Source organism: Mesoplodon bidens (assembly GCF_964165515.1).
Source record: "Mesoplodon bidens genome assembly, chromosome: 10".
Lineage (NCBI taxonomy): Eukaryota > Metazoa > Chordata > Mammalia > Artiodactyla > Ziphiidae > Mesoplodon > Mesoplodon bidens.
Window position 1 is genome coordinate 49,524,591 of NC_138172.1, and position 144,179 is coordinate 49,668,769.

General features: G+C 42.3%; 1 protein-coding gene across 5 annotated transcripts; it reads right to left on the bottom strand.

The window, feature by feature from the left end:
- Positions 1 to 3,635: 3,635 nt before the first annotated feature.
- STAC (SH3 and cysteine rich domain) lies at positions 3,636 to 107,265 on the bottom strand. 5 transcript variants are annotated; one of them, XM_081247719.1, is made up of 11 exons: positions 106,873 to 107,259; positions 70,413 to 70,656; positions 45,542 to 45,642; positions 43,934 to 44,015; positions 42,731 to 42,846; positions 39,245 to 39,323; positions 31,044 to 31,108; positions 29,610 to 29,698; positions 13,302 to 13,353; positions 13,070 to 13,207; positions 3,636 to 5,410 (listed from the first exon to the last, which is right to left on the bottom strand). In XM_081247719.1, exons 1-11 carry the CDS (start codon positions 106,981 to 106,983, stop codon positions 5,312 to 5,314), a joined length of 1,176 nt encoding a protein of 391 aa, XP_081103845.1. In that variant the 5' UTR covers positions 106,984 to 107,259; the 3' UTR covers positions 3,636 to 5,311. The 5 variants fall into 5 exon arrangements, with proteins under 5 accessions (XP_081103845.1, XP_081103844.1, XP_081103846.1 ...); XM_081247718.1 differs by having other exon boundaries at positions 70,413 to 70,689; positions 106,873 to 107,257; XM_081247720.1 differs by lacking the exon at positions 13,070 to 13,207 and having other exon boundaries at positions 70,413 to 70,689; positions 106,873 to 107,261.
- Between the last annotated feature and the right edge of the window lie 36,914 nt (positions 107,266 to 144,179).

A 144,179-nucleotide genomic window follows, 5' to 3' on the forward strand; every position in this document is an offset into this window, starting at 1 on the left:
AACACCTCACTTACAGCAATGGACAGATTATCCTAAATGAAAATAAATAAGGAAACACAAGCTTTAAATGACACAATAGACCAGATAGATTTAATTGATATTTATAGGACATTCCTTCTGAAAACAGCAGATTACACTTTCTTCTCAAGTGCACACGGAACATTCTCCAGGATAGATCACATCTTGGGTCACAAATCAAGCCTTGGTAAATTAAAGAAAATTGAAATCATATCAATCATCTTTTCTGACCACAACACTATGAGATTAGAAATAAATTACAGGGAAAAAACTGTAAAAACCACAAACACATGGAGCCTAAACAATACATTACTAAATAACCAAGAGATCACTGAAGAAATCAAAGAGGAGATAAAAAAATACCTAGAGACAAATGATAGCGAAAATAGGATGATCCAAAACCTATGGGATTCAGCAAAAGCAATTCTAAGAAGGAAGTTTATAGCAATACAATCCTACCTCAAGAAACAAGAACAATCTGAAATAAACAATCTAACCTTGCACCTAAAGGAACTAGAGAAAGAAGAACAAACAAAACCCGAAGTTAGCGGAGGGAAAGAAATCATAAAGATCAGAGCAGAAATAAATGAAATAGAAACAAAGAAAATAAGAGTAAATATCAATAAAACTAAAAGCTGGTTCTTTGAGAAGATAAACAAAATTGATAAACCATTAGCTAGACTCTTCAAGAAAAAAACTGAAAGCATTTCCTCTAAGATCAGGAACAAGACAAGGATGTCCACTCTTGCCACTATTATTCAACATAGCTTTGGAATTCCTAGCCATGGCAATCAGAGAAGAAAAAGAAATAAAAGGAATACAAATTGGAAAAAGAAGAAGTAAAACTGTCACTGTTTACAAATGACATGATACTATACATAGAGAGTCCTAAAGATGCCACCAGAAAACTACTAGAGCTAATCAATGAATTTGGTAAAGTAGCAGGATACAAAATTAATGCACAGAAATCTCTTGCATTCTTATACACTAACAATGAAAGAACAGAAAGAGAAATTAATGAAACAATCCCATTCACCACTGCAACAAAGAGAACCTAGGAATAAACCTACCTAAGGAGGTAAAAGACCTGTACTCAGAAAAGTATAAGACACTGATGAAAGAAATCGAAGATGGCACAAACAGATGGAGAGATATACCATGTTCTTGCATTGGAAGAATCAATATTGTGAAAATGACTATACTACCCAAAGCAATCTACAGGTTCAATGCAATCCCTATCATATTACCAATGGCATTTTTTACAGAACTAGAACAAAGAAATATTAAAATTTGTATGGAGACAGAAAAGACCCTGAATAGCCAAAGCAATCTTGAGGGAAAAAAATGGGGCTGGAGGAATCAGACTCCCTGACTTCAGACTACATGACAAAGCTACAGTAACCAAGACAATATGGTACTGGCACAAAAAAAGAGATATAGATCAATGGAACAGGATAGAAAGCCCAGAGATAAACCCAGGCACCTATGGTCAACTAATCTATGACAAAGGAGGCAAGGATATACAGTGGAGAAAAGACAGTCTCTTCAATAAGTGGTGCTGGGAAAAATGGATAGCTACATGTATAAGAATGAAATCAGAGCACTCCCTAACATCATACACAAAAATAAACTCAAAATGGATAAAAGACCTAAATGTAAGGCCAGACACTATAAAACTCTTAGAGGAAAACATAGGAAGAACACTCTTTGACATAAATCACAGCAAGATCTTTTTTTGACCCACCTCATAGAGTAATGGAAAAAACAAAGAAACAAATGAGAATTAATGAAACTTCAAAGCTTTTGCACAGCAAAGGAAACTATTTATAAGATGAAAAGATAACCCTCAGAATGGCAGAAAACATTTGCAAATGTATCAACAAAGAATTAACCTCCAAAATATATAAATAGCCCATGAAGCTCAATGTTAAAAAAACAAACAACCCAATCAAAAAATGGACAGAAAACCCAAATAGACATTTCTCCAAAGAAGACATACAGATGGCCAAGAAGCCCATGAAAAGCTGCAAAACGTCACTAATTATTAGAGAAATGCAAATCAAAACTACAATGAGGTATCACCTCACACCAGTTAGAATGGGCATCATCAGAAAATCTACAAACAGCAAATGCTGGAGAGGGTGTGGAGAAAAGGGAACCCTCTTGCACTGTTAGTGGGAATGTAAATTGACATAGCCACTATGGAGAACAGTATGGAAGGTTCCTTAAAAAACTAAAAATAGAATTCCCATATGATCCAGCAATCCCATTACTGGGCATATACCCAGAGAAAAACATAATTCAAGAAGATACATGCACCCCAATGTTCACTGCAGCACTATTTACAATAGCCAGGTCATGGAAGCAACCTAAATTCCTGTCAACAGGCGAATGGATAAAGAAGAGTTGGTACATATATACAATGGAATATTACTCAGCCATGAAAAGGAACAAAACTGGGTCATTTGTAGAGACTGTCTGTATCAGAGTGAAGTAAGTCAGAAAAACAATATCATATGTTAATGCACATATGTGGAATCTAGAAAAATGGTACAGAAGGAAGTGGTTTGCAAGGCAGAAATAGAGACACAGAGGTAGAGAAGAAACATATGGACACCAACGGGGGAAAGTTGGGGGGAGGGGGATGAACTGGGAGATTGGGATTGACATATATAGGCTAATATGTATAAAATAGATAACTAATAAGAACCTGCTGTATAAAGATAAAAAAAAAAACTCTGGTAGGTCATAGCAATCTTTGTGCTTGCCATTTCCGCAGACAGGCAGGAGGAGAAACAGAGTGATGGCTCCTAAAATCTGTGTGTGTGTGTGTGTGTGTGTGTGTATGAGCATCCATGGCAATCTGTGCTGTAAGGAACATCTTGTTTTTTCTCTGATTATCTGCATGACCTCAGATCTTTAAGGAGCACGAGACATCTTGCATTTGGAGGGTTAACCTCCTGCCAATACTTGATGGGCCACTTAACTTATGGGCCACATTGTGCAGAAAGTTCTTTTTCTCCTTTCTAACGCTGGCTCAAATTACAAAGTCCCTGTTCCAGTTATCTATTTTTGTGTAACAAATTACTCCCAAACTTAGTGACTTAAAAAACATATTTATCTTGCTCATAAATCTTACACTTGGGCATGGCTCAGCCAGATGATTGCTACTCTGTGATGTCTGGGTTGTTCTCAGCTGCAGAAATGTGTGGTCTCACACTGGTTTCTCTCCAGCATTGCGGCTTCAGCGTAGATAAACTTACATGGTGGCTCAGGGTTCCAGAGGGGAGTGTTCCAAGAGATCAAGGCAGAAGCTTCAGGGAGTTTTTTCACCTAGCCACAGACGTCATGGAGAATCACTTCTGCTGTAGTCTACTGGCCACGTAAGACCAGCACAGACTCAATGTGGGAGGGGCCTAAACAAAGTCAAGAATGTCAGGAAGCAGGGATCATTGAGGGGATCACCTTGGAGCCTGGCTACCGTAGCCTCCTTCTGTTCAACTTTGAAAGGAAAACTGATTTTTTTAAATGCAGATTAAATTTGCATAGGATGTAACAAAACTGTACCCAAAAGCTTCAGTGGATATTCCACCAGAAAGAAGAGATCAGGACACATGTTTTCTATGCTCTTTCCAGCCATTGTGTTGTCTTTATTAAATGGAATATTGAATTAGAGGCAAAGAGTGTTTGTATTCTGGCATTTTATGGAATGGCAGTCATGTTATCCACCCTGGCTCTCGAAGAATCCATCTTGATTCTGTACACTCAGTTTTGCATGTTGTATCAGAGAGGGAGGAAATTCTGGATCCTGGCTTTAAAATGAGAGTAAGGCATCCAAACTACTGTGAAACCAGCAGCCATCCTGTCTCAGCTCCCAACTTCACACTGAGCAGTAACAAAAGAAATAAACGGAGACTAATGATGCTTTGGTTTAGGAAATAATGCTTACATGCACAGGATGCATCCACTTAAGTCTTTTAAAAACCAATTGTTCTAATGATTTTATTGCTCCGTAACAAAATAAACCAAACCGACATTAATTCGAAGGTCATTGTGAATTGAAGTTTAACTGCATTAATGACTGATAAGATGCAAGTTTGAATGCTAGGAGGAGGCTTGAGGAGGAAGGCATCACAGTATATTGCATTCTTGTAAACATTAGTACAAATACAGAGTAATAGAGATTCCTCTAGTTGATGCTCAATAGGCCCCAAGTCGCTCTGCTTTCAGAGGGATGAAGCATCAAGGATTATTTTCCACTTTATATCTGCTGGGGCATAATATTCTGCCCTAAAGAAGAATGGATTCCTATTTGGCTACTTTTCTCCTAAGATGCTGTTTTTGGTTCTCCTCCATGTTTCTGGTTCCCTGCAAGGTGGGCTCAAACTCTCTTCAAAAGGGAGTCTTACAGGATGGCAGGAGGGGAAACCATCCCCAGACAGGATGTCAAATGAAGATGAAGCACTCACGGAGACTTTTTTCCACATTCACTTCCCCAGCTCCATCTCCTTGGGGAGAGGACTTCATAATTGAAAGGGCTGTATAATCATCAATAACAAAGCGCTCTTTGCCCCACCTTACCCCACTGGGCCCACTGTTTCCTTCCATGCCTTGTATCCTGCCTCCGTCACCTTTGTCAGTTACTAGAGCAGCAGGAGGGGCTGCCTGACAGCAATCTGGGGGCAGATCAGGTCTTCGCAGTTGGTGCCACATCAACTTACCCCTCACGTCTAACGCACGCCACCAGGACTTATTCGGAGGCCAGAGAGACCGCTCGATCACAGTGAGGGGGGCTTGTGGGGAGTACTGGGGGGGCTAGGAAGTAGGGCTTCCTGATGCTCTGCAGAGAGACTGCTGGGGGCTCAGATGTGATGATGCTCATTGGTTGGTACTGGGGACAAAGGTCTGGAACCAGAATCACACTTGGCTACGTGGATCTGAGCCTCATCTGAGGCCCCTCCACAGACTGGAGCATCCTCCAGAGGGTTAATGGACACCACATGGACAGGGAGGGAGCTGAGTCCTGGGGGATGGCGGTGGTTACCGCCTGCTGGGTACTGCACTTGGCTCTGCTGGCCGACTCTCTCAGCCTCACCCCCATCTCTGGGCAGCCTGGATGTGCTGTGGGATGCGCCTCCTGCCTCGTGGCTGTTCCCCCCCAGTCTCAGATTCTTGAGTCTTGTCTCACTGTTTCCTGGGTGGCGGGTCAGCGCGGCAGCCCCTCTGGGTTAACACAGCGTGAGGTGAGGCATCACCGCAGTTTGCCGACTGCAAAAGGAGGAGGGGCCAGTGATCAGATGTTTTCTAGAACGTCGAAGGGGACCAGACCTCTCTTCTTTCCACTGAGGACTCTGATAAAGCCGTCTTGTTCTTCTTCAGAAGTCACACAGATCTGCAAAAAAGGAAGAAAAAAAGAAACGTGTCAATGGGAAAGAAGCTAGAACCTGCGGCTTGAATCACCACTGGTTGAAGTTAGTGGAACAGCAAATTGGAAAAGGGAGACTGGTTTAGGGAAGTCGTGGCTCGGTGAGAAAAATATTCGGTAAGAAATTAAGCAGCACCCTGGGTTTGGAACTAGGTCGAGGCGTTGAATGTTTTCTGAGCTTCAGCTTTATGAATGAGTATCAGTAAAGCAGGACTGATGATTCTGTGTCCCCCTGAAGAGTCCCTATGAGGACAGAATGAGCTAATGCTTATCACAGAGCCTAGCACGTGGCACGCAATATAGTATTTTAAAATCCAAAATAATGGCTACCATTGAGCAGGCTCCTGTCATATGCCTGGAAGTTTATATGTATAATGTCAGGAAGTCAAAGGAAGCTATTTCATTCTTGGTCACAAGAAAATAGATGCTATCATCTTGCATATTCCAGAGTAAGACCACCTATGCTGGACTTACAAAAGGAGGTGGTTAAAATCCATTTGGGTATTTTGTCATTCACCGCTAACAGGCCATTGAAGGGTGTGTAAGGGTGGCCCTGGCCAGCTGTAAATGAGAAGCGGTTCTGAAGGGCTGTCAGTGTGCTGGGAGTTTCTCCTGCGGAACCTGCTTCCAAGGGTGGTGAGTTTTGTCTTTGGTTGGACTGCCTAGAAACAGAGCCTGAGACAGGAATCCCTGTGCAAGTGACTTGCTGTGGGAGTGCTCTCGGGAGGTGGGACGTGAGGGAAGCAGGATGGGGCAGGAGAAGGAGCTAGGCAAGGGTGTGGTCTCAGCTGGAGGGTGAACCTCAGCCTGATCCCACAGCGGGCGCCGGAGCGTTAACTGTGTCATAGGATTGACCCACTTTCCAGCAAGGGGTCTGGCATTTTGGACCCCACAGTGGTCCTCGGTCACTGGCTGCTGACCTGTGGAGTGAGAGGCGTAACTCTGGTGAGGCAGCTCTTGTTCCACCAAGAGGTATTCACTGGAGAAGGGGCAGCTATGAGTTATTAGTCGCTGACATAGCAACTGGAAGATGGGTGCACACACCTAGTGAAGGGGATGTAGGCAGGGCACCAACAGGAACCAACAGAGCGGGTTCTTCTTTTACACAGAATAAGGAGCTGTATGATTAAGTATTAGGATACTTAAAGAGCTTGATTTGTGACTCCTGAGGCTTGGGGCACACAATGGACTGGTATCTGATTCATGTTTCAGAAATCTACCACCTGCCAGTTAAGTGCCCCTCTTGGCTCAGTTCCATTTTAGTTCCATCTGGCTAAAGTCCTTCAGTCTAACCCACTTCCGGGAGCGCATATGCTAATAATGTCTAAGGTTTCCCCCTGCATTGCCTCCAAGCTCATTAACATTTAAATATGCTGCCACTTAGAGCAGAAGAACAGTCATTTCATTTAAAAAGATTTCTTGCCTAGCATTCTTAGACTCAGTCTTCCCCTCAAAATACCTGTGAAAAGATAGGGAGTTGGAGGTGGGGAAGAAATGTCAAAATACTGAACGCCCAGACTGACAGCCATTTCAGCAGCTGAAATTTCCATAAGACCTTTGGAGCTGAGCTCAACTGATGACAGAAGCAAGTTGTGCTGCTGGACCAAGGATAAATCTACCCGCCTAAAAGATGACGCAGACCTTGTTGGTTGATATCAACAGTCATTACTGCCCCCTTGCCATGCAGCAGAGTCCAGACTTTTGTTCTGTTGTCTATCCTTAACCCTGCCTTACCTCAGGTAAATCCTAATTGGTCCGAGCCTGTTTCTATCCTCCTTGCTAATGATTCTTAGTGGTTCCCATGGGACTCAGTTCCAGCCAATGAAACAGGATGGAATATCTGCTTGGAAACTTCTGGGAAGGGTTGCTTTCCTCTTAAAAGAGATGCACTAGGAAGAAAATCTGTTTCTTTTTCTCGCAAGGATTCCTGGAGTGGCTGCAGCCATCTGTGACCACTAGGGGAGGTGGCTAACATTTCAAGCATAGCAGAAGAGAGGGGTGGAGGAATCTAGATCCTTCCCTGATCATGGGATCAAGCTGCGGAATTACGAATATAAGAACTGCCCTGTATCCAGACATCTTATTAGATGAGTAAAATATACCTTTTGCGGTTGACTCAATTGGAGTTTTGTGACTTGAGATCTGTATTAGTTCACTTCTGCTGTCATAAATTACCAGAAATCAGTGGCTTTCAACAACACAATCTATTATATCACAGTTCTCTACATCCTATGTCTGGTGGGCTTGGCCAGTTTCCTCTGCTCTGGGTTTCACAAGGCCAATACCAGGGAGTCAGTAGGGTCCTATTCCTTTCTTTCTCTTCTGTTTCTCTAGGAGAGAATCCAATTCCAGGCTCATTTAGGTTGTTGCCGAATTCAGTTACTTGTAGTTGTAGGACTGAGGTCCCTGTTTCCTTGCTGGCTGTCAGCCAAGGGTCATTCTCAGCTTCTAGAAGCCACCTGACTTCCCTGACTTGTGGCCCCTTCCTACAGCTTCAAATCCAACCAGCGTGGGTTGAGTCCTTCTCACACTTCATCTCTTTCTGACCTGCCCTTCTGCCTCATCCCTCTTCTGCCCTCCTTCGCTGCATCTCTCTTTCTCCAGCCAGCTACATTTCACTGCTTCTAAGGGCACGAATGATTAGATTTGGCCAAGGTAGACAATCCAGGCTATCTCCCTGTCACGTGGTCCATAACCTGCAATATAATCACATCTGCAAATTTGCTTTTACACAGGAAACAAATCCGAACAAATCTGGATGTGTTTCCTATGGTGGCTATGACAAATTACCATACATTTTGTAGATTAAAACAACACAAATTTATTATCTTGCAGTCTTGGAGATCAGAGTCCCCGAATCAGGGTGTCATTAGGCCTGTGTTCCTTCCAGAGGCTCTAAGAGAGAATCTGTTTCCTTACCTTCAGCTCCTAGAGGCCACGCGCACTCCCTGGCTCATGGTCCCTCCCTGCATCTTCAAAGCCAGCAGCACAGCATCTTCAAATCCCTCTCTTTCTTCCTCTCTACTTCTACTGTCACAGATCCTCTGACGCGGACCCTCCCGTCTGCCTCTTATAAGGACCCCTGTGATTACATTAGGTTTACGTGGGAGCCTGCTTAACTTAAAGAAAACCTGCTGTAGAGGAAAGCGGGCTGATTGAGACGAAAATACAAGGAAATAAACACTAAATGAAGATCAGTGTTAGAAGTGATGAAAGCCTGAATCAAACGTCCGAAAATTAAAGTGAAGTGGGGGACTATCTTGAAACATTCTCCTAGGAAGAAGTGAAGTGATAAAGTGGGGAGCAATAAAGAGATTAAAACCATAAGGGAAATATGATAAAACGGAGATGATTCAACTGAAGCATTATTAAGTTCCTGAAGGAGGAAGCATGAAGATAAAAAAGCAAAGGACCAACTGGGGGAAACGTTGGCCACACGATAGATCAGGTGTAAATATTTTTAAAGGATAGAAAACTTTTTCAGTAGTGTAAGAAAACAAGAAAGTACATAAACAGACTATTCATAAAAGAAATACAAATGCCCAGTACAAATGTGTTAGAATTTCAACCTCTCTAACCATCCAGGAAATGAGGATTAACATGAAATATTATTCACTTATCAAAACAACAGATACCATTTTGTATGATATACAAATATGTAAAAAATAGTAATGTTCGGTTCTGGCAAGGATGTGGTAACCTGAATACTCTCATAAACAGCTGATGTGGGTGTAAATTGATACAAATGTGTGGGAGGCAATTTGGCAGTATGTATCAAGAACTGTAAAAATTGTTTATCTGTTTTCCTGGATATTCTAAAGCATATCCTAAAGAAGTAATCAGAGTTATAAAAAACAATTTAGGTTTAGAGGTGTTCATTGCAGTTATCCATAATAGTTTTTAAAAAACTCTGAACATGCAATCATAGAGGAAAACGTAATACATTCTTGTACACCTACACTAGGGGTTGGCAAAATTTTTCTGTAAAGGACTAAATAGGAAACATTTGCAGGCCACGTGGTCTCCACTGCAATGGCTCAACCTAGCTGTTGCGGTGTGAAAGCGGCCGCAGGCAATGCAGACAATACATAGATGAATGAGTGCAGCGGTGTTCTTATAAACTTTGTTTTAAAAACAGGGCCAGATTGATCCATTGGTTATAGTTTCCCAACCTCTATCTACATGATGATACGTTATACAACTGCTAAACCATGTTTTTTTTTCTTTTTTTGCGGTGCACAGGCCTCTCACTGTTGTGGCCTCTCCCGTTGCGGAGCACAGGCTCCGGACGCGCAGGCTTAGCAGCCATGGCTCACGGGCCTAGCGGCTCTGCGGCACGTGGGATCTTCCCGGACCAGGGCACGAACCCGTTTCCCCTGCATCGGCAGGCGGACTCTCAACCACTGCGCCACCAGGGAAGCCCAAACCATGTGTTTTGATAAACATTTAGTAACTAAGTTTAAAAAAAAGTTGGGAAACTAAATATAATATGATATCAAAATAAGAATTAGAAGAAAAGTCTGGTGGGAAATAACATGAAAGTATTTATGTCGATAGTCGCTTGATGGCTGAATTACCTGTGATCTTTATTTTCTTCTTTGTAATTTTTGAGGGTATTTTCCAAATTTTCTCCACAATAAAAGCATTTTAGTTTTATTAATCTAAAAATGATGTATCCATTTTTCTTTAAAGCTTTTATAGAACACACGAATCAATTAAAATAGTTCTCTAGGGATGACAGAACTATGGATGAATTAAAACATAGTTTTATGGTGTTTAAGTTGATTTAATAAGGATAGTTTTTAAGTTTCAAAAATGAAGAAAACATGCTTGTGTCAATGCAAACTCTAGGGGTGTTCACAACAAAAAGATAATTTAATTCTGTTCGCAGCAAAAGTTCTGTGAAAAAATAATGTAATAATTGTGAGACAAATTAACCCCAGAGGCAGAAATTTAATCAAAGAGATGCATTACATTTGTTTCCAGGATCTAATTTCTTCTACTTCCCTGCTAATGACCATTTGTCTCTTTACATTTTTAGAGTTTAAATATCATGCTATTTTCTGATGTTTACTAGGTAATTTTAGGTGGCACTGGCCACTGTAGATGGATTTCCCATTTAGGCTTTTCTCTGAATGATGATGGCAGCATGACCCCGTTCAGCACCTACGGTGGTCAGGCACTGTGCTGGCGCTTTACACGGGTGATACATGTAACTCTCACCTCCATGTCAAGAGATAGATGCTACTATGACAATTTTACAGATGAGAACATTGACTTTCAGAGATGACTTTGTCAAAATCGCACAGGATATAGATCCATTTCTGTATGATACTGGAATCTGTGTTTTTCTACTACATTAGACTCCCCTCAATCAACAAGCACGTTTTGAACTTTTACACCTAAAATAATTTAAGACACTGAAGTGGAGACAAATTTAAAATTTTTTCTCAATAATAGATTTTTAAAATGGAATTTTCTTTCAGGGGGCTGATATTTTCCAAAAATTGGTACCCACATTGATGACAAAGATTGAAAATAGAGATTTGTATAGGAGTAAAGAGATCTCAGTGCCTTTTGTTGACCCACATGTAATTGGAAATAAAAATGCCTTCAGGGCTTCCCTGGTGGCGCAGTGGTTGAGAGTCCACCTGCTGATGCAGGGGACACGGGTTCGTGCCCCGGTCCGGGAAGATCCCACATGCCGCGGAGCGGCTAGGCCCGTGAGCCATGGCCGCTGAGCCTGCGCGTCCGGAGCCTGTGCTCCGCGATGGGAGAGGCCACAACAGTAAGAGGCTCGCGTACCACACACACACACACACAAAAAAGCCTTCAGTTGCCAAAGAACTGCTATAGGACTTAAAAGTGAGAAATGGAAATGAAGGTCATTCTCAAATTTTAGCTTTGATCGGAGCACCTGGGACGTCTGTAAAAAAGGCTGATTCCCTGCCTTTGCCCTGCAAGTTTCTGCTTCAGCAGGTGTAGGATGGAGTTAGAAATCTGCATTTTCAGGGACTTCCCTGGTGGCACAGTGGTTAAGAACCCGCCTGCCAATGCAGGGGACACGGGTTCAAGCCCTGAACCGGGAGGGTCCCACGTGCCGTGGAGCAACTAAGCCCGTGCACCACCACTTCTGAGGGCGCTTTAGGGCCTGCAAGCCACAACTACTGAGCCCGCGGGCTGCAACTACTGAAGCCTGTGCGCCTAGAGCCCGTGCTCCACAACAAGAGAAGCCACCGCAATGAGAAGTCCGCACACCGCAACGAAGAGTAGCCCCTGCTCGCCGCAACTAAAGAAAGCCTGTGCGCAGCAATGAAGACCCAACACAACCAAAAATAAAATGCATTAAAAAAAAAAGAAATCTGCATTTTCAGCAAGCTCCCAGGTGATTCTGATTCATGTGGTGCAAAGACCACACCTTAGAAATACCAGGCTAGACAAGTATCAGGGTTATAGACTTTTCCTAAATAATTATGGGTAAATTCATGTGGTTCCAGGTTCAGGCCAAAATGCTGTGTTGTGTCTCGAGCGTGTCTAATTAAAGATGCTGGGTTGTTTGTCTCACCCCCACCCCGGCAAGTTGTCAGTTCAACCATGAGAGTGGAGAATGTGAGCTCATTCCCAGAAAAATTTTTTTTCGGGGGGAATACGGCCAAGGGATTGGTAGAAGTCTTTGAGCAGCTGTTCTGCTTCTGGAAATTGATCAACTTAAGCAAATTTTAACTTGCCTTCTGTTTTCACTGATTTGTATTTTAATAACTTAAAACAATGTTTAATCTCAAATGGGGAAGCAAAAAATTATTCTGAGAAAAAAATGAAACAAGCTAGCAAAATTATGTAATAATGCTTTGCCAATAAAGATGAACATCCTTCCCGAATGTATTTCATTCAAAAGACTTTCCAGATTTTGTAACAGGAAGGATACAGTGGGAAATCTTGGAGAAGTTTGAAACACTGGTGTGGAATCCAGCTGGGAAATGTCCCGTTTGCTTTGTGGGATGTTTATGGCATTAGAGATGGGGTCTCAAGTCTGATGAGGGTGATTCCATTGCCTGGAATCAAGAATGACTCAGTAGGGCTTCTGTATGAGCAAGAATTTGTTTCCAAGGGCCCTTCTGGTCCTAGGACACTTGCCCTGAGGACACTTGCTTCCCTGGGAACCAAACTATGCAAAAGGCACTTTACATTCTCAGTTTGTTCCACATTGTCCAGGGCACATGGCTCAGTGGAAGGCACTGACTTGAAGCTTGCAGACCTATCTTTAAGTTCCAGCCAGGCCACTTACCAAGTTTTTGCCCCTTGAGCAAGGCACATCACCTCTATGAACCTTTGTTTCCTCATTTATAGGGCATGTATAGAACTTCAAAAAAAGGTAGGTATATAAGCTCTATAAATAATATATAATCTATATGTTTGGTTCCCAGGGAAGGCAAGTGAGCTTCCTAACATTTTGGTTTTGCATGTTTAGATCCTCCTACACTAATATCATTGGACTAAGAATATCTTTTCTCAAAGTGAATACTTCGCTTGTGACTCCACTCATTCAGACTTACATGTCCTGCTATTTGTCAAAATGAGTTACTCTGTTTTGGTCACACTTGGTATGTGTTTGTGTACTTTACTCACCTGATTCTCTTTCAGTGTTATCTGCCCCTGTTCCTTACACCCAATGAAGGTTCTAACACATTTAAAAATCTTCTCATTTTGTTGTACTCTCTGAACAAAGTTGGCTGGAAAGAAGCCAATCCTGTCTTGAATTTTCCCCTGAAAGGAAAAAGGAGGCATGCATCCACAATTGTAGCATTCATTGTGATTATATTCACCAAATGACTTTTCTTAAAGAAATAGCAATACTTACTTTCCACCAGTCTTCATTGGAGTCCTCTAGGAGAGTAATCATGTCTCCTGGCCTAAAATGAAGAATGAATGAGTTGGGTGGGGAAGTAGAGGGGGTGAAAGAGAAAAAGATGGTCCTTTAAAGTCAGAAGTGGTAGCTTTTCACTTACACAAATAATCCTAAAATAAATAGGACTAAAATAAACATGACTTTTACCTGTTCTTCCCACCCATGAAAATAGCTTTGTTAGATACTGAAAGCAAGTGTAACTTCTGTGCTGTATTTTAAAAATAATCTTCAGCTTTATTTCTATATTATACATAGATGATCATCTTTGCATTGAAAAAAACCCTAAAATTTGTAAGTCTAAAATATGAAAACTGGAGTTTTTTCATATTCTGCCCCATAATCCTCCTCCCATTGTCCAGAGGTGACCACTGTGAGTGGTTTCCTGTGCCTCCTTCTGGACCCTTTTTCATGCACGGACATTTATGTAGAGATATAGATGTATTTGGCTGTTTCTTTTGTTTACTAATGACATCTGGAATGAGACATTATCTTTATTATCAGCTACGTCTTCTCAGTACCGTCTTGAAACCACTTTTACTTAGTTCCACTTCCCTTGTCTGCCACCTTTCATGTTGGTATAATCTGGAATTTTGTTTTAGACTTGTGTGTGTGTCTGTTATATCCTTCATCAAGAATTACTTGGTTTAACTGAAGAATTACATAATGTTTTTGCTCTTGGTATTGTTGTAGATATGGTGATTATTTGCCACTTCTTATTTGATTTTCACATCCACGTGTGTGTGTGTGTGTGTGTGTGTGTATGTGTCTTTTCATTCCTTCTCTGCACCTAATGACACTTTTACAATCTGAAGATTGTACTCTTTTTCAACTTGGGAAAATCTTGTCTATTTTTTTCACTGTTTTCTCCCATTCATTTTTCTCTCTTCTTTCTTCCTGGAATTTCTATGCAACACATGTTGGACCTGCTGGATCAATCATCTATATCTTTTGTCTTTCTTACACATTTTCTGTCTTAAAAAAAAACTCTGTTTGGGACTTCCCTGGTGGTCCAGTGGTAAAGAATCTGCCCCAACTAGAGAGAAGCCCACACGCCGCAATGAAGAGCTCGTGCGCCGTAAGGAAAGATCCCGGATGCCGCAACTAAGACCCAATGCAGCCAAAAAACACAACAATAACAACCCCTACCCGCCCCAAAAGAACAACTCTGCTCTAAAATTTTTCTCAATTTAATCTTCCTAATTGCTTAATGGGCTTGTCTCTTCTAATATTTATTATAATACTGAGAATTTAAAAAAAATTGAATTTCCAAGCATTCTGTATTATTTTCTGAAAGTTTCCTTTTAACATTTGTCACTTTATGTTATGGATGGAATAGTATGATGGATCTTTCTGAGGATATTAGTATATATTTAGAACAATATTTCTCCCCATTATTGAATGATTTGTTTCCACTAGGATTAGTTAGCCTGTTCTTTATCATATTACTTTACTTCTCCTTCATATCAAGGGATTTTCTCCAACATCTGTTTCTCGGCTGTCTCTTTATATTCATGACTGAAATCAGAGGCTGTGAATCGCTGGGCAAGTTTCTCTGCTATCACATACATCTGTATCTGCAATGTATGAGGGTCAATTTCAGGCTCTGCTTAAGAGAGGAGGGTGTGTCAGTTGACACATCTCATCTTTGGATGCTTGAGAGTATAGCAGACAAGCAGTCTAGAGCCTCCTACCACCACACCAATGGCTAAAACAAGGGCGGCTTTCTTAACCCCGGGGAGGGAGAAGGTTAGATTATTTTCCTCCAGGTAGAGCTATCTTTTCCTTCCCTCCTGCTGTCTAGGAGCTCTGGAGGTCCAGAATTATCTCAACACAATTCTTTTTCTTTCTCAGTCTTTCGTGCCCACACAGGAGCCCTCCTTGGGCAGGGGTTCCCTTTCTTTAGAGTACAGGTAATCGTTTAATTCTAGAGTCAAACACCATTGCTGCCTATTTCTCATTCTAAGTAGTAACACCATGTTATGAACACTGTTGGGACTCTGTATCAGTTATATATTGCTATGATAATGCTGTGTAACAGACAGCCCCCAAACCTCAAAGACTCACTCACATTCTTGGGTGTTGGCTGCTGGCTGGGATGACTGGGGTGATTTTGCCTTATTCCATGTTTCTCATACCCCAGAAGGTCAGTTTGGACTTTCATGGCATTGCCAGGGCAGCAAATGGAAATGTGAAAAACACATAAGACCTCTATGGCCTAGGCTCAGAACTGACACATTTTCATTTCTGCCTCATTTTATTGGGCAAAGCAACTCTGCAGTGAGAGGAACTGTGAAGTCTCATGGCAAAGGGTATGGATACAGGGTTGGTGAAGAATTGGGGCCATTAATACAATTCAGTCACCAAGACACCATCATGCTCTTTAATGAACTTGTTGTGAATTCAGTATCTCTTTTGTGCTCTTACATTTAAACTTGTTTCTTTCCTGAGCATCCTTTGGTCATCTGCCTTGTTCTCTATTTGCTGTAGTCTCCCAGGAAACTTCTAAGATTTTTTGGTCTCTGATAGTGTTATTTCTTATTTTCTAGTACTATGATGGATGTATTCTTTAAAAAATATATTTTCTGACATTTTAAGGGATTGGAGCAAGAAGGGAAGTAGATTTGTGTGCTCCTTTTGTTATTCTGGTTCAATCTCCTCTGCTGTCATTTTCAATTTTCAGTTAATATCTATCTTCTTAGGGGATTCCAAATATAACAGGCTTGTTGCACCTGAAGCATTAAACACAACTGGCATTTTGGTATTTCAACAGTCACAGTATCATGCTGATGCCACAGAAAGTGAGAAGGTTGAAAATCACTCTTTTCTCAGGTGAGGGATTTAATTAAGCAGCAAGGATAAAAGTCAATGTAGAAAAGTCCTTCTAGCTCCAGCAGATGTTATTTAGCCTAGTAACCTAAGAAACCATGTGTTAAACTACAGTGACTTTGCTGATGGTTCGGTAGAAATTATAAGTAGGGAATCAACGTTGGAAGAGGCGACTTTTCCTAAGGGTGTAAAACAGTGCTGCCTGAATCCAGCTTCTATTTTTATGGTCTAGAGAGTCAGTCTTCACCGTGCCCAGATGTGGACAGTCCCTGAGCCCATGACCTATATTAACTAAACCACACGTTAGGATAAGGCACTCATTGGAATACAAGGTATAATTTTATGAGAAAGACCAGACATCCTGACAGCGTGATAGGGTTTCTGTCTTTTCCTATAAAAGAGCACTGCCAGCATCTAAAATTCCTTGGTGAGTGAGGAGAATTACATTCATCCCTTTATCCTTTGTTGTTTTGTTTACCCACTCATTCAACAAATATTACAGAACGCTGACGCTGAAAGAGTGATTTTACTAGGCACTGGGTATACTTTGGTGAGTAAAGTCCTCACTGGAGCTAATATTCTAGTGAGAATGATAGATAACAAGCAAATGCATAATTAAACTTTTAATAAATATAGAATGTGTATATATATATATATAACTAATAAATATATATGAAGGAAATAAACAGGATGCAGTCATAAAGAATAAGAGTGGACCCCTAATGATATTATTTAAATACTCTAATCATCAGGCAGAGACAGCTAATGTCTCTTTTTCACTTTGGGGAGGATCTTACTCTAGGGCGGCACTTGAATCCAAGACAACAACTCTCTAACATCTGGGCAAGCACACATGTGGCTTGTGGGATGTCTACTGCCCTCTTGCCTCTGCCTGGCATTCTTCTCTTCTCTTCCCAGCATTCTTCCCCACTGAGGCTGCTTTAGATCCTTTCCCACACTGGGCTCCAGGCAGTTGATCTGAGTAGGCATGCAAGGTAAAATCACTCTGTGTAATATAAGATTTTAAATTTATTTTTTAAAATATGTCTTGACCAGTTTTGAAACTCTGGCAAGAGATTGGTCAGTTCCCCCTTAAACATCTGATTAGATCAACACCCACACCACTTCCCTTATGAGGCTCGGATGCTCCGGGGCACTATGTATCAGCCCCATCCCTAAATGCCCTGGGGCCAGGTACCAGACAGCTAGAGACAGCCTCTGCACCCTGGAGCCTGTGAAATTATTCAAATTAGCTAACCCACAGGAAGCCTGGGAAACCTCACTAATCCCAGTGCTGACCATACATAAGCTGCCCCTACAGCTCCAGCTGCTGTTACCCTGACTCCCTGGTCGGCCAGTGTGGCCCTGTGTGGCAGCCCTTTACTCTCAACTGTGAGTTCTCTTCTAACCTGTTCTCAACTTAGTTCTCTTCTCCTACCTGTGGTGTCAGAGTGCCATGTCCTGCCATCAAAGAACTAAGTCAACACTCTGCCTACCTGCTGTACACAGGAAGAGCCTTGCCATTGATCCTGGAGAAATGGAGGCCTAATGCTTAAAATTCTCCTTCCCTTGGTTGGTCCTAGGATGGACACTGCCAGCGCATGACTCTCTGCCCCTAGCTGTTCCATGCCTCTGTGGCTGACCAGGCCCCTTTCCATGAAACAGTTCTTTCTTATTTCACATTATCACACTCCAGGCATGTTAGAAGAAAGTCCTTCTCTGGTCTAACAGCTATTTTCTTTCTTCCAGGTGACATTATGTTCCTGATCCATTGTATATCGATTTTATAATTTAACTTTATATTTCCAAATCTTGGAGATGAACTCATCAGGTTCCCAAATACTGAAAAAAGCTTACTTTTGCTTAATTCAATCAATCAGAGCATCCTAAGTTCAGGTAAAAATTCTGCTGTATTGTAACCCAGAATTTTATACATTGATAAAAAGTACAAGGCTCTTCAGACACAACACAAGCATGAGTCTCCTACTTGGAGCAGATAGAACACTGCAGCTGGCCTTTTCTTTTTGTTTGTTCAGTAAAATTGGTCTTAAACCCAGAGGAAAATTTTCAGGTTGGTTATGTCATGATTCATGGAACATCTTGAAATGATGAGGGAACTGTGGGTTATCAATAGGAGTAGGAATAAAATAACAAAGCTAACTACAAAATCATGGCTTCGTGGTGAGGAGGACAGAGTTGTGTGTGTGTGTGTGTGTGTTTATGTGTATGTGCATGTGAGCCTGATGGTTGCTATCTGGGGTCACTTCCAGCAGTCCCCTGCCTCCCTCATTTTTCGATTTTCCACTTGGACACAGAACCCATCTCGCCCTCAACCAAGTAAACTGGTTTCAGGGACTCAGAGGGCACAGTGTACATGGAGCGTATGAATGATGCAAGCGAGCCTGGCCATCTACAGGGAACTCTTCTGCAAGGTGTTATGAAGATGGTTGAGTCTTTCATGGGTGGGAGCTCCTGGAGGGTGGATTGTGAGCTGTCCTAAGGCCCCCCAACCAGCCTCTCTCCAGTCCCCACATAGAGCACAGATTCCTAGGGGTGGAGATAACTGACACCCTTCCAATGGTCACTGCTTCTGAGAAATACCTTCTCCACTGTCTGAGACCTCAGCTCGGCCCTCCTATGGGAAGCCCATGGACAAGGCAGTATGCTCTGGGCCTTCTTTGCTTTCATAATGTTTTGGATGTACTGAATATTTTGGACAACAAAGGAAATTTGTCTTTCTTTATCCCTCCATCTTTGTCTATTGAGCCGAAGGAAATTATATGGCATTCAAATATTTTTTGAATGCTTAGGACACGTTAGGTCTTGGGTGCGCACTCAGGGTACAAAGATGAAAGGATTATTCTATGCATCAGTTTTCTTATCTGTCAGGTGAAGATAATAATTGTACCTACCTCAATTTTTTTGAGGATTAAATGAATTAATACTTGTGAAGCACGTTTAGATAAGCCCACAAGAGATGGTGGCTATTATGGTTGTTAAGACATAGTTATTGCCATCAAGATGTTGGTGATCTCAAAGGGAAAGACATGTAAACTGGTAACTTATAGTGCCATTGCTAACTGAGAAGAAATATGCTCGAGGGGCACAAACGTGTGTGGAATTGACCCCAAACAAAAACTGCAAACATACATGCCTCTTTGAGACTCAGCTACCTCAATTATATTTACATAATTACAAACTATGCATTATATCTATATTTGTATATCCATCTCTATACAGTGAACTATATTTACTTGGCAAAATTGCTATGTGAATTAAATGAGAATGCATATGCGGAAGTCTTCAGCACTGTGGCTGATATACAATAAAGGCTTAAAAATTCTAATTTCCTCCTAAAAATGCAATTTTTCACTGGGAAATGAGATTTCGTAATCAGTACTTTTAAATGAGTGTCTCCTTAGGTTCTGGCAGGGACAGTTCCTTAATGTGATAGCCTTTGACCTCTTAAGTGGCTTCTGACACTGAAGTTTGATGTGATTCAGAGTTTTGGAAAAGTGTTTCCCTCTCTTTATGCCCCCAGCCCTCATCTCTTTTGCATCTTGACTCCAGGTAGTGACCACAAAGGTGTGGCAGGGCCCGGGGTGGAGTGAGGATTCTACCACGCAGGTGGCTGATTGCAGGGGAGATGATGGAAGGGTTGAGGGGCTCCCACACAGCCTGGAGGGGACTGCAATGTTCACTGAATGAAGTGGGCGTGACCAGTAGCATTTTCACACAAGTAAGAAGGTCAAGAGAGACTTTACCACTTATAGGCAGGGTTTGATTCCACCACTAACTCCACTAGATCCAGCTGCCTCTTGTACCACCCAAACTTTGTGAAAACTCCTTGGAATTGCCCATTTTACTCTGAACTATTTGAGGATTTAAAAAATTTCTTAACACTTTCCCATTCATTAGGCAAAAAGAACCCTAAATCAAGCTTACATCAACCATGGTCACTGGGCCCAAACAGATCTCCTGGAGAAACCAAGACAAGGGGAATAAAAAAGGGGCCCACCAAACTGCTCCATTAATTTTAGATCTACTGCTTAATTTTTCACTAGACCCATTTCTCAATTTCTATAATCCTGGTCCGGAGCCTTTTATAGTCTCAGCACATGGATTGGTAACAAGGAACTCCTGAACTCTTGTAGTTTGATTTTGTCTTAAGCCTGGCGTCCATAAGACTGCCTGCACCTTCTCAAGTCCAGAGACCAGCTCAGAGAAAAAGCATTCAGCTAAAGGGCCATTTGGATGGGATTTGGTAAATGTTCCTGAACTGTCATGGATCATGCTCTCCAGAACCTAATTGAAAAAGGCATTTGAGTGAGAGGGAGGCTCCTAAACACATTAGTAACATTCAGGAAGATCTGGGTTTCTTGACATAGTGCAGCATCAGAGCATAATATGCATCAGAGACTTTCCTCAAATAGCCTTAATTGCATTTTGATGTCCTGGTGACTGTGAAGATTATTTTTAAATCAAATTGGTACATAAGAATTACGTTTAGTTTTAATTAAGTTGATGCATTTGCCAAGCAGTAATGTACTTAGAGAATGGAAACGAGACACCAAGGGAGTCTTATTTTGTCTTACCCTGTCTCAAGGGCTCTCCTTTTCTTATCTTATGGAGGGTTTATAAAACCTTACAGAGTGAAGCACATTACCAAATAAAAAGCCCCAATGCAGACCAGTGTACTGAGCATCGGCTGAGGGTCAGGAAACCTGCATTTTGGGTTGGTCACTGGCACACTACGCATCTTTGGAGAAGTCTGATAGGTCACAGTTGCTCTCAAATCTGGCAGGTAATCAGAATCCAGAGAAATACTTAACCATACAGATTTCCAAGTGGGATGTGACTCTCTAGATCTGGGTGCAGCCCAGGAGTCCCTATTTTAATAACATTCTCCAGGAGATTCTTAAGGATTGGAGCATGTGGTTTAACCATCCTAACCATAATTTTCTCTGTAAGATACTACTTGTTTGAATAACCCCACAGATTTGTGAAAAGAATGCAAGGGGCTGTCAGGGACAATTTGGAAGACTTTGAAATGGGCAAAACCGATGACTGATCTGGTGTCCTGTGTGGTATGCCTTCCTGGGTCACCTCCCCCTTTCAATGTCTTTGAGCTATTGTACATCTCTGCAACAATGCAAATGATCCTTATCTATAGAAATGCAAGTGAATTGTGTCTGGCAGAATGTAGTCAATTACTACCCTGTGAATACTGACCCGTTTTGCATCTATTTGTAAATTCACATCAGCACTCCTAATTGCCTATATATGGGTGCTGTGTGAATTCTCCTTTGTACTGGTTCTCTCATTCATTAATGATTCAAATTAAATTTCTGACATGTGCTCATTTTATAATTGTATAACAGCTGTGATTTTATCTTAATTTTTAAAAATTATCCTTGACTCAAGTGACCTTGAGTCACTTGAAAAGGAGTGACTTTTCATGAACCCACTCTATAGATCACAAGCTTCCTGTTCTTTTGAACCAGACTTAATAATCCAAATAGATTTATAAGGAGTGATGTGCGTGGCCAAAATGGGAGAAATTAATGCATTATCTGAATCTGCTGATTAATATAAATTGTCAACCTTATCAGAGAGAAAACCTACCACAGTCAATGTAGGATGGAAAGTTTAGGGTGGGAGAAAGACAAATGGACTGAGAGTCAGCCTCCCTGTGTAACTGCTCTGAGCCTCCACTTTCTACTTCTGAGTTCTTGGACTTGGTTCTCCTTCCCTCCCCTCAAAAGGGTAAAGGACCATCAACTGTCTCATTGGAATATGAACTAAACAGCTAGGTGTCCATTTGCTATGCTTGGACACCTAGTCCATTCGCTAGACTGGGAGGAAGGTAAGAATCTAAATATGTTTCTGCGATGAATTTCCACTTCTTTTGTAATGGGGTTTGCAACTGGCTCGCATTTGGCACCTCTTAAAATAATTCTCTTGTTCTATAGTTTAACTTATTCTACTGTTATTCTGGAAAGAGAGAATAGAATGACTGCTCACTATCTAAGCCGCACAGGCACCCATGTCCCCTCTATCTGGAAGCCTTGGCTAGGCTGTGATGCCACCTCCTTGAAAAGCCTTACCTGGCTTCCCAAGGCTGCTTCAATGCCTTCTTCTTCTTCTTCTTTTTTTTAAGATTAAATGAAATGATGTATTGTAAAGAACTTGATACATAGTAGATGCTCCCTAAATATTAGTTTCCTTCCTCTCTTCCTTTTAAGTTTTAGGTCACAATCCTATTCTGCAGTGGGATGATGTGGTCGGAAGCACTGATTCTTCCTTGGTGACGCTTCAATGCCTTCTTGAGGTGCAGTAGCAGCAACCTGGACTGCATCCCCGCCCACAAGACCTCACACTGGAGGTACTTTCTTGTCTAGGGCTCTCAGCCTTATGGCCACTGGAGCTCTTTGAGGACAGGGCCTGCGAACTGTTCCCCCTGCAGAGAGTACATGCTCATTCACCACGTGATGAGTGGTGGGTAGATGAAACAAATCCTGGAAACAGCCATACAGGGGTTAAAATCCCTTTTAACCTGATTTTAAGTGGTGCTTTCAATAAATCAGGAAGAGGTGAATTCAGGCCATCCCATCTCCAGAGGTTCTTGTGAATATTAGCTAATGAGACAACGGGTTGCTTGGCTTTGTTCAGACTCACCCATGGAAAAATCCAGGACTCACTGCTTCCAAGAAAGAATCTGGCAATTCAAGACTCTAAATCAGGAATCTAACTTGGAGTTACAAAAGAAGATATGTTTTTCATTTAAGGCCCCCAAATTTAGGTGTTCTGACACACACACTCATGGAGTGGCAATTAATTTGTATCTCCCTTAGAATTTAATAATAGGGCCTCCCTGGTGGCGCAGTGGTTGAGAGTCCGCCTGCCGATGCAGGGGATACGGGTTCGTGCCCCGGTCTGGGAGGATCCCATATGCCGCGGAGCGGCTGGGCCCGTGAGCCATGGCCGCTGGGCCTGCGCATCCGGAGCCTGTGCTCCGCAACGGGAGAGGCCACAACAGTGAGAGGCCCGCATACCGCAAAAAAAAAAAAAAAAGAAAGGAAAAAAAATAATTTAATAATATTCGAACAGCAGTCTCCTCATTCCCTCTCTTGGCCAATAAGAATTCTTTTCCTCTCTTTTTTTCCCCCTTATGAAACACGGCCATTATCATATAAATCTTTCTGGGGACAAATAATAAAAATGAAAATGATTTAGATGTGGAAAACCAAAATGGATTCTTTGGAATGGGTATGGTCACTAAAATATGTATTTGAACCTTAGAGTCTTTTATTTATTCTTGATCTTTTATTTCAGAGTCGCTACTGTGTTTTAGGGGTTTGTGCTTATTCAAAGTTTTTTACATCTGCTGATTATTTAAATGGTATGTCAACTTGGCAAAGCCACTGAAGTTATTCTTATTGATTTTAAAAAGATGCATTGGTGTGAATAATAACTGGTATCTCCGTGAATGTTTTGCAGACTTCTGAACCCAGAAGCAGTGAGGGTAATGAGGCTGGTTACAGTGTAAATGTGGAGGGCAGGATTTACTTTCATCAAAAGGCTAAGCATGGGTTGTCAAGCTTTTGCTAATATGTGTGTGTAAAAATGCAGGTGTATTTGAGTGTGCGTATGTATGTGTGTGAGTGTGTGACTGTGTGTGAGTTTGTGTGCATCTGTGAGTGTGTGGGAGTGTATGTGCATATGTGATGTGTCACACACATACACACTTGGCCAGAATGACTGACACAGGACCTTTGTGAATTCACGAGGCAGTGTAGCATGATAATGAAGCCAGTCCTGATTATAATGGGGTTCTCCAGTTTGTATTTCAACTAGCATTTTAAAAAGCTTTGCTCATGAATTAAGCTGGCATTCCATAAAGTGTAATTTTCAGGACTCCTCAACAACTTGATAGTAAGAGTTTTTGGTGGAAATTGTCTAAGACCCTTAATGACAGAAAGTTATCTACTATACATGCTCATTACACTTAGACAGAGGAACCCGGGTGCCTCTTTAACGTTATGAGACCTCAAATCATCAGCAACGCTCTGGAGAGCCCTGCATGATGGCATCACAACTTGTGTATCAGTGGTGAAATTCCATACCTAGAGCATGTCATGTCAGCAACCACAAAACCTACTCAGAAGATGAGGGACAGGGTGTCACAGCATCCTTATCACCAGACCAATTAGATAAAGTCTCCTTGGATGTGCTCAAAGGCGAGACAGAGACTTAAACTGTGTTTTCTCTACTATATATCTTTAGGGTAATTGATCAGAAGACCAGGAAATAAAACATATTGTGAAAAGATGCAAATTATGAAGAGAAGGTATCTAAAATATATTGTGTGGGCTTCCCTGGTGGTGCATTGGTTAAGTAGCCGCCTGCCAGTGCAGGGGACACAGGTTCGAGCCCTGGCCCGGGAGGATCCCCCATGCCACGGAGCAACTAAGCCCGTGCGCCACAACTACTGAGCCTGTGCTCTAAAGCCTGTGAGCCACAACTACTGAAAGCCCGTGTGCCACAACTACTGAGCCTGTGCTCTAAAGCCTGTGAGCCACAACTACTGAAAGCCCGTGTGCCACAACTACTGAAGCCTGCGTGCCACAACTACTGAAGCCCGCGTGCCTAGAGCCCGTGCTCTGCAACAAGAGAAGCCACCACAATGAGAAGCCCGTGCACCGCAATGAAGAGCAGTCCCCGCTCGCTGCAACTAGAGAAAGCCCCTGCGCAGCAACAAAGACCCAACGCAGCCAGAAAAAAAAAAAAATCTATATATATATATATAGATATATATTGTGCACCTCACTCTGTCCTGGGCATGAAATCTCACCGTTTTTTTTGACACTATCTCGTTAAATACTCTGTCTCCCTAGGAAGGAGAAAACAGAGACTGCGAGAGATTGAACAGTTTGCTCAAACTGATGTAGCTAGCAGGTGTCAGAGGTGGAAGGCAGCCCCAGGTGTGACTCTTAGACACTGCTCCTTTCTGCCCTATGCCCTTGTTCTCTCCTGCTCTCTGCCCATGACGGTGGGAAGATTATCATGATCTGAAAGCTCCAGAGATTTGGGGAGGTAATAGCAGATGAATTTATGAAGGAAGTTTGCCCTGAAACTGTAGCAAAGCTGACTGTGTGAAGCCTCTGCCTTTAGATAGCGTTTGGAGACCAGTGATGGGACCACAGAAATTCTCAGAGGAGTACCACTGCCCTAAGAATAAGGAGGTAGCACTCTGGGTTCCTCCTCTCTAAGGCTCACTCCTCCATGCCCAAACTGTGTTTGGCTTAGCGGGGCTTCTGTCAGATTGTCTTAAACTCTCGTTTTTTGTGAATACGCCTATGGGCTACTTTTGGTCTCTTTTTCTACAGTTTCTTCTGGACAAATCATATTCATCCTGGGCTCAAAACCCATCTCCTCCAGGAAACAGGTCCTGGTTAAACCCTCTGAGCTGGGTTTGCTTCCTCTTTTATAGTTTCCATTATGTTATCATGGACTTTCTTTGCCCACTAATTGTATATGCCAGGCACGACATTGGTTCATTCATTTAATCTCCACAATACTCATTCATTCATTCATGAAATATTTATTAAGCATCTACTATATCTCAAGAACTGTACTACACTCCAGGGTTTGCAAATACAGACTCGTTCTCATGGGCTTTACAAGGGAGATAGAAGTTAACGAAGTAACTCAAGAAATATATAGATACAAGATGAGATAAGTACTTTGAAGAAAAGCAATATGGTGTCACAAAAGTATGTGACAGAAGATCTCATCACCCAGGTTGTGCCTACCAAGAAAGGCTGCACCAAGGAAGAGGAATCTGAGCTGAGATCTAGTGGGTGCATAACAGTCAACTGGAAGAAGGGTGTGTGTGTGTGTGTGTGTGTGTGTGTGTGTGTGTGTGTGTGTGTGTGTGTGTGTGTGTGTGTGTGTGTGTGTGTGTGTGTGTGTGTGTGTGTGTGTGTGTGTGTGTGTGTGTGTGTGTGTGATGGTGGTGGTGGTGGTGGTGCGTGGCTAGGAGGCTGAGGGGAGAGGAGCAGCAGACTGCAGGAAGAAAAATTCCTTGGCAGGTGAGAGTGTGGTCCTTTTGGGGAACAGAAGATGGAGCAGAGAGGTGAGGGGAACAATGGTGCAAGACAAAGCAGAGAAGTCACCAGGGATGAGACTGTGTGGGTCCCAGAGGTCCCTGTAAGTATTCTGATCTTGACCCAAGGAAGTGGGAGCACATTAGAGAGTTTTAAACAAAGATTTGAGTGTCATGAGCAGATCTAAGGCAGGCACAATGATTATCTCCTTTCACAAGTGTAGAAGCAGAGGCTCAGATGGCTTGTGGAACTTTCTCAGGCTTCATGGGGGTCACACAGCTAAGTGAGTGGCTTGGCGAGGGCTTGAATCCAGGTCATGTGATGCCCACACTCTTTATTCCTAAACATTCGGTGAATCCATGGCATATGTCATTCTTTCTCTCTCACTTCTTAAGTCTGAAAAGGAAGCATCTACCTCTGGAGTATGAACAGAACTGAACTGGAACCAATATTATTAAGTTCCTACTATGTTATCTTATTTAATCACAGCCATCCTATGAGGGCAGGGCTTATTATCACTATTTTCAAGATGAGAAAACAGAGGTTCAGAAAGTTAGGTAAGAGGCCCTATTGTCAGAAAATAGAGATGAGAATGGTATTTTGTTAAAAGGATTTTTTCTACTGCATGGTTTAAGGAGAAAAAGATAATTCACAAAGCCCCAGTTCATTCAAGGAATGATACTAAATCCCCGAAGCATTGCCTTACACATTCTAAATCAAGAGCTTGGCTTTTAAAATGGGAACCTACAATCTCTTTGCAAAAAAAAATGAGTATGATTTATCACTCGAATCTTGCAGTCTATGTAACGCAGATATTTCACTTCTGGGAGTGAACAGTCCTGGTTTGCCTCGAAGCAGACTGTAAACATTTGATTCGTGACCAGACAACTTGACTTTTAAAGGCCTGTAACCGACTAACCTAAGCACAAAAACTTACGACCACCGCCAGGCAGCTAGACTTTACTCCTCAGTACCCCAGTAATAGTCTAGATTTCTCTGGAGTTATTTTTTCCATCTGATGACTTCAGAACAATCTTCTAATACAAAACTGTGGGATCTGCATAAAGGGGAGTTGTTAAATTTTAAATTCTAGACACCCAAATGATAATCTCAAGAAGGACCCAGTATACTATTTATTGCAAAGTAAATACAAGTCACCCTTGTTTCATCAGCAGATAGTTAACGTGGACTGTCAGTCGAGGGCAAGGCACCACCTCAGCGATGAATTCTAGGCAGCCTCTGCCTAGCAGAGTTTGCTGTATCTTTGATGGAACAGGGCTTCACCTGACAAATGCCATCTCATCCTGCTGCACCTAAGCCAGGCTGTTTAGGTAATGTTTACAACTCCAGCCAGTGAGTTCAGCATGGTGATTCTTCCTCAAGGATGGAGAACATTCAGATGTACAATAACCTAATTGTCTGAAGGAATCTAAGGAGCTAGGAACCAGGCCTGAACTCTGCCCTGGAAAGGTCCAAGAATCAACTGGAAGCAGACCACAGACGAATAATGAAAACTGACCTTGGGTGTGAGCGGGGGCGTTCCCAGACTCCTGCAGGACACCCACATCTGCTACGGAGTCCCGCTGGGTGTTGCACCAGGAGGGGCAGCTGAGCTGCCAGCGTTGATCCCGGTGGCATATGGGCCCCGGGAAACAGGGTCTAAATGGAGGTTTTTGGTAGCTCTCTCCTTTTAAGGGGATTTGGGGAAAGTGGAAGAGAAGGCTGATTTCACTGAGGAGGAACTATATTCAGGCAAAAGCCAGAGGGACCATGCTGGGGAAATGGCACAGACCTGAGATGCGGAAACGTTCAAAGAGCTCCAGGGTGGAAACAAGGTGTTCCAGGGCCATCTTCAGGGATGATCAGTGACTGATAACTTGACCTACACGGCATTTGGACAAGTGGAGTCCACCATTAAAATGGAGGCTATTTCCCTAATATTCTGACATTTAAGTGGTCTTCTGTGCTGATTTCTCTCTCCATGCTCTTCAGAAGAGGAAAGAACCCATCTCTAAGGGCCCATTTGGCTACAAAAGCAGCCCCTTGTATCCTGCTCTAGGACTGGAAAACACCAAAGCCTTCTCCTGAGATTACTTGTGTTTAGGGTCATAAATGGAGGGAAGGAGTGAGTTCTTTTCTTTGAGATAAGCCAGTGAACACGACATTGCAAACATCTTACTACCAGTTCCTGAGTGTTTACCAGGACGGTGCTGTATGTTTTGGGAACCTTATTCATTTTACCCTCACAAGTGCCTTAAGGGGAAAAGGTCATTATTATTCATTTATAAGTAAGGAAACCAGAGTAATGAGATGTTCAGACACTGCTTAAGGTCACACAGCAAGTAGGGTGTGAACACAGGACTGACTCCAGTCACACTACCCCTGAAACACGAAGAGACTGTGGTCCAGAGAAGGACCTGACGAGGGCCCCGAGGCTCACCTGTCCTCCCGTTTCAGTTACCCTGAAGTGGGATGACTCCTGAAACAGAAGTAGCTCCGGGTAGGAGCCAGGGGGAGCTGCCAGTCTCCAGCAGGGTGAACAAAGAGTTTTAATTTGATTGGTCAATCAGTGTTAATTTGGGCAGTAAGTACATTTTTGGTTCCCTGTTAGACCCCACAGGATGCCAAGTGCATCTGTTGCTCAACCTGAATGAAAACTCCCAGCAGCAGCTCTGGTGACGATGTGCTAACCGCTTTTAAAATTAATTAATTAATTAATTGATTGATTTTATTTATTTATTTTTGGCTGCGTTGGGTCTTTGTTGCTGCGCGCGGGCTTTCTCTAGTTGCAGCGAGCGGGGGCTACTCTCTGTTGTGGTGCACGGGCTTCTCATTGCAGTGGCTTCTCTTGTTGCGGAGCATGGCTATAGGCACACGGGCTTCAGTAGCTGTCGCTCGTGGGCTCTAGACCGCAGGCTCGGTAGTTGTGGCGCACGGGCTTAGTTGCTCCGCGGCATGTGGGATCTTCCTGGACCAGGGCTTGAACCCGTGTCCCCTGCACTGGCAGGCGGATTCTTAACCACTGCACCACCAGGGAAGCCCTAACTGCGCTTTTTAAAGTGTGGTCCCTGGACCAGCAGCATCAGCACCACTTGCAGACCAGTTAGAAATGCAGATTCTCAAGCCCCACCCCAGACGTGCTGAGTCACAAACTCCCGGGATAAGGTCCAGCGATCTGTGTAAACCAGCCCTGCACACTAACATTTGACAGTAGTTGCTCTAAGACATTTGGAGGTAGCGCAGATCGAATTATATTTTTTCACATGGAACGATACTGACTTAAAATTTTTCTTTCATTCTTTGTTTCCTTTAAAAATATTTTTACCTCATTTCCAGATCTTCATTCTCTTGTGGTATAAATTTGTACAAGGCAACATAGGTGTTCATCTGTAATTGGTCTTTGGAAGGAGGTCCCTGAAGGAGAAAATAAAAGAGAAGTGAGAGAAGGAAGGAGGAAGAAATGGAGAGAAGAAAGAAAATAGGAAATGGAGAAGTTAAATGTAATTCCAGTGTATGGATCTTAAGTGCTAAAATACCTAACTGTTATTAAATACTTTGCTCCAAACACAGATTTATTTTTAATTTCCTGGCTGAGTTTGATTTCACCACAAACTATTTGAAAACATTTATGTAGAACTCTTTGTCAGAAATACTGCAATTTTCTTTGAATCAATTTTTTTCTTTGATATAGTTGTTCATGAAAGGTGGGCCCAGGTGAGTGACTATTCTCTCTATAGACAGGAGACATGTGAATAGTAGTAAACAACTTCCATTTCCTAAAATGGACTTTTTTTCAGTTAGCCTACAATTTTGTATCTAGCATATCAAAGGAATCTGGGTATATTCATCCAGAAATTCATTCACTCATGTTGTGGAAAATTACAGATTTGGGCATTAGACTGATTTAATTTATGTTATGGTATCACCATCTACTGGCTATGAAACTTTGCAGTAATGATGATAAAAGCTACCATTTTTGATGGCTTACTGTGTGCCAGGTATTATGGTACATGGATTAGCATGCTCAAAACTCACAACAGCCCTGTGAGGTCGATGCCACTGTGTCCCCGATTTGTACACTATACAAGAGTCTTACAGGTATTGTGTAAACATTAGCATTATTATTAACTACATAAATGTTAATCCTATATAAATGTTTATGCTTTATAACATACATAATTTAAAATTATATAATATGTAACAGATATTGTATGTTGTATCATTACATATGTATACACTATATATGTAATATATAATTGTATAATATATTTAAATGCATAATATAATAAATATATGCCATATATAGAAAATATAAACAAAAGTTGTACACAACTACATTCTTTTTATCTGTGATTCACTCTGCTATCCAAAGCTCAAGTATTTTATGAAATATTATTCTATTCTAATTGCATATGTAAATTAACATAAAATGTAATAAATATATACTTATGTACTTTAAAATAGTCATAATATATTACATAATTATATAATTAACACACTGTAGAGCATATATCAACTTGTATGTGACATACATAACAGAAACAAAAGCATACAGTATAATGCTTATCCTTTGTACCCTGGATGCACTGTAGCATTTGTTTTGCTCAATGATGTCTATGCTATGTACCTTATGCTACATTATTCTCTAAAAATGCTGGTCTGGGACCCCCTAAATCAATTTCATGACCCACTTGGGTGGTGACCTACAGAATGATCTAAGGACCCTGTCTGGTCTGTTTTCCAAGACATCCATGAATACCTGGTGGTTTATGTTCTTTGCTTGGTCTCTGAAATCGTCAGTGCCATTTTCTGGATACGTGAACACTGAAAGAGACAAGAAAAAGCAGGAGCTTTATGAATCCAGTCATCAGGTTTTGGAAACATGCTTGAAAGATGTAGCTTTATTTATTCCCAGCACCATATCTTCGACTTGACCTCTCCCCGCCTTTTCCTCATCCTCAGTGACCCAGCTCTCCTGTCATCTTCCACGTGATGCTCCCCGTCTCCCTTGAGCATCCTGCACCACCCTCTCTGTATGCCCACACCTTCGTACAGGCCTCCAGGCCAGCATGCATCCTCCTGTATTGCTTGGTCTCATTTGGCAGAGTTCTTCTCAGGAGCAGAAACCATGTCATTAATCTTTGTTAAATGTATCAAATCATTTGTTAAGGGGATGGTAGGTGAGGTATGGCCCGATTTAATTGTATTTGAATTCAGTTTTTCAAATATCAGATTCTTTGATCTCTATTCAACATCTTGACTCTAGTTTCTTAATGATTTCTACATTCTATTTGCAGAGTAAAGCTTTAGTTTTAAACTTCAAAATACTTTCTCAATCTCTTACTGTCAATGCACTGGGGCTGCTGTTGAGAAAGAAAATTAAATAGTGGTTTCTCATTTAGTTTATTCTTAGAATACATAATTATCTGCCTTTTGCAGTTAAGCAGCCACCCTGTGGCCTTCGTTGAAGAAAAAGGCTCCTTACAATGGGCAGGAGTTTTCACCGTCCACACACACAGCTGTGGGAGGTCCCTGATGGGTATGGGGGGCTCTGCCTTAGCTAGTTCAATCAGTCACAATTATCTCAGAGACCAACATCATGTATCTTCCTTAAATAAAAATAAAAGGTAGCAAGTGTTTCCGAGTCTATACAATAGGGTTGTAGTGTTGAAATTAATCTACCTTTTAGATGACTTGACATTAAAAAATAACACATTAGGGCTTCCCTGGTGGCGCAGTGGTTGAGAGTCCGCCTGCCAATGCAGGGGGCACGGGTTCGTGCCCCGGTCCGGGAAGGTCCCACATGCCGTGGAGCGGCTAGGCCCGTGAGCCACGGCCGCTGAGCCTGCGCGTCTGGAGCCTGTGCTCCGCAACGGGAGACGCCACAACAGTGAGAGGTCCGCGTACCGCAAAAAAACAAACAAACAAACAAAAAACACATTAGTCTTCCCTTTGGTCCTCCTTCAGAGGATCAAGGATACCAGCACAGGAAGAGAAACACACCACGGAAAACTCTGTACCCTCTTTCATTTAGTGCATCGACAATCTCCACTGTCCTTAAAATGGACTCAATAACTGTGATGTAGAAAACACACTTCAGAACAAGAGCCCCTATAAATGTACTAATGCTTAGCAAACATCTGTTGCCCATGGTTTATAGTTCCAGAGCCTGTGGGTACAATTCCATTATCCCTAGGAAGCCAATATGCAGTCACTGGAGGCGCTCTGCTTTGTAGGAAAATGGAAAATGAAGGGCCTTGTCTGCCTCAATATTTGGCTACACAACTTCCCGGTTTAAAGAGTAGAGACGAGCACACTTTTCTCTGGTTTTAAGTGATTACCTGAAATCTTGGCATAATTTGATTCCATAAGTATAAAACTGGATACATTTAGAGAATACTGAATGTTTGAATGGAAACATGGTAAGAGCATCTTAGAAAATTCTTGATTGATCTAAAAGGGGGGACTACATAAGGTACATATGCAATATTCAGTTTGACTGATTTTATAATTTTGTAATTTCACATTATTTTAGCTTTTCATTGACTATCCATTAGTCATCACAAAAATGTGTATCATTTTGTGAACTATGCTGAAAATTATTTGAAGTGACTCCCAATGTGTTTTCAGCTATATGGTTGCAAACAGAACTGGAACACTGCCAAAAAAAAAATGAGTTTAAAAAAAAAAAAACCATTCCTTCTGGCTATTTCTAAGACTGATTTGAGGGGAAAGGCATAAAGAAAGGTAACTATTTTACCAAAAAAAATGTATCAGACACCTTTTATGTTTGGTACTTTTAATTCATTTCATTAAAAATAATTTGGCTGTTGATTTCACCCAGGGACACACTCAAAATCTATGTCCATTACCCAGGCATATTTTCTAATGTTACAGATGCAAAATGAATCTTTAGTTTTTGCTAGTCCCCAAAGAGCTTTCCTCTTTTCCTCTTCTATATTCTGTCTTTATTTTTTACTTTGCAGTCCTGGGAGGCCCATGTCTGCCTCAAGATGATGATTTGGTTTTTCTTCTTTAACCTGGTCATGTACAAGTTACATTATCAGCTTATTTGACATTGACTCACATTTGCATCCCCAGAATAAGTTCAACTTGGTAATTATGCACTGCTTTTCTAAAATGCATTATTGGGTTCAGTGCACTAGGATGATTTTGTTTCAGATTTCTGCATCCATACTCATGAGGGGGACTAGCCAGCGATTCTGTCTCATGCTGTCTTCCTTTGATTTTGAGGTATTATACCAGTCCCATAAATTAAGTTACAGAATGCTGCTGCCCCTCCTCCTGTGCACCTCCTGTTGTCCTGAAAGAGCTTATGTAATCTGAAAATTTTACCTTCCTCAAAAGTTTTTTTTTAAATAAATTTATTCACTTATTTGTTTATTTTTGGCTGCGTTGGGTCTTCATTGCTGCGTGTGGGCTTTCTCTAGTTGCGGCGAGCGGGGGCTACTCTTCGTCGCCGTGTGCAGGCTTCTCATTGCGGTGGCTTCTCTTTGTTGCCGAGCACTGGCTCTAGGCGAGCGGTCTTCAGTAGCTGTGGCTCGCTGGCTCTAGAGCTCCAGCTCAGTAGTTGTGGTGCAGGGAAGTCCCTCTACCCAACATTTAAGGAGGGATTTCCCTGGTGGTGCAGTGGTTAGGGATCCGCCTGCCAATGCAGGGGACACGGGTTTGAGCCCTTGTCTGGGAAGATCCCACATGCTGCAGAGCAACTAAGCCCATGCACCACAACTACTGAGCCTGCGCTCTAGAGCCAGTGAGCCACAAGTTCTGAGCCCACATGCCACAACTACTGATGCCCGTGTGCCTAGAGCCTGTGCTCTGCAACAAGAGAAGTCACCACAATGAGAAGCCCACGCACCGCAACGAAGAGTAGCGCCCGCTCACTGAAACTAGAGAAAGCCTGCGTGCAGCAACGAGGACCCAAAGCAGCCAAATATAAATAAATAAATAAATTTATTTTAAAAAAATATTTGGTAGAATTTATTTATAAAGTTGTCTGGGCCTGGTATTTTTGTTGTGCAAAATCTTAAAATATTGAGTGTATCCACCATAACTGGAAGTCAAGTTCTCTAGGTATTTCTGTTTCCTCTTGAGTCAGACTTCGGTCATTGATAAGTTTCTTGGCATCTGTCCATTTAAAAAGTTTTAAATGTATTGGTGTGAAGTTGGTCATAAGTTTCTTTCTGGTCAACCTCTGTTACATTCCTCCTTTTTAATTACTTTTTGTTTCATCTCTCTCTCTCTTATTCTTAAAAAAATTATTAGTGATTGTAAATTTTATTTTTTTTAAAGAACTGTTCTTAGAATTTATTGACCTACCTGTGTCATTTAATAATTTCTTCTCTTGTCTTTATTAATGCCTTCCTTCTGCATTCTTTTTTTTTTTTTTTTGCGGTACGTGGGCCTCTCACTGTTGTGGCCTCTCCCGTTGTGGAGCACAGGCTCTGGACGCGCAGGCTCAGCGGCCATGGCTCACAGGCCCAGCCACTCTGTGGCATGTGGGATCTTCCTGGACCGGGGCACGAACCCGTGTCCCCTGCATTGGTAGGCGGACTCTCAACCACTGTGCCACCAGGGAAGCCCCCTTCTGCACTCTTTGGGTTTGTTCTATTTCTTTTTCTGACTTCTTGAATATGATGCTTGGATTATTACTTTTCAGCTTTTATTTTTTAGTGAAATAATTTTAGCGCTAAATACTCTAGGCACAATTTTAGCTGCATCCCACAAGTTGTGATAGCTAGAGTTTTCATTATTATTTAGTTTTAAATATATTTCAATTTTCATTATGACTTCTCTTTTTTGACATATGAGCTTTTTAAAAATATGTTTTTAATTTCCTAAAGTATGGGTTTTCCTAGTTATATTTTGAATATTGATTTCTATCTTGTTTGCATTGTAGTCAGAAAGATGTGTTCTGTATCATATTAATTCTGTGAAATGTGTGAAGCTTGCAGTATGGTCCAGTAGGTGAGCAATTTTATTTATTTTTTTGCTGCATTGTGTGGCATACAGTTCCCTGACCAGGGATTGAACCCATGCCCCCTGCAGTGGAAGTGCGGAGTCTTAACCACTGGACTGTCAGGGAAGTGTCAGCAATTTTTATAATAGTTCCATACATTCTTAAGAAGAATGTGAATTTCCCATTTGTTAGATGGAGTGTCCTTTTAATTTTTTATTATCTTATTTTTTAATTGAAGTATAGTTGGTTTACAATATTGTGTTAGTTTCAGGTGTACAGCCAAGTGATTCAGTTATATATTCTTTTGGAGCATCCTATTAAAGTCAATTAGATTTGGATTGTCAAGTGCGTCCTCAGATCCTCCATGTCTGTACTGAATCTTTTTGTTTATCTGATTTGCCAGTGACTGAGAGGAGTGTTAAAATCTCTCATTATGAAGCGCGATGCCAATTTCCTAATAGTTCTGTCAATTTCTCCTTGAGTTTTTGTGATTTTGAGGCTATGTATTAGATAGATGCTTCTCTCTCTGCTCATGACCTTGCTTCCAGTGGAGTTTCTGGCACTTAAGCCAAAGGTGAAGACCAACAAATTTGCCCATGTATATTTCTGATGCACCCAGGAATAGTGTTGAAAACAATAACCAGAAACACTCAGACCTGCCCAAGAGATTTATAATATAAGAGAGAAAGCAGAGAGCTGCACTCTTAGCACTAAAGACATGAGTATGAATTGTACCTTCTTCTGAGGTGGCCTTGGAAATACTTCTCAAGGATTTTGACATAACATCTGGTTGGCAGAAATAATACCTGTGTGCCCTATGTACATTTTAGAACATACATGAAACAGGTAAAGCAGAACCGGAAGCTCTCCTTGCCAAGAATGTGAGAAGACAAGTGGGAACTTGGACTATATATAAGCAAGGTGTTTTCTCTCTGTTGTTTCTCAAACTACATGGACAAAGCATTAAATCCAAATCAAAGGAACACGTTTTGAAGCAAACTGATGCATAATTAATCCCTCTTGTTTCTAAGAGTGCACATGAAGAAAGCTACTGCTGATCAAAGGAATAGTTAATAGATATCCAAAGCTTTTTAGAGTTTTATCACTTGCTAAGTTCTTTCAACAGATTTCTTTGAATAAGACTATGAAAATGCCCCTTAACATGAAAGAGACAGCAAATCATCAACTTTGTGTCCTTGAGTGTATTACTCCACGTCTCAATTTCCTTATCTATCCAGTATTTGTTGCGTGTATATGTCTGTGTGTCTCTGTTTGTGTGTGTATATTGGAGGAGAGGGGTTAGACTAAATGGCCTCCAATCCGGCTTCTCAAACGTTAACAAGCATATGAATCACAGGTCCATATGGAAATTCTGATTTTTCAGGTCTGGGGCAGCCTGAGATTCTGCATTTCTAACGGGCTCTCAAGTTCTGCCCAGACCGCTGGTCCATGGGCCACATGTGGATTAGTGAGGCTCTAGGCTGCATCTCTGACACTTCGTGACCTGACGATGACTTCATTAATAGCAATGGTGCTTCATATTGATGATCCCTAAATACAGCTGTTCACATTATAAAACCCTAAGAAGACCATTTTTTTTTTTTTTTTTTTTTTTTTTGCGGTACGCGGGCCTCTCACTGTTGTGGCCTCTCCCATTGCGTAGCACAGGCTCCGGACGCGCAGGCTCAGCGGCCATGGCTCACGGGCCCAGCCGCTCCGTGGCATGTGGGATCTTCCCGGACCGGGGCACAAACCTGTGTCCCCTGCATCGGCAGGTGGACTCTCAACCACTGTGCCACCAGGGAAGCCCAGAAGACCATTTTTGAGTGAAGAAATCCCCAGGGCAAAAAGAGACCTCAGCTACTGAGGAATGGGTGACAGCATCTGTAAAGCTGGACCAGGATGGTGGAGGCAGCGAAGGAAGATGTGGGCCCATGCTGGGTGTGATCTTGAATAGCAGCAGATAAGATCTGCCAACAGATTGGATAAGAGGTGTGAGAAGAAGGGTGTCAAGGCTGATGCCAAAAGTCTTGGCCTGATCGTCTAGTAAAATGGCATTCCTACAACAGAGCAGGAGCAACTGAGGAAGAGCTGGTTTCGGTAGGTGGGGGTGGGTGGTGAGTGAGGGAATCAAGAGTCCATTTGGGTGTGTTAACTTGAAGATGCCTGTTCTCCATTCAGATGGCCGTTTCCAGTAGGCTACAGGCATCCAGAGGCAGCAAAGAGGCCTAATGCTAGGAATGAAGTTTTAGAGTCATCAGTGTACAGATAGTACTTACCTTTGTTATCTCATTTAAAGATCACAACACCCTATGGATTTGTGTTATTATTATCCTCATTTTAGAGGTGAGGTGACTGAAGCAGAGAGAGGCTAGGTCTCTTGAAGACCACATGATCACTAAGTGAAGTCCAGCATCTACCTCCACAGCAAGGAGGGGCCAAGGACCAAATATGTCCAGTGCAATTAATGATGAGGATGCCCCCTGCGACTTGGTGAGAAGCATCGGGGGAAGAAGGCAGGCAGAACTCAGACTCAGGGGACAGAACAGTTGACAGACTTGCAGCACTGAAATGCAGCTCTGGCTTACATTCCAGCCTCTGGTGAGTTTGGGCCTAAGACACTGACAAACTCCAGGGCTGCTCACCAAATTCAGTTACTGGATCTGCAATGCTGGACAGAAGTGGGCTGGGAGGTCCTGCAGGGTTACTGCTCTGCCACGAGGTCCTCTGGCAGCTGGCACTCTCTGATTTGTCTTTCTAATGGCACTGCTAAGTGCTTGACGGATGTCTGCACTGATCTGAAATTAGTGTCTTCCCCACTTGATGCCAAAGACTTCTTACCCTAGCAGTGTGCTTTAGCAGCTGTGGGTGGGCTTGGCAAAGGGGGTCCTAATGGACGCTGATGCTTATTTAGAAAGGAGGGTCATGGGGCGCTGCCTGAGGGAAGCGCCGAGGCCCCATCCTAACTAGAGAAGAGAATGAATGGATTCCTAGAGCTAAGGAAGTGAAGTGATACCCTGTAAGACAGCAGCTGACAAAGCAGCTACGGGGTATTTGATGTAGAAGTCCTGCTTCCAGTCTGGAAATGGCAGGGACATTTAGTCAAGTGGAAAATCTGTCCAAGGTGGTGCATCCCTGTGCTTCACCTACGGGTATTAGAGCTTCGAGGCATAACTTCTGCCAGGAGAATGCATTCAGCCCAAGGTAACAACGCAGGTCAGGACCTGCAACCGTGCTGGGTTCTGAGTGACCCAAGGACAGCTTTGTGGCCTATGTAGCTTTGCTGCCGGTAGTAAATACTTCATAAATAGTTTTTGGATAAATGAGTGGAAATTAAGTAGTTGTTGACATCAAGAGGCTCATCAAGATTCAGGCAAAAGGTGCTGGTCATGTTTCTTTAAGTTCTGGTTTAAGAGGAGGTTCTTTCTCAATGTTAGCAGGCAATAGCATGTAGTTAGCATCTAGTAAGTATTCTAGAAATTATTATAAGAAGGGCTTACGCTATTAGCAAACTAAACGATATGAATAAAAATGTCTGGCTAGACTGTGCAGATCAGTTTTTGGGTCTTAGTTTTCTCTGCTGGGCAGGAGCCCAGGTGAGGTCCACACTCCCTGGCACCACCCCTCACCTGGAGTACTTCCATTGTAGCATGGAGTGGTTCTCTCTGGGATGCTCTGTTATCCAGTGTAGGTCAGTGGGGGAAGTGACGTGTTAACAGAAAGGCCTGGAAGGACCTCTATGTCCTTACGGCATGAGAACTCAGAAGACAGAACTTAGGGAATGTTACAGTCAAATCACTGAAATCCACCAGTGATTATGCCCGATTTCCCTCCAGAATATCAAACACTTGCCCGGATTGAATTCCAGAGCTGGCAGAGAGAGAGGCCTGGAAGTCAGGTGTGCCTGCCTGCTGACCTGGATGATGGATGTGATTCCCGTTTGTGCTGGGTGGTGCTAGATCCCCACGCCCCCCACTTACCGCTGTTGCTGCGTTTCCGTAGGCCATACACGCCTGCTGGCCCATCAGCCTCTTCAGGAACCTCCACAAGATCTGAAATCTTGAAAAGAGGGAACAGCGTGGAATGAGCAATGTCATTTCAGAGGCCGACTGAGCAGAGACTGTGAAACCAGTCGAAGAGCTAAGGTGGAATTTACATGACACTGTCTTAAGAATCGCATCATTGCTCTTCTGTCTATTTGGTTAACTTCAGAGAGGCTGTGTGCTCTCTTACGGGCACTGTCCCTCCCTCCCAGCAACCAGAGCAGGCTCTGGGGTTGGCACATGACAAGTGAATGAGTGCCTATATGCACAGGCCATAGTTAGGCTACTTCCCAGGAAGAGACGACAGAGAGAAATCAGAATTCCTGCCCGCATCCTGTCACTTCAAATGGTCAGTAGAACTACAGCTCTTTCTAGGTGAGTGTTAAATATTAATTATAGAGAACCAGATGCACTACTGAGGGATGCATAACTTAGGTATGAGTTAAATGTTGTTTCCATTGCTGCGAAAAGGAATTGCTTTTGTAATAACAAATTCTGCCCTTTCTTGTGTATAAGAGAAGTCATAGTTAGAATTTAGGTTACAGAAATAACAACAACAATAATAAAGCAGCACTCTAAATAGCTAATTGTTACCAATCATCTAGCACGTGCTGTTTTTACATACTTTATATGAATCATCTCATTTATGCTTCACAATAATCCTCTGATAGGCCTATTTTTCAGATAGGAATCTGAAGCCCAGAGACAATCAAGAACTCAACTTGAGGTCTCAGAGCTCGTAAGTGGTGGTGGAGCTGGGGTTTGAACCCCTGGTGTTGTCTCCAGAGCCCATGCTCTTTTTTTTTTTTTTAAGTATAGTTGATTTACAATATTATGTTAGTTTCAGATGTACAGGATAATGATTCAGTACTTTGCAGATTATACTCCGTTAAAGTTATTTCAAGATAATGGCTGTAATTCCCTGTGCTATACAGTAAATCCTTACAGCTTATCTATTTTATGTATAGTAGTTTGTATCTGTTGACCCCATATGCCTAATCTGTCCCTCTCCCCTTCCCTTTCCCTTTTTGGAACCATAAATTTGTTTTCTATATCCGTGAGTCTGTTTCTGTTTTGCATATCCATCATTTGTATTATTTTTTAGATTCCACATATAAGTGATATCAGACAGTACTTGTCTTTCTCTGTCTGACTTATTTCACTGAGCATAACATTCTCTAGGTTCGTCTCTTAAGCACTGTGCTTCACCCAGCAGTATAGCTGGACTAGCTCACATGGGCGGGTGAGAGCCTTTAGGGTCCTCACACTAGTAGCTTGAAACTGGCCACAGTGGGAGTATTGACACCATGGAAATTGGAAAATGCTACAAGTCGGGGTCCAGCCCTCGTTGGTCAATAAACATTTACACCACAGATCGCCTCTTTCAAAGGGTCAGATGCCTTACTTCTATCTGTGCGTCTCTTGCCTCTTTAAAAGAGGAATTTAGGGGGCCTTAGAGGAGAGTCATATTTGTAAAACAATTTATTTATATCTTACTAGAGAGGAACAAGTTTGCCTTCCTAACTCTCCTCATCAGCTCTAGAGTACTTTAGTACCACCTTCCTGAGACTGATTTCTTCTTACAATTTAGCTTTAAGATTTATTTCAGCCATTCTTCCTTTCATGACACATCAGAAAGAAGAAAAAAAAAAGTCACAGGGTCTCTAAGTCACTTGTACCCTGTTCCTCTGAAGCTCACTATTTCTGAATAGAAGTTGCTATTATTATGTTGATTTAATCTTACAAAACTGAAGATTATTCCTAAACTAGCTAACCAACTCCTAGAAAGTTTTCGAATTTGGTTTCTGCTGATCTTCCCAAAGCCATCAAGCCTTCTATATTCTAGAACATTTGAAAGCACATGAGAAGAAACCTAATGATTTAGAAACAGCCAGGCAGCAACTTCCCAACAATGTAAAGCAAATGCCTCTACAGCCCTGGAAGAAAATAAACCTTTGCTATGTGGTAACATGTTCGCTTTAGGATATAACAATACTGCCAGGATGGCAAGAGGCTGAAGTTCATTACTACCGACCCTGCAGGAAGGAAGCAAAGTCATGTTAAAGTAGCAATCAATTGTTTCTCTTTGCTTCCACTGAGGCGATTTGGACTCTGGGGAAAGAGTGAAGTGACAGATGTGTAAGTACAATTTGATTTGTCTTTGTCTCCCTGCAGCTCTCAGAACGAAGCCTTCACAGAGCAAAATTCCAAGAAATATTTACTGATGGAACCAGTGCCCGGAAGTATAAGTGGACTATGATGAACGAACATGTTATTGACATTGAACAAACTATGCTTTTTGCCCCTAAAACCAGTCTGTAGGGTCGAGATATTGCTAGAAATAAAGCTGTTTGGGCTTCCCTGGTGGCGCAGTGGTTGAGAGTCCGCCTGCCAATGCAGGGGACACGGGTTCGTGCCCCGGTCTGGGGGGATCCCGCGTGCCGCGGAGCGGCTGGGCCCGTGAGCCACGGCCGCTGAGCCTGCGCGTCCGGAGCCTGTGCTCCGTAACGGGGGAGGCCACAGCGGTGAGAGGCCCGCGTACCGCCAAAAAAAAAAAAAAAAAGAAATAAAGCTGTTTTAGACACGAAAGCAGACTGGACATCCCTAAATTATGCCTGTGATGGTCTTTCGGCTTGTAGCATCAGTCACAAATGTGGAGGCAAAAACGTTCACTGTCTCCCGCGGAGTGTTTCTCAGGATGTCTCCTCGCTGGGATGAGCAAGAGCTCAGAACCGCAGCAGCAGACATTGCTGCTCATGCGGGCAGGTCAGGCCCATCTCTGGGGAGCCTTCTCTCTGCTACAGAGTTGTGTGGCATCTTGGGGCATTCATAGAAATTTTGGTTGGGACAGTCAGAGAGAGGATGATGATACCAGGTCACAGAGGTGCACACAACACTCATTTTAGATCAGGTAAAACATAGGAGAGAGGTGCTTGGGAGGGTGTGTGTCCCATGGAGGGAAGCACCCTGCTTCCACGCCACCCTCCTCTCCCGGGGAGGGCAGTGTTTGTGTGAAAGAAATCAAAGGGTGTATCTTGCCTTAGAGAGAGAGGACTGAGAAAATGTGAGAAATGGCTATATTCTTGAACTGGGATGTAGCTGGAAGGAGAACTGGACGCAGCTGGGACTTCTCTGCTTCTGCCCCTTGTTTGGGTCGAACCTTTCTATGCGTCAGCAGATAAGCTAGTAGTGGTGGGAGGGGGAGGGAGAGAGAGTCAATGAGCCTGAGGCCAGGAGCGTGGTCTTTAGGAGGAAAGTAAAAGGATCTCTGGGGGTTGGCCCCAGAAGGTTAACCTTTAGTGGCCCAAAGGCACTTGGAGCTCCCTTTAAAGGCTGCCTGACCCCCAAGGGACTCCCCCCCGCCTGATGCATTTAGGTGGGACCCGCACTCCACAGTGCCCGAGGGAGGAAGAGGACAATTACCGAGGTTCCGTGAGGCGAACTGGAGCCGCTACCAGAGCTGCCCTTCTTTGTTCTCTGGGCCAGGGAGGTGCCGAAGCGCAGGGTCTCATAGACAGGGTCCACCTTATTGCCGCAGGCTGCAGCAGAAGAGAAAGCTCATCTGAGAGAAGGGTTTCCTCATATCTCGGTCGGGATAGACAACCACCTCTCATACCTCTTGGGTTAATGGCATTGAAAAGTAGGTCCTGCACAACAGACCCTCTTACCCCTGGGAAAATGGGGCTTTTGTGGTCAAGTTTCCTCGTACGCTCCCCCCACGACCTGTGCCCATTTCCCAGGTCCCTCCACTGCACTCAGCCCTCTCTGCTCCCAAACCTTTGCTGATTGACTGGTTTTCCTCTTTGTTATCCACCCGCAGGACTGCAGTGCCAAGGTTCTTCCCAGAGACCAGCTTTAGTTCCTCTAGGGAAAGGCCCTGCTCACCAAGGTACGAAGTCTCGTGACACAAAGTTTGCAGTAGGAGGCAACCTTTTTGAAAGACTTGGACGTTACCAGGCTTCCTGGGATTTCTAATTAAAAGCTTTCTAGTTTGTAAATTTCTAGTTTAAAAGTTGCTCCCCCTGCCACCACCAAAAGGCAAACATAAATGTAGAGATTTTCAGAAAGGGAGGAGAAATGGAACTGAAGGATATTGTTGAGGAATATATTCAAGCCAGAAATACCTAAAAATATAAGACACTTTTTCCTCATTAAAGAATAAACAATATTCAGTAAGCTCCTTCCAAGCATTAGTCTATAATGTATATCTATTTTCTACAAAAAATTATGAAAAGCAGCCATTGCTGTTTTCATCGTATAGGGGCCAGCAGGTTGTGTAGCTTGTTTAGACACACAGTTGGTCAATGGAGGAGCTGGGCTGTGACCCAGGTCTATGGGATGCCAGGCTCCATGCTCCTTCCACTCTGCCATGCTGCTGATAGCCTTTGGGACCTGGGTTCTTTGAAGCTTCATCAGGGAGAGGACAAACATTTCTGGAGAATTGGGTTCACCTTAAGTTTCCCCTCCAGCAAAACAAACAACCATAACCCAATTAGCCACCAAACGAATGCCACCCCCCGCCCCGCCCCCCACTGGTACGGCAGCACCGGGACCTGGGAGAAGAGCAGCCATCAGCTCTGATGTCGCTGCTCCAAACCCAGCTCAGCCCACCAGGTCCCAACTCACCAATGGGCATAACTTCTTTAATGCATCCGAACTGTTCATGAATGAGCAAGGGGGAGCTGTAGTAACGCCGAAACCCCTTTGGCTGGAGAGAGAATGAGAAAGAGAAGGGCTCAATGTTATTGATGCGATGGAGAAAACCCCACGAGAACTCTAAAAATGAAACCAGTTGGTTCCTCCAGGGGTGCCTCCCTGTCTCCCTTTAAGATGCTGACATGTCCTGTAATTTATCCCTGGGGTCAGGTTGGGAGGTACAGGTGTCAACAAGCAAGCTCCACTCCCTCCAGAAAGCAAGCCCCCAGCCCTGCCCTCTCCCGTCCCGCTTCTCCTCTGCAGGTGCACATGGCAGCCTCCTTTACGTTGGGCTCCTCATTATTTCCCAGGACACAAATGGACCATCGTGTGTTATTTCACCACGTGGTTCACGAACATCATTAAAAGGTCTGGGCATGGGCAAGCAGACCTCACAGGTAGACCTGAAGTCCCTTGTATGTCTGATGAGCTCTACGCAGAGCTTTGTGTTCTAGATTCCGTTCTGTTTTTCTGACCCCTCATCCATGGTTTCTGCCTTGGCTTGTGGGAATCACCATGGGAGGAGAGAAGGGGAGCACGTGAGGCAGGGGTTTGGGAGAAGAGGACACTGCCTATCAGAGTACGGAGATGAACTCTCTAAGAATCCCGACTTACTGTACCCCAGTGTTAGAAGGGAACTGAAGGGTCCCACCCCTACTAGAATTCCAGGATCCCTTCCAATGTTCCTAGCAAGTGGTACCCTCCTGTGAACACTGCTGGGGATGTGGACAGCAGGAACTCTCACTAATCCTGGAGGCAGGTCTTTGGTGACATGATCTCTGATGGTTAAGACTTGGAAACTACTGATCCTAGGCCTTTTCCCTGAAGCCACAGAGGATGACAGAATTCTGTGTGACAGATCTTAAATTTTTCTGAAGACAGCTGTCATGCCCCAAGTATGTCTAGGGTAGACATTCTTGGTCCCTTCTATAATTCTTTGGCCATCTTAGTTTCAACTATTCTCAAAAGTGTTCTGGGTGGCTTTTTTTTATCATTGTGTGGCACCAGTACTGAAGTCCACCCCTGAGATGCGACAATCAGCCCAGAATGGGCCAGGCTGAGCCCCCAGCCCTTGGTTTGGCCACCATGATCTGTTACAGTGGTATAGATGTTTACTACTCTCTCCACTTCTGTGGGGCGGTTCATCTCTATCCCATTCTTGATACGCACTGAGCTGTCAGACAATTAAGCTGGGGCTGAGGGGGTTCCTGGGATGCCTGCTTTTTACTTGCAAAGCCTGGACAGTCCCAATGCTAAAATCGGGAAAGTGCTGACCCAGGACAAGTTGTCCACTCTATGAAGGACACTGAGCCCTTTCCATATGTGCAACATGCATCTCCTAAGTTGACAAAGCTCCTCCTTCCTCAATCATTATGCCAACTAGGAAGCCACGTTGTCCAGCCAGAGATGTGGGGGGTACCTTCCCGGTGTCCGGTTCTCAGGGTGCTGCCGTGAAATATTTTGAATGGAGTGATCTCATCGGGCAGGTAGGTGCCCTGAGCAGCAGTTCCGGGGCACACTCTGGGCACAAGCCCTTACCAGCTTGCCCATGCACCGCTGGGGTGCCAGGCCGTCCATGCACTTGTGGTGGACACTCATCTTACAGGCCTTGCAGCGCAGTCCATGCTTAGCATTTGTTCCTGTCAGATATATGGTGAGCTTTGGTTAGGATACAACCTACTCTTCCCTGGCGACTTGTAGGAAATCACTGAAAAAGTGGTCATTCCCATAACCCAGCTAATTCATCTTCCTGTGATGTTTATATGAGGATTTAAAAATGGACAAAATATTATGGTAGATCCTTTTACCTTCTTCCATATTTTCTACCCAAAGTATCAGCTCTGGTTTCCTTCCACCCCTTTCCTGTTTATTCCTCCAGACAACCTCAACCTCCTCTGCTTCCATTGCTCACTCAATTCAAGCTTGCAAATCCCACTTTCTTTGCTCTTCATATGGATCACATTTCTGCTCTTCTGTGTATCTTGCTGAGTAGTCCAACTCCTGAAATTCTACCTGTTTTTACCTGAATTCCCATCACACAGTCTGAACTATTGGGCAAACTCTCTGGAAAATGACCAATAAAGGGGAAACAGCATGGTCTGTGTGAAAGTGGGGCTGATGATGGTGGAAAGTGGGGGATAGAGGGCTCGATCAGATACCAGCCCTTGCCTGGGGGAAAAGGAAGAGGAGGTGGGGGGCAGTGAAACTACCCCTGCAGTGAGTCACTTAGTGTCCTGGGACAGAGTGCCATAACAGGTGAGAAGAAAGAAAGCAGAGGAGGGAGGAGAGGCAGAGAGTCATCCTGGCCACCGTGTCCAAAATCTTGGCCTGCACCAAGGCCCAAGGCAGCAGCACTGGAGAGGCATCGGAAGGACAGACCAGAGGGTGGGATGTGGGAGCTTCAGGAAGACAGGAGTGGTGCTGGGCACCTCATTTGTTGTTTTAGAAAGTGGCTGGATGGAGGCGAAGAGAGGATGTTAAAATGGGATGTCTTCTGTCTCCACTGGGTCCAGGACAGAGGATACAGGACAAGAGGTGCCATGTGCTCTGACTTATGAAAAGGAGGTGGCAGGCTTCCAAGCAGGTCTTAAAAATGAGGTGCCAAAATGGATTTCACAGCCCTTAGGTGACCAAGCAAATCAAGCCTATTGGAAAAGCGGAAGGGAGGTGGGAGGCTGGAGGGAGCATTTCTTTGTAGAGTTGTTGAGGCACTATTAGTTTTATCCCTAAAACTATGCTTCTCTACATAATGAGAAGGAGGAGGTGCTTTCTTCTCTTTTCAGTCTCCTCCTACTGAGAGGGATTTTGAGGAGATTTGGACACATGGCTGTGGCCACACCTATGGGAGCATGTAGGTGAGGGATACGGGTGACCAGTGGTCCTGCCAGCCTACCAAGGAGAAACAGCCATATAGGCAAGGCCTGCACCTTAAAAGCTTGTCAGCAAAAGGATGTGTGAATATTTTCCATGGATCACATGGAATGCTGCCCAAGAAGACCAGCTAGAAAGGCAACGAGCTTCCCTCAGTAGGAACTAATATGTCCATATGCCGTGACACATGAGGTCACAGGACTCCACTATATATCATAGCTGACCACAGACACAAAGGGAGGACAGCCCAACACATAAAATCCACCCTCTTCTCCACCACTGCCTCCTCCAAACCATCACCACGCCTTATCCGGACCAATTCCTGACTGAATTGCCTTATCCATTTTTGCCTTCCTCCACTGTGTGTAGAACCTCCTACTTAATGGTCTCTCGGTAGGTTCTCCCTGCCTTTCTGATGTTATACAAAATGCTCACCATGGTGGCGAGACTTTGTATGATTTGGTGGGTGCCCATTTCTAACTTTGTCTCAGGCCAACCCCTCTTGTTCACCAGGGCCTAGCCACATGACCTTCTTCAAGTTCCTTAAATGCACAAGCTCTTGAATCCCTCAGGGTCTTTACACATGCTGCCCTGTGTGCCTGCAATGCTTGTCTGTAGCTCCTCACTTGTTTCACTGTCCTCATCCTTAGGGCCGCTTGTCATTTCTTCAATGAGGCCTTCTTGGGAAGATTCCCCCTCCCCGCCTCTAAGTTATCTTTTTCTCCTGTTAGTCTTTTCACAGCGCTCTGTTGTTATCTTTCACAGGGTTTATCACAGTTGTTATTTATTTGAGAGTTCGTTTTTGTCTTTTCCTCTGGACTATGAACTCAATGAGGCTAAGGACTGAGTCTGTCCATTTGCCACTGTATACCCAGCTCTGGGTATGATGCCCAATAAATACGTATTAAAGAAATTAATGAACGAATTCCTTTGTAGTCAGTCACACACATACTGAAATCAGTGGTGACTGATTTAGATAATTAATTGAAGTTGATTTCATCGATGGTGTAGAAATGGCATTCAAGAGCTGAAAGAGGACTTGGAGATCATCTATGTGTATGATTTTATTTTATTTTATTTTTTTAACATCTTTATTGGAGTATAATTGCTTTACAATGGTGTATGTGTATGATTTTATTTCACAGACGAGAAGCCTGAGGATCCAAGCAGTAGAATGACTTGCCTCAGGTCAGAGAAGGTCCTGCTTAGTTTCACTCTTTCCCTGCTTGACCCAAACATTTCCTCCTTTTATTGGCTTGTTTAACCTACAGGAGGATGCAGCTGAGGATAATGAGATGATAAAATAGGGACTATGAGAACCTGATAGTCAGCTGAGAAAAGCAACAGGAAAACTCTTGACTGGACAAAGCCCTAGAAACCCTTCAGGAGGTATTACCTGAAAACTCCCTTCACGAAGGCATCATTTAACACAAAGTGTGTCTGCTGTTATAAATACAGAAAGTTAAAGTGACATATAAACACACCATAAATTACTAGGTATGTGTGCTTGTTCATAAATACTAGTTGGAAAATCTCTTTTCCATTTTGAGAATAACCACTTAGCTGAAAGATTGCAATGTCTTCAAAAGACTGGACTTTGAAGGCAGTAACTTAATTTTTGTTTTCAAATAGAGAATGCTATTTGTGCCTTATGTGAGAATGTAAGTAAAAGCTTCCAAGAGGAAAGTTATTTCATTGTGTGCTGGACTCTGAAATAGAGCCATTATATATTAAGGTATATTTTCCTGCAGACCTGAACACCATAATTTCAGTTTTCCTTGCTTGTTCTAAAACACTCCACTGTATGAGTCAGACCCCCAGCAATTATTTGGTTTTAGGTGTTCCAATTTCTACCATGGAATAACAAAAGTGACTGAAGAGGAAAGCTTGGATTCTGTGGCTCAGAGACTAGTTCAAAGGAATAATTTACATCCCAGCAGTGGCATTAGTTTACTGTAGCAAGATATGGAGAAGCTATAATCTAACTTGTTTTATCACCACTGATCTCCATCACAAAGGCATCACTGAATGTGACCGTTATGCCTCAGTAGGGTGGGAAAAACATAATTTTAAATTTGAACCTGTCTCATGTGGGCTCTTTAAACTTAAGAAAACTACCAACATTTTTGGAGCTTCAGCTGTCTCATCATCAAATGGGAATAGTACTAACTACTCTCAGGGTTGCTAATAGTAATAGCATCATAATATATGCAAAGGGGATGGCATGGGTTTACACACTTGGAAAAATAAAGATATCACTGGATTTTGAGTAAATATGGTGGACTGGCAACATGAGTTTCCCACTTATTCATACCAAAACCCCACTAAAATTAGCAAGAATAAAAAAACGGTATAAACGCCCAATTAACAGAGTTACTGGGAGGAGTGGCAAGAGTAGAAGAAAGTTCAACATACATTTGGAAGATAGCAACTGAAGGTGTGGTAAGCAATTTAGCAGATGAGAGGAAGATTGGATTTCCCAATAGCAACTTGGAAACTAGAAGGTCATGGAGCTTCAAAAACTGTGGAATTTCAAAATTCTGCAAGAAGAAAATTTGCACCCTAGAATTTTATACCCAGCCAAATTACCAACAAGTATGAAGGCAGAATAAACACATATTCAGATCCTCAGGAATTAAAAATATTTAACTTTCCACACACTCTTTCTTAGAAAACTACTGAAGAATGTGCCTTAGAAAGATGAAGAAATGAATCAAGGAAGAAAAAAACATCAGACTCAGTGTGCAACACAAGAATATAGAGGAGAGGTAAATGATATGCCCATATGACAACACAGTAATAGCCCTAGACAGGAGCCACAGATGAAGTGAGGCAGTAGACTTGGGAAAAAATGGAACTTAAACATTTATAGAGCTTTTTTAGATTTGGATATCATAATAGATATGGCATTAGACAGATATATGAGAATATATTAAAAAAACAAGTATAGGTGCATGAAAAGTTAAGGTAATGAAAAAGGCAATTTCCAGTATGAAGCAACATAAAACCTGTGTAAGGAACGAAATGTAATCATGGTACAATACTAGAATCAGAAGTGAGCAATGGTCATAATAGTGTATAAAGTGACTAGTTAACACAAAATTGTGATAAAACTACTTGGGAAGACGAGAGAGCAAGGGAGCAGCAGACTGTGATGTGACTCTTGTGGGAAACTGAGAGTGAGGAAGAAGTGAACAAGCAGGGGTTGCTGGAGGGGTTAGAGCTGAATCCTCATCCTCTACAGCAGGAAGCCAAGACATGTTTGATTCATCAATAAATCGTAGTAGAAGCACAGGATTTAGAAATACTGAAATGAATGCCAGAAGCAACAATTAAAAAGGATGAAAGTTGTTGACTTTCAGAAGCGAGTCTGGGTTATAGGATGAGACAGTTTCCACTGTAGTATTTTCAGTACCATCGGTACCACCTTTAAACTAGTCTCATGTACTACTGTGACAAAAAGCAAAGTTGAACTTGCAGGAAACTAGGTCAAGTCAGCCCCTTGGAATGATGTGGTCCTTGGAATATGGAGATATAGGGAAGACATGGGGCCAGATCTTCCCAGAAACCATCAGTTCTTCCCTGGGATATGGACTTCTAGGATAAATCTAAGATAGTTCTATGAGTTACAGTTGAAAATTGTTAAGAATGTGAGTTATGATATTGAGATGGATTTTGGAATGGATCAGTGCAAACCAATACAACACTGATTAACTGTTGAGCACTGAGCCATTTTATGAACCTGGTATCATTTGCCACTATGGATAAGTGTGAGCTGTCCATAGAAAAGCAAGTGTTGAAGCTCCAGGGAATGAAGAAGTTTATATATAGACGTTAGGAGAAAATATTGAAGGGGTTTTCTCAGTGCAAATGGATGAATCAACTACATTGGATGACAGGCTTTTTAAAAGAAATGATATTGATTACAGATATCTATAAAACCATTGGCCAGACTAATTTTGATAAGATTTTGTCATCGAGGCATTGCTTACCCCTTGGTTGAATTTTATATAGGATCAGAGTTAAAGATAAAACAATTGTTGCCCTTGAGATCACTTACCTAGAGGAACAATATGGAGAATGGGTAAAAATAAGAAAAAGAAATGTGTAAGAAAAGAAATGTAATCATAGTACAGTACTTAATCAGCGGTGAACAATAGTTAACATTGTTACTGATAATTAGTTTGCTTCCAGATTGTACAACCATGGTATCACTCTTACAATTTATTTGATAAAATTAATGTAAATTAGACAAGAAAGATACCTTACTATGATTTGGGGAAAAAAATTTTAAAAAATCTAGAAATAAATAATATATATGTTATATATATGAATATCTAGAAATAGATTCATAAATATTTCTTGGATTACATAAAATATATATAAATGATTCAAAGGTAAATATAGATGAGATAGTTCAAAGATGTTCCAGGCCCCTGTTCTTACCGGTTTAGCTACCGGACTCCCCTCAGCCTCTGGCAGTACAGGCTGTGGCTGGGAGAGGAGACTGCAAGGGATCAGGAGATCGCTTGCATCAAGAGTCTGCAAAGCCTCGGAGGGCCAGAAGCCAGGCTCACAGAAGGGCCTCAGAGCCACAGATGAGAGCAAAAGTGGAGGGTGTGTTTTCAGTGCCTGGGCAGACCAGAGGCACTTAAAGGCTAGGGACTATGCAAACAGTAGTAAAGATGACAGAGTTAGTATTTTTAAACTAAAGGCCATAACAAAACCTCCGCTGGGTGATAAAAGCCGGCATTATAATGCAGATAGCATTATTCATGGACCATTTGCCTTTCAATAAACACTAACACAAGGAATGAAACAGAATTCCGTAGCATTCCCTCCCTGATGGGACCTCTGCTGATTTTCCTTGCTTCATTTTCAAAATGCTCCACCTTGAGCTACTTACTCCTTGGTTTTGCCAGATCATTTGTGGCTCCTGGCAAGGGTGGCCGGCTCATGCCGCTTGAGCGCTGCTCACATTGCCTCCTCTGCCTTTCTTGCTCAGGTGCTAAACAGCTTCCCATTTGCTTTTTTTTTTTTTTTTTTGCGGTACGCGGGCCTCTCACTGTTTGTTGTGGCCTCTCCCGTTGCGGAGCACAGGCTCCGGACGCGCAGGCTCAGCGGCCATGGGTCACGGGCCTAGCTGCTCCGCGGCATGTGGGACCTTCCCGGACCGGGGCACGAACCCGTGTCCCCTGCATCGGCAGGCGGACTCTCAACCACTGCGCCTCCAGGGAAGCCCACAGCTTACCATTTTCTTGAAGCCCTTTTAAGGATTTTCCAAAGCCTCCTGCACACACACTCTCCCTGCTTCCACCACCTCAGGCCCCACACTCTTCTCTGTTCCCTTACTGTTCCCAGGTACCTTTCACAAAAGGCCCTTGACTTGGCGTGATGGCTTATTCACCTCTATAACCTCTGTGGCCAGGAAAGGGCTTGGCACAAAGAACATTACTGTCAGTGAGGAATGATCAGCCTACTCAGACCTGGGCTAGAGAAGTGCCCAGGCTGAGAGAATGCTGGGGTTCGGCCCCACTCATGCTGCGGAAGGAGTGAGGCTCCTTCTTGTGGCCCCTGGCTCCTGGAGGCGTGTGTGGCTAGGGGGTTCTAGTCACCTGCAGATCTTTACTGCCTGGGCTCCCAGCTGGTCAGTCTTGCTTTTCATGCCAATGTTTCAATGTGACTGCATCCTGGTTTGTTGGGACCCAGAACTCTCCAAGCTCCCGGTTGACCCTACAATCCAGGGCAGAATACTGTTCCATCTGATGACTGCCTGACCTAGAAAGGGGCTGAAAGCCGATTCTGGGAATCACTCCTTAAATCTCTGCTACTGATTCCTCAAACCCTCCTCAAAGCAGATGCTGATAACTGTCTGGACCTGTCCTCATAGTGTGGTGTACTAGAAAGAATTTGAGCTTCAGAATTCGAGCAATACAGCTTAAACCGCCCCCAAACTTCGGAAATCACTCAATAGTTAGAAAGTTTTCTGATAGAGGGGAAAAAATGGGAACATTTTTCCCATCACAGTTGAACTCTACTCATGAGAACTTGATTAAAAATAACCCATGCTATCTGTCCCCTACTATGAGTTCAATTGAACAAGATGGTTTGAAGACTCCTGGGCCATCTTTCCCTGACTATATTCCCCACTCCCTGCCACATTACATCTTTTCCAACTCCTTCCTAGTTTAAAAAAATTAATGGCATTCATTGTTTATAAATGCTTCTGTTGATCTTTCCTATTTCGGTTTCTGACTCCTAGTGGAAAAACTCTCCCTACTTCTCCCGCCCCTCACCCACACTGAGCTTCAAAAATAGCAACAGGAGTTGGGTTGGCTCAGGGCTTTGTGTTTGGAGTCCATAGCCTTTGCCCTCTGGGTCACCATTTCACATCCTAACACCATGGACAGCAAGCTTTCCTTCTGTTACATGTGTGTGGCTTGAAGTTTTGAGACATGTCTTCCTGAATGATCACTTTCTCATGACCATCTGGAATACCCCTGACCTCAGTAATAATCTCTGCTGCTCTCTGTCTTCTCCTCTTCTCCGAGGTCTGCAGCTTTCACAGTCTCATTTGCTTTCTTCAGAATTGTTCTTCTAGCTTAGGGCTCAAGAATTTGTGTTTATCCTCAGCTCTCCTAAGAATGGATTGGCCAATCTATGCTATACCCCGTCTCTCCATCTCCAAAGTGCTTTCCGAGGAATTTGGCATGCTATTAATCTCAACCTTTCATACATACAGATAGCTTTAATCATACTGAACAATTTTTGAGTTTTTTAATACACAAAGTACATTCACTTGTATCAATGTATTTAATCATCAGTAAATTCCATGAAGTAGGTATTGTTATTTTCAATATCATTTGAAAGACACTGGGATTAAATGATGCTCAACATTGCTAATTATTAGAGAAATGCAAATCAAAACTACAGTGAGGTATCAGCTCACACTGATCAGAATGGCTATCATGAAAAACTCTACAAATAATAAATGCTGGAGAGGATGTGGAGAAAAAGGAACCTTCCCACACTGTTGGTGAGAATGTAAATGGGTAACAGCCGCTATGGAGAACAGTATGAAGGTTCCTTAAAAAACTAAAAATTGAGCTACCATATGATCCTGCAATCCCACTCCTGGGCACATATACAGAGAAAAACATAATTGGAAAAGACACATGTACCCCTACGTTCATAGCAGCACTATTTACAATAGCCAAGACATGGAAGTAAAACCTAAGTGTCCATCAACAGATGAATGGATAAAGAAGATGTGCTACACACACACACACACACACACACACACACAATGGAATATTATTCAGCCGTAAAAAAGAATGAAATAATGCCATTTGCAGTAACATGGATGGACCTAGAGATGATCAGACTCAGTGAAGGAAGCCAGACAGAGAAAGACAAATATAATATGATTATCACATATATGTGGAATCTAAAAAAATGATACAAATGAACTTATTTACAAAACAGAAGTAGACTCACAGACATAGAAAGCAAATTTGCGGTTACAAAGGGGAGCCAGTGGAGGAATAAATTAGGAATTTGGGATTAAAATATACACATCACTATATATAAACTAGACAACCAACAAGGACCTACTGTATAGCACAGAGAACTATACTCAATTACGTGTAATAACCTATAATGGAAAAGGATGTAAAAAAGAATATATATTTATATATATGTGTAACTGAATCACTTTGATGTACACCTGAAACACAACACTGTAAGCAAACTGTATTTTCATAAAAATTAAAAAAAAAAGAAATTGGGATTGAGAGAAGGTAAATCAATTGTCCAAGGTCACTCCATCTACTAAGTGCAGAGCCAGAATGCAAATACCCACCCCAACCTCTCTGCCCCATTCTGCCTCTCTCCTGGCTCTCTCTTGCAGTTCTGTATTTTGAATTTGTTTGCAATGATCCACTTGTAGATGCTCACTAGTGCCACTGATGATGACTGTCAGGGCAGTGATCGAAGTTTCACTTCCATAAATCTGATGGGACAAAGCCCTTATTTCTTTGCCTTTGTCAGCTACTGGAGGTTTTAGAATAAGCACCAAGCTAAGGAGCTTGAGTATAATTCTTTGGGCAATCAGGTCGAGCAAGCATCCCTGAGAAAAGCAGTAATTCGATGTCAGTTTGCTTTCAGAAGAGGGTTGGCAGCAGTGTCAAGGGGATGAGGCGGTAGAGATGGATAAAAGAACATAGTTTAGGAAGTTCTTGAAACAGTTCACATGAGATGTGCTGAAGCCTGGCCTGAGGCAGGAGCAGTGGGAAGAGGGGAGGGAGTTGGCCATGGAGAAGCCACAGAAGTAGAATTGACAGAGTGTGCTGCTCATGGGTGGGGTTTCTAGAGAGAGAGGCTGGGAGAAGTCAAAGATAGCCTTGAGGTTCTGGCCAGGTAGATGGGAGCACGCAGGTGCCATGTGCCCCAGTAGGAGAGGCCAGCAGTAAAGTGGCAGGTTTTTTGGGGGAAGGAGATGATCTGCTTCACTGTGGGAAGATGTAGGCATTTCAGCATCCACAAGGCATCTGAGCAGCAGAGTTCCGGTAGCTAAAGTGAGAGACCAGAGCTTGGGAAAGAGGCCGGCCAGCACCAGTACATGCCCCCTGGGACAGCAGGACAGGAAGACAGGGACAAGCAAAGAGCCCTGAACCTTACTGCTAAGTGGGCACCACTGCTTTTGGGCACTGTCTCATTGAATCTTTATGCCACATCTATCAGAGAGATATTTTTATTTCTATTTTTAAAATGAGAAAATGGATGCTCAGAAAATGTTCCTTGAAATCTCCTTCTCAAAGAGGGCTCTCAGGCTGATCTCACGTGAAGTGATTAACAGTCCTTCTGGGTCAGAGTCAAGCTGCTTCACTGTCCCGCCTCGGTTATAAGAAGTCATTCTTGTGACTTCTCTTTATGGCATTACAGTGCTTGGATCTTAGACTGTAAGGGATCAGAATGAAGCAGATGTAAACTCTTGAAGCCATGTTCTTGCCGTGTCAATGGAAACACACATTTCCTTGATTGGAGGTAAAGTGTGTGTGTGGTGAGCACACGTGCCGGCAGGCATCTATGTGTGCACTCCTGTGCTTGCTTGTTGTCATGTTATTGGGACGAGGAGTGTGGGGTAGCTAAAGGCTTATGGATCTTTCCAGGTAAGCTTAGCACGTGATAGAATAGTCTATGCTGTGTTTTTCTGGTTCAGCAACCAGACAATGCTTGATCAACTACAAAGAAAATGCTTTAGTATTTCTCTCCCCCTTATCTTCTGTCCTTAATAGCTGGGTCACAGTGTATACGTGTCTCCCTTACACACACACACCTGCCGGATGCTTTAAGCCACACACACAAAGGGCTGTCCTATTTTTTTTTTTTTTTTTTACTACTGGCCCAGTTCAGTCATTTACGTGATATCCCTGGGGCTGCACAAGCAAAGGGACCTTTCTAAAGTAGGTCAGTGGAGCGTTCTCTGCCCTGGCAGTTGAATGCAGGCACAGGATATGCATCTTCCAACAGGTCTCTGCCTCCCCTGTTTTTAACAGGAGATGGCCTATTCCAGGAGATCCCTAGCTTCCAAACATGGAATTAATCATGGGTCCTTTCTACATTTGTCTGCCATGGCTTGGTCTTAACCTCAAGCAGGAAGGCATAAATCAGCAACATCACAGTCAGGAAAATGTTTTTCAGCCACAAGTTTAGGAAAGGCTTAAAGTGTACCCAGAATTCACTGCCTACTTTCTGTCCACCCAATTCCACCTTGACAGATTTCTCCTCCCTTCCTTGTGTCCTAGGCAGCGTTTTAATTTCTTGGTAGGCGGGACAAGGAGGAAATATATGAAGCACAGAGGGTCTCAGAAGAACATGGAAATATATATATTCAGAATCTATTGGCTATGATATTACTAAATAGCATCTAGCTGGAGACCTAGACCTTCAGAGAATGACTAAAAATGTAACAAAAGACGGCCTTGAATTATCATTCTCCCCTGTCTGGCCAGTTATTTATGCAGTGGAGGTACTCTCCTGTATTGTCATTTCTTTCCACTAAGGTATGATTTTAAAAGGCTCCTGAAATACAGATCTCTTCTTTGGGGCACAAATAACATCATTTCGCTGGAAATCATGTCTATGCTGTGATTCAAGAAATCACCAAAACATCTGCAAACATCATGATGGATAATAATTTAAGAGGGACAGTCTCTTTCCTTTGGCTACCATTTTTTTTTTCACAATTTTCCCCTCAAATTTGGCCATTTAAGACTTTGGTCAGTATTTTACTAGTGAAATAAACAGTTCACAGGAATGAAGTCCCTCATTTTCCTTCGTACACTGATAGGATAGCAGCAGGGTTTGACAAGCTGGGGAATTTTTATGCATATAAAGATTCTCTCGTCACCACCTGGTCCCTTTCTTATTCTCAATAATCATGAGATGTTTAAGGACAGGGTAGGATGCAGTGCCCATGTCTTCCTAATGTCAGCAGATGTGTACCTTAAGAAGAACAACTTTAGACACAGATGTGGAAGTATGGCTATCACTGAGATGAACCAGCCTCTAACAATTCCTTTGGGTGCCCGACTTCCCCAACTAGTCCCCCAAACAGGACTCAGATATTCTCCCATCAGTGATGTGGCTTTGGGACATCCCAGTCTGATGCTCTGGATGGGGGTGTGAGATGGGATGGCCTTGGAAGGCCAGTGAGAACATCACGAGGCCTGTTAAACCCACCCTCCCCAGTGGACACCGCAGCATCTGCATGGAAGGAGGCCCAGCAGGTCTTCATTTGAAAGAGTCAGGGGCTCCTCCTCACTTCTCCCAGTTTCTAGATAATTCTGGTCTCTTCTCCTTTGGTACCTCTCAGTCTCCTCACTTGAATTTATGAAGGTATTAGACATCAGCACGGGGCCGGTACACAGTTGGTGTTCAATGTTTGACGGATCCATGGCTGTTGAGATAGCCTGCAGTTCTACCTTCTTTTTTGTTGTTGTTGTTTTTTTTTCTGGTACGCAGGCCTCTCACTGTTGTGGCCTCTCCCGTTGCGGAGCACAGGCTCTGGATGCGCAGGCTCAGTGGCCATGGCTCACGGGCCCAGCCGCTCCGCGGCACGTGGGATCTTCCTGGACTGGGGCACGAACCCGTGTCCCCTGCATCGGCAGGCGGACTCTCAACCACTGCGCCACCAGGGAAGCCCCAGTTCTACCTTCTTTTTTTTTTTTTTTTTTTTTTTTTTTCTTTTTGCGGTATGCGGGCCTCTCACTGTTGTGGCCTCTCCCGTTGCGGAGCACAGGCTCCGGATGCGCAGGCCCAGTGGCCATGGCTCACGGGCCCAGCCGCTCCGCGGCATATGGGATCCTCCCAGACCGGGGCACGAACCCGTATCCCCTGCATCGGCAGGCGGACTCTCAACCACTGCGCCACCAGGGAGGCCCCTACCTTCTTAATTGTGAATATTTTTCTGTGTATAATAAAAATAATCATAACCATAATTCTCATAATAGTTATCAATGGTTGAGCAATCATTTATCTATTCATTCAACAGATTCATACTGAACACCTGTTACAGGATGGGTGCCAGACTTAGCGCTGAGGATGCTACCGTGAACACAACACACCACAGCCTCTGCCCTCAGGCGTTTACACCATCAGATTTGCCATTCACCTCGTCTACGTGACTGCCTTAATCACCTGTCTCCTTTGCTCCTTTCACAGTGTTGTAAGGGAACATGCATTTTAAAGAATTATATTATACTAAACAGAAGACAATTATAGACAGCATCTGCTTTTGGTTGACAATAAAATCCAAGACAATCAGATACTACCATAAAGGAGTCAAAAGAAGGAATAGGGACTTCCCTGGTGGTCCAGTGGTTAAGACTCCACGCTTCCATTGCAGGGGGTGAGGGTTTGATCCCTCGTTGGGGAACTAAGTTCCCACATGCCGAGTGGTTCAGGGGCCCAAAAAAAAAAAGAAGGAATAAAAAACCTGGAAGAATGCATGGGGAATACAGGACAGCAAAAAAAAAATAAAATTTCACAATCAAAATCCTTATTAGAAAAAGTGAAGGTTAGAACTGATAGTACAGATGATTTAATTACTATCATAGATCCTTGGATTTCATGGACTAAAGTAGAAGGTGAGGGGGCTTCCCTGGTGGCGCAGTGGCTGAGAGTCCGCCTGCCGATGCAGGGGACACGGGTTCGTGCCCCGGTCCGGGAAGATCCCACATGATGCGGAGCGGCTGGGCCTGTGAGCCATGGCCGCTGAGCCCGTGCATCCGGAGCCTGTGCTCCGCAATGGGAGAGGCCACAACAGTGAGAGGCCCGCGTACCACAAAAAACAAACAAAAACAAAGTAGAAGCTGAGAGTGTGCAACTAGCTTCAGTGAGAGCAGAATGGACAGGGGACCAAGCCGCAGAACAGGCTGAGGGACATTAAGTGGAAACCGCAGGAATTCCCGGATTGGACTCTGCTCACCATTCTGCCCCAATCTGCAAGAGATGCATTAGCCAAGCAAGGGGGCCCATGGCAATGTCCTTCCTTGTGCCTTTGGTACCATATCCTCTTGAAATATATTACTGGAAATATACTGAACAACTGAGAAACAAAAATAAGAGCTGAAGAATGGAGATGTTACGTAAGAATAGAGCTGGTGGTAAATACTAAAATCAGTTAAAACTGGAAATGTCTAAATCAATGTATAAATCTTGTTATAAAAGGTATGTATACCTTAAGATTTATTCTCAAATGTCTGAATTGCAAAACATTGGAAGAGCAATAAAAATATGGATTGGCAAAAGTGCCGTACTTAATTCGCAAAAACAAGAAGTGAAAATACTATTGCTGGCACGATGGGAGTTGGGATTAAAAGTTGGACAAGCTTATCTGCAATAATAGAGGAATAAAAATACCATATTTATTTTACTTTTTAATAACTTGAAAAATGTGGAATAAAGAGTGCTTTTTGAAAACCTCAGAGGTAATTGTTAGGAGAAGAATATATTATATATCTTTCAAACTCTGGAGGTTATAAAAGGAAACAACATATAAATCACACAACACACAAACACACACACACACACACACACACGAACTGGAAGGAAACAGGAAACATAGAATAGAAATCATATAGTACCAGCCAAAAGGAAGCCAAATATTTCACTCATAACAATGAATACTAATGCATAAATGTCTTCCATTTAAGAAGAAAAATTTAAGTTGGGAAAAAAAGAAATCTAAAATCCAATTATGCTTATTTTCAAAAGAAGCACTTAGATGACATGACAAAAAAGGTTTAAAGTTACAGGTAGATAAAGGCATATCAGGCAAGTATTAAAAAACTAAGGTAGAAGCATTATTATAACAGTGGGATTCATGACAGAAGTATTAAACAGGATAGGAAGCTGTTTTATTTGGCTATGGACATAATTCACAATGAAGGAATCCATGTTATGACCCTTTGTGCACTGAGTAACTTTACATGAAAATATGCAACACAAATGAGAAATACAGAGAAAGATGGCAGATGAGAAAATTGGCCTTCTGTGTCAAGCTTCCTTCTGGGCAGGCTGGAGACTTGACACACCAGGGGAATGGCTTGCAAAGGGATTAGGGAGTTTTCCATGTTCTTCTATTTCTGTTGGTTGGTATTTAAGGCAGGCGATTTTTCTCCCACTCACTCACTGCTCTTTTTAAAATACCCACTATGTGCCGGTGGGTGTTCTGCTGGCTGCCGTGGGAATAGGCACCTGCATTAGACCAGGTCATGCCTTCAAGGGGTAGGCTGTCTGAGAAATGACATGAAAGTTCAGAGAAAGTGGTCACCACAGGAACTGGTGCTGGCATGGATAGAGAAATGGGGCAGGAAGGAAGGGTGTCCCAGATCTTCCAGAAGGAAGAGCAAAAACGCTGGGGCACCGACAATGAGCTCAAAACACATTAGGACCGTTGCAGGGTAGCGTGGTGAGCAATCTGGTAACACGGGCAGTCCTCTCCAACTCCTATGGTCCTGTCTTCTGTTTTGGCAGCAGGTCAAGTGATACCATGCAGTCCCACGTGAGGTCCCAGAGCATAACACTAGCCCCTGACAGAAGCTGCTTCCACCTCTGTGTGAGGCTCTAACATACCTCCTTCCTTGGAGCCTACCAACATCCATTTCTGCTCAATCTTTGCTGGAAGGAATGTGGTTTACTTTTTCATTTAAGTCATTTTAAATGAGACAGAATGTATTTCTTAAAATTCATGGCAGGGCTTCCCTGGTGGCGCAGTGGTTGAGAGTCCGCCTGCCGATGCAGGGGACACGGGTTCGTGCCCCAGTCCGGGAAGATCCCGCATGCCGCGGAGCGGCTGGGCCCGTGAGCCATGGCCGCTGAGCCTGTGCGTCCGGAGCCTGTGCTCCGCAACGGGAGAGGCCACAACAGTGAGAGGCCCGCGTACCGCAAAAAACAAACAAACAAACAAACAAAAAACATGGCAGCAGGCATAAAATTTCAGGAAACTAATGGAAGACGCTAGCTGAAAAGTATTTTGTGCCCCTTTAGTTAAAAGGTGCTGAGTACAATGTTCTCTGAGAACATGGGATCTGAATTGAAGTCTTAATAACTCTTTAATGAACTTGCTTTTGCAGGCACTGTAAAGGCTTTCCAAATTGTGTCCATTAAAGAGAGACATGCCAAGTAGTGTTCAATGACGGCCGAGTGGAATTAGGGAAAAGAAAATCTTCAGGAGGGAGAACTCCGTTATTACCATTTGCTCCACTGCCTCTGTTCTCCACTGGTAACACTTGGTTGTCTTCAGGACAGCAGGACTTCAAAATGCTAACGTGTGCTGTGATTATACAAAGGGAGCGTAGTGTACAGCATTTTCCACATATTTTACTACTATTTTACTATAGAAAATCCTCCCTCCCCAAATCTACGCAGCCTACTTCTGGGATTACTTTTAGAAGCTCTTCCTTTTAGCATCTTGAACTCTGCCTCACTGTATCATCCATCACTGTGCACCTGGGACCCCGAGCAAGTTTAAACCCTCTTCCAGATGAGATCACTTCAGCTATTTGAAGACAATGACTGTGTTCCCCAAAGTCTTCTCCCAGCCAAGCATTGCCACCTCCTGCAAACATTCCTCAGCCGGCAGGGTCACTATCTCCCTACACTAGGTGTGCTCCAGTTTTATTTACTTTCACTTAAAACCCTGTCCCCAGAAGCAACGCAGTTCTCTCAAGGGGGCCAGATAAGCAAAGAATACAAAGAAATTACTTCTGTTGGACCAGGCATTACCTTGGTTGCCTTTTTGTCCCCTAGTAGAAAAGTAGCAGTTAACTTACTGCTACTTGTAAGCAATTAAGACTCCAGAGAGTAACAATCCCATAGGGCAAACCACTGAGGTCTAGGTACCACATTTTATGATGGACACATACCACAGCCCAAAGGGAAATATACATCTGAAATTTAAGAAAAAGATTCTAGAGAGCACTTGTATTTTCTTATTTATAAGCTGCACAGCTCCTAAAACAACTGTCCAGCTAAATGACTGATGGCATTTCAAGAGTTTTAATTCCATCCTGAGAATACATAGATTTTACATTTGCTTTTTAATATTCCCCTTGATTTCTGTTTGGCATTTCCCACCAAGAAACAACTTCAACGGTGAGTGAATATTTCCATTCAAGGTGTGGTTAATGTTTCAACGTTTATGGCTTTTTCAAGCAATCGGATGAGGTCCAAATAGGTCAGGAAACAACTAAATTACTGGTCATACAAAAGCATAGCAGAAAGTTCCGTGACTCAGTGTAATGTAATATTTCCTCTCTTTATATTATTCATTATAATGATAACACAGTGTTATAGGTACAACAATGCCAAGGTCCATCTGCATTTCAAATTCATTCCTAGTGGAGGATGTTTTTATATTGTGTCTTGTAGCATTAAAGTGCGTTTACAGAGATACTGATGCTGTTAGTGCCTCGCCTAGATTTTATTTATCGTACTGACACTGTGAGTATCGGCTCCAAATGGCTCACAGGGGCCCTTTTTCAGAGAATTGTTCTCAGCCAAATGGGATCCTCTTTGTCTGGGATGTCACACTCCCACTGCCCCCTGGGGGGCAGCCATGGCCAATGACTGAGCGACAGGAGTATACAAAGGCCAACACCCTGGTCTCAAGGTGGGGCTACTTGGCGATATGATAACATCTGTGTTCCAGAGCTCCCCCTGGGTGGGGTCATGTGACGTCAACTCCAGCTGAGACCACATCCTTGCTTGACTCCTTCCCCTGCCTGGTCCTGTTTCTCTGATTCCCCTTCTCCTGAGGGCTCTCCCCATAATAAACCACTTTCACTAGGATCTCTAACTCTGTCCTGTTTTAGGGATTTTTACCCAGGACAAAGCCATTATTGTTTTCCCCAGTGGTTGCTACTCGGACAGTTAGAAAGTAAATGATCCTTTGACTGCAGTGACTGTATGAGGAAACTTGACATGTTAGGCAATGAAATCCAGCCTTTTTGCTAAATATTTGTTTAGAAAATATGTGCCCATTTAATATGCTGTGTCTTCTAAGTGGCTGCCAACTAAAAACATTTAGCTAATTTAAAAATAGTTTTGGGGGCTTCCCTGGTGGCGCAGTGGTTGAGAATCTGCCTGCTAATGCAGGCGACACGGGTTCGAGCCCTGGTCTGGGAGGATCCCACATGCGGCGGAGCAACTAGGCCCGTGAGCCACAACTACTGAGCCTGCGCGTCTGGAGCCTGTGCTCCGCAACAAGAGAGGCCGCGACAGTGAGAGGCCCGCGCACCGCGATGAAGAGTGGCCCCCCACCTTGCCACAACTAGAGAAAGCCCTCGCACAGAAACGAAGACGCAACACAGTAAAAAAATAAATTAAAAAAAATAAAGTTTTGGAAACAAGGTGTCAGAATGGAGTCCCTCAGAAAAACCTCCTTAATTGACGGAGTGGACTCATGCACTGAGTTAGTTATGCTAATAGTACATATTGACTTGTTGGAGTCTTTGCAATTCCAATGAGATGCAGATTACTGCAAGGAAATTCAATGCTCTCCTGAAACGAGTCACTGTAGACAGATCGTTGTAAAGACAGAGTGCCCTAGATGGAATACATGTACTGGGTGCCCAGTGAGGACGTGTCTCCCACCCTAACTCCCACTGCCAAGGCCTAAAGATGGCAAGAGTGGATTGTTTTGGTGGAGGAAGTATTTTTCTTCTAAGCAAGTACAAGAGGATTCTCCTAGTCTAAGACTGGCTCTTGAATCCTGCTGACCCAAAGGCTTGGGCATCCAGCATTGGGGCTGGTGAACACACCTAACTGCTTATTTCTCTCATGTCTCCATGAAAGACTGGCTTGATCATCTTTGGCTTGCATAGGTGACCACATTTCTGGAAAGGAGGTGATCATAAAGGGTAGCCATGTCCTGGAGGCGGGGGGCATGCCACAGTGCCTGCTTAACCCAAGGGGCCTAAGGGCAGGGTCAGCAGCGGGGGAGCAATCTCAGGTGTCAAGTCTAAGGTCAAGGGCAATGCTGGCACTAGGGAATGAGGGAATGAGTGAAGGAGCCAAGGAAATTAGAAAGAGATGGGCAGGGAATGAGGCTGGGGTCCTGGTCTACTTTTACTGCCACTTTTTGGTGGCAAATGTTTAGGCTTTCCAGCTTTAAGGCCTAGGCAGCCAGGAGAGGCACACGTGAGACCCTGTAAACCCAACTCTGAGTGTCCGTTCCAACTTAGAAATCCTAGACAGCGAGGATGCCAGATTCCGTTTATTTTTATACAAATATCCATCAGCTAGAAACTGCACAAATGAGATTTGATTTTTCTTGGCCATCATTACATAACCTTTGGTTCTCAGTTGAGAGGAAAAAACCTGCTTTAATGTGTTCTCTGGAATGTCATTCTAAGGGGATAGTAGCAGGTGGTCTTTCCCCAGAATTTAGAAAATGAAGATGAGCTGAGGCTTAAAGAATACAAATCTTGGGCTTCCCTGGTGGCGCAGTGGTTGAGAGTCCGCCTGCCGATGCAGGGGACATGGGTTCATGCCCCAGTCCGGGAAGATCCCACATGCCACGGAGCGGCTGGGCCCGTGAGCCATGGCCGCTGAGCCTGCGCGTCCGGAGCTGTGCTCTGCAACGGGAGAGGCCACAACAGTGAGAGGCCCGCGTACCGCAAAAAAAAAATACAAATCTTCAGGTGATTATGTAGAGACAGGAGGTTAGGTTTGCGGAGTAAAGAAAAGGGGCAGATCCGCTGTGCTGTATCACAGATGACAAGCCCTGGGCAGTGTTTCGGGAGGGATGACGTCCATCAGCCTCTGCTTTACCTCACTCCTCTTCCTCTCCTCACCTCCCTCCTCTGCCTTTTCCCTCTCCCCGTTCCCTCCGGTCTCACATCACCTCTCTAATACCCTTCCCCCTTTCCTTGAAGGAGCCTACTATTTGGTTTACTTGGTTTTCATCTTTGAAAAGAGCAGTGTACCTTGTTGACTGTTTTTTCTCTTTCTTCTCTTTCTTTTTATGTTAAAAAGGCAGTTACATTATACATTGAATTCTGAGAAGAGAAAAGTATAGTGATATTCTCTTTAACACAAAGCATTTTTTTGGTGTGATTTTCAAAACAGAATCTTTCAAAATTGTCACTGTACTTGAGGTGTACCTGGAACCCTCTTTAGGGTAATGACTGTGACATTCCTCAGAGGTGAACTCATTTCCATTAGTTGTTTTAAAAAGACACAGGCTGTCGGTCTTTTCACACTCAGTCATGAGACTGAAAATAGAGACTCATCATCACCTATTTAAGGGTTATGAATAGCACTGCCTTGAAAAGGACCGGTGGAAATCTGTGTGGAAATTGAAAATGATGCATCCAATTCCGAAGTTAGGTAGGCAGACACAAAAATGAAGTTGGAGGCCAAATTGCCTCAGAGTTCTGAGCACAAGACATGAGACCCCTCCCTGCCATGGTAATGGTCAGATGCCAGGCATCACTTCCAGATGCAGAAGGGACGTGGAAGGTAGTTTAGCACTAAGACTTAGTAGTGTCTCCCAACAAAAAAGGCTCCATAGTGCAGAGGCCATCCTAAGCCCAGTGGTAGGCTGGATTATTAACATTCTTCACTCTGTCCTTTGCAGGTGGCTTTGCTATCCCTGCTACTGGGGGCAGAGTGCACTTCTCCATCCCTGGACATGGGTTTGACCCACATCCCGGTGGAGTACCCACAGAAGTGACAGTTGGGTTCCTCCAACCCAAGGCCCTAGGAAACTCTGTATGCTTCCACTTGTCCTTGCCATTAGAAGGACATGGCATGGGCAGCCCACGGGTCCAAGGAAAGGGTAAGAGATAAGGAAGAGAGAGAGGACGCAATAATTGAGCTGAGTTTGGATCAGCCAAACCCTAGGTGATCTGAAGATGCTGAGTAAGAGTAAAAGAAAGCTGTTTTGAGCACACTGGAGTTTTAGAGTAGCTGTGATACGGCAATTTTTCGGAAATCCTTGACTGACACAAAGCACTCTTCCTAAATGTGGCCTGTTGGAAGGAAGAACATGAATAACAATAGTGACTAGAAAATGAGAGTGTGAATAGATAATGGTTTTCTGAGGATGAGGACAGGCCTGTGTGTATGGTTGCAAAAGTGGCTGATGTTGCTCCCCATTTTGAATAAACACCCCCCCAGACACACCCTCCCCCCGCCAACTGGGTCTTGGCCAAAGGTGAAGGACACCACGGAACCCTGCCTTCCCGGCTACACTGGAAACCACTGATATTTCCACATTCAACGATGACAGACATTGGTCTCTTTGGGAAGCAGCAGAGTCTCATTTCAAAGAACATCGGATAATTAAGTAGGGGAAGATCTTCAAGACGACCTACACCTGGGAGAAGTTAAACTACTTGCTACTCATAAGGCAGGCCCTTCAATTACCGGTCAAGTGCCTCAGTTAAATGGTTATATTCTCCCTGAAATTTGTCTTTTAACTTTACCCCTTGCTCCCAACCCTTCCCTCTAAAGGCACAGAGAGTAAGTCTCTTGACTTTTCCAATATGGTATTTTAAAACACAGTTGCACATCCAAGGTCTTTTCCACACCAAACTCCCAGGGTTTCCTCACAATCTTATTTTGGCACACCACTCACCATTCTGATCACTCTCTTCTAGACACCTGCTTGCTTGTTCATATCCCTCACAGAATGGGAAATGCAGAATCAGAGGCAATCTTTAAGGTGTATGTAAAACACTGCTGTGTAGATGAGGGACTAATTATTTTGTTACCATGACATTATGTTTTTAATTATTTATGCCTATAAAGTGTCAAAAAATTTTTTTTGTTACACTAATTTGGTTTACCCTCTAAATAGCTTTCTCTTCCTTAGGAAAATGACTATTTCCTTGTTTAATAATAATGATAATGATATCAGTTCCAAGCACCTTCCTCTACTGAGGTCTATTAGATGCCTGGTACTTCCCTTCTGCCAGTTCATTAATCCACACAAAACCCTGAGGGTGGTATTATCATCTCCACATAAAATGAGGACACAGGTTCAAAGAAGGCAAGTCACTGGCATGAGGTCACACAGCTGCACGGGGCTCTAATCCAGGCTGTCTGGTTCTACACGCATGGTCTTTCTACCATCCTCACTCCCTCATCTCATTTCATCCGGGAAGGGAAGGGGCTAATTGTTTCATGGGAATAGCCAGGAGCAAAACATGGATCAGCGCTCTCCCCATTCTGTGTACCATATGGAAAGGTACCTCTCTGCCCACTTCAAAGTAAGATGGCCTCTCACCCTGTGACATCACAAAGCCTTTGGCTGGAAAACAAGCATCACATGACTGGCATCAGAGACAGGATGGAAAGGAATCAACAGAGGCCAGTCTTGTGATCTTCAACTAAGGTTTTCTTCTATTGCCATGGTGGACACTGCTGATGCCCTGCCCAGATACCCTGTACTGGGTAGGTATAGGCAGAACAATGGCCTCCCAAAGATGTCCATGTCCTAATCCCCAGAACTGGTGAGTAGTTATGTTACGTGGCAAGGGGAACTCAAGGGTGCAAATGGAAGTAAGGCTGCTAATCAGGTGACCTTGAGATGGGAAGGTTATCCTGGTTTACCCAGGTAGGTCCAGTGTAATCACAAGAATCCTTAGGAAAGGGGGAGAGTCAGGACCAAAGGGATGGTGGTGTGAGAAAGACGTGACCTGCCACTGCCATGCTTCATTGCACTGAAGATAAAAAGGGGTCACAAGCCAAGGTGTGGGCAGCCTCTAGAAGCTGGAAAAGACAAGAACGTGGATTCTCCCCTAGAGCCTCCAGAAAGGAATGCAGCTCTGTGGACACGTTGATTTTAGCCCAGTGAGACTCATTGTGGACTTCTGATCTCCAGAACTATAAGATAATAAATCTGTGTGGTTTTAAGCTACCAAGTTTGTGGTTCGTTATAGCAGCAAAACCTTACTAATAACACTGGTGGTATGTGTGCCGGCTGCTCATGGCCCACAGCTGCCCCTTTCTTCAGAAAATTGCCATCGGCAGAACATGAGCCACTTTACTCAGGGGTTTGAAATGACCTCCATCATGGGAGGAGGAGGGAAGCCCACTGATACCAAAGGCTGGCCTCAAGGAAGGACCAACTGGTGAAACTCATGCTCCAGACTCCTGCAGGATCCACCTAACACCACTTCCTAGTTTAGTTCCTCCCCTTCTCCATCCACTTCCCTCTCTCCCTCTTGTCCTGAGAGCACCCTCTCAATAAGTTACGTGCACTTGAGTCCCCATGTCAGGCTCTGCTTCTAGGGAATCCGACCTGAGACAACTGTCATACTCAGAAGAGGTGCTGGGCCGTGGGAAATGGGTACTGAAGGGGAAACGGGGGGCTGGGAAGGGTGGGTTTCAGGGTTGAGGAGCTGGAAGGTGAGATGAACGACATATCAGGCCCACACTGGGCCCTGGCTCCCAGCTTGGGAAACAGGCTCTTGATCTTTTTTTTTTTTTTTTTGTGGTACGTAGGCCTCTCACTGTTGTGGCCTCTCCCGTTGCGGAGCACAGGCTCCGGACGCGCAGGCCTATCGGCCACGGCTCACGGGCCCAGCCGCTCCGCGGCATGTGGGATCTTCCCGGACCGGGGCACGAACCCATGTCCCCTACATCGGCAGGTGGACTCTCAACCACTGCGCCACCAGGGAAGCCCCATGGCTCTTGATCTTAAAGTGTTCTTCCCTGAAGCCTTCACGGCCAAGCCCAGCGCTGCAGCATCCAGGCCGTAAGTGAGCAGGAGGTAAGGCGTGGGCCTGGCATTGGGACCCCACGTGGGGAAGGCCTGTCTCTCACACCTGTTACCCTCTCAGTGGCTGTCCAGGCACTCTAGGCTTTGCTTGGCTTCATATCTGCAGGATCAGCACCGTCTCAAGAAGACAGTCCCCATCTCGGTCAGCCTTGCATCGTTTGATTTCCAGCCTCATTTCCTCTCTTAATTCCAGCCTCCTGCCCTTCAACTTCTCCTAGGGTGGGTACATCCTAACTGCCCCTTGAGAGCACACATGGGCGTCTCCTTCCCCCTTCTCTCGTTTTGCAGTGACCTGTCAATCACCAGGACACACTGCTGTTCTTGAAACAACGGGTTTCAATTCACTCTAAGTTCCACCCGAAGTACCTTTATGGTTTCCTCCATCTGTTTGGTCACTGGGTTTCCACCATGGGACAGACAGAAGAGTGTTAACTGCACAATTTCTGTGCGCCTGGCTCTCAATGGCTCAGGTCTTCCTTCTAGCTGGGACGTTTTATAGGTCATTCTCTTCATCTGGGCACAACCCCCAAGACACTCAGGCTATCACCATTTCTCTGAGGTACCAGGAGTGAGTCCTTTCCGGGTCCAGAGTTGTAATCACCAGTCCAACCGAATCCCCTGTCCTGCTTGGGTCAGTGCCTCCCTGAGGTCTCCTGCCTTCCACAGCTGCCTGTCTCTGTCACTCACCTGTAGCTCACCAAGCCACAGACCCCCTGCCCAGGCGATCCCAGATAGACACGGCCACGCGTACTGGAGAGGACCCTGCAACGCGTCACTCAGATCTCCCTGCAGAAAAGAGGCGTTCGAACCCCAACTGCCCGGCACCTTGATTGCCTCCCACGGATTCCCTCTCCCTTCACTGCCCTTAGCTAAAAAGAACTGCTCTGTTCAAGATTTTGCCCCCTCCCCAGGGGCTGCCCGTACCCAGTGAGAGGTGATGCAGGGGTACAAAGTCCCAGACCTCTGGCCTCAACGCGAGATGACTGTACGGGGCTTGAGAGCTCCCCGGGGATCGGCTGGGAGCTTTCTTCCATCTGTACCACAACCCAGCGTCTCCCTCTGCCCAGCCCTGCTTCCCTTACCTGTTGACACATACCGTTACCCCAAACGCTCCCAAACAACCCTCCTGCATATCAGACAGGCTCAGAGTCTGTCCACGGGGACCTGGACTCAGGTACACCCCTCTCACCTGGCTTTGCAGGGATGCAGGGACCTGGACTCAGAGGCAGAGGGACGGCTTACCCACGATCATGTGGTTGCAGACATCACAGAAAGTGGGCTTCTTGAAGATGTGCTCCTGAAAGGCGTGGGCCTTGCCGCCACCTGGGTACAGGCCGGCCCTGGTGACTGTGGATGTCAGGCATCCGGGGCCAGGGAGCAGGCTGGAGCTGGGGCTGACCTCCGAAAGCATGTCTGCCTGCAGTTTCACATCGCTGTCGGTTCGCTGGAAGAAGTTGTCAGCACTTTTGCTCCGTAAACTCTTGGTCTTGAAAGAAAGTGATCGTTTTAGTCTCTGGAGCTGCAATGCAATGACAGAACAGACTTACGATCAATCATGCAGACTCCTGCTGTGGGGCTGAGGCCTGCTCCATGGACTGCTCTGTTCCTACGGACTTCCTCAGCCCCTGGGGAGGCTCACAGATGTCCCTGAGGGAGGGGGGTGATGTCAGCAGCCCCTATTCCACTGCCTGCCCCTCCTCTCTGCCTCCCTGCCCTCCCACCCACGTGTTGTCAAAATATCCCACTGCTTTGGACACCATTTGCCTTTTGAATTGGAATCACTGGAAATATTAATTGTATGAACTCCTGGGCTCAAAGGCTGGGTCCCTCATGCTGGGGTCTCTGCTGGTCTTTCTCTGCTGTGGTCCCTTGGCAGCCATCTGTCTGTTCACACAGCAAAGCAGAGGAGGCCACTGTCTGACTCGGAATTAATCTGGCTAAAGTATCACAGAACACAAGCCGGAACTTCTCAAGCCTGCTTGGGTCCAAAGCAGTGTGTGTGCGTGTGCGTGTGCGTGTGTTTGAGGAGGGCACGGTGTGAAATTATCCATTTGACTTTCTCTGCTCCTCCCTGTGCCCTGCCTCTCGGTTTTGGTCATGGCAAACTAGACCACTTCTCCTTTGCCTTTGGGACCCATGGAGTGGAAGCACACAGGGCTGGAGGAATCCTAACTTGGTTTGGTCCAGTCTGCACCTCCAATCTAGTTTTCACATGGCAGCCGGAAGGGTCTTTTGGAAACAAGATGTGAGCCTGTTGTTTAAAATCCTTCACAGAGTTCCCTTTGTTCTTTATAAATTTAAAGAAAAGCTCCTTGCCATGGGCTCCAGGGACTGGTAGATTCTGGATCCCAATGACAGCTCACACCACTGTATTTTGCTCTGCCCATCCCAGCCACAGTGGCCTTTTAAGTCTCTGGCATTTATTATGCTTTTTTTTTTTTTTCCTGCGGTACGCGGGCCTCTCACTGTTGCGGCCTCTCCCGTTGCGGAGCACAGGCTCCAGACGCGCAGGCTCAGCGGCCATGGCTCATGGGCCCAGCCGCTCCGCGGCATGTGGGATCTTCCGGGACCAGGGCGTGAACCCGTGTCCCCTGCTTCGGCAGGCGGACTCCCAACCACTGCGCCACCAGGGAAGCCCCATTATGCTTTTTAATCACCAGCCCTTAGCGCATAGTTTCCCCTCTCCCCAGATAAAAGAAATGAACCACTTAGCAGCTGCATGACCTGTAGTAGGTCACTTCACCTTTAAGGCAGTTTTCCTTTTGTGATTGAATATCCATGCCTGTTGCCTGGAATTAATGTCTAAGCCCCAAAGATGTAGACAAAAAAGTGCTCATCACACTATTCTAATAAAGGCCTCCATCAAGTGTGGTCAGACACCCCTACTGGACACACAAGATGTCTTGATCTGGCCTTGCCGAGTCTAGCCACCTAATCTAGCCATCAGCCCCCCAACTTCTCCCACAGAAGATCAGGAAGATGTGGTGGTCTTAGTGCTTGGGGTGGATGCCACAGTTCTCTACCCTTCCCCTTCCCATGCCCCTCTGCAAGGTGACCTCACAGCTCCTCCCATCAAAGCTGGAGTTCCTCGAATCTTGTTGGTTTGGGGAATTTGACCAACAGCAGGCGGCAGAGCAACTTTAAGCCACTTCCAAGCCCAAATCTCAAGATGCCCTGTATGCTCCTGTCTGCCCTCTTGGAAACCTGCCAAACTGCCATATGCACAAACCTGATACAGCCTGAAGGACGATGAGAGACACACAGTCCAGAAGCCCCCGTCACTCGAGTGACACCCCCAAACCAGAGCCACCCTGCTCCCTGCAGGGAATCAAGGAGCGTAGATGAGACCAGTAGAACTGCCCAGCTGAGTCCTGCTCAAACTGTCAACCCATAGAATCATCAACTAAAGAGATGGCTGGTGTTTTGAACCATTAAGTTGAGTATCTATTGTGTGTACACAGCAATACAGTGCTGTTCTCCCCACCTTCCAAACATGGGTGGGATTGTGCCTTGTTGCCCATTTGAAGTTGGCCGGGACCATGTGAAGCCAGTGTTCTACTTCAGGGAACTGTATAGCGTCGGGTGGGAACACCCTGCAGGGCCCTCTAGAGAAGCCCCACTAAGACCAGCAATGGGGCATCATCAGCCCAAAAGGGCTAGCCTGAGAAGCAGCAGTAACCTACATAAAAGGTCAGAAACTATGGGCCGCCAAGACTCTTGTCCCTTTCCCTCCACCCTACAGCCCAGACCCAGCAGAGGGGCTGGAACTGCCAAAGGAGCAGGAAGGAGGAGCTCCTGGGTTATCTTGGAGTGTTTGTTACTGAACTGTAACCTAGTGCATCCTCACTGATACAGGGGAAGGGAGTCACGAGCCCTTGGGAGCACAGCACTTATTTTGAAGAGGACCCTCCATCTCCAGCAAAGCTAACTGCGAGGGGGCTATGAAGCAATCGCTCTGTGAGACTGAGCCCCACAGAGGTGAGGGCCTGGAACCAGCAAAGGAGCAGAACACACCTTCTGCACGTCAAGTCCTTCTGGCTATAAATTGGACTGACGCTGGAGGAAGGGAGACTTAGGAGGCGAGTGATTCAGATACACACGCACACACACATACATATACATATATAGTAGGATAGTAAGAGGTTCAAACTACTAGATATAAAATAAATAAGTTGCATAGATGTTACGTACAGCACAGGGAATATAGCCAATATTTTATAACTTTCTATGAATATAATCTATAAAAACATTGAACCACTATGTTGTACACCTGAAACTAATATAATATTGTAAGTCAACTATACTTCAATTAAAGAAAAAAGAAGTTGAACATAAGTATCTGAGTTTACATCTGGAGACTTTTCCATACCCTGGTTCTGCTATTTTGTATTCTGTTAACTCAAGAAAAACTTAGTTGTTGAAAAAAGTGGCTAATGGATTGTCAGTTTACAGGCTGAATCCTTTGTGTACTTCATACACTGTTTCTGATCCTTGACTTTTCATTTTGAAAGCACTGCAGAACCCCTCTAAAGCTGCACATTAGATTTATAGGAACCTAGTAAACAGTTTTTGCTTTAATAGCAGCTTGGAGAATCAGAGCAGCAAATAGAATCCCAATTCTGTTTAAAGCCCCATCTGACGCTTTCTCTGGTTTTAACAATCTATTTAGCTAAAGATAAGGGCTAAGGGCAGTTTCTTTCCTCAAATGAACAACAGATCTGCTTCTTTCAGATAATTAAGAAAAATCCCCAGAGTTAGATTACACCAAATGAGGAAAAAAAAACCTACTGATTTTAAACATTAGCTATTAGGTGTTAGAAAATTATTCTGAATTCTTCAATTCAGCAGGGCTCTGGATTGTTCACCTATGAAAGGGCAACATAGTGAAAACTGCATGACCTATTTTTTTTAACTTGTTATTTAAAAATAATTTTAGTAATACAAAGATTGCAAAATAGTAGAATCCCCGTGTAACTTTCACTCACTTTCCCCTAATGTTAACGTCTTACATAGTACAATATAGTAAATTGATTGTAACCAGGCAACTAACACTGATATAAAACTGTTAACTAATCTACAGATCTTATTAGATTTTTCCAGTTGTCCCATAATGCCTTTTTTTCTGGTCCAGGATCCAATCCAGGGTTCCATATTGCATTTAATTTCATTTCCTTAGTCTCTTTGATCTATGTTAGGTCCTCAGTCTTTCTTGTCTTTCATAACCTCTACCTTTTTGAGGTCTACAAAACAGTATTTTGTAGAATGTCCTTCAATTTGTGTTTGTCTGATGTTTTCTCATTATTAGATTGAGGTTATATATTTTCAGTAAGAATAGGACAAAAGTGATGTGTTCTTCTCAGTGCAGCATATTAGGAGGTACCTGACATCAGTATGTCCTGTTATTGGTGATATTAACTTTGGTCAGTGGGCTGAGGTGATATTAGCCAGGCTGCTCCACTGTAAAGTTACTCTTTTTCTCTTTGTAATGAATGAGTTTCATGTAGGGGAACTACTTTGGGATGATGTAAATATCCTGTTTCTCATCATGCATTTGTCCTCTAATTTCAACATCCATCAATTATTCTTGCCTGCAAAACTTATTACCTGGTGTTTGCCTAATGGTGATAGTTTATTCCCATTATCCTTCTATATTAATTAATTGGTATTCTCCTCCTCTTCACCTATTTATTATTTGTTTCTATTAGTATGGACTGATGGATCTTTGCTTTATTCTGAGTTACAATTTCCTACCACCATCATTTTGTTACTCTAATTGTCCCAGGTTTGGTCACTGGAAGCTCCTTTAGGTTTGAATCTGTGTCCTTTTCCACATGCCCTGACTATCTTTGAAGACTTCCTTACTTGCTAACACTACAGGGTTCTCCAGGCTTATCTTATATTTTCCCTGTTCCAGTCTTGCAGCCAGCATTTCTCCAAGGAGCCCTGGTTGGTTTTGTTAGGGAATGGTACCTATGAACTGCTATCTGGGCAGAAAATAACTGCTCAAAATTTAATCATTATCTAGTAGTTTATAGGTCTTTTTATTGTTATGTACATATTTTATAGATTTATAAAAACTTCATCTGCCATTTGTATAGCCAGGAAGAAATGAAAATGGATTTTGGTGAACAAATGCAGGTCTCTGCCTCAAGAAAATACTAGAAGCAATCAAATGTCCATCCATAGAGAAACAGTTAATTAATCCAGTACCCCATTTGATGGAATATTAGACCACAATTAAAGAGCGAGTTACATCTCCCATGCTTTTTTTTTCACTCACAAGCCCGAGTTTAGTGCTGTAAAATGAATATCTGCCCATGTATCTCCCCAAGTGAGATGAAACCTTTCCTCTCCTTTTCCCCTCAGTTTGTCATTCATCTTTGACTTTATTTACTCAACGCATCTACGGAGGATGAATTTAAAATTTTATGGAGTCAAAATTGATCAATGCTGCTGCTGCTGTTAACGGCCGCCATTTGCTGAAGATGAACTATTTGCTTGTTCTGTGTGGTTCCTGAGGCTGCTGTCTCAGTCAACTAATGACAGGCACTTAACATTGACCTCCCTTCTAGCTCAAGACATAACACAAGGACTCTAACAACATCTACCTGACTCCCAAAGTGATCAAAGGCGACTTTCCTCACTATATTTAGGCAGAAATTCCAGATCTTGAAAAACTCATTTCATTTAGAAATGAAAGAACATAAAACATAAACCAATAATATGGTGTGTGTGAAAACCTCTAAAACATAAGTAAATATTATACCACTCAGGTGGTAAAGGAAGAACATAGCTGTGAAAACGCTTACTATTGGAATAAAAAGTAAATTTTATATACACTCTGTGCTTTCAATACATTTGGAAACATATAATCTCTGAAAAATAAGACACGAAAGCTGAGATGATCAAACTCAGTTAGCAAGGAAGGGATTCGCTAGTCAAGAAAAGAATTTGTAGCAAGCAGTAAATACCACAGTAAAATTTAAAACAGGAAAGGTAATAGCAAAAAGGACTCACTCTGCAGAAAGGTGATCCTATGATGTGGGGTTATGTTTGAGAAGCTCACATAAAACACAGGACTTATTACAAAGATACAAGAAGATGAAAATCATTAGAGAAGACATAAAGAAATAACTGGATCCTGAAGGAGACTTCAGAATGACTAGAACGGCAGCATTATTCAAAGATAAAAGAGAATTCCTGGGCTAAATGAGGGAAGAAGACAAACCCATCAATAAGGGAACCACCATGTGTCAGGTCAGCCTGGTGAAAAGAGATATCTCTTTTCCTGCCAGCAGGTTCAAGTGTCCTGTCAGAACGTCAAGGTGTCAAAAGAAAAGGAGGACATCCAAACACACAGGCAGGAAAGTGGGTCACCCATGAAGAAAGAAACCTTAGACTCACTTCAAGTTTCTCTTCTCCAATGTGAAACAATGTAAGACAAAGTTATGACCCAAGTATTCTCAACCCAGACAAATGACCACTCAGGAGCAGAGAAAACAAAAGCATTGGAAAATATGGAAAACTCGAGGCATAAAAGAACTTGCACTTGAAATAATTTAAACATGGTTAAGTTAAAATGACTGGTATAAACGGTTCACAAAGACAATTCACCTGTTATAAATACTTAATGAAACACATGACATGTAATTTAGAACAGATGACACGTAATTTAGTTTTAACAGTAATAAAAATACCACGAGTTGTAGTAACAAAACACAAGTAGTGAGGGGGTGGAGGATGGAGGAGGAAGCCAGCTTGTGCTAACTTCCTCATTTCTGTGGAGGAGAAGTAACAAGACAACAAGCATGGTATTAGTTACAGCTGACATTTGAGTCCTTCGGATGTGTCACATACTATTCCTAAAACTTCACGTGTATCATCTCCTTTAATCCTCCAATCCACCTCATCAGGCAGTTGCTGTGTGGCACTGTTCCATTAAACCCACCCTACAGCTCTATGAGGGACTATTATTCCAATTTGTAGATGATGTCCTGGGAGTCAGAGTGGTAAAGGACATACTGTAAGTGATAAAGCCAAGAATCAGTCCTGCTTACTCTGACCAAGCCAGGCATTTGCAGCCAACCCAAGCTGACCATGTTCCTCCATCCTCACTTGGAATTTCAGCCATAAGTGACCAAGGAGGATATACTTTCCTGCCTCTGAGCCTCTGTTCATGCTGTTTCTCTGTCTGGGAACACCCTCTCACCCTTGGAGAAAGCCACCTGCTATGTCAGGATTGTCACAATTGGAGTTCATTTTATTTGATTAATTGTTTCTTGTCTCTGTCCTTAAAATGTGAACTCCATGAAGGCAGACAGGTTTTCTGTCTTGTTCACTGGGGAGACCTTTGCAATTAGTGTTGAAATGCCTGGTGCATAGGAAGTGCTCAAATAGATCAATGAAGACGCCTCCATCATTCCAATCAGAAGTAATTGCTCCTTGGGTCTACCATAACATAATGCTTGCATCACAGGTCCAGTTCTTATTTCAATTTGTATCGTATTCACTCCCTTTTTGTGTGTCTCCCACCCTAAATTTGTAAATTCCTTGTAGATTGGATTAGGTCTCAATCAACTTTATATCACTCTCAAAGCAGCTCTCAACCTTTTTTTATTTTTGTAGGACTCTACTTTTTTTTTTTGCCCCCTCCCCCCACAAGGCAGACTCTGTTAGCTGTGTACCCAATTTCCGGTCCCTACTTCTCTTTTCCTCACAAAACCTCCATTTTTTCTTGGAACAGCAGTGTGTCCAGCTTTCCTGACAGTTGGAAATGGCTTATGACACAGTTCTGGCCAAGGCAATGTACATCCAATGTAGATTTCTCCAGAGTTTTGCTTTCCTGATAAAAGAGGGAAGACTTGGTTGCTCCTACCTTTCTCTCTCTCCTTCTTGTCTTGAACACAGACACGATGTCTAGAGCTGCAGCAGCCCTCTTGCTGTCCCATGACAATGGGGACATAAGCCAACAGGCCAAGGTGGCAGAGAAAAGGAAGATCGTGATGGCTTTGCTGAGTAGCTAAGCTAAGGCCAGCAATTTCTTAACTCTAGGCTTCTTACTATGTGAGAAAAACCAACCCATACTTGTTTAAATTACTATAAGTTGGATTTTTTGGTCCCTTTAACCAAAATTTTCTTTAACTTGTCCAGCTGATATTCTTAACTGGTACAGCACTTACATGCTACCCTCCCATGGGTATATGCAGATTTTTGACAAACCCAAACTATTATTGCAGGAGAGTAAATCACTGCAAAATTCTGAACTATGAGGAGAATGAGACTCCAAAAGGTTAAGTGTCTGCCCACAGTTATGCTGACAGTAAGCAGGGGAGTCGGAATCAAATTCAGGTTTCTCAAGACTGCCAAATCCATGCTTGTGCCCTGCCCTTGTCACCTCATCACAAGGTATATGTGTGCCACCTGCAAAGCCATATCCCTTGGCTTAATGGAGATATGGGGCCTCTGATCACTGCCTTTCAAAGACCTCACCCTGGAGGAACACTCTCCTGGGTGTAGCTGCCATGGTTTCAATTCCTATGATGAGGGTGCAACTTTGTTGGCCAAATATTGCCTGGCTGTCCTGGATACTTCTTTTAAGGGCCACTTTAGAACATCCCCACCAGCACCCTTTCATCCTGGTCATCCTCCCAGCCCAAGCTGGAAATACGTTCCGTGTGTTTGAGGAATGCCAAGGAGCTTGAGTACCGGTGACTAGGACAGACCGAGAGGGAGTTGAGGAGGCAGAGGATAAAGATAAGGTTACACATGCAGAGGCTGGTCCTGCAGGACCTCAGAGGCCTTGGGGGAGGACTTTGCATTTATTCTCAGTGTGATGGAAAGTCACTGCCTGACTTTGAGTGATCTGTATCTGTAAAGGATTGCACTGGTTTATGCATGGAGAAAGGACTAACATTTTCATAGACAGATGATGGCTTAAGCAAGGGCTATGGCAGTGGAAATAGTAAGAAGTGGTGTGTTCTGGGCATATTCTGAAGTAGGGTTTCTTAGTGAGTTGGATGTGGTGTGTGAGGAAAAGAGAGAAGCCAGAGATGAATCCAAGGACTTTTGTCCTGAGCAGTTGCCATTGGAGAAATGGCCATTTACTGGGATGATGGACAGTGGGAAGAAGCATGTCTGATGGGGAGAGGAGATGAATACTGGGCATTTGTTTTTGATGGGCTAATTTTGAGATGACTACTAGAGATCCATGTAAAGATGTGGTTAAAGAGAGTTCAAATCCCCTAAATTTCTAGTCCCAAACATCACACCGATTTTCACCATCCAGAGGCCAGATGCAAGGCACCAGAATGAACTGTGTGGGCTCTGTCTGAAGATGAAGACAAACAACAACCAGGAATCCAAACAAACACTCTGAGATTTTAGCTTTTCAAACTCATTTTGCTGCTGAACCCATTAATATGTTACCAAGAAGATAGATGTGTTTGTGAGAAATATACTTACCGATACTAGTTTAATGCAGTGCAGATAATAGAGAGAACTGCTCCCCTTTAAGACTGTCTCCAAAACAAACAAAAAATACACAAAGACACATATAAATATGGTTGTTCTGCAGCATGGTAATGTAATCAGTGGCAGAGGGCTCTGGGGAGCTGACTGCCTGAAATGGTCAAGCTGTCTGGGTCTGAGGCCTGGTTTTGATTTCTAATAGCTCTATTAACCTCTTCATGAATGGAAAACATAGGCTGTAGAGATATTGCAAAGAGATAATCTCCATAAAGCTTTTAGCACAGAGTCTGAGACATAGAATAAACCCAATAAATATTAGCTATTATCACTTACATTCACAGAAACATGTAATACAGACACACGTAACCCACTGAACACACAGTTTCACACCTGTGCACTGAGAAACACGCACTAGAAAATCTACATTTATGGTCCATACGTGCATAGATACAGTAAATGCTTTAAATTTTCTCATTCCCTTGCTGCCTGACTTGCTTGCCTTTGACTTGATAACATTCCTTTTTAATGATTTTCAAGAATGGAAGGATTATTTTCTTTTCCTTGCAAGAGCTGGCTATTACTACTGATGCCTGCCATGGCTCAGGGCTTGCTGTCCTCCTGAATGAATGACAAATACCCTCAGCAAATCACTTTCTCTAAAAATAGACCACCCCAGATGATGTTTGGCTTCCATTCTCATTTCCATATACCTTGAAAAGAAAAAATTCCATTCTTGTTAGAGACTAACTGCTAATCTATCCCAAGCAATGTGACTTGAACGAATCTCTCAAGTTTTGCAAAATGCCCTAGTTTTGCCTCATCTGTTTATTGGATTTATGTAAAATATAAATGGAAGGCTGACAGATTTCTCCATATTCTGCCTGTTGAATGTTCATTCTGTTTGGCTTTATGGAACCGTTTACCTAGAGTATTTTACCTTGATAACTTAATGCGTGACTTGCCTTCTCTATTTCTTCCTCCAGATGTGTGTGAATGGATTGAGTGGCTCCAAGATACCTTTCAAGTTATAGTCACTGTGTAGAAGCAGATGAATTGTTTCGGCATTATTAGCCAACTAAACTTCCGATGGACATAATTCCCCAAGAGTTCACTTCGTTTTCTGGGTCAAGGACCACACGGTTTATATCATCCATACTGTTGGGATGCATGTTTATGGCAAAACAAACAAACAAACAAAATTAAAAAGAACATTTAGAGTGCATTTTATATGGGGAAAATCAATACTGTTGGCCCAATATGCATAAACCAGCTAAATTCTGATTTGGACCACCCTGCTCCCTTGATTTGAATTGGAGAGAGGCATTCACTCAAGATCTTAACGCCAAATCATTAACATCTCCTCTGAAGTCTGTCTTGGCACATTTACTCTGGATTTTCAAACCAGGGAGCACTGAATCTGGAAGACTATAGGGAACATGTCAAATCTATACTTATATCCTTCTAGATGCCATTCAGTAAAATCAGGGGCAATGGATTTTGCAAATTTCATGCTGGTAACTTTGACATCATTCCCTGGACAGAGGTAACTCCTCTCTGTGTAACTGCTGTTATTATCATTATCTTCATCAGCATCATTAATATTTCCAACTACAGTATGTAAAGCAAGGGAACCACAATATTTCACACTGATTCACTCTGCTCTGGGGTGGGTGCCACAATTTAAGACTGATATTCCCCCAGCCACATACAATCATTTAGGTACCTATGACTGCAAGTGCTAGGAAACCTAGATTCAAACTGGCTTAAGCATAATGATACTGCTTCACATAACATGAGGTCGTAATGCAGGAGTCACTAGGGATGGCTAATTCAGCAGCAGAATGACATCACAGAGGACTCAGGTTCTATCAGATTACTCTGCCTTTTTCATCCCAGCCTTAAAGCTGGTTTCCTTCATGGTCAAAAAAATGGCTGCCAGTTTGCAAATATTCAGTAGCAGGAGGGTGACGGCATCTCCCCTTATGTCTGTTCTTACCAGCCTGCCTGGAAAACCTTTCCCTCAAGCTCACCATCAGATTTCCCTTCTTATTAGCCAGAACTGTAACCACATGTCCTTCCTAAACCAATCACTGGCAAGGAGAATGATCCACTTAGACCAGTCAGGATTTACCTTCTTGGTGCATGGGCTGAGAACACTGTTTCCTGAAGAACAGGGCGGTAGAGAGAAGGGTGGGCACCAGAGCAGTATTAGCATTTTATCAGGAAGGAGAAAGGAGTAAATGGCTCTGGGGTAGGCAACTAACAGAGTGTCGGAAACGTATGGCGCTCCCTGGTGGAGACCGACTGAACTAGCGGTAGATGAAGGAGGAGGAAATGAAGGAGGAAGGAGGGGGCAGGAGAAGAAGATAACAAGGCCTTAGGGGAGCCAAGAGCACGTTATGCCCTCCCCTACAGTATGGGAAGGACCTGTGAATATGATGGGATAGTCACTTCCTTGGTTAGATTACATTGTATGAGAAGAGTGATGGGATCATCACTCCAGGGTTATTACTGTGCGGTGTTGTATAAAACGCCATCCTAGCAGGCTGGAGTGAGACCGTCCTGTTGAAGTAAGCTTGAAGAAGAAGTAAGCTTCCAGTTGGGACCAAGGTGGCTTCTAGTTACTGAGAGCATCCCTGGCCTCCAGCTGGCAAGGAAATGGGGACCTTAGCCATGAAGCTGCAAGCAACTGAATTCTTCCCACAACCAGTGAGCTTGGAAGAGGACCCCGAGCCTCAGGTGAGATGCTAGAGCTGGCTGACACCTTAACTTCATCCTAGGAAGATGCTAAGCAAAGGAGCCGACTAACCTGTACCTAGATTCCTGACCCACAGAAACTGTGAGGTTAAATAGATGTGTTAAGGTGCTAAATTTGTGGTATTTTGTTATGCAGCAACAGAAAGTCATACACCCACTTTGGACTGTCAGATGAGAGAAATTAACGTATTCTTTGTGTTAAGCCGTTGAACTTCGGTGGTTCACAGCGGTGTGTTACCTTAACTAAATAAATACAATGGCATTAATGAGGCTGTTCATATAAAGGCAGTAAAAGCCCCAGGAAATGCGCAGGGACTGTCTCCTCTGGAAATCTGGTCATGGAGGCGGTCTCCTGGGGCTGTACCTGCTCTTGAAATGGAATTCTGAACAGCTATGAGTTACTAGTTGTCACCCCCAGGTTACAGCACTTTTCGTTTATGGGATCTGGCTTGTCCCAATTAATTAGAATCTGTGCCAGAAATTAAAGCATGATACCTTTGAGAACCACTAGGACTGCCTGTTACATTTATGCAGCAGGAAAGGCCTTGCATTTCTGGCAGGTACTAAGGTGTTGCTGTTTTTTAATAAAACAAGCAATAGTCTACCCAAATAGGGAAATAGGATTCCAGCCTGTTTTAGCTGTAAAATGTCATACAACTTTTTGAACAGACCTAATGGCTCTCATTTAAGTGAACATATAGTATATACCAGGTACTGTGATAGAAATCTATACATGCTTCCTCATGTAATGTTTGTCTCAACCCTGAAAAAGAAGTAATATAAATCCCATTGTATTGATGAGGAACTTGAGGCTTAGAGAGGTTAAACGATGTACCTAAGATCACAGCTTTTGAATGGCAGAGCCAAGAATCAAACCCAAGTCCGTGTGATTCATTTATCTACATATGAATTCATTTGTCATTCATCCAAAATTCCATTTCCAGGCACCAGTGAATTTCTATGAATTTACTCACATATAGTTTTACTGAAAAATTTCCATCAAATGAATATATGACAAATATATGATATTGCTTATATGTGGAATCTAAAAAAAAGGGTACAAATGAACTTAGTTACAAAACAGAAGTAGAGTCACAGATGTAGAAAACAAACTTATGATTACCAGGGGATGAGGAGGGGAGGGATAAACCGGGAGATTGGGATTGACCTATACACACTACTATATATAAAATAGATAACTAATAAGAACCTGCTGTATACCACAGGGAACTCTACTCAGTACTCTGTAATGGCCTATATGGGAAAAGAATCTAAAAAGAAAAAGAGTGGATAAATGTATATGTATAACTGATTCACTTTGTTGTCCACCTGAAACTAACACAACATTGTAAATCAACTATACTCCAGTAAAATTTTTTTAAAAATGACTACAAGTAGGGACTTCCCTGGTGGCGCAGTGGTTAAGAATCCGCCTGCCAATGCAGGGGACACGGGTTCGATCCCTGGTCCGGGAAGATCCCACATGCCACAGAACAACTAAGCCCGTGCGCCACAACTACTGGGCCTGTGCTCTAGAGCCTGCAAGCCACAACTACTAAGCCCGTGAGGCTAGAGCCTGTGCTCCACAACAAGAGAAGCCACCGCAATGAGAAGCCCACGCACTGCAACAAAGAGTAGCCCCTGCTCGCTGCAACCAGAGAAAGCCTGCACACAGCAACAAAGACCCAATGCAGCCAAAAATAAATAAATAGATTAAAAAAAATAAATTTACTTTAAAAAATGAGTACAAGTAACACTTGGGAAATCTGAATAAAATAGGTGGATTTTATTAATGTCAATATCTTGCTTATGATATTATGCTATAATTTAGTAAAATGTTATCACTGGAGTAAACTGGGTGTAATGTACAAGGGAGCTCTCTGTATTATTTCTTATAATGGCATATGAATCTATAATTATTTCAATAAACACTTCAATTAAAAGAAGTAAAAAATTTCCATCATCTATTTATTTTGATACTTTTTACATACATGAATTATCCTACACATTTTGTCCTGTGATATGCTTTTTCCATGTCAGATTATAGACAGAAATAACTAATTTTATTAATATTTCTCCATGCTGTGGATATAGTGCATTGTACTTAATCATTAAAATAGTGATGGAAACTTGAGGCTGCCCAATTTTAGCTATTGCAAGCACTGCTCGAATGAATATTATCATACGTATATCTGCATGCACAGGTACATTTAATAAGAGTAATATAATAAAAACTAATATTGGTGGGTGCAACTTATGGGCTGGGTATTGTGCTAAGTGCTTTGCATGTGTTATGCATTTAATTGTCACAATTACCCTTTGAAGTAGGTTTCATTATGATCCCAATACTACAAATGAAGGGCTGTGGCTTAGAGAACTGCCACTAATTCCCCAAGAAGGATGGCGGAATGGACTTGCTGGTTTTCATTTTTAAAAAACATGCTGTTGTTATATGATTGGAATTCACTTGAGTTTATGTATTTATTTAGAGTGGATTGACATCTTTACAGTATTAGTTCTTCTCATCTAAAAAATGTCATACCTTTACACTAATTTAGATCTCCTTATTTGCTTTCCATAATGTTGGCATGTTTCTTCACATTGCACATACATACTTCTTGTGAAAGATATTCTTCAGTATGTCATAGTTTTTGCTGGTGTAAAGAAAATTAATGGATTTTGTATTTTGAGCTTGTCATATACAGAATTGTCTTATATTAGTCATGAGAGTTTCATTTGATTATTTTAAACAGACTTTCATATGAACTGCTTGTCATGGCAATTTTGTCTCTTCATTTCACTATTTATTCTTCTTGCTTATTTTTCCATCCTGGCATTTCTGGAGCATTGTTGAGTAACACAGGCAAGGGTGAGCTTGTCTTGTTCCTCACTTTAAGGGGACTCATGATTCACTGCTACATGGGGTGTTTGCTTCAGTTTTCTGGTGGAGAGTCTTTAGCAAGTAAATACATCCTAGTGTACCAGGAATCTTTCTGATAATCGGGAATTCCAATTGATTCTGCATCAGTGGAGTAAAAGCAATTTTCTCCTTTGTTTTTTTTTTTAAATCAAAGTAGGGGATTACATACATTTTAAATGCTTTGCTGCCCATGCTTTTTGGGGGTCCATTCTCCTTGGTTATAAGAAATTCATTTCTGAATATACTGATGGCTTTGTGAATGCTTTATGCAGTATTTAATTTGTATCTATGCTCTTTCGAGAGAGATGATGACTTTCTTTTCCAGAGTCATCCCAATGTCTTGATTTTGGATTCCAAGTTGAATGTACTCTTCCCTTAGAATCTGAAACCATGGTGCCTTTGACTTTTACACTCAGCCTGATGTGACTCATTCTCATTATGAGAAGGTCACCTGTTTTTTAATTTCTGGAGACATTTAGGGATTTTTCTCTATTCTTGAAGTTTAGAAAGGTCATTATGACTCTGCTAATTGTGTATGTATAGTTCTTTCAATTTTACTTTTCATATCATTCTTATATTTTTGCTTTTACTGCTTGACACTTATATTTGACTTTTATTGCTCACAAATTGCTTTCATGTTGAACACTTCTGAATCCAATTTTTTTTATTTAACTTTTTATTAATTTTCTTCATTTATTTTTCATATTTAAAAAATCCTTAAATTTTTTCTACTTGTTTTTTTAATTATCTTCTGACCTCCATTTCAGCTGTTCTGTCCTAGTGGAGATGACCCGTTGGCTTCCTGTTTCCACTTTCAGTATCTCCAGACCTTTCGCTTATAAATTATCTTTCCTTTTCTATCTCTTTTGGGAAATTACCCTACTTTACCTTCCATTTTATTGACAGTCTTCAGATTTGTTAGTTGTATTTTTCAGGCCTTGCATTAATTTTTTTTTAGATTTTGGAAATCTTATTTTTTTTCAAAAATTCATTCTTAACATTGGTTGTCCCTTTTTAAAAAAAAATAGAAACCAATTCTTTTGATATCACCACAATACTTCTTGAATCTCTCTGAAGATACCAATTAGAAAGTAATTTTATAGAGTTGCCATATGATCCAGCAACCCCACTCCTGGGCATATATCCAGACAAAATTCTAATTCCAAAAGATACATGCACCCCTATGTTCATAGCAGCACTATTCACAAGAGCCAAGACATGGAAACAACCTAAATGTCCATCGACAGATGAATGGATAAAGAAGATACGTTACATATATACAATGGAATATTGCTCAGCTGTAATAATGCCATTTGCAGCAACATGGATGGACCTAGAGATGATCGTACTAAGTGAAGTAAGTCAGAAACAGAAAGATAAATACCATATGATATCACTCATATGTGGCATCTAAAATACGACACAAACCTATTTACAAAACAGAAACAGACTCACAGACATAGAGAACAGACTTGTGGTTGCCAAGGGGGAGGGGGGTGGGGGAGGGAGGGGTTGGGAGTTTGGGGTTAGCAGATGCAAACTATTATATAGAGAGTGGATAAACAACAAGGTTCCATTGTATAGCACAGGGAACTATATTCAATATCCTGTGACAAATCATAATGGTAAAGAATATATAAAAAATGTATATATATGTGTAACTGAATCACCTTGCTATGCAGAAGAAATTAAAACATTATAAATCAACTATACTTCAATAAAAAAAAGTTACTTTAGTCATAATCCTTGTGTTATCTCTCATTTCTCTCGGTTAGTTTGTTTAGTTGTGTGCACTGGTCCTTCTTACCTATGCTTTTGTTGTCTGTTCTTATTTATGGGTGAAAAACTAGCTTCATCACACAGGTAGCTGGGATCAGCTTCCTCTGCAGATAAGGCTCTTGAGTACATCACTCCCTGGATCCATCTGAGTTGGGAAGGCTGACAGGCAGCCTCTGCTTTAGGATATCTGGGTGGGGATCAAAAAGGCAGGATGGAGGCTCCCACAAATCCCAACGTATGGAGGGTTTTGAGATTTGAATGCTTTCATTTATTTTATTCCTGGGTAGAGCTGCCTTCTGTCTTGGAGTTACGGTTTTTGAAGTCAGGAGTTATCTTGGGCTCTTCTCCTCTGTCTGGCCCCTGAATCCATTCTGGGTGACTTCCTAGGCTAATGCTTTAGGTTGTTTAGACAGAAGTCCAGAGGTGTTAGCCTCCAGCAGGATCCTATACTTCTAGCTCTTTGCATCCTTGGGGAATGAGGAGGAATGACAGAGCCTCTGGGTGGGTAACTGCCGAGACCACCCTTGCTCTTTGCATGTGCTAAGTCTCAGCTTGGTGGGGGGATCTCCTGAGCTCTGCTGGGAACATCTGCTCTCATGGCTATAACTATTAACTCCAGAATCTGCTTTGGACAAGTTTTCTCTCATCTGCTTTCTCCATTACTTCAATGCTCTCTACTTCATATCTTCCACAATTTCCTCACAAATTCTGGCCTGCTGATGGTATCATTTCTTGTTTTACCATCGTCATTGACATAATCTTTTAACCTACGTTATCTGTTATACCAATGGGATTTTGCGAGGAAAGGCAATTAAATACCTACCCCGGGCTAGATTTGAATGACGAGTCTTTAACGATCTTTAAAGTAAGGCTGACCATTCACCTGGACGAGTTACCACCTCAGCCTCAGTTTGCTCACCTGTTGTTTGGATCAAATATTAACCAACCACAAATGGACTGTTGTAAGGATTAGAAACTAGATTCAAAGTACCTGGGTGACAGGGACTCAGTACATGGCACCTGCTCTTACTATCTGCACTACAGTGATTTTGCTGTGCCTCACTGGAGGGGAACACTATACCTACCACTGGATGGACGGTGCGACTCAGCCCGACACGGGACACAACCTGCATAGCTTTCCTTACAGAAGAGCGAGAGCGAGCAGCCTTCGGCACGCAGCCTCAGCTACGCACAGAGTGGGGAGGCTCAGGAGAGTTAACCAATGGCTGTAAGCTTCTGGCTTCTCATCTGTAAAGTGGGCATAAAAACAAGAGCTGTTTGGGAAGGCTCTGTGCAGGTTAAATAAATAAGGCCTGGAGAGTGGTATGTAGTGACCAGTCCTTCCTCTGCCCTCTTTCTCCTCTTTTCATATTCACTCTTCCCCTCCCCCTCCATCCTCCTCCTTTCCTTCATCCTCTCTTCCTGTGTTTCCACTATTATTGTTGTTGTTGTTGCTACTGAACCAGGACCCAGAGAACGTATTAATCCTTTTATTCACTAAAAATAGTTTTTGAATATTTACCCTTTCTTTAGCCTCATAAGGGAATAAAATTTGAAAACGGATATAGTGCTTTCCCTATAAGCCGTTACTGCTTTTGGAATGTAGATGTGGAAAAGGTAAACCAAAGAAGCAGCATACCAGCCAGCAAACAACCAACGGGAACTTAGAGCCAGAACTGGGTACAAATTTCAGTGTAGACTCGTATCAGTCACATGCCCCAGGGGAAGTCACTTTGCTTTCCTTAGCCTTGACCTTTGTGGTTTCCTCATCAGTAAAATGAGGAAGAAATGGAATGATGTACACGGATCACTTTGCACAGCAAGGCCTAGGGAAATGTCCGTCCCCTCTCCCTTCCCCTTCCCTGGCTCTGCCAAACCCTGTAGTGGGGATCGCACTGCAGGGCCAGCTTCATGGGGTCACCACCTGTGTACGGTCACTCAAAGCCCTGCACTGAGAAGAGCCCTGGGTTTGGTTTAATTCTCTGCTGTTGCTGTCGAAATTCTTAATAATGTTTGATCAGGGAGCTCTTATTGTCATTTTACACTAGATCTGTAAATTATGCAGCTGGCTTTGCTTGCTGTGACACAATACACGGAAGAATCTGTATTTGTCTTCCCAGTAGACAGGGACGAAGCAGATTCCCACATGCGTGAAGGCAGCAGCTACGGAATCTTACGGCCGGCTGTCTGTGGCTTCAGCTCTCCCAGAGTCATTTCTATCCAAGTTCCCAAAGCAGCTGGCACAGGGCTCCTTGGGTTACCTGCAGCACTTGTAACTATAGCTCTGATTTGACACACTTACTATTTTCTATCCAGGTCTTTAAGGTAGTTCTCTGCAAGGTTTTGGAAGTGAAGCAACTTCCTGCCTTTCTGTTAATGACTTTTAAAGGAATGAGCATGTTTAGAGGATAATAAAACTTCTAGGAATAGGCTGGAAAAGGCAGGCTCATGCTGTGCACGGACTAGAGTATGTCCTCGAACGTGAAACCCATGCCAAGGAGACGCACAGCTGGGAGGTGTCCCTGCCTCCTTCCTGAACCTTCGGTTAGCCATCTGTTCCTTTATTTCCAGAGGGGATAGAGACTGCTTTTCACAAGCCAACATGACTTCCAAATGGAGGGACAGCAACCTTTTTAGAGGTTTGATTTCCCGGTTGTTTCAAAATGAACCCCAAAAGTTGTTTGTAGGTTTGAGCAAAGTTATTCTTAACCATATGAAGACCTCCTTTGCCTTCTTTATCCAAGTCCACAGCTGGGGAAGGAGGCAGGGGCTATGGGAGGGGGAGAGAGGCTGGGCCAACCCAGCGTGGTCCTGGCGCTTCCCTCCTCGCCAACTGAGTTCACTCTGGCCATTTGTGGGGTGACAGAGGCTATGGCCTGAGCCCTTACATACACGCAGACTGTCTTGAGTCAAGAGAACATCTGTATGTAATTACAGCCACAGCAATAAATTAAGAGGATGGGTTCCACAAGGATGAGGGTACCCACCAAGCACACCCGCCTTGTCTCTCGATTTATTGGCCTGTCATGGGGTGAGCAGTAGAAGCTTAGACTGGGTAACAGCCGTGGCCACCACCTCTCCCCCCTCTTACCCTCCTTCTGCCGTATGATGCAGGTATGATGCAGTGGCGCGTTAGGGGGTAAGCAGCCAGTTCCCATGGCCTACAGCTCTTAACATGCTTTCATACGGTGGGTGTCTATCAAACTTTTTTCAAATGTAGCGCTCTTTTTCTGACTAAAAAATTAGCAAAATTCCTAACTGTAGAGCATGGAAAAGGGGAATGACTGCTCTGGCTGAAGCAGTGCAGGTAGAACCCCGAGGTAGTGGGTGCTGTTGGTGTCCTGCCCAGATCCTCTCTACTGGGGCCCTTGCACCCACCTCCCAGATGTCTAGGTTTGCAGATCATTCTTTCTTCCCAGAATTGCCCTCAGCTAATGGAAACTGTCTCCCCTGGGAGACTGTGCAATGTCTCCCTTCCCCTCCGCCGACCCCTGGGGTCAAAGACTGATTGATACAGAGTAAAGCAGTCCTGCCCTATTGCCTTAAGGCTGACACAACCCTGTGGGGCTGTCTGTGCCCCAGAGCCCCGCTGTGGATCGGGCCAAGACTACCTGAGACTACATTCTTGATCAGCCCCATCTCCTGTCCTTTCCTGCTTTCCTTCCTCCTTATAGGTTTCTCCTGAGAGTACACCCTCCATAAATTACATGCTTCTGAACCTCATGCTTTTCTTTTAGAGATATCAACTTAAGGTGAGGAGAAGGGGAGAAAAAAAATACCTCAGTACCTTCTGCAGCTACAGCAACTTTACATGTTGGAAATAGGCTTCCTCAAAGTTGGACCTATATGATTTGATGATTCTGACCACTGAGAATGAGGTCAAAGCTGTTGCTCTCCCCTTGGGCCTCTGTCTACCCCACAGCTGCTGTCCAGAGCCTGGGAACCAAGGGCATGGGCTCTAAGAATGAGATTCAGGCTCTCTGTGCAGCTGTCCAACCAGGTTGTGGACAAACTTACAAGGGAAGGTCCAATTAAGAACCAGAAAGTGTCCTGCCATGAAGCTAGATGGCTTGGCATATTGCTCTTGGCTCCTGATATACAGGCTTAAAATATCTCCCACCTTCAACCCCATGATTTATTACAAATTAGAGTATCAAGTTTTTTACTTCCTGCTGTCTGCCAAAGTCACCCTATAGGCAGCCTATAAATGGAACTTTGCCAAAATAATTCTAACCACAAGAACTAACAAACAAATCACCTATAAAACCACTGCTTTCTCAGACAAGTTCACAAAATTCATGAAATTCTAGAGCCCCTGGGTTATCAGAACCAGACTGAAGTTACTCCTTCTGGAAAAGAGACCATTCAGTGATTAAGAATCTGCACATTTGAGACGCTTCAGTGGGCTGAGTTGTGGTCTGAGTTGTGGTCTGACATGAAGCCTCCTGATTGTACATCGTGTTCTCTCTTTCATTCATCTGAAGAACCATAAACCACATGCTTTAATTTTGTAAGTTGGATTTTTTTCCTTTTGCTCTTTTTTTCTCTCTCACGCAACATATTCATGGAACATTTATTTTGATAATGTTACTGTACTTCCAGGCTATATACCTGAGGAGAAGAGATAGAGTCTGGTATAGCAATTAGAAGAAAATCACTCCATAGAAATTGACAATAATGAAAACTTCTATTTTGGAATTTATCTTTTCAAATGTTAACTGGAAGGTCAGATCCATTGGGGATGATCACCAGCAAACTGATCAACACATGGAGGATCCAGTACAAATGGATTAATGAAAAAAATGGATACCAGAAACTTGAGCTTAATCAACTTGTCCTTTAAACAAGAATTAAGAAATATCAAACCTATCAGGAACTCAGCAACGGATTATGGAAAATGCAGCTAAGAACCAGAAAATGTAAGCAAAAAGTTCTGATGAACCAATCGCTATGTAAAGTCACTAAGTAAAGTCAAAACACTGAAACCCAAAAATCCTCTATTTACTTCCCTGATAGTCCATTGAGTTCAGTTTCTGTTTCCTCTTAAGGAACATGAAATTCCAACTAGTGTGATGATTTATTTTCCAATACAAAAGCAAACGAAAAGAAGCATGTTAGACAACTCAAAGTAGCCTGCAGAGAGAGGATGGTCTTTGTGTAGGAAGAGTATGAAAAATGTTAGAGTCAGACACAAGAAGCAGGAAGGCACAGCAGTATGGAGTTCATTAGTGCAAGAGGAAAACTGCATGTGAAAAGTTCAATAACTAGTGTTTAAAATGGTGATCCTGAATAATTAGGAAAAGGAAGTTACAAAAGCAATATAATTGCTTTGAAATTTACAAAGCATTTGCAGCTCTATTATACGTGAATGAAATTCCATGGGGCATATTCTGCTTTTGAAAGTACGGAGATGTGAACCTTGCAAGCAAAATTCTCAATAGGGAAATGCCTGGAACATAAAAGGACATGTTCTCTTTTATCTGGAAGGGTTGACCCTCCAGAATGACTCCTTTCCTGAGCATCCTTGCCTGAAAAGTTTTCTCTGTACTTTTTTACAATTGGAAAGATGGTGCAATCATTGTGCAAAGTCTTGGGAATGGTCACAGAAGTGGGTGGCAATGTGGGAGAGAGTGGAGACAAGATCTTAGGAGAAAAGTTTAAGGACTTATGAAGTCAGGATATTTGGAAGAGTCCTCTGCAGTATATGAAAATCACCGATGTTTATGACAGGGGTAGGGTTGAAATGAGTGAGAGTGAGCCTGGAGAACGGAGAGACCTACTCAGGTTGGCAGGTGACTGCTGATTTTGGCAGTGGGTAGAAGAGACTGAGTGTGTGGATTTTAAAGCTATACGTTTTAGAGGAGGAGAGATCAGAGTCTGGAAGCAGTAGTGAGGCAGCCTCCTCCACTACCGAGCCTGATGAGGGAGAAAAGAGCCACCGTTTGAGAGGCTGCAGGGGAATGGCTGGGCATCAGAGTCAGAAGTGAAGGACACATCAGAGACGTTGAGGAGAGAGAGGATTTACTGAAGAGTAAATTCCAGAGGGTAGAGTAGAGAGTACTGACCACTGGGGAGGGGTGGCAGACAGAGTTGACGAGTAGATACGCAGATCTGTATGGAGATTAAACTGTGAGAAAGGAAGGGAGCTCTGCAGCCTTGTGCTTTTCTGGTGATTGACATGCCAGGGAAAGGGGTATCATGGGAATCTTTTCCAAGGTTTCCAAGTTACCTTGTTCTGATAAAACTGAGAGTGCTGGAGATGAAGAGAGGGAATGTGGGGGTCTTACCGGGGCACGGAGCACTCTAGGACCTCTTTTCACTGCTCTCTCTCTCATGTCAGTTTGGAGGGCAAGGTAGCAGTGGCATTCCTGGAAGCCCAGGGTGTTCTGGATCCCTCTTTACTCTTTCTCTTGTGCCTGACCTCAGTCCTTCATGCTGTGGTCACACTTGCTCCCAGACCTGAGGAGAAAATGCTGACTGACACTTCAGCTATGGGGGTCATTAGGAACAGATAACAGGTCCAAGTTTCATTTTCAGATAAATGAAGCACCCTCTGAGGGCTGACAGCCATCTTGTCTCCTGTCCACCTGCTTCCAAAAACCTCTCTATTCAGGCCCCCTGGGGGTCACTGAGGATGAGTTCTGGTTTTCTGGCTTGGCTGACTCCATGGATGATGCTCATCTCTGGATGAGAACACAAGAAGAAGAACACACAAGAACTGAGCTTGCATCCGAGTTGAGAATGATGAGTTTAGTTGAGGGTAGGTTGAATTTAAAATATATGAAGGGCATCAAGACAGGTTGCCCAAAAGGCAGTGGGATATATTGGTCTGGAGCTCAGAAGAGTGATGGCTGTGTTGGCTTCAGATTTGGGTGTTATCAGCTGGTGGATGAAATAAAAAGAATAGGTAAGATGTCCCAGAAAGACCCAGAGAGATTATGAAGAGTGAGAAGGGCTGAGGGCTGAGAATAGAATGCTGGGGAAGACCAACCCTTGAATGATGGGTGGAGGAGAATGTGACAGCCAATAGGACTGGAGAGGAACTGTTACAGCAGTAGAAAGGGAATCAAAGGAGAAAATGAGATTTAAGGAGGGAGTAAAGAGGGAGCACAGCACCTCTCTAGATAAAGGTGGAAACGTGAGCACTGGTATTTAACTTTCCTGATTCCAAATCCAGATCTAAGGGACCACTGGTATATAAACACAGAGAACTACAAAAAAGGGATTTCACAAGATAAGAACACACAGGAAGGCTGCTAGAAAGAGTGAGGATGAGATAAGATTGAAGGAAGGTCCCAGGGCTGTCCTATAATAACTCATCCAGAGATATTATGAAGATTTAAATGAAAGGAATAATTTTCAGGCAAAATACAAGTTAACAAACCTGATTCATGTCAGTTTAGGAAAAGAGAATAGAATAAAAAGTACAAAAATGTTTTCAAATTTTATTTTAAAATAGGTGCCAGTTTTAGATATTGTCCCATTTTTTCAAACATTCAAAGTGGAGATCTGGGTTCTACAAACTGTTCACAGAACAAAAACCAAAAAGAAACAAACAAAAACATCCATGTATATCTTCCCAAATAATTTTTTAAACTTGGCATATCCTTAAAAATAATATCTGACCAAGGACACAAAATGACAGAGAACAATCTTTCTTATGTATATAGATGTAAAAATAATAAAGTACTGGCAATGAAAACCTAGCAGTTTATTAAAAGAAAATCCCCATGGTCAAGTGGGACCTTTTCCAGGAATGTAAGAAGAGTTTAATTTAGGCTATCTATTAATATAATCCATCACATAAAGAGGCCAAAGGACAAAAAAAAAAAATCACATGATCACTTTGATACTTGCCAAAAAGTCATTTGAAACAATTCCACATCCATTCCTGGTGGAAATTCTTAGTAAGCTAAGAACATTACCCAAATTTCATAAGAAACACTGTCTCAGTTTAATTGCAAACAGAGTGGGAAGTCTGGAATTTGTGTAGAAGGAGGACTTAGGAAATGATTTAGTTGGAAATGGATTTGTCTTAAAGTTAAATTTGCAAAGTACCACCTGATGTTTCTCAGGCTGAATGTGTAAATTTTAAGTGGCTTGCAGAGTAACTTGAGATACAAGAGATCTAACAGTACCCCTTAGTACCAACACTGTACAATATACACCTATACTCAATGTACACTTACAGCAAAACTTAGGTAGCACTTAAAGTTAGGTACTAGCCCAATACCTCCACTGATACTTACTGTATTTTGGGATATCTACTGCAATAATATTCTGTCCCTACCTACCCCACTCCCCTAACCCCCAAAAGAGTTAATTATAGTTAGAGAGGCAAAATTATTTTTGTAGATACTATGATAATCTACTAATAATAGCTAACATTGACTCACTATGTGCCACGCACTGTGTTAAGCACTTAGGATACACTCATTAACCTAACCCTAATGACAGTGCTGCAAAAGACCATTAGTATGCTCATTTTACAGAAAGAACAGTGAGGCTCAGGAAAGTGAAGGACAGGGAAGCTCATTAAGTGGCATCCCAAAGCCATACATTGGGATTTGAACACAGCTGCTTCTGACTCCAGAGCCCACAATGAATCAGTAAGCAACACTGTACTTCTTTATTAATGAATAAGAAATGGAATCTAAAAGACCTTAGATTACAAAATTAATATAAAACTAGTATAAAATATTCAGGAAATAGCTAACAGAAGTTTGGGCAAAAAGTATTTGAAGAAAATTACTAAGCGTTTATGAGTGGCATAAAAGACGTTTCAATAACTAAAGATATATACTATGTTACTGGATGAGAAATCCCACTATATGTAAAGATTTTGCTGAAATTATCTTAAAAGTTTCATGCAATTCTTCTCAAAATATTATATTTATAACTTGATGTAAAATCAAAACGGTGAGTGCAGTTAAATAAATAAATTCCCAGGAAGGTACCTGTATTATCAGTTATCAGTCTATTATAAAGCTACAGTAATTAAAACATCATAACTGTAATGTCAAAGTAGTGTATAGTAATAAATGCAAAATCATTAGAATATAACAGATGACTGTAAAAGACAACCTAGTACATATTACCATTTATTACATAATAGATCCAACATTTCAAATCAGCGTAAAAATGAATTGTTCAACAAGTGGTTTTTTCATTCAGAAAAAATTAAAGTTCTTCCTTACCACATAACACATAAATTCCAGATGGATTAAAGTGATAAAAGTAAAAAGTATATAATAAGGAGCTAGAGAAACACACAGATTAATATTTATTTGCTCCCAGGGTGGGGAAGACCTTTCTAAATATAAAGGGAAAAAGAAGCCATAGCTAAATAAATTTGAGACATTTAACAACATAAAAAAATAATCTTCCATGTTGAAAATGTAATAAAATTGAAAAACAAATTTGAATCTGGGAAAACGTTAGCAACATATATGAAAGATTGTGGTTTTAATATTTATAAAGAATTTTTAAAAAATCAATAGGAAATAAATGCTCTATTAAAATAGATGAATATATAATTCACAAAAGAAAAAAGAAAAAAAATTTTAAAATAAAAACACTTTCTAGGGGCTTCCCTGGTGGCGCAGTCGTTGAGAGTCCGCCTGTCGATGCAGGGGACACGGGTTCGTGCCCCGGTCTGGGAAGATCCCACATGCCGCGGAGCAGCTGGGCCCCTGAGCCATGGCCGTTGAGCCTGCGCATCCAGAGCCTGTGCTCCGCAACGGGAGAGGCCACAACAGTGAGAGGCTCACATACGGAAAAAAACAAACAAACAAACAAACAAAAAAAACACTTTCTAGTGAATAAATGTAATAAAACAATAAAAAATTTCAATACATCTTTGCCCTTCAAATTTGCTGATAGGGCTTCCTTGGTGGCGCAGTGGTTGAGAGTCTGCCTACCGATGCAGGGGACACGGGTTCATGCCCCGCTCCGGGAAGATGCCACATGCCGCAGAGCGGCTAGGCCCTTGAGCCATGGCCGCTGAGCCTGCACGTCCGGAGCCTGTGCTTCACAACGGGAGAGGCCACAACAGTGAGAGGCCCACGTACCGCAAAAAAAAAGAAAAAAAAATTTGCTGATAAAAGGCTATAGATCTAAAAATAACAATAACTAACAAGAAAGAAAAAACAGGCAAAGGCCTTGAATGGACATTTCTCCAAAGAAGATATACAAATGACCAATAAGCACATGAAATGATGCTCAACAACTCTAATCAGCAGGGAAATGCAAGCAAAAGCCACAATAAGATAGCATCTCACTCCCATTAGGATTAAAAAAAAAAAACAGAAAATAACTAGTGTTGGTGAGGATGTAGAGAAATTGGAATCCTGTTCATTCCTGGTGGGAATCTAAAATGGTACAGCCATTGTGAAAAACAGTGTGGTGAATCCTCAAAAGATTAAAGATAGAATTACCATATAATCCAGCAACCTCACTTCTGGCTATATACCTAAAAGAAATGAAAGCAGGGACTTGAACAGATATTTGTACACCCAAGTTCACAGCAGCATTATTCACAATAGTCCATTGATGGATGTATCGATAAAGAAATGTGGTATACACATACAATGGAATATTGTTCAGCCTTAAAAAAAGAAGGAAAGTCTGACTTATACCACAACATGGATGGACCTGGAAGATTTATGTTAAGTGAGATAAGCCACTTACAAAGGGACAAACATTAAATGATTCATCATATATGAGGTACCTAGAGTTAGTCAAATTCATAGAATCAGAAAGTAGAATAGTAGTGTTGCCAGGAGCTGGAAAAAGTAGGAGATGGGGAATAACTGTTTAATGGGTACAGAACTTCAGTTTGGGAAGATGAAAAAGTTCTAAAGATGGTGACGGTTATACAACAATATGAATATATTTAATGCTACAGAAAACTACATTTAAAATGTAACCATTTAAAAATTAGTAAGAAGGTAAATTTTATGTTATGTGTATTTTAACTCAAAAAAAATCCTAGGGAGATTGAATTTTACTGCCTACATATAGTGGAGATCTGAAAAGAAAGAATGAACAAGAAACAAATTTCTCACCAATTCAGGTTGATGAGAAAGAAAATCTTAGTATAGACATAAGGTGGACAATAAACAAACAAATATTTCCTTGGGAATTCATAATCACAGATCTGCCTTCACATAGATTTGGGGCTTAAATTTATACAACACAACTTGGTCTGAGAATCCCCAAACTGAAAAAAAGTAACAAAGAATTAGGTTCTCAGGTAACGATGCCTTGGGGCACTTGGTGGAAGCAATCTCTGTACAGTGGACTCTATTACTGGAAGAACTAATAGTATGAGGATGTCCATTCTCTCCAAATGGCTTTGTAGATTTAATGCAACCCCAGTCAAAATCCTAGCAGGTGTTTTTGTGGAAACTGATTAGCTGATTCTAAAATGCATAATGGAAATGTCAAGGGCCCAAAATAACCAAAGCAGTTTTGAAAAAGCAAGGCAAAGCCAGAAGTCTTATTCTGCCAGATATCAAAACTTTTTAATAAAGCCATTATATTTATTTATTTATTTATTTATTTATTTATTTATTTATTTTTGAGGTACACGGGCCTCTCGCTGTTGTGGCCTCTCCCATTGCGGAGCACAGGCTCCGGATGCGCAGGCTCAACGGCCATGGCTCACGGGCCCAGCCGCTCCGCGGCATGTGGGATCCTCCCGGACCAGGGCACGAACCCGCGTCCCCTGCATCGGCAGGTGGACGCTCAACCACTGCGCCACCAGGGAAGCCCCTAGCCATTATATTTAATACAGTGCTGTGCTGGTACAAGGACAGACAAACAGACCAATGGGGCAGAGCATCACCCTCTACATAAATCAAAAATATAGCCGTCCGATTTATGGCAAAGGTGGCAGTGCAGTGCCATAATGAATCTTGACCCCTACCTCACACCCACAGCAATTTCAAATGGATTATAGACTTATGTGTGAAAGGCTAAGCAATAACATTTCTAAGAAATACTAGGAGATATTCTAGGAGAATACTTTCATGCCTTTGGGGTAGGCAAAGATTTCTTCATAAGGAGAACACAAAAAGCACTAAAAACCATAAGTGAGAAAACTAATAATTTGACTACATTCAATAAGAATTTCTGTTAAGAAAAGAAAAGCCACAGGATAGAAGAAGATATCTGCAACACATTTATCTTTAAAAGTACTTGGATCTAGAATATGTAAAGAATTCATATAAATTTTTTAAAATGACATAAAAGCTAATAGGAAAACAGCAAAAGATTTGAATAACTACTTCACAAGAAGACATTCAAATGCCCCAAAGCATAAAAACTGCTTAATTCGGGACTTTCCTGGCAGTCCAGTAGTTAAGACTCTGCCCTCCCAATGCAGGGGAGAAGGGTTTGATCCCTGGTCAGGGAACTAAGATCCCGCATGAGGCATGGCCAAAACAAAACAAAACAAAACAAAACAAACTGCTTAATTCATTAGTCACTGGGGACATACAAGTCAAAACCACGGCACAATACCACTAATCACCTATGAGAATGGCTGAACTGAGAAATATAGACAATACCAAATGTTGGTGCGATGAGGATCAGATGGAACTCTTATACATTGTTGGTGGGATTATGAATTGGTACAGATGCTTTGGAAAGTTGACAATATCTACTAACACTGAACTTATGTATACCCTACAGCCCAGCAATGTTGCTCCTAGGTATACACCCAACAGAGGTGCCACAAGGAATATGTATAAGGATGATCAAAGGCGTATAACTTCTAGCAGCCAAAACCAAGAAACAATCCAAATGTCCACCATCAATAGAGTGGTTAAATAGTGGTCCATTCACACAGTGGAATTCTATATAGCAATGAAAATGAAAACTATTGCTACATGCAATGGTATAAATGAATCTCACAACATAATGCTAAGTGAAAGAAGCCAAGCATAAAAGAGTACACACTGTATGATTCCATTTATATAAAGGAAGGTTAATTTATGTTGTTAGAAGTCAAAATATTATTTACCTTTGGGAAGGCAGTGACAGAAAAGGGTATGAGGGAGATTCTGGGGTGCTGATAACATTCTATTTCTTGATTTTTGTTTTGGTTACATACTGATTAATAATTTATTTTTTGAAAATTCATTGATCTGTAATCTTGTGTGCACTTTTTGGTATGATGTTATACTTCTAAGTTTACAAGAAAAAAAGCTATGATAGGGCTTCCCTGGTGGCGCAGTGGTTAAGAATCCGCCTGCCAATGCAGGGGATGTGGGTTCGAGCCCTGGTCCGGGAAGATCCCACATGCCGCAGAGCAACTTAGCCCGTGCGCCACAACTACTGAGCCTGCGCTCTAGAGACCGTGAGCCACAACTACTGAAGCCCGCATGCCTAGAGCCCATGCTCCGCAACAAGAGAAGCCACCACAATGAGAAGCCCGCACACTGCAATGAAGAGTAGCCCCCCACTTGCCGCAGCTAGAGAAAGCCCATGTGCAGCAACGAAGACCCAACACAGCCAATAAATAAAAATAAAATAAATAATAAAAATAAAAATTCTAAAAAAAAAAGCTATGATAGATCTTTCTAGAGAGCACGGTGTCAGTGAGAATAAAAGACCTTCGAAGTGTTTATATCCAGACCTAGCAATTTTACTTCCCATGAAACGAATCAGAAAAATATTCAAATGTTGATGTATCAGAAAGCCCATTTAAATATTGATATTTTTTTAAAGCTTGAAAGCTGAGAAAGAATCTAAATGTACCATCAGAAGAGACTGACGAAATAGATATGGTACAATGACATATACCATCTTTATTTAATATTTATCTAAGAATACAAGAAAACTGTTTATGTACAACATTAGGTAGAAGAAAAAACACAATGTGCATTTATGTATACATTATTTCAATTTTGTTTCAAGCGTGTGCGTGTGTGTGTGTGTGTTAAAGGAAACCTGAAAGAAATACAGCAAAAAAACCTAACAATCCTTATGTCTAGGTCATTGTGTGATAAATGAATTTTTACATATTCTGTGCTTTCCAGTTTTCTACATTTAGTGCTTATTACTTTTATAATCATGAAAATAATAAGGACATAGTCAACCTTATAAATCCAGCTGTATCTGAGCAACGCTTAGAGTCTTTGGCAATGTGGAGGAAACAGCAGGTTACTTTTGCCAGAACCATTTCTTTGGACTGAAGTATAAATGGGAAGTGAAGAAGAAGAGAAAGTAAATACAAATGATTCCAAGTATCTTGGCTGGAAGGGAAAATATCTTGCTTTCTTTGACATTCTGTAATTCTTTTAGTCTAGACCAGTGTTTCTCAAACTTGGCTGTACAATGAAATCACTAAGGAAGCTTTATAAAAATGCTGATTGATGGGACCTTCACTCACAGATTTCAATTTAATAGGTCTAGCCTATGGTCTGGACTCTCCAGGGGATTTGAATGCAAGGCCAAGGTTCCATTTTCTTTCTTCTCCCCTGAGTAGAAGTTAAATTCCTTATCAATAATAGCTTCATATATATGTAATGGGTGAGCTGGCCACAAAGTAGGCAGTCAATAAATAGTTGCTGATTGATGGACACTGAAACCTTTCCGGGAGATGCAGGGCACATCTTCATGGTTATGAATTGCTTCTCGATAGCTTAGAAGGTGGTCCAGATTCAGAGAGAACCATCCACGAATGAGGGGACACCTTGGTCCATGGCTCCAGTGGTGCCCTAGGTGGCTTACATCAACCTTTCAAAATCAAAGTCACAGGCTGGTGAGTCTATGGCTAATCTTCTTGGGGATGCAACATAGCTAAGATGAAATCTCACTGCAGTCAACAGTATAACTGAAAGTGCAAAGGGAGGAAAACTCAGTTATACTATTGGAACGTCATTTTTGATTATTGAAATTCTTCCAATGATGACATTTGTGATTGGTCAGTGACAGAATGATCTAATTTGAAGCAGGAAGAGAAAGTAAACAACGCTTTATGCTTACAAATGCTTTCAACACATTGGGTGTTTTACCTATTCTCAGGCTTTACAAAAAGCCATGCCATTTGGGGAATAGCATCCCCATTCTAGATTTTAGGAAGCCGAGGCTCAGAGAGGTTAGGCAGCTTGCCCATGGACACAAAGATGGCAACTGATAAGAAGAGATTTGACCTCTGGTTTATTTGACCTCAAAACCTACAATCCCTTCATATCATCAAAATGTGACTTTGTGTCATATAAGTGATGGCAAAGGGCATCCATACAAAACTTCATGTGACACCTTAGTAAGATTTCTATGTTGCCAATAGTAGGAGAAAAGACATTCATTGCAATAAGGGATGCTGAAACATGAAATTTTTCTTAGTATTCAATGGTCTCTGTCAAGCACTTAGAAAAAAAATTAGATTGTTGTCTTTCTGGGATAGTTAGTGGAAAGATACAGGGGTAAGGTTCATTACTGGCTTTCAACTTGACTAATTTTATGAAAAACAAAACCACATAAACTAGATTATGACTTGTGCTTACCGGAATTTACTCTGAGGAAATTGTGCTGGGGTATCCAAGGTCCAAGACGGGGACCTTCTTAGACTATTGGCAGTAACTACCTGTGTGATCTTAGGCAAGTCACTACCTCTCTCTGGGCCTTGATTTACTCAACAGAGAAAAAAAAGGGAGGGGATATTTAAATAAGCTTTGAAGGCTATAAACACTTTATTGAGCTGGTATAAACTATGGATCCTTTCCCCAGACAACGCACATATACATGTACACGAGCAATTTTGAAAGTTCTGGTTGTTCACAGATATTCCAAAGACAATTTGTGGACCTCCAAAGAATATACTGACCCTTGATTTAAAGCACCTGGAGTATGTGATAATGGGATTGTAGTCATGTTTACAAAAAGAGCCCTTATTCTTTTTTTTTTTTTTTTTTTTTTTTTTTTTTTTTTTTTTTTTTTTTCTTTTTGCGGTATGCGGGCCTCTCACTGTTGTGGCCTCTCCCGTTGCGGAGCACAGGCTCCGGATGCGCAGGCCCAGTGGCCATGGCTCACGGGCCCAGCCGCTCCGCGGCATATGGGATCCTCCCAGACCGGGGCACGAACCCGTATCCCCTGCATCGGCAGGCGGAGACGAGCCCTTATTCTTTAGAGATGCATCTGGAAATATTTATGAATGAAATGCTTTGATGCCTGGAACTTGCTTTAAAATGATCCAGTGTGCATGGGGAGGGGTGGGGGTAGTGCTGGGGGTAACAGATGAAGCAAGATCATCCATGAATTGATAATTGGTGAAGCCAGGTGATTAGGTACATGATGGTTCTTTATAGTATTTTCTCTGTGTTGAAATTTTCTATAATAAAATAAATTTACACAATAAAAATTATCCATAATTTTACAAATACCCCGAATAGATCATCTCCAGTGTTTCCAATTCTAATATTCTATGATTTAGCATTCCAAAGAATCTGCAGAAATGGACTTCCGGAAACATTTTACGTGCTCAGGGCATTGAATCATTATCATTCTTCTCTAATGGACCCTCTAGACCAAAGGGTTTGCTGTGGCCCGGTTTTCCAGATGGTTCTGTGATATTCCATTTAATCACTTCCGTAAATATACTTTTAGGGAAAGAGTAGCAAAATCAAATGCAAAGAAGCTGTATAAGAACTGGGCTTTAATCATTTCACATGATAATGTGGCTCAATTTATTTTCAAAGATTTCTTAAGATGAGAAGACCAAAATATGGTTGCAAATGGCTTTTAGTAGCATATAAAATACTTGGTTAGGATGTTAGGTGAAACAGTACAGGATGTAAAACAGTACACAGGCATGAGAGACAGCTGCAGGTGGTTGATAACTTGTCCTCCAGAGCCATACTGCCTGGGTCCCTGTCCTTGCTGTGTCACTCAACTAACTATACAATCGTGGGGGAGTCACCTAACCTTTCTGAGTTTCCGCTTCCCTATCCATAAAACAGAAATAATAGCAGAATCTCCCTCACAGGGTTATTATGAAGGGTCAAGTTGTGCCTGACAGACCAAGCACTCAGTAGATGCTCACCATTATTCTCTCAACTGTGTAAATATAAAAATAAATGAAAAGAGGCAAATACACAATCAAGATATCAGTAGTTGTTTCTGGACTGGATCAGTGGGGAATTTTTAAAACTTTTTTTCAGGACTTTTCAAATTTCCACAGAGTATTTGTTACTCTTATCATGAGAGAAAAAAGTTATTTTAAAAATGTGTAGTGAAACCTAACAATCAAAACAAATCAACATATATAACCAAACAGAAACGGACTCACAGATACAGAGAATAAACTAGTGATTGCCAGAGGGGAGGGAGGTGGGGGGAATGAGTGAATGAGGTGAAGGGGATTCAGAGGTACAAACTACTAGCTATAAAATAAGTAAGTCACAGGGATGCAATGTACAGCACAGGGAATGTAGTTAATAATATTATAATAACTTCGCATGATGACTAATATATAAAGACATTGAATCGCTAGGTTGTACACCTGAAACTAATACAGTACTATAAGTAAACTAGGCTTTAATACAATAAAAGAAAAAACTAATTTTAAAAGTCTTTCTTGAGAAAGTTTACTGTCCAGAGGGGCTGAACCATTCTGTCCCACACGGTATTTTGACAAACAAACCACTTCAGAGGAGAGTAAGATGGGATGACTACATGTCCACATTCTCCTACCAAACGCTCATCCTCAGGGTGGAGGATGCTTGTTAACACCAATAAGCTTTCAAGTGTGGCACTGCTGGTGTAGAATAAATAGAGCCTACCTCTACTCCTGTTTCATGCCATCCTAATGTTCCCTTACCATACCCCCTCCACATCAGCAGTTTAGCCTTTCTGAGAAGCATGGGTCCCTAGGAGAGTATCAAAAACACTATGCCCCCCTCAGTTTCACCTTCAGGCACAACATTTTGCATTCAATTTCTTGGGGTTCATGGGCCCCCCACAGTCCATCTCCACTGATTAAGAACACCTAAGCCATGACAGCAAATTTAGGAATGTATAAATACACTTTGAGAAAAATTGACGTGTGCAGATCCAAAACCATAAACCAGATAAGTTGGTGGATAATGACGGGTATTACATACGTAGGTTTTGCTTTGCCAAAGAATTTACATTAGGATATCTATAAATAGCAAGCCCATACAGTGTGTTTGAACTGTGCTTCTGTATAAGCAAATCCTAAGCGCTTTCCAGAACATACCTACTGCAGAGCAACAGGCCCAATTCAAAAAGTTGAATACTAGTTTCACTCTTGAGTTTAGCTGCATTCATTTACAGTATTCTAGATCACCTTTGAAGTGGCCACTACCCCATATCACTTAGGTGAATGATGGACAATGATGAGACAGCCAGAAACTTCTGGTCGGAGGGGTAATGGTCCATGTGTATGGGTTGTGAGATGGATTTGGAGTGAATCATTTATGGTGAGATGGATCCCATCTCCTTATCTCAGGAAGGAAAAGGGTAAACATGGATCGAGTCCTTACACTGTACTGGGGTGTACAGTCCTTACACTGTACTTACTATGCCTCACAATGATTCTGGAAGGTGGGGTCTTCCCCGCATTTCCAACTGCGTTTTAGAAAAGTTGACACATATATTTCAGGTCAGGTATTTATCAAAAAAATAAAATAAAGATAATGCAAAGCTCTTTGTCTTGGATTAGCATCTCTGATGGTTAACTTTTGAAGGCTGGGGTACCCACAGTGGGCAGCATCACTTAAACTGAGAGCCACTTAGCTGTGCTTTTGATCCTGCTGATTTGTCAATGGCTTCCAGGGATGTGTGTGAAGGGAGATAAGGATGGGACTCTTCTTTGCCCCATCTGACCTGCCCTCCAGACTGGCATCCCCCTTTCCTTCATTCCTACACAGGAACTGCCCCACATTCCAAAGACATCCAGGGAACACAAAGGGAGATCTGGATAAAGAGCCAGGAGTCCTGCCCTTAAAAGATCCATATAACTACAAACTCCATCTTATGGTTTTCACTCCCGGCTGAGATGCCATTTGGCATTGCACAGCTAGCAGCCGCATTTTACCTTATCCTCTTCCAAGATTTCCAAACATGTGCCTGGCACCCACGAGAGTTTCAGAGGAAGTGTACCAGCGACAGAAGTGCTGAGGGGTTGGTTTTGTGTATGTCAGTGTAACTCTCATGAAAGCAAGTGTCTAAGTCCGAGGATTAACTTCCACAAGAGGAACATCAACTTTCCCGAGAACGCCTCATTTCCCTAGTTTTTCTGAAATGAGCTGTATCTGAGGTTAAGGATAAGCCCTGTTAAGCAAAGGGTCTCAGACCTTTGGGATACAGGCAAACCTCTGCTGGTCCGCAAGTGCCCCAGCTTATCTGGAGGAGTATCCCTGGGCTGTTTGTCCCTCAGCTTTCAGAAGCCACCTAATAGTTACACGCGCTTTGGGCACATGCAGGTTCAAAGCACAGAACAACCACGCCACCACCACCCAAGAAAGCTATCTGAACCCGGAGTCAACTGAACTGCGGGTGCTCGCAGGGTGGAAGCCCTGCGCAAAGCCCCCGGGTTGTGTGGGCAAGAAAGCTGCGTCTCTAGGCATGTGTCCAGCATCGCTATCAGCGAGTCCTGCCGTACATTCAACTCTCAAGGGAAGTACAGTCCTTGAAAGGAACTGGGGACGCGTCTCAGACTCTGGCGCCAGCGCCAGTAGGGAGGAAACAAAGGTGGACAGAGGAGAGGAGAGTGAGTTTGTATCCTCTCGGGGCAAGCGTGCGCGGTACCTTGGATTCCTGGCTGCCGGTGGATGCAGGAGAGGGAGGTTGTTCGGCGTTCGCCGTCTCCTTGGGCAACCCATCCACGCCGTCCTCGCGGGCGCCGCTCGGGGGGATCATCTTGGCGGCGCGGGAAAGGTGTTGGGCTCCCAGAGGAAGAGCGAGGCTAGCCTCCCTGCGGCGCGCCCTCCACGCCGCGGGCCGGCTTGCTCAGCTCCGGAGGCCGGGGACTCCCATCCTCGCCGAGGCGCCGACGCGCCCTCCTCCGGCCTCGCCCCCGCCCCGGCCCTGCCCACCTCCCCGGCACCCCCACGCGCAGGGGGAAAGCGCGCCGCCCCACCGCGCCCGCGGCCACCTCGCGGGGGACCGCACAGTCGTGACTGGTCTCGGGCTGGCCCGTCCCCCGGAGAAGAGGGGCGGGAGGTGGCTTCGGGGCGGGGCTGCGCGGGCCCCCTCGGGGAGCAGCGGGGCAGAAGTGGGCAGCGCCCTCGGGAGGCCCTCCGGGGAGGCTGGGCGCGCGCAGCACGGTCGGGGAGATGTTTTAGGAAGTAGACGGAAAATTCAGACCAAACGCCCGAATGAATGATCCAGCCGGAGAGACCACCTGCAGCAACTCCCTCCTGCACCCTGAGAAACATCGACTCTCAGGGAGCCGGTGACTTAGCCAAGTTATTTATAGGGTTCAGTGACGGAGAAAGCAGAGCTGGAGTTCCCTGGCCTGAGGGCGCTCCTCTTTTCCTCGGTTCAGTTTTGGACTAAAGCAGGGGGATACTGCAAAATATGGATGTGTCCTAGTTTTGTTGTGCATTTATGTGCTAAGCCGTCACACTTTTCACCGTATTTAATCTTCAGAGCTACCTTATTAGGCTAGGTATTATCAGTCGCACTTACAGATGAGAAAACTGGGAGGCTCAGTAATTTGCTCCAAGTCGCTAAATTGTAAATGGTGGAGCTGGGATCTGAACCCATTTTGGCGTCAAAATCCATGCTTTTTGGACTGTGGAGCCTTAAATCTAGGCCTAATCTTCATAGCTGAGAAGCAAATGGGTGTTGCAGTATAGCAAGGATGTCAGGGCTGTTTACAGAGGGGCAAACCAGTACCTACACCTTAGTAGGTCTTTTGGAAACAGAGAGATGGCCCCATGGGATAAAGGGGCAGAAGAATCCAGTTTCTTTTGAAGAAAAACTCCAGTGTGCAGGGAATGGAAATACATCTGGATTTTTTTAAAATAAATTTATTTATTTTATTTATTTATTTTTGGCTGCATTGGGTCTTCATTGCTGTGCATGGGCTTTCTCTAGTTGTGGTGAGAGGGGGCTTCTCTTACTGCGAAGCACAGGCTCTAGGCACATGGGCTTCCGTAGTTGTGGCATGCGGGCTCAGCTGTTGTGGCTTGCAGGCTCTAGAGTGCAGGCTCAGTAGTTGTGGCGCACGGGCTTAGTTGCTCTGTGGCATGTGGGATCTTCCCGGACCACGGCTCGAACCCATATCCCCTGCATTGGCAGGCTGATTCTTAACCACCGGGCCACCAGGGAAGTCCTACATCTGGATATTTAAAAGGCTCCCCCCACCAAATACAAAACTCCTTCATTTTCCAACAGGAAACTACAAACTTATGTTCAGATTTTATTTAATAGCTATAAATGTTTGCAAGGTCAGCTTCACGGTGTTAGCAAATGCTAGTTCTTGTGCCCAATGCACAGTAAAGCCAAACAAACTGAAAAATCGGAGTTTGGAGCAGAGAAAGGTTTATTGAAGGGCCATGCAAGGAAACAGGTGGTTCGTGCCCCAAACTCCCAAACTCCTCCAAGGGTTTCAGCAAAGTGCTTTTATTTATTTATTTATTATTATTTTTTTTCGTGGTACGTGGGCCTCTCACTGTTGTGGCCTCTCCCGTTGTGGAGCACAGGCTCCGGACGTGTGGGCTCAGTGGCCATGGCTCACGGGCCCAGCCGCTCCGCAGCATGTGGGATCTTCCCGGACCGGGGCATGAACCCGTGTCCCCTGCATCAGCAGGCGGCCTCTCAACCACTGCGCCACCAGGGAAGCCCAGCAAAACACTTTTAAAGGCAAGATGAAGGAAGGGCGTGGTTAGTTGTTGTGAACTTCTTGGTGTAAGAATTCTTTGTTCTTCCAGCTATCCACATAGGTCAGGATGTTCCTGTAAACCTCTAACAAGGCAACTGTTATTCTGTTTTGCAACTTTTTATAGCTATGTGGAAGGACTCTTAAAGGTCAGAGAATAGGCTATGCTGTATATTTCAGGCTATAGACAACATTCTTTTACAAGAGGTGCAGAGCCAGCATGACTAAGTGCAGAGAACAGAACACAAAGGTTGAAGTGAAAAGGAACAGATGTAATATGGAATCAGATTTTCCTTCTCTATTACAATGCGTATGCAGCCTGTGCAGTCACACAGGGCCCTGCACTTGGGTTAATGCTCTTCTGTCACCATCTTGAAATTCTTGATACTTTTTGAGCAAGAGGCCCTGCATTTTCATTTTGCACTGTACCCTGTGAATTATGTATTTGGTCCTGCATGCTTGCCCTAGCTCATGTCCTTTGGAAAAAACAAACCTATTACTCTTTCCATCCTGGACATCAGTTGAAAGCTTCTGTTCTAAGTGACAGCCTCTTACTTGGCCCTTGGCTCTGAGTGCTCTAAATACCCCCGTGACCCTTAGCCTCTCATACGAGCAGGCCATACTGGCTAACCTGATGACTACAGCTTTTTCCTCCTCAAAACACAATTCTTGTTTGCTCAATAGAGACGAAATTGTAACAGCCAAAGTCACAACAGTAACAGCACACAATGGCAGGAGCAGCAGAATCAACACATCTTTTTTTTTTTTAATTTTTTAATTTTTGGCTGCATTGGGTCTTCGTTGCTGCGTGCGGGCTTTCTCTAGTTGCGGCGAGAGGGGGCTACTCTTCATTGCGGTGCATGGCTTCTCACTGAGGTGGTTTCTCTTTGTCGTGCAGCATGGGTTCTAGGCGCCGCAGGCTTCAGTAGTTGTGGCATGCAGGCTCTGTAGTTGTGGCTTGAGGGCTCTAGAGCACAGGCTCAGTAGTTGTGGCACTCGGGCTTAGCTGCTCCACGGCATGTGGGATCTTCCCGGAGCAGGGCTCGAACCCGTGTCCCCTGCACTGGCAGGCAGATTCTTAACCACTGCACCATCAGGCAAGTCCTGGAATCAACACATCTTTATCAAGCATGTATTTTGTACCAGACATTGTGCTGGAAATTAATGATACTGCAGAGAGAAAACAGAGATTAAGACTGTTCTCCTGGAGTTATGTGGCAGCCTGGATGGGAGGGGAGTCTGGGGGAGCATGGATACCTGTATATGTACAGCTGAGGGGCTTTGCTGTGCACTTGAAACTATAACATTGTTAATTAGCTATACTCCAATATAAAATAAAAAGTTAAAAGAAAAAGACTGTTCTCCTGGAACTTTGAAACTGGTGAAAGATATAGATTAATTAAATCACACACACATGTGCACAAACACACGCATTTTTCATGAACTGTGATAAGGAACAGTACAGGACTAATGAGTGTGTACAGATGCAGGGTCTGAACTAGTGTGGGACCGGAGAGGGGTTTCCTGAGGAAGTAAAGCCCCCAGGGTCCATGGAAAATTACAATCTTGGTGGACAAGCACATTGTGGCTTATAACAAGACATATTTCATCTCTGGATTTTTTTTTTTAAGAATTGAAGAGCAGCTGTAAGATGTCATCTTTCATTTTAGTAAATGCTTAGCTTTGATTAACGCTAGTCATTCTCCAATAACGTAAGTTTAAACATGGTCCCCCATGTTAAAGGAGCTAGTACATCCTTCCTCCTCACTGCACCCCCATCCTAGTAACAGAAATCCTTGGTCTGATAAATAATAGCTACCTTTCCTAGGAAATTGTGGAATTACCTGTAGCTGCCAAAACTAATCAAGCCTTTCCTCGTGTGTTGCTTTCACATAAATCCCTTTCCATCTCATGTTTTGTTATTTAGCTAACTTCTTTTGTTCTTCAAAACACATCTCCAAACATTTAGTACTCTTGAAGTCTCCTTCCTTGACTCCTTTAGTCTGATTTAGGTTTCCAAACCAATGCCGTGTTCTCATGCCATCCTTCCCTGAGTAATAAATGATGAAGTGGCCTGTCCTTCTATGGGCTCTGAGCTCCACTAGGGCAGGACCATGCCATGCTCATCTTGTTTCCTCTGCCTCTAGCTGCTGATGAAAGGAGACTGCTTTCGTAGCCTCCAAGCTCTGACATGCCCTAGGCATTAGTTACTCCATGTGCCCTGCACACTCTGAATGGAGAAAGACCCTGGATGCTTCTAGAAAACAGTATGATTTAAAATCAAACAAACTCCTAGATATTGAGGATTTTGTCTTTATTGGCTTAAGAGAGGACCTTAAACTGAGAGTCACGCTGTCTGTGAAGGGGGAGTTCATGGGTTTGGGGAGGTAAGGGGTCTGCACAAAGGATGTTAGGTCCACAGCTTGTCTCTGGGGATGGGAGTGCAGGGGGACAGAACACTGCTTTGTCTCAGTCTGTGGGGAGAGGGCTGCTGGCAGAAGGGGACGGCACTATATTTGTGTAGGATGCCTTGAGGCTTGGGTCACAGGCATTGCCACCTTGCGACCTAGGCGACCATGCCTGATTCCAAGTCCTGGAGTGATGAGAGTCATCCCACGCTGTCATGAAAGCCGGCCCTGACCTGGTATTAAAGGGACATTGATATATTGGCAGTGATGCCCAGAGGACAGTGGAGAGGACTGATGGTCTCCGTGTACTGGAGTTAGTGGATGGTGATTCCCAGAGGTCACCTGATAAAGCGCTGACATCCCTGAGCAGAAGTGCACTTTTTCATGGCTCCGTGTGAGATGTCCCTTTAGGACTCCCAGTGATGCTGGGGTGAGACCTCACAGAAGACTGGAGGTCTTGCATTAGAAGCTGTGGTGACATTTCAGCCATGGGTGTCAAGATGACTTCATTTCTTTCGGAGGCTGGGAAATTCAAGTTGCAAATAATTATCCTAAGTCTCGGGACTGGGGCAGGACCCTGTGATTTTTGTAGCTTCCCTTCATGGTCCATTTCACTCTGGTTATTGGTTAAATATCAAGCCAGCAGAAGTGTGAGGTGTGCAGAAATGTATCTTCACAAACTTGAACTTGATGCTCCCTCTCCTGGTTTATTTACTCATTCATTCGTCTGTAAAGAGACCAAAACCCTCCTCCTGACTACATGGAACTGCCTTTTGCAGTAACACTGGTGAGCAGAAGAGTATATGATGCTTTCAGCCTTCTCCCATCGCTCTGCTCCAAGTCTGGATAAAATGACTGGACTTTCATTCTATGGACTTTGGCTTCTTCTAGAGCCATTTAATAAAAACATACTATCAAGACTACTTGACTAAAACAGCCATAACTATGAAGGGTACAAAAAAGAACAACAAGGAAAAGGGAAAAGGGAGGATCATTAGAATGTCCAGGGGGTGGAGAACTGACAAGGGTAAAGGAGAGAGGGTCTCAATAAAGGAGTGGTTCTCCATGTCTGATGCATCCGAGTCATCATGGGTAATGAGACATATGAAAAGGGCATAGGGTTTCGCAATTAGACTGTTGATAACAACAATGGCTAACATATATTGGGCTTCTACTATGTTATAGACATTCTCTATATGTTATTTCATTTAATCCCTACAAAACCTAAGTGAGATAAAAATAATTATCCTAGGTTCCACAGTGAGCATGGGATTTGAACTCAGATATATCCTGCTTCTGGGCCAAGTTTTGGCTCTGCTCTGCTGAACCCCAAACATTGGCAGAACCCAGATCTGGTGAAGAGGCCACAGGCCTTAAAGGGAAGGAATGATGCAATTTGAGAGCCAGAGGCATAATGAAAGGCACGGGGAGAGTCCTCAAAGAATGAAGCATTGCCCACTCCATTCTTTTATCTTAAGAGTAAATAATAACCATATCTACACTTTGAAAGGAAGAGCCAAGAAGTCAAGACAAACTAGGCATTCAGCCTGTAAAGGAGGGCCAGGAATCCCAGCATTAATCCTCACCCTCTGGCTACCTTGTTTGATGCACCTGACCTGCCTTCAAGCCCAGAGAAATCAAGGGCTTTGTCCAAAGTCTTACAGCTAACAAGACAATAACAACCACAACAACAACCCCTACTGTGAGCAACTGTTAATGCCTGTCTGCAGTCCTCACGGCAACTCTGGACTGGTCTCTCCTCAGCGACAAAGTGAATCATTAAATTTGGAGACTCATATTGTCAAGGTGAATGAGATTAGCTGAAGCATCCTCACCTTGTTTTTTCTAAGTACCAATCAACAAGAATAACAGCAACATGAATAGTAGATAATATTTGGAGAGCACTGTTTGGCTGCACTGGAATCGTCTCCCCCTGGAGATGCCTAGAAAAGGGCACAAGGTCCACGCCTCACGTAGCTGCTTTCTGGTTAAGATCTGCCTTTTCCCCTAAAGACAGCATGCGTGGGCTGCTTCTAGTTGGTTATTATCTCAGTGAGAAGAGAGCAACTTTAATCTTTATTCTACACTGAGTGGGAAGGCCATGAACTTGAATTCCAAACATCCCAGCTCCTCTGCTCACAAGCAATGAGATCTTAGACAATTGGTTTGATCTCTCTCAGCCTTGGCTTCCTTGAGTCCAAAATGGTATAATAAGCCCTATTTCAATGGATTTCTATAAGTATTAGAGGATTAAATGCCTGGTTTTGATATTACTATTAGTCATATGATTTTGGTCAAATATATTAGCTTTGAGTTAGGTTTTCTGTTCATTTCCAAAACAATAGCTTTATCATTATTCAGGCAGTATTCAAAAATAATAGTGAAGAAAGTAAGAACCTTCCACCACCTACTGGTAATGACTATTAGCATTTTGGTAAGCCTCCTTCTAGAAGCAGATGCATATATTGGTATATATATATATATTTTTTCCATGTTTATTAGAGTATAATTGCTTTACAATGTCATGTTAGTTTCTGCTGTATAACATAGTGAATCAGCTATATGTATACATATATCCTCATATCTCCTCCCTCTTGAGCCTCACACCCACCCTCCCTACCCCACCCCTCTACGTGGTCACAAAGCATCGAGCTGATCTCCCTGTGCCATGCAGCTGCTTCCCACTAGTTATCTATTTTACATTTGGTAGTGTATATACATCGGTGCCACTCTCTCACTTCATCCCAGCTTCCCCTTCTCCCCCATGTCCTCCAGTCCGCTCTCTATGTCTGCGTCCTTATTCCTGCCCTGCCGCTAGGTTCATCTGTACCTTTTTTTTTAGATTCCATATATGTGCGTTAGCATAGGTATTTGCTTTTCTCTTTCTGATTTACTTCATTCTGTTTGACAGTCTCTAGGTCCATCCACCTCATTACAAATAATTCAGTTTTGTTCCTTTTTATGTCTGAGTAATACTCCATTGTATATATGTGCCACATCTTCTTTACCCATTCATCTGTTGATGGACACGTAGGTGGCATCCATGTCCTGGCTATTCTAAAGAGTGCTGCAGTGATCAATGGGGTGCATGTGTCTTTTTGAATTATGGTTTTCTCAGGGTATATGCCCCGTAGTCAGATTGCTGGGTCATATGGTAATTCTATTTTTAGTTTTTTAAGGATACTGTTCATACCATCCATACTGTTCTCCACAGAAGCTGTTATCAACTTACATTCCCACCAACAGTGCACGAGGGTTCCCTTTTCTCCACACCCTCTCCAGCATTTACTGTTTCTAGATCTTTTGATGATGGCCATTCTGACTGGTGTGAGGTGATACCTCATTGTGGTTTTGATTTGCATTTCTCTAATGATTAGTGATGTTGAGCATCTATTAATCATGATGTACCTTAAATGACACCCCTAGAAGTAAGCAGTAAGACTGATGTTCAAAACACAGAACAGGAACGCCAGCATAAACACCTAATAGCTCCTGCTGTTTATCCATAAAGCTTTGCACTTATTTTGAACAATGTTCTAAAAGCTTGTAGACTCATGCTGGGGACAAATGAATCTCAAAAATTCTCTTTACAATGTTTTCCAGGGAGGGGTTATATTACTGCTTTGTCCTTCTGCCTTCTGTAACCCTCTGTGTTCCTCTGATAACTCACTTGGCAACCCTGAGCCATCCATCAGGCACTTGACAATTGGCCTGGAAAAGATGACTCAGGCCTTAAGACTTAAACACCATTTTCTTCCCTTCATAGCCAAGGCAAACTTACCCATAGAGCCTGGACTTAGGAAACATACCTATGTTTCATCTGTCTTTTTTTCCTTTTTAAAATTATTTATTTATTTGTTCTTGGCTGCTTTGGGTCTTCGTTGCTGTATGTGGGCTTTCTCTAGTTGCAGCGAGCTGGGGCTTCTCTTGTTGTGGAGCACGGGCTCTAGGCATGCAGGCTTCAGTAGTTAGAGCATGCGGGCTTCAGTAGTTGTGGCTCCCTGGCTCTAGAGCGCAGGCTCAGTAGTTGTGGCACTCGGGCTTAGCTGCTCCACGGCATGTGGGATCTTCCCGGACCAGGGCTCGAACCCGTGTCCCCTGCATCGGCAGGTGGATTCTTAACCACTGCGCCACCAGGGAAGTCCCTCATCTGTCTTTATTCTTGCAGAGTTGGCCAGAAAAACGGGAATTTTGCCTCCTCAGTTAATAATGATAACTTATTTGGTGCAGGGTACAGTGAGAGACGGTATCAATGGAGCTGTTATTCAACAAACCTTTGCAGGTAGTTGTTGTTTGCATCTTACTCCCGTTTCCTCCTCTAAATGCAAGCTGCTAAAACACCTAAGTCTACCAAGTAATGGCTGAGGACATTAAGGAAGCCCAGTCTGGCTAGTAACTCTACTGTGTGGAATCACTGAGTTCCTTAGAATGCAGTTAGACCTGCTACTGTATACAATGAGATAAACACCCAGATTTTAAATAAGATCTGCCCTATTTTACCACTTGCTTTTCTTTAACCCCTTATCTAGTAAGTCACCATGTCTTCTTGCTTCTACCTCTTACGTGGTCATGGGAGTAAGGAGTTATTATTCAGCTTAAGATATTTGAGACCATTACAAAATAAGGTAGAGATGTCTAAATAAATGAAGTCTTTAATTGATTCACTGATTTATTTATTGACAGTTGTTGAGACCTGCTATGTACCAGGCACTTTATTAGTTCCAGCATATTCCCTGACCCAAAGAAAAATCCAGCTTCAAAAAGACGGCAGAACTGGGACAAAGAGTAATCCTGTGTATGAAGAGCAGGCTGTAGGAACCAGGGGAAGAAAGAGCTAATTCCACTGAGAAGCAAGGAGGAAGATTCACCAAAGGAAAGAAAAATTAATATTGGAAGGTAAAGTTGCAGTTTTCCAAAAGGAGCAGAAGAAGGTCATTCTAGAGATGACGTGGACACCCAGTGCCTGATACACCAGGATGAAGACTTCTTGCTATTCTACCTAAATACTCCAAAACCATGTGGCTGACAGGGTCTTGGTGCTCCAGCCGGGTGTCAGGCCTGTGCCTCTGAGGTGGGAGAGCCGAGTTCAGGACATTGGTTCAGCAGGGACTTTCCAGCTCCACGTAGTATAAAACGGCGAAAGCTCTTGCAGAGATCTCCATCTCAACGCTAAGACCCAGCTCCGCTCAACGACCAGCAAGCTACCGTGCTGGACACCCTATGCCAAACAATTAGCAAGACAGGAACACAACCTCACCCATTAGCAGAGAACCTGCCTAAAATCATAATAAGGTCACAGACCCCCAAAACACACCACCGGATGCGGTCCTGCCCACCAGAAAGACAAGATCCAGCCTCATCCTCCAGAACATAGGTACTAGTACCCTCCACCAGGAAGCCTACAGAACCCACTGAACCAACCTTACCCACTGGGGGCAGACATCAAAAAACCCCCAGGAACCATGAACCTGCAGCCTGCAAAAAGGAGACCCCAAACACAGTAAGGTAAGCAATATAAGAAGACAGAGAAACACACAGCAGATGAAGGAGCAAGGTAAAAACCCACCAGACCTAACAAATGAAGAGGAAATAGGCAGTCTACCTGAAAAAGAATTCAGAAAAATGATAGTAAAGATGATCCAAAATCTTGGAAATAGAATAGACAAAATGCAAGAAACATTTAACAAGGACCTAGAAGAACTAAAGATAAAACAAACAACGATGAACAACACAATAAATGAAATTAAAGATACTCTAGATAGGATCAATAGCAGAATAACTGAGGCAGAAGAATGGATAAGTGATCTGGAAGATAAAATAGTGGAAATAACTATTGCAGAGCAGAATAAAGAAAAAAGAATGAAAAGAATCGAGGAAAGTCTTAGAGACCTCTGGGACAACATTAAATGCACCAACATTCGAATTTTGTGGTCCCAGAAGAACAGGAAAAGAAAGGGACTGAGAAAATATTTGAAGAGATTATAGTTGAAAACTTCCCTAATATGGGAAAGGAAGTAGTCAATCAAGTCTAGGAAGCACAGAGAGTCCCATACAGGATAAATCCAAGGAGAAACATGCCAAGACACATATTAATCAAACTATCAAAAAATTATTGAAAGCAGCAAGGGAAGAACAACAAATAACATACAAGGGGATCCCCATAAGGGTAACAGGTGATCTTTCAGCAGAAACTCTACAAGCCAGAAGGGGGTGGCAGGACATATTTAAAGTGACAAAAGGGAAAAACCTACAACCAAGATTACTCTACCCAGCAAGGATATCATTCAGATTCGATGGAGAATTCAAAACCTTTACAGACAATTCTCTTTAAGAGAATTCAGCACCACCAAATCAGCTTTAGAACAAATGCTAAAGGAAATTCTCTAGGCAGGAAACACAAGAGAAGGAAAAGAACTACAATAACAAACCCAAAACAATTAAGAAACTGGTAACAGGAACATACATATTGATAATTACCTTAAATGGAAATGGATTAAATACTGCAACCAAAAGACATAGACTGGCTGAATGGATACAAAAACAAGACCTGTATATATGCTGTCTGCAAGAGACCCATTTCAGACTTACGGACACATACAGAATGAAAGTGAGGGGATGGAAAAAGATATTCCATACAAATGGAAATCAAAAGAAAGCTGGAGTAGCAATTCTCATATCAGACAAAATAGACTTTAAAATAAAGACTTTTACAAAAGACAAAGAAGGACACTACATAATGATCAAGGAATCAATCCAACAAGAAGTTATAACAATTGTAAATATTTATGCACCCAACATAGGAGCACCACAATACATAAGGCAAATGCTAACAGCCATAAAAAGGGAAACAGACAGTAACACAATCATAGTAGGGGACTTTAACTTCCCACTTTCACCAATGGACAGATCATCCAAAATGAAAATAAATAAGGAAACGCAAGCTTTAAATGATACATTAAACAAGATGGACTATATTGATATTTATAGGACATTCCATCCAAAAACAACAGAATACACTTTCTTCTCAAGTGCTCATGGAGCATTCTCCAGGATAGATCATATCTTGGGTCACAAATAAAGCCTTCGTAAGTTTAAGAAAATTGAATTCATATGACGTATCTTTCCCAACTACAACACTATGAAACTAGATATCAGTTACAGGAAAAAAAAAAGTAAAAAACACAAACACATGGAGCCTAAACAATATGCTACTAAATAACCAAGAGACCACTGCAGAAATCAAAGAGGAAATCAAAAAACACCTAGCGACAAATGATAATGAAAACATGACGACCCAAAACCTATGAGATGCAGCAAAAGCAGTTCTAAGAGGGAATTTTATAGCAATACAATCCTACCTCAAGAAACAAGAAGCATCTCAAATAAACAACCTAACCTTACACCTAAAACAATTACAGAAAGAAGAACAAAAAAACCCCAGAGTTAGCACACGGAAAGAAATCATAAAGATCAGATCAGAAATAAATGAGAAAGAAAAGAAGGAAGCAATAGCAAAGATCAACAAAACTAAAAGCTGGTTCTTTGAGAAGATAAACAAAATTGATAAGCCATTAGCCAGATTCATCAAGAAAAAAAGGGAGAAGACTCAAATCAATAGAATTAGAATTGAAAAAGGAGAAGTAACAAGTGACACTGCAGAAATACAAAGGATCCTGAGAGATTACTACAAGCAACTCTATACCAATGAAATGGAAAACCTGGAAGAAATGGAAAAATTCTTAGAAAAGCACAACCATCCAAGACTGAACCAGGAAGAAATAGAAAATATAAACAGACCAATCAATCACAAGCACCGAAATTGAGACTGTGATGGACAATCTTCCAACAAACAAAAGCCCAGGACCAGATGGCTTCACAGGTAAATTCTATCAAACATTTAGGGAAGAGCTAACACCTATCCTTCTCAAACTCTTCCAAAATTAAGCAGAGGGAAGAACACTCCCAAATTCATTCTACGAGGCCACCATCACCCTGATACCAAAACCAGGTAAAGATGTCACAAAGAAAGAAAACTACAGGCCATATCACTGATGAACATAGATGCAAAAAACCTCAAGAAACTACCTGCAAAGAGAATCCAACAGCACATTAAAAGGATCATACACCATGATTAAGTAGGGTTTATCCCAGGAAAGCAAGGATTCTTCAGTATATGCAAATCAATCAATGTGATACACCATATTAACAAACTGAAGGAGAAAAACCATATGATCATCTCAATAGATGCAGAAAAAGCTTTCAACAAAATTCAGCACCCATTTATGATAAAAACCCTCCAGAAAGTAGGCATAGAGGGAACTTACTTCAACATAATAATACAAACCCACAGCCAACATCGTTCTCAATGGTGAAAAACTGAAACCATTTCCACTAAGATCAGGAACAAGACAAGGTTGTCCACTCTCACCACTATTATTCAACATAGTTTTGGAAGTTTTAGCCACAGCAATCACAGAAGAAAAATAAATAAAAGGAATCCACATCAGAAGAGAAGAAGTAAAACTGTCACTGTTTGCAGATGACATGATACCATGCCCAGAGAATCCTAAAGACTCTACCAGAAAACTACTAGAGCTAATCGATGAATTTGGTAAAGTAGCAGGATACAAAATTAATGCACAAAATATCTCTTGCATTCCTACACACTAATGATGAAAAATGTGAAAGAGAAATTAAGGAAACACTCCCATTTACCACTGCAACAAAAAGAATAAAATACCTAGGAATAAACCTACCTAAGGTGACAAAAGACCTGTATGCAGAAAACTATAAGACACAGATGAAAGAAATTAAAGATGATACAAACAGATGGAGAGATATACCATGCTCTTTGATTGTGAGAATCAACATTGTGAAAATGACTATACTACCACAGCAATCTACAGATTCAATGCAATCCCTATCAAACTACCAATGGCGTTCTTCACAGAACTAGAACAAAAAATTTCACAGTTTGTATGGAAACATAAAAGACCCCGAATAGTCAAAGCAATGTTGAGAAAGCAAAACGGAGCTGGAGGAATCAGGCTCCCAGACTGCAGACTACACTACAAAGCTATAGTAATCAAGACAGTATGGTACTGGCACAAAAACAAATACAGATCAATGGAACAGGATAGAAAGTCCAGAGATAAACCCACGCACATATGGTCACCTTATTTTTGATAAAGGAGGCAAGAATATACAGTGGAGAAAAGACAGCCTCTTCAATAAGTGGTGCTGGGAAAACTGGACAGCTACAGGTAAAAGAATGAAATTAGAAGATTCCCTAACACCATATAGAAAAATACACTCAAAATGGATTAAAGACCTAAATGTAAGTTCATACACTATAAAACTCTTAGAGGAAAACATAGGCAGAACACTCTATGACATAAATCACAGCAAGATCCTTTGTGACCCACCTCCTAGAGAAATGGAAATAAAAACAAAAATAAACACATGGGACCTAATGAAATGTAAAAGCTTTTGCACAGCAAAGGAAACCATAAACAAGACAAAAAGACAACACTCAGAATGGGAGAAAATATTTGCAAATGAAGCTAATGACAAAGGATTAATCTCCAAAATTTACAAGCAGCTCATGCAGCTCAATATCAAAAAAACAAACAACCCAATCCAAAAATGGGCAGAAGACGTAAACAGACGTTTCTCCAAAGAAGATATACAGATTGCCAACAAACAAATGAAAAAATGCTCAACATCACTAAACATTAGAGAAACGCAAATTAAAACTACAGTGAGATATCACCTCATAGAAGTCAGAATGGCTATCATCAAAAAATCTAGAAACAATAAATGCTGGAGAGGGTGTGGAGAAAACGGAACCCTCTTGCACTGCTGGTGGGAATGTACATTGATACAGCCACTATGGAGAACAGTATGGAGCTTCCTTAAAAATCTAAAAATGGAACTACCATATGACCCAGCAATCCCACCACTGAGCATATACCTTGAGAAAACCATAATTCAAAGAGTCACATACCACAATGTTCACTGCAGCTCTATCTACAATAGCCAGGACATGGAAGCAACCTAAGTGTCCATCAACAGATGAATGGATAAAGAAGATGTGGCACATATATACAATGGAATATTACTCAGCCATAAAAAGAAATGAAATTAGTTATTTGTAGTGAGATGGATGGACTTAGAGTCTGTCATACAGAGTGAAGTAAACCAGAAAGAGAAGAACAAATACCATATGCTAACACATATATATGGAATCTAAAAAAAAAAAATAGTGGTTCTGAGGAACCTAGGGGCAGGACAGGAATAAATTCGCAGACGTAGAGAATGGACTTGAGGTCACGGGGAGGGGGAAGGGTAAGTTGGGACGAAGTGAGAGAGTGGCATGCACATATATACACTACCAAATGTAAAATAGATAGCTAGTGGGAAGCAGCCGCATAGCTCAGGGAGATCAGCTGGGTACTTTGTGACCAGACTAGAGGGGTGGGATAGGGATGGTGGGAGGGAGATGCAAAAGGGATCGGATATGGGGATATATGTATACATATAGCTGATTCACTTTGTTATACAACAGAAACTAACACGCCATTGTAAAGCAATTATACTTCAATAAAGATGTCTAAAAAGAAAAAAGAAGAAGGTCATTCTAGGCATGTTAAGATGCGTATACTTCTCTGCTTATATTTTCTGTGGCTCTTTATTTTATTATTATTACTTTGGGGGTAGTGAAGGGACCTGTAATTGTCACCATCAATTTTTGCAATTCTCCTTTCTCACTGAATTTGTTTTAGTCACTGTCCCAATATAACCCAATTCTCACTCAAAATTCCCTTCCTTCAGTGACACCCACTATAATGTTTTTAAAGTATATATCTTATATACGTACGCATACTAGAAAAATATGTGCAGTTAATTTGTGTTTGAGTGTTCTAAATTGCATAGAACTTTGCACTGTAGCATATTTTCTCTTTCTAACTTATTTCAGGAAACACAGTTTGATTTTTAACTAGATTAAAAGTAAAATATGTAAAAATCAGTTTAAATGGATGAAGACCAATGCTGTTAAATGTATTCTCTTTCATTGTATGAATTCGATTGTATGAATCTGCCATAATTGATTTAATCCATCATCTGTTGATGGTTAGATTGTTTTCATTTTTTGCTTATCATGAAAATAGTGCTGCTTTGAATATTCTTGTCTATGACTTTGAATGCAAATGCGTAAGCATGAATGAAGGGTTCCAGTTGTTTTCCCTAACATGGATACTGCATTATTTTAAAATTTGATCACTGTGGCTTTATTTGCATTTCACCATCACACTGTAATTTTCACATTTTCAATGTTTCTTCCATTGTAAGTCACTTCCACTTCCTGCTAATCAGATGTGGGGTTGACCCCTGCAAAGGAAGCAGTTCTACACATTGATATAGACAGAAGACCCTTGCCATTTTGCATTTGCAGATGTGTTGAGGCACCTGAGTTAACACATGTCCCTAGCAATTGTATTCAAATCCAGGCTGCATCTCACCTCATCTCCTCCTTTCTTCCTTGGACTTACTTCCAATTGATTCCACATCACACAGTCCCAGACTATATAAAGCATCACATAATAGTGTTTGGTCCCAGGCAACCTGACATGAGATCACTCAGTATTGCCAACCTCTGTCTTAGATGAGGGTCCGACTACATTGACTATTGTGGCCTATCCATAAACAGTAACCTAAGCTACGGCATTTAAATCACAAGAAACATTCAGCAAGGATGTTGAACCATCCAAGAGCAACAAGCATGTACTGAGTGCTTTGATGGGCCACTACTGTTTTAAGTGCTTTTATGTGCATTATCTCGCCTACGTGTGAGAGGTAATAATATTATTTACACTTTGCAGATGAGGGCCCTGTGGCTCAGAGAGGTGACACATCTTGCCCAAGAGCACAAAGCAATTAAGTGAAGGCATTCTGGTTACAGAGTCATGCTTTTGTATGTTATACTGTCTTCAAATTGAGCACCCTGCCAGGATTCAAAATACAAGTGGGAAATTCAGATATATTCTTGTGACTTAAGCACCTTATCTTTCATTTATAGGCACCTATAATTAGGGCCTATGGTATCAATTAGTTCAAACAAATTGGAGGAACTGATGCCACAAACACTGCTCTTATTGAAAAGCTCCCTCAATTTGGGTTTTGGAGCCCTAATGCATGTTCTTAAAAACATTATCTTTTAGGTTCAGATGGAACTCAGACTGAAGATATGATAATGCTGTTGTCTATCAGGAAACAGCCATTTGGAAAGGCATTACTGAAGATTCTTTTGCTAGTTCTGTCATAAAGGGGGAACCTGTTACCTTGAACACAGTTTTGCATTTCAGGATTACTGCAGTTGAGGAGGGCACTGAGTCAGGTGGAGCTCAGTTCAAAGGTGTGAAATATTAGCTTATAACTAATTCAAAAAAAGTAAAAATTTCAAAATGTAAGTATTGTACAGTATAATTACAGCTAGTTTAAATTGATGTCAATTTCTGACTTCCATTGGAATATGAACGCTCATGGCTGTTGGATGTTATTTGAAGTTACTTAAAAGAAATTAAATACACATAATTGAAAAGTAAACGTTCACATATTTTCCTAATTGTGTTCCATTAGGACAGAATTTTAATTTTTAGGAAATTAATTCTGTTGAACTTGATGTTTAAGACAGAGAAGTGGAAAGAATCAAACCACTTTGCACTTAACTTTTTCAGGAGGCCATTAGCAAACCCACATATCCTTCCTGTGATGTAGTTGAGTATTATATTCCCCATGCTTCCCCCCATGGGAGATGAATCAGGAAGATGTTATGTACCACGGAAGTCACAGAAAACAGAAAATTCAGCTGCTCAGACTTTGTTGTGCAGAGGCAATGGTTAAAAATAAGAAGACAATGTTGAATTTAAGGGGAAAACCCCCCCACAAAACCACAGCCTTTCACCAAATAGCATTTAAGAATCTATTAATGGATGTAAGAAACACCCAAATAAACCAAAAAATCAGACAAACAAAATATCACCGTTGTTTATTTTTAAAATGTGTCCCAAATTTTATGGCTTTAGTAGTTACCGAGCATGCAGCACCCATAGGGCCACTCTGGACTTCTGGAAAAATTAAATTCTAGGTATAAGCATATAATCATACCACTAGTCACTATCTAGTTACCATTTATATAAGTGCTTTATATGCATTATCATATTTAATACTCTCAGCAACCTAGGTGATAATTATTATTACGATTTCCATATTATAGACGAGGAGACCCAAGTTTCAAAGGTGAAATAAATTATCCAGAGCCACTGAGTGTACCAGTTAGTTTTTTATTCTATAATAAACTCATTCTGTAACAAACAGCTATCATTTATTCATCTCAGAAGTCTGTGGGCAAGCAACTGGGGTGGGCTTAGCTGGGAGGTTCTACCGCTAGTCTTGCTGGGCTCACACGCAGGTTCGAGGGCACCACCGCGTCTCATAGTCTCTGATCCAACAATAGGCTATTGGTCCATGCACATGGTGGTCCCAGGAACCCAAAGAAAGGACGGCCCCAATGCTCAAGCTTCTGCTTGTTTCACAAAGCAAATGACCTGGCAGAGCTAAATGCATGGAGTAAAGAAACAGACTCTCTCTTGACTGCAGCAGCTGCAAAGTCACATTGTGAAGGGGAGTGGAAGGATTTTGGCTGCTTTGAAATCCATTAGTCAGTAAGTGACAGAGCCAGGCTTTGTCCAGATTTCAAAACCCATGTCCCTAATAATGATCCTAAAGTGCCTCTCAAAAACGGATCCCTTCATAGTTTTCAAGAAGACTGTCCCACTTTTTGAAGGGAACGTGCCTTCTCTTATTTTAAAAGCCCCTGCTATCCTCCAACCCCTGAGAAGCATTAGTTCTCTCTCTGTACCACTGTTCTGTGCATCCATCCACTAGAGCATTTATCATATTATAATGAAGCATTTATCATAATACGGTGTTTACTCTCTAGACTAGGCAGGGATCATGTCTAAGTATTATCTATAGCCCTGATGCTTGACCCAGACTTTGGTACAGAATTTGTGCTCAAAAACAACTTGCCAAAGAAAGTTATGATAATTTACCTGTTTCTAATCATCTGCTTCAGTCGCAGCTGACAATGTCATCAAATAGTTAGCAATGTTTACTGCTATCACCTTCAGTTAAACATCCTCAAGTCCTTAGAAAAACAGCAATGATAAACCTTTTATTTTTGATCCCCCAATTTAAAAAGAGTTCTCCACTGCTTTGTTATTTTAGGTTTCCCCTATAATATCAGTAATATTAATTTTTAAAAAATTAGATGCACAGAGCAAGAAAGGAATTTGGAACCAATTTCACATCCAGTTTAGGAATGTCAAGGATGAGGTGTAGGTGAGGTTCTCCAGCTTGTCTGAGCTTCTTAAGAAGGCCACTTTCAGCACTCCAAGAGAAACAGGTGCTCAGAAGCCCCCTCCTTTCTTGGAAATTTACCGGTGCCATTGTGAAATACTGCCTGGAGGGCCCATGGCTAGATTTAGAACCATTGCTTTTCTTGTGATTTCCTTCTTTTCAGTAGCTGATGTAACTCCAGGATGCCTCTGTGGCCATTTCATTTCTTTTCTCCCCCCAAACTCCTTGAACTTCACGTCACTCTGGGCCTTACTCCTCATCTGTACTTTGCTGTTTGAATGTTCCTTGCACACTCTATATGCACAAAGAGGGAGGCATACAGGCAAGCACAAAGGAATGGGAAGTTGGTGCAATTCACACTAGATGCAGGAGTGAAAGAAGTGTAAGAGAAAAATACTCAGATTGGCAGCTTATTCTTTAACTTTTTCTTTAGTGTTTCCACTACCACCAAAAAGCTGGTAGAATGCTGACTTATCCATGTTCCCCAGATTAAATGAATCAATATTTACTCTGACTGTTACACACACAGCACTTCTGTACTTGACACTTGCCAGCTGGGAGACCTTGGCAAACTACTAATCTGTGAGCTTCAGTTTTCTCCTGTGTATCCTGGGGCTTACAGTATTGATGGGAAGTTGAGACAGATTACGCATATAGAGCACACAGCCCTGTGCCTACCCAGGGGAAGTACTCAATAAAATGTACTACTAGTGGGGAGTTTCCTGGCAGTGCAGTGGTTAAGACTCCACACTTCCACTGCAGGGGGTGTGGACTGGATCCCTGGGTCAGGGAACTAAGATCCCACATGCTGCGCCTTGCAGCCAAAGAGAGAGAGAGAGAGAGAGAGAGAGAGAGAGAGAGAGAGGGACAATTCCATTATTGTGATTTGTACAACAAAGAAAATAAAGTGTTTAAAAAAATGGACTAGGGCCTCCCTGGTGGCGCAGTGGTTGAGAGTCCGCCTGCCGATGCAGGGGATGCGGGTTCGTGCCCCGGTCTCGGAGGATCCCATATGCCGCGGAGCGGCTGGGCCCGTGGGCCATGGCCGCTGGGCCTGTGCGTCCGGAGCCTGTGCTCCGCAACGGGAGAGGCCACAACAGTGAGAGGCCCGCGTACCGCCAAAAAAAAAAAAAAAAATGGACTAGTAGTTACTACCATTATTAGTATTATACAGTACACTGGAGTTCCCGAGTATATCTCAGTTTTTAGCTTAACTTTCTGTATTTTATCATTTTTGAGTTAAAGATATTTTAATTTAAAGAACAGATTAAAAGGAATTCCTTGCAGTCCAGTGGTTAGGACTCTACGTTTTAACTGCCAAGGGCACAAAGTCAATAAAAAAAAAAAAAGAACAGATTAAAATACATAAAAATAAAAAATAGAACCCAAATTTCCACTACCATTAGCAAATCCAATTATTTTCATTTTTCCATGTCCTTATCCATACATATAGGTAGTTTTTCTCTTAGTTTCAGTCATTGTGAAGGAAAGTACTTTGGTGTATTTAATTTTTTTTTCACTAGTGTTATACCCTGAAATACACTTCAGTGGTCTGAATTTTAAAGGTGCAAGTAACAATAGCTAGATAGAATACCAGTGCTGTCATCCACAGTAAGTTACGTAGTTCTTTATGTTTAGATAATGCTTTGCAATTTTTCATATATGCATTTTTATTTAACACAGTAATCTTGGAAGATTATAATAATGGAATGAATTACTATAAATAACGCTTTTAAGTGCTTACCATGTACCAACCCTATTCTACTCATTATTATCCCTATTTGACTCTCAGGGAAGCCAAGTGTCTTAGTGAATCTCACAAATCCAGTGAAACATTGAAATGAGTCTAAAAATCCAGATCCTCTAGTTACTACTCCAGTCTTCTTTCCAATTTACCACCCCCTTCCAGAAAACCCCAACTGTTGGGTTCTATCTAGATCCTTCACGGCATACATTCCCTGTGTGCACACGTGCTGCCATGTAATTTTCTGTTTCATTTTTTCACTTGGATACTTTTAAAGCTTGCCTTGGCCACACATCTTGGACACAGCCTCTTATCTTGGCAGGATCAGTTGATGTAACCTGTAGGCACCTATGATAGCATTTATTGTCCCAAATCTTCCAGACAAGTCTGAACCCAGTGATTAAACCAAGAGCAGGAAAACCAAGCATGTCAGCAGGAATGGCCTACCCTTCACTTTAAAGATGAATGCTCTTTCTATTGGTGTCATTCATTTCTATAAGTACATTTCTTTTTTCTGGGACGCACTAAGTCCAAGTATCACCAGATCAAGAGTTCTTCCCACATACAGTCTTTTCCTTTGGCATTATTAAAACCTCACTAATCAGCATTTTTCACTCTTGTTTAAAAGGTTCTAGACAGGGACTTAAGAGTTGTGATAGCTATTAACATAAAGCTAAAGATAACTGCCATGGCATGGAGGAAATACATGGCAAATCTATTCACTGACGTGCATCCCAGTTTCCTTTTGGTCAAATCAGGAAATTTGGTGAGATGTTCTTTACTATTTTACTTGCATCCTTCCTGCACTATGATTCTATTCTTGTTTCTTGAGGTATTCACCCACCCACAACTACCTACTTTGTTAACTGTCTAGTGGAAATTTTTTAAAATTCCATAAGTGTCATTACAAATACATTCCCATGGGAGTATCCCGTGTGCCCATTTTCCTATTAATATAACTACATTAAAGTGCTACTGAAGTTCTTTAGACTCTTTCTGTGTGAAATATTAGCATTGCTAAAATTATAGAAACAATGACAAATGCACAGAGGAAGATACGTAAAATAGCATAAATTCAAAAATGAGACATCACTTCTAAAACTGAAACTAAAATTCTGACAAGTATTTAGTCTTGTAATTCCTACTTTATGATCCTTAGGGATCATAAATTTATCTTTTAGAATTTATGTTTTGTTTGCAAGAACCATGAGATCAAGAGAGCTTGTCCTATTAAATTCACCAGACTTTTTGAGCTTATTAATTTGAAAAAGATACATGTGGTACAACTGCGTTCTAGCAATAGAATATAATATGTTAAAATGACACATTGCTAGGTAAGAACTCTCTTAATATTGCTAAGAGAGTTAGCAATTATTTTATGCTCCAAACATATGTTAGTTTCTATATATTCTTTGTTTCCAAACTTGCCCCGAGTTCTGCAATCCAGGTTCTATGAATTTCATGAATTCCGTTTTAAAATTCAGGAAATTGAGATTTAGTGAGTGACTAAAACATTGATCTCAGAATTGATATCAAGAGGACTTCCCTGGTGGCGCAGTGCAGGGGACCCGGGTTTGAGCCCTGGCTTGGGAAGATCCCACATGCCGCAGAGCAACTAAGCCCGCGAGCCACAACTACTGAGCCCACGGGCCACAACTACTGAAGCTGGTGCGCCATAACTACTGAAGCCTGCGTGCCTAGAGCCGTTGCTCCACTACGAGAAGCCACTGCAAAGCGAAGCTTGTGCACAGCAACGAAGAGTAGCCCCTGCTTGCCGCAACTAGAGAAAGCCCGTGCGCAGCAACGAAGACACAATGCAGCCAAAAATAAATAAATAAATAAATTCATTAAATAAAAAAAGAATTGATATCAAAGAGTAATTCAGTTTTTCCTTATGAACTAGTATACAGAAAACAACCACCTGCTTAATTAACTGGTCATATTTTATTTTCTTGGGTATATTTTTTAGGTCCTCCCCTCCTTCACTTTTCCTTCCCTTTCCTTACTTTTCCTTCATTCCCTCTTTCCCTTTCCTTCCTTCCTTTCCTCCCTCTGTTCCTTCCCTCCCTCCCTCCTTTCTTCCTTCCTTCCCTTCCCTTCCCTCCTTCCTTTCCTTCCTTACTAAATGCAAACAAGATATATGACATAGATGGCAATTATAAACAAAAATATTAATTACAAACACTCATGTACAAATGATCCAGCTTAAAAACAGAGCACTGTCAACACCTTCACTGTCTCTCCCTCAACCTACTGCTATGGCTTTCTGGGGAATTTCCTAAGACCAGTTAATGGAGAAGGAAAATGAGAGTATCTTAGTCTGTTTGTGCTGTTGTAACAAAATACCACAGCTGGGTAGCTTTTAAACAACAGACATTTATATCTCACAGTTCTGGAGCCTGGTTTCAGAGAGGGCTATGTCCTAATTGACATTACCCAATGATGATATGGCAGTTTTTTGTGCTCCCATGTATTCCCTATGTTAGAGTTTCAAACTTTTCTACACAAGAGAAAATCCTGGGTGGACTGGGGCAAAAGAGGTGAGTTAATGGGTGTGTCAGTCTATCTCGCATTTCCTTCTCAAAGTCCACTGTCCCCCTGTCTCTTGCACTTTCCATCCTACTCTCTGCTCAGGGAGGCTGCCCTATATGGAATTCATCAATGATCTAGGATTGCCAGATAAATATAGGATGCAGAGTTAACATTTGAATTTCAGATAAAAAACAAAATAAAATTTTAGTCTGTCCTGTTAAGTATTTGAGATATATTAAAAAGTCATTTGTTGTTAATCTGAAACTGGAATTTATCTGTGTGCCCTGCACTTTTAATTTGTTAAATCTGGCAACCCTACTTTCATCCCCTCTGGTTTCTGGCTGAGTTCCACCACTGGGGGACTCCAGTAGGACCGAAGGGATGTAGGGAGGGAGTCCAGAATATTTACTTTCCTGCCTCACTTTGTGTGAGTCACCTTGGGCTGGCTTTGTTCCTTGACTGAAGCCCACTGCTCCTTGTAAAGAGACCTTTTTTATGGGACTCTCCTTCCAGTCTCCAGGTACCAGTTCTTCCCCTTGATTCTGTAGGCAGAGGGACAGAGACAGCTCTACTGGTGTTCCTAGCCCTGTGTTACTGTGCTATCCTTGAGATCACCTCAGATCTCATTATTGGTTTGTAAATAGTCTCTTTGTAAATTAATCCTCCTTAAATTATCTAACTGAAGGAGCACCGAAAAGACCAAAGTCCAGGTACTTGCAAAAAATTGATTCTGTTGCAGAGTGAAAGATAAATGGAATTTAATCCTACAATTTCTTATTTAGTCCAATACCTTGCTTTCACTTTGGATCTATTGGAGTCCCTGATGTGTTTAGCCAGAGGGTGTGTCTCCATCCTCATGGAACTTCTAATCTAATAAAGACACTGAATGGGAGGGAAACCAACTTTGATTCATCACCACTTCAGCTGTTTTATGTGCATTTTCTTAAGTCATTCTCCTAACAGTTCAATGAAGAAGGTAGCTTTTCAGATTAGGGAAATGAGGCTCATAAAGGTTAATAGGAAATTTTAAGCATCTTTTCCAAAGATTTACCACCAGAGCGTGCCAGAACCCTGGTTCTCATGAGGCTCACCTTCCAGGCACTGTTCTAGCCAAGATTTACTGGGCCCATAATATAAGCCAGGAGTTGTTCTCAGCACTTTACATATATTTACGAATATAGTCCTCCCTAAAACCCTGTGAGGCAGGCACAAATATTAATACCATTTTACAGCTAAAAAGTTAGGCACAGAAAGGTAATTTTCCCAAGTGGTTTCATAGGCAGAACAAGTCGTAGGACCAGGATTTGTGCCCATTTAGATGGGCTCCAGAGCTCTCATGCCTACCCATCATGCCTCAGTGTCATGTCTTGCTCCAAATGAGAGCTGTTCTTAATCTTGTGGGTCAACCCCAAGAAACATGTGAGATAAGGCAACTGATGTGGGCATCTGGAGAAGTGGTCTGCATGGTGCTGGGCAAGGGGTCTGTCTTCTGTGCAGTGAGATGCTGGGCAATCCTGCATGTGGTTGTTCCTGGAGTTGGTCTGCATAAGGGATGGATGTTCTCTGGTTCGAGGGAGCAGCAACAGCTGAGGGTCTCATTTTCCTCTGGTCCCTCAGCACCTTGCACAGATGACCTACTGCTTCCAGCTCTCCTGCCCTCTAAGCTCACCCTCTTCAGAATCTGGCTACAGTAAGTTTTCTGCCTCCCCTCAACTCCTGAAAGCCACTGAGTTATGGGAACTTTGAATTTTTCTCTGAACCTCAACAACTTCCATTCCAACATAGAGCATTTTCTTTCTAGCAATATGAGACAGCCCAATTAAGGAAGGTCATTAAGACACAGAAAAGGAGAAGGATGTAAGAGGGAGAGAAGTAGAAAAAAATTAAATTATTAGTATTGTTATATTCAGATAGCATAGTTGTCAACCCAAAAAGCACAGGGAACTAACTTAAAGACTATTAAAACTCATTAGAAGATAAACAAGGTCCTACTGTATAGCACAGGGACCTATATTCAACAGCCTTTAATAAACCATAATGGAAAAGACTATGAAAAAGAATACATATATGTGTGTGTGTGTGTGTGTGTGTAACTGAATCACTATGCTGTACACCAGAAACTAACACAACATTGTAAATCAACTACAATAAAAAAATGGTGTTGGGAAAGTTGGACAGCATGTGTAAATCAATGAAGTTAGAACACACCCTTCACCATACACAAAAATAAACTCAAAATAGCTTATAGACTTAAACCTAAGACATGATACCATAAAACTCCTAGAAGAGATCATAGGCAAAACATTCTCTGACATAAATTATACCAATGTTTTCTTAAGTCAGTCTCCCAAGGCAATAGAAAGAAAAAAAATAAACAAATGGGACCTAATCAAACTTACAAACTTCTGCACAGCAAAGGAAACCATAAACAAAACGAAAAGACAACCTACAGAATGGGAGAAAATATTTGCAAATGATGCGACCGACAAGAGCTTACTTTCCAAAATATACAAAGAACTCATACAACCTGACAACAACAACAACGAAACAACCCAATCAAAAAATGCGCAGAAGACCTAAATAGACATTTCTCCAAAGCAGACATACAGAATGTCCAAGAGGCACATGAAAAGATGCTCAACATCATTAATTATTAGAGAAATGCAAGTCAAAACTACAATGAAGTATCACCTCACACTGGTTAGAATGGGCATCATCAGAAAATCTACGAACAACAAATGCTGGAGAGGGTGTGGAGAAAAGGGAACCCTCTTGCACTGTTGGTGGGAATGTAAATTGATACAACCACTAGGGAGAACAGTATGGAGGTTCCTTAAAAAACTAAAAATAGAATTACCATATGACTCAGCAATCCCACTAGTGGGTATATAACCTGAGAAAACCATAATTCAAAAAGACACATGCACCCCAATGTTCACTGCAGCACTATTTACAATAGCCAGGTCATGGAAGCAACCTAAATGCCCATTGACAGACGAATGGATAAAGAAGATGTGGTACATATACACAATGGAATACTACTCAGCCATAAAAAAGAACAAAATAATGCCATTTGCAGCAACATGGATGGACCCAGAGACTAACATACTCAGGTGAAGTAAATCATAAAGAAAAAGACAAATACCATGTGATATCACTTATATGTGGAATCTATAATATGACACAAGTGAACCTATCTATGAAACAGAAACAGAATCATGGACATAGAGAACAGACTGGTGGTTGCCAAGTGGGAGGGGGTTGGGGGAGGGATGGAATGGCAGGTTAGGGTTAGCAGATGTAAGCTTTTATATATAGAATGGATAAACAACAAGGTCCTACTGTATAGCATAAGGAAGTATATTCAATATCCTGTGATAAACCATAATGGAAAAGAATATAAAAAAAGAATGTGTGTGTATATATATATATACCTGAATCACTTTGCTGTATAGCAGTAATTAACACAACATTGTAAATCAATTATACTTCAATAAAAAATATTGAAAATAAAACAAAACCAAACCAAAAAACCAAACAACCCCTCCCAAAACTTATTAGAGAGTTCAATTGGGTGGTTAGTTAGAAAATTAAAGTGTAAATGGCAACAGGTTTTCTCTCTGCATGTAATAAATGAGAAATATAAAGCAAATGAGGCCCCATTCAAACGGTAAGAATACTTTTAAAAAATATTAAGAAACAGAGTTCATAAAATTATGCAGAACTTACATATAGTAAATGAAATAAAACTCAACAATAACAACAAAACTACTACATGCCTGATGCACACACTAGGCACTTAGTCTGTAACTGCTGAAGGAGTAAATAGAGTACAAAACTAGAGATTTTAATAAGTGGTGAGAGGTATCTTGTTTCTGAATGGGGAGACATATTACCAAATAGATGTTGAGTGTCACCAAAATTATTATCAATTTTATTTTCCGTACTCTGATGTTTGAAATGTGGGCCAGTTTGAACTCGGACAACACAATAAACTCTCCTGAGTTTTCATTTCCTCATCTTTACAATTTAAGTCATCCCCCGTAGTTGTCAAAATGACTAAATAATAAAATTGTCTTTGAAAGCTCTTTTTATAATGTGACTGATTATACACACACCCTTTGCTAAGAGAAGTCAGACCTGTGAATAGAGTCATGCCACAGAAATGGGTCACTCTGCTGGGATCTACACTGACATCTTTTTCTTTACCTCCAAGGACTCAGGTACTCACACACACTGCCACCTGTCCCCACAACCTTGCAGGCAGCCAGGAAAACAGGTTTCAAGCTCAGGTTCCTTGACATCACTTAGAATGACCAGGGTAGGACATGCATTCAGTTTGAGGACGGCCTCAAGGATCTTTGTGCCCTGACGTGATGCTCTTTCAGCCTCCTCAACAGTGACAATGGCAGAAGAATCTGCAGCTGACTCATCACCCCATGCACATTAAAAGAGAATTGCGACCCCCCAGAGTTGCGGGGTTTAGTCGAAAGGCAGAGGGGCATGATCATGGGGGCAGATATTTTTAACTTTAACGTAGGACAAAAAGTGGGCAGAAGAGTCTGAGAGCCCCGTGCAGGGAATCTAACTGGAGTTTACATGGCACCTAAACTGTCCTAGCCCCACCCTCACCTCCATCCTAATTCCAGCCTCAAGATTTGAGATCACTGGGGTGAGTACTTCCTTGAAGTCTGTTGTGAAAAAGCAGCCACCCCTGAAAAAAAAAATGGAGCACATCAAGTGCAGGACTGTTCCAAATTAGTCTTGAAGCTGGGAGATGATAATGTAAATTGCCTTGGTAGGACCACCTAAAGGGAGCTTTCTTTGGAAAGTCTATTTTTAGCTCAGAGCCTGAGAGCAACAAAGACCAGCAAGAAGACTGTTCCTGCTTGACAAATGATGGAACGCACACACCCTGGAGTGGGCTTTCCATCCCCTTTCTCTGCACCACACTTGGAAGGAGTAAGGTAGAGCCTAAGGATTAAGGATGCCAGGAAAGGCTGCACAGCCTCAGTTTCTGACATGGTTGTGATCCCGATTCTGCTCAATTTCAGTGGCAGAAGTCTTTATTTTAAGGGGTTGGAAAGTGGTGGGGAGCTTCTCAGCTGAAGCGCTGTCTAAGCACAGCATACCATGCCGGGACGTGATCGGCATGGCAGCTGCCCCTTTCTGTACCTCAGCAGCTTTCCTCGCTAGCAGGTGAAGGACAATGCTGTCTTTGAATAGTTGTGCTTCTCCAGCCCCTTCACCCTTCCTGTGACCACCTCTACTCCCACCCTCTGTCCCCCTAAAAGTTAAACAAAGAAAAATCTGTGAAGGAAAACAATTTAGGACACCATCTCTTGCCTGGACTGTTAAAATCAACTCCCAGATGGTTTTTTCTCTTGTCCTGCTCATTCTTCTGAAAAGTGCCTAAGGGATATTTCCAAAACAAGCTGACTGTGAACCCCTTGCAAGTGTACAAGCTCTTTCAAGGAAGTAATCATCTTTGTGTCCTTGGCTCTGGACCCAGTGCCTGGTACACAGTAGATGTTGAACCAATATTTTCTTAATTAGGAAAGAACTGAAGGTCTGTCATTCATTAGCATGCATGACAAAGCCTTCTCCTCAACCCAAGTGGAGGTCTCTGCGTGTCTCCCCACCTCCACCAAATTTCCAAAGGCTGCATGACCTCACAGTTAGTCTGTAAAACACATTGTTCTGCAAGTGTTTCCCTGGCAAGAAATTGGAATTACCTAACAAGGCATAAGTGGAAAGAAGCAAGCTTTAAAACCTTCGAGTCCTGTGTAATAGCATTCCACTAACCCATGGGAAATGCTCTGCTGAATAGCCCATCTGTAAAAGGTGTGCCTTAACTCCAAAGAAAACATACAGATGGCCAACAAACACATGAAAAGATGTTCAACATCACTAATTATTGGAGAAATGCAAATCAAAACTACAATGAGATATCATCTCACACCAGTCAGAATGGCCATCATTAAAAAATCTACAGACAATAAACGCTGGAGAGGGTGTGGAGAAAAGAGAACTCTCTTGCACTGTTGGTGGGAAGGTAAATTGATACAGCCACTATGGAGAACAGTATGGAGGTTCCTTAAGAAACTAAAAATAGAACTACCATATGACCCAGTAATATCACTACTGGGCATATACCCAGAGAAAACCATAATTCAAAAAGGCACATGCGGGCTTCCCTGGTGGCGCAGTGATTGAGAGTCCGCCTGCCAATGCAGGGGACATAGGTTCGTGCCCTGGTCCGGGAAGATCCCACATGCCGCAGAGCAGCTAGGCCCGTGAGCCATGGCCGCTGAGCCTGCACATCCAGAGCCTGTGCTCCACAACAGGAGAGGCCACAATAGTGAGAGGCCCGCGTACTGCAAAAAAATAAAAAATAAAAAATAAAAGACACAGGCACCCCAATGATCATTGCAGCACTATTTACAATAGCGAGGATGGAAGCAACCTAAATGCCCATCAACAGAGGAATGGATAAAGAAGATGTGGTACATATATAAATGGAATATTACTCAGCCATAGAGAAGGAATGAAATTGGGTCATTTGTAGACATATGGACCTAGAGACTGTCATACAAAGTGAAGTAAGTCAGAAAGAGAAAAACAAATAATCGTATATTAACACATATGTGTAATCTAGAAAAATGGTATAGATGATCTTATTTGCAAAACAGAAATAGAGACACAGACATAGAGAAAAAATGTATGGACACCAAGGGGGGAAAGATGGGGTGGAATGAATTGGGAGACTGGGATTGACACATATACCTATATATGTTTTATATCTATAAAATAGATAACTAATGAGAACCTACTGTATAGCTCAGAGAATTCTACTCAGTGCTCTGTGGTGACCTAAATGGGAAGGAAATCCAAAAAAGAGGGGATATATGTATACGTATAGCTGATTCACTCTGCTGTACAGTAGAAACTAACACAACATAGTAAAGCAACTATACTCCAATAAAAATTATTTTTTTAAAAAAAGGGGTGCCTTAAAGGCGATTCTTCGAAATTGTGGATATTAGCCACTTTATGACAAACAAAGCAACAATTTCACATAGTTCAATGTAATATTTACTGAGAGCCCACTAAGTGCCAAGGCTTGTAAGGGATATAGAGGGGAAATAGGCAGACCCAGTCCCTGCCTTTATGGACTTTGTAAGTCTCACATATAGCATGCCTTGAGCTTTGTGACAGTGAAAAGTCAGGTGCTATAGGAATATATAATGGAGGGGGAGGAGAAGGGAGCCCTGTGGCAGAATCTTCTACCTCTTGCCAAAATCCAAATTCTCCTCTTCTTCCTGGGAATGCAGCTGGACTATATTTCCCCATCTCCCTTGCAGTTAGGCATGGTCCTAGGACTGACAACGGAATGTGAGAAGATGTGATGTGTGCCAATTTGGGGTCTGGCTCATAAAGCCTCCCATATATGCTCCTCTGTGCTCTTACCCTGATCCAGCTGCCTGGGATGGAGATCATCACAGTGATCTTGGAAGCCATGCACTGAAGAAGTTGACAACCACATCAGCCTGTGTACTTGAATTATCCTGCCTTGGATGGCTACATGAGTGAGACGTAATTCTACTGGGTTTGAGCCATTTCTGTGCTGATATCTATTTGTTATAGCAGCTAGGTTTACCCTAAATAATACAGGGGACTATTTAGTTTAAAGTCAGAAGAGCCCTGGTGGAAGTAACATTTGAGTTGAGACCTGAAATGTGAATTAAGGTTAGTTAGGCCATGCCTGAAGGGGAAAGTTATCAGGGTGCAGGACCAAGTCTATAAGGGTGCTGAGAAAGCATCTAGGGAATGGAAGGGAGTCCAGTCAAGTTGGGAATCAGGTAGCCTGAAACACACTTAGAGAGGAAGACTGAGGCCAGATCCTATAGGACATTTTAATCATATTAAGGATCTGGGGTTTTCTTCTGGGGGAAAAAGGGGAATCTTCGAAGGATTTGAACCAGAGAAGTGACCTGTTGCACAGAGCTATATGCAAGCATTTTTCAGAAACATACATGTAACATTTCCCCTGAGAATGAGTGTGCTTGTGAAAATGAAACATGGTCAAATTACTTTCTCCTCCTGTACCAGTTCCTCCTCTCTACTGACTTGCTGCTTGAAATTTGTGAAATATTAAAGCAAAGGAATAAGGAGTGACTTCTTCAGACAGACAGAGGAGCAAGTCCAAGAAAGAAGAAGTGGGAAGCCTTTGGTGTCTCTGCATCCAAAATTTTCTTTGTCTTGGTCTTCTTCCTAGAGTATACTTCCCCTACTTTTAATGTCTAGTATAGGGAGATAGCATTCATTTATTTTTTTTCAGTAATTTAATAACAAATATTTGGTGAGTGCCTACAATGTGCCAAGAACTGTTTTAGGCTCTAGAATTGATATAACTGTGAATGGAGGAGGCAAAGCTCAGCTCATGTTTTGTGAATCTTACATTCTAGGGTACGAGATAAAAAAAAATCATGTTATCATGCCAGTCAGTATAAGTATTGTGGGAAAAAATAAAACAAGGAGGCAACAAAAGAGGGACTGCTATTCTATATAGATGTTCCAGGGAAGGTTTTATTTGGAAATAACATTTGACCCAAGACCTGAATGAAATGAGAAAGTAAGCCATGGCAATTTGTGGAGGAAGAATCTTTTAGGAAGAGGGAGAAGCAAAGGTGCAATGCCCTGGATGGGAATGTGTTTGGCATACATGAAACTCATGAGTGCGTCAGGGAAAGAGACAGTCAAAGAGACCCCTCACCAGACCACTCTTATTCCAGGGTGACTGTGGGCATACCCAATTCTGCATCCCACTAAGGACAACATCAGAGGCTTAACACTGCAAGATGAGGGGACAGACTTCAATAAAATAATCTAGCCAGTCACTAGACAAATAAAAAATCAAATAATAAGTCTAAGAAGGGGAGTACCTATATCCAGCCACTTGTTATAATATTTTATCTAAAATATCCAGTTTCCAGCAAAAAATTTGTGAGGAATGCAAAGAAATAGGGAAGTATGACCCATACACCATAAAATGCAGGCAATGGAAACTGCTTCTAAAAGAAACCAGATGTCAGATAAAATATAAAAAGACTTCAAAGGAGCCATTATAAAAATGTTAAAGAACTAAAGAAAACAATGATTAAAGAAGTAAAGGAAGGTATGACAATAATGTTCCATCAAAAAGGAAATATCAGTAATGAGATAGAAATCATATTAAAGGGAAAAGTGGAATTTCTTGAATTGAAAAGTAGAATAAATGAAATAAAAATTCATTTGAGGGACTTAAAAATAGATTTTAACTGGCAGAAGAAACAATTAGCAGCCTTGAAGATAGACCGATGGAGATTATGTAATCTGAAGAAGAAAGAGAAAAAATTAATAAAGAAAAATGAACAGAGCCTCAGAGAAACACTGGTGCATTAAATGTGCCAATATATGTATGATGAGAGTACCAGAAACAGAGAAGTGAAAACAGCAGAAAAAATATTGATGAAATCATGGGGATGAAAACATCCTAAATGAATGGAAAAACACTAACTTACACATCTAGGAAGCTCAGCAAACTTCGAGTAGAATAAATTTTCAAAGAGACACAAATAGAAACATCACAGCAAAAATGCTAAAAGCCAAAAATGACGAGAAAATCTGGAAAAGCATCAGGAGAAAAATGATTCGTTATTAACAAGGGAACCCAGTAAGATTAACATCTGACTTCTCAGCAGAAATAATGGATACCAGAAGGTAGTGGAATGATGTATTCAAAGTGCTAGAGGAAAAAACCTGTCAATCGAGAATCCCAGAACTGATGTCACCAACATAATGATATAGGTTGTTCCTAACTTCACTCCTCCTCACAATAAGAACAACTAACAACTATTCAAGAACATGACACCACTGAGAGAATCCTAGAATGCAGAGGTGAGGCCGAAGTCCCCCAGCCCACTGGAAATGTGCCCCCTGAAGCACGTTTCCAGTGAGAAGCTCATGTAGCCAGGTAATCATTTATAAGAAGGAAAGGCTAAACTAAATGATCTTTCTGAAATACATTATTTTCCAGTCAGGTAGACCTGAAAAGTGCTGTGAATAAGCTGCAGGAAGCAGGCTGGGGGCTGCTCTGCTCCTTACTTTTCAGTTGTTTTGTGGTCCAGATTGCAAAACAAACTGTTGGAGTGCATTTGTAATGCATTCCTCATAGCCCTTGCTGGGACTCTGAGAGGAAAACAGACGCTTTTCATAAGACTGCTTAGTGGTAGGTACTGGACTAAATTCATATGAGTCTGATTTTATAGAAGGAAACAGAGACTGAAAATGTTCAAACGGTGTATGCAAGGACAGACAGCCAGGAAACCCAGTGGCCAGGTTCACACCCAGGTCCAAAGCCCTGAGATTTCTACTAAACCATACTGCCTTCTTTTATAGGTTAAGTAAAGTTAAAAAGCTAATCAAGCTTATTCCCCCAAATCTGTCCCCAGATGTCTGCTCAGTAGAGTACCTGTATTTTCTCAGGCAAAACCCATTGTATGAAAAGACGGAGCATAAGGCAGAAGCAAGCACACTTTTTTTTATAAAGGATCAAAGAGTAAACGTTTTAGGTTTTGTGAAGCTTATTGTCTCTTGTCCCAACTACTCAACTCTGCTCTTACAGTGTGAAAGCAGGCTTACTGCAGACAATATGTAAACAAATAGGTGTGGCTGTATTCCAGTGAAACTTAATGACACTGAAATGTGAATTTCATATAATTTTCACAGTATATTTCTTTTCCCCCCTCTCAACCATTAAAAAATATAAAAACTATTCTTAACTCCTGGACTGTACAAAAACAGGAGGAAGGTAGGATTTGGTTTGGTTTGCAGGCCATAGTACACACACACACACACACACACACACACACACAATGCTTGATAGTACTCTGATCATTAAACTCCTTGAATCTAGAGAAGGATTTTTCTCATGCTGAATTTTCAATCTTAATTCAACACACAGTAGTGAAATAGCAGTGTTTTAGAATAGGTAGAAGAGATATAGAACATGATAGCAATAGTAGGAAAAAAAACAGGTGACGAGCAACAAGAATAAAAAATTAGATGTGCTAAACTTCTAGAACACAGTTGGTTATGCACAGGTAATGTGTTTATCAATTTGTTGGAACAATACCAGGCTTATGTATATATTTAATTTAAAGCAGTCTCAAATAAGACTTGTGGATTTTATAGAATTAATTTTTAGGGCAATCATTTAAAATGTCAAAACTGAATAGAGACTCATGTAAAATGAGTATAAGAGAAAAAGGCCTTTAACGGGATTCAATTATTTTGCTGTTTGGATAGTGTTTTGGAGTGGACTTGATGATTAAAGAAAAAAAAGAGAAAAAAAGGAGTGGGTTTTATGAATGACTGAGTGACAAGGGTTGCCTGTGGTTGGGAAACATTTCTCATATTTCATGTCCAAAGAACTGAATTAATGATAATAACACATTGTACTTGTGTAATATTTCATTATTTACAAAAAAGCTTCCCCATATGGCATCTTATTTAATTCATGTACATGCTTTGCTGGGGTAGGTGTTTCACTAGTTTAGTAATGAAAACCGAGGCTTATAAAGTTTAAGTGATTTTCAAGTGATACATTTAAGAACTTATGTTTAGAACTGGAACTCAAATATTTTCTGATTCTTAGTTGGTTATCCTTTGGGATGTTGCTAGGTATTACATGAAAAAGACAGTTCTATAACCAAACTATTTGAAAAATGCTGGGATAAACTGGTGTCTTTGCTTCAGGACTCCCCAGAACCTTTCATTAACTAATGTGAAATGTAAATTCCCAAAAGGAGAATATAGGATGTGGTATTTCCCAAATTTATTTGGTTCTAGAGTCCTTCTAGGGCAAAGAGCTTGTGTTTCACGTGGCTCGGAATAAGAGTTAAGATTGGACAAAAGTACCTAAACCTCTCTAAGCCCCTGTGTTCTTGTCTCTAAAAAGTAGAGACATAGAATTGATGCACTTGGCCCAGTGTCTGCTACATGTAATTGCTTAATTATATGTTATTGCTGGATTACACATAATTGTTTGATAGCCATATATATATATCAAGCACACACACTGGCAAATCCAATCTCTTTTCAAAGATGAATAACAATTCAGGGAGGTGACATGGTTCTCTCAAGTCATGAGGCGAGTAAGAGAGAGCTGGAACACAGACTTAAGTCTTCTAAACCTAAGGGCACAGTTTTATTTATCAAAACAAGAAAAATGAAACCAGATACCTGTTTTGATATTCAGGTCTGAATGAAAACTGGAAGATCATGATCCTCACCTAGATTTTTTAAAGAGATAAAATAAACATGTGAATATCTGGCAAGAGTGAGATGTCTGGCTGGTATTTTTGCTCACTTTCTGTCCAAGGGATGCGTTTTCCTCTTTGATGAGATTGATTTGTAACTCCCTTCATTGTTAAACTACTGATCTCAATTTAACTATACAATTTGGGAGAGTTGGGGCTGTGCAGCTTTCCCAGAAAATGATTAAGAAAAACTCTAAGAATATTGTGAACTGTATCAGGAACATGAATTCCTCTAACAAAGAAGTGGATCACTACTGATATATTTCTCTCTAATTGGACTCAGAGCCCTGATAGCTTTCCATGAGTGGTGGCAGCTTGCTTTCAGCAAATGCATTTTTCACTTTGCAGTGGAGTATAACATGCTCTCCAAAGCCTGTGACACTCCTTTTCTTTCTCTAATTTGTTCCCCAACTTGAAGATGAACATGGAAGCTTTCAGATACCTGCTATTCACAGTGACATGATGTTCATTTGACTTTTGTAGCCCTACATGTACAATTTCTGTGCTCCTGTAATAGGTAGATGCATGGGGGTGGAGAGGAGTTGGTAGAGAGCAGATGATACCAATGAGAAAATGGCTAAGGTAGTGGAGACACAGAAGAACCACAGCCATTCACACTCTTCCCCTTCGCGCTTCATCTTGCTACTCCCCACTTGCCAGAGGAGGTGTTCCTCACAGCGTGGATTCCAAGACTGGAAATGAGTGACTTTACATATTTTATTGATATATGTATTTTGAAACATAAGTTAAAGTCCCAAAGAATGCTGTGAGACTGTAATAGGGAAGAACAAATCTGACTCCATATTAGATCTGTTCCTTTTAGTTTAAACCTTTGTGCTGTTTCCTGTGCTTAGTCGTGCTGGCTTTGCATCTTTTGTAAAACGATGTTGCCTATCGGACTTCTTTAGTGGCACAGTGGTTAAGAATCTGCCTGCCAATGCAGGGGACATGGGTTCGAGCCCTGGTCCAGGAAGATCCCACATGCCGCAGAGCAACTAAGCCCACGCACCACAACTACTGAGCCTGCACTCTAGAGCCCACGCACCACAACTACTGAGCCTGCATGCCACAACTACTGAAGCCCATGCACCTAGAGCCCATGCTCTGCAATAAGAGAAGCCACCACAATGAGAAGCCCATGCACTGCAACAAAGGGTAGCCCCCGCTTGCCATAACTAGAGAAAGCCCATGCACAGCAACGAAGACCCAATGCAGCTAAACATAAATAAAATAAATAAAAATTTTAAAAAAGGATGTTGCCTATAGCTTGCAATAAACAGGATAACTCATTCTCAAGGCTTTAGACCTTTAAGATTCCATTCACATATAGAGATAAAAAGTGGCAGAACAGAGAATACCATTTGTCTTGTTGGAGGTTTACAGGAACATCATGACCTGAACTACACGGACAGATGTAAGAGCAAAGGATTCTGACACCAAGAAGTTTGCAACAACTGACCATGCCCCTCCCTCACCTTGCCTTTAAAAGTGCTTTGCTGACACCCTTCGAGGAGTTTGGGGTTTGTGGGGCACAAGCCACCTGTCTCTTTACATGGCCCTGTAATAAAACGTTCTCTGCTCCAAACTCTGACATTTCGGTTTGTTTGGCACTGTGCATCGGGTAACAAGACGTCATGAGAAACATGTCCTCATGAAAATAGTTTCCTTGTTTAATGGGCTCTATTTGTTTAAAATGAGGTAGTAGTGGGGACTTCCCTGGCAGTCCAGTGGCTGAGATTCCATGCTCCCAATGCAGGGGGCCC

Bases quoted from the DNA above. Each gene is read 5' to 3' on its own strand.
- STAC (XM_081247718.1), bottom strand. From the start codon at position 106,983: ATGATCCCCCCGAGCGGCGCCCGCGAGGACGGCGTGGATGGGTTGCCC. The intron at 70,690-106,872 runs GTACCGCGCACG...ATTGCATTGCAG, and splicing joins CCGGCAGCCAGGAATCCAAG to CTCCAGAGACTAAAACGATC. The intron at 45,643-70,412 runs GTAAGCCGTCCC...TATATCTGACAG, and splicing joins CTGCAACCACATGATCGTGG to GAACAAATGCTAAGCATGGA.